Here is a 111,772-nt window from a genome sequence, read left to right as displayed (position 1 = left end):
TACATATATATACATATATATATATATATATAATATATATATATGTATATATATATCCGTCATTATATATATAATATATATATATATTATATAATATATATACATATTATACATATATATACATATATATATATATATATATATATATATATATATATATATATAATGACGGATACTTTATGTTTGCCATTATTTCTATTTCTATTTCAGTATGTGTGACATAAAATTTTTTTCTTTCAACTTCAAGTTCTCTATTTTGAGAAAAATTTTATATCATATTCCGTTACATCATATTATATAAGATTTACTACGTGAGTTCATTCTATTGTTAGTACATTTTATTATCATTGTATAATAGTAAATAGTAACATATAACCTGAATGAGATTACGTCATTCTTATTCTAAGCACAGTGAGAATTCCATTGCCACGTTGAACATTGCCTTCACTTTGTCCTTGCTCGCATTTTACATTTACCTAGACCCGTGTAAATCAAGGAACCTATCACGTGTGTAGTAATTATATACATATAATTGTATGTGTAGACACATGCCCACTTACTGTCTTCAGAATACATAACGTCTTCTAAATTGTTTCATTACATGCAAAATATAAATATTCTCTTGATAGGATGCCGATGTTTACGCAGGTATTATACACCGAGAAACGAGCAAAATGTACACATTGTATGTACATGCATAATACAAGATCATGCATCATAATACAATATCAGTCATCCATGACTGGAACCTGAAATATTTTCAAGAACACATTATGTATACGCGGAAATGTTCCAGAGAAGAATTGAATGATTTTAAGGAGAACACAATTTAATGTAATCAATTTTTTTTAAATCGATCAAATCAAATTTGATTTTTAGCAGCATTATATATTTACAAAAATCTACATACACCTCTGAGATGTAAAACGTTATAGTAAAAACGCCGGTTCTGCGAATTATTTTAACATATTCAGACACTTATCGTTAAAATGTAACACAATTTATTCGCTACAATTTTTGTTACGAAGAAGAAAGTGAAAGAATATAAAATACAGTGTTACAAAAATTACATACATCTGTTATATCTACATGAAATCACAAAAGTAGTAGGATTATAATATCCTGCCACTCCCTTGGTGTTAAAAAGGTTAAAAATTTGATAATCCAAACTATTTTAATTTTTTAAATTTTTGTTAGATACAAATTAATAGTAATTATATGGCTCGTCAGGATCCAACAACGATTTGAGGATGTAACTAGGCTCGAGAACGTCTAAAGAATATCGAAAGGAGAGCGAGGTGGTATTTTATCTGAACTGTGCTTAAAGGTGGCCACTTCGTTGATTTCGTATCGAAGATTTTTGATAGCGAATTACAGGGTTTTTATCGAATCGCATTAGTTTGATTGGAAGGTAGGAATGACCGTATTTGGTCATTCGGCGATGCACTTCGCGGTGACCTCGTGCGGCATGTGTCCCTGATTCGAACGTTCCTATGTCGCACATCCGGGCACAACATATCCCCCACCCGCCGCCCTGGAGAAAGTGCACTTGTAATTTAATCTATTATGAAATATTTATTCTTCTCTTTCTTCTCCTCCTTTTACTTCTGCTTATATACAGGGTGGTTGGTAACTGGTGGTACAAGCGGAAAGGGGGGGGGGGGATTCTACGCGAAAAAAGAAGTCGAAAATATAAAATAAAAATTTTTCGTTTGAGGCTTTGTTTTCGAGAAAATCGACTTTGAATTTCCGCTCGGTACGCGTGCACTTTATCACGTCTCGTTATAACGGATCTCACTGTAGATCGTTGTCTCGATGGAAAAATTAAAAAAAAAAATTTTTATTCGATATTTTCGACTTCTTTTTTAGCATAGAATCACCCCCTTTCCGCTTGTACCACCAGTTACCAACCAACCTGTATATATATAAGTATGGTAATACGCAATACACGGGAGTCAGTAAGAATGACCATGCGAAATTATTTACTGACTTTATCGAATAATATTTGAAATGAGATTTACCCTGTTTGAGGAACATGGGATATGGTTCGATTTTTAAATACTTTATATCTTTTGAGATATCAAGGTTGTCTAGTTTATCAAATGGTATTGTATATTTATTATAACACTAGACGATCTAGCTGGACATCCTTCTACAAAAGAATATTAACCTGTTTATACCGAAAAACCCTCATAGTTCAGCAGATATTTTAACTTCAATTTGTGAAATGTAACGTATAAAAGATAAACAAGATAAAGAAAAGACAACGTAAACACAAGAATATCGCTTCATGTCTTTCTTGGCCTTTCGTACATTAAATTTGACAAATTGAAGATAAAATATCTGCTGAACTAATGGGTTTTCGACGTAAACAGATTGATACTTTCTCATAGAGAATGTCCAGTTGAATCGGTTAATGTTATAAGAGATTCAACTCAAGATCAACTTATCTGCAGGAATGTGAGGTATTAAAAAGTCAAACTATATTCAACCGGTTGAGTCTCTGAAATAGAATAAATTTTATTTCAAACATTTTTTTATAAAATCAATAAGTAACGAGTTATTTCAGTTGATCGTTTTTACTGACTCACTCTGTATAACGTAATATATCACTTTACAAAGATAATAACCAGTTTACATAATACGTCGGTAATACATAATAGTAATAACTAGACTGCAAAAATCCGCATATAGTGCATAAAAATACATGAATTATTGAAATCACAGCAGTTTCTATAATTTTTAGTGGATGAAACAATTTCTATATAGATTCTATTTCTTTAATTTCGCTCAGAAAAGTATGAATCCGCAGTCTAGTCATATCATAGGCAAGTTTAAATAATAATTTTTACATAGTTTGTTTTCGGCTTAGTCCTGTACGATTACGATTAGTGTTTATTGTCTATGAAGATTGGCGGTTCGTTTTGTAATATGCCAGAGTTCTGTTTCATCCTCTCGATTTATGAATTATTTATTCGCTGACTCCTTGATCTCGCATTTTAATTGTGAAACGTATTTATAACTAATTATTATAATTGCAGTAAGTATAAATGTTCCCCTTATACGATCCGCTTATAGTAACGGGATAAGTTATAGTAACGAGCTATAGTTGCACTCTACAGGTATTATATTATTGTTTGTGCTTAGATTGCATGTTTCTTATAAGCACGTGCGATGCATCTGAGCCTTTAATGATTTTTTGAAACTTCCAGTGTTTTTGGTAAAAGTTCTTAAAAGTAGGAAATGTTGAGCCGCTCGTAAGATTGCTAGTAACTCTCTACTTACAAAAACTACCGGTAAATCGTTTCCCTTTTATTTGATGCGTCGTTATAAATAGAGCATAAATCGTTTTGCAACATCAGTTTATTGTAAGTCATGCTGTTGTCAATTTTTTTTTTTAATATGTCAAAGGCTTCTTGTTCCTCGTCAGGCCATCTGAATTCCGAAAGTTTGGGATTTAGAACCCGAATAGGTTCCACAATATGTGAAAAATGTTCTATAAGTTCCCGATAATGTCTGTTCCAGAAAGAAAATTATTAATTGTTCCTAATCTTGACGGGTCTGACTTTGTACCATGTTTGATAATTATATAGCCCAAATAAATTGTCTCTTCACGCAAGAATTGACACTTATTAGGCTGCAATTTTAATCCACTGTCTATTATTCTTCCAAAAATTTGCTATAATCTCTCTTGTTGTTCTTTAAGTAAACGTCCACGAATAATTATATTGTCTGTATACACAAATCATGTTATTCCGGGTAACAAAGATTCCATTGCTCGTTGAAAAGTTGGGGGAGCATCAAGCTTTTATCAAGGTAATATCGTTCTAATATTTGTAAAATATATTGTTTATCTTCTTGGTTTTTCGTTAATAAATTATTACATTCTGATATTGGCCTGATTTACGCCTCATTCTGCGGTGTCATTAACTGTTTTCAAATCTTCAGCTTTCTTCTGAAATGAAATTTTTGATAGAGACATAGTTTTTCATATTATCCAAAACAATTGTTTTTAAGTACTTGTACTTTCTATAATATCAGCTATACATTTTTTTTATACGCATAGATAATCTTCTATCAGGTATAGTTTCAAGTATTACAATCATTGACCTTAGTCTATTTAAGAGAACAAGTTATCTTCAATTTTGATTATAGTTGCCGTATCGTTATCAACGATATTAAAAAGATCGTCTAATGAGTTAACAAATTCCTTCTCTATTTTTTTTTTACTTTCACTTCAACGTTTCTGAAACCGTTGTAATCGTCATCAATTTTAATATAACGTTAATAGTAAGACATTAACACGCAAAACTTACTAGGAGAAAGTTTTAAGCCAATAACTCGACTTTCATCATACTACAACAAATATACATATTTTTTCATAACTTCCAGTTTCCATTTTTTAAATTCACTCTTTCTTTGCATATAACTCTGTGATACGCACACCGCCAAACCTTAACTAAGAATGAAGAACAGACGCTTGCTATTACTAACAAAGACCCAGGTAACGACTTTCTAAATAGCTAAGTTTAAGAAGTTGATGTTTAAGTTTAAGTTTAGGTTTAGCTTTTGTTTTTGGTTTTGGTTTAGATTTGTGCAGCAGGAGGCTAAAGAGAGCTTTCTCGACTCTCTAAGCTTGCATACAGATAGAGTGAAAAATCACGTTGGAACTGATATCTCCTCAAAAAGATAAGTTTGGTTTAGATCCTAAGTATTTACCTGTCTTGGATGTGCGACTTCGATAAAGTTGACAGTCCCTCTTTAGTCTAACGGTTCACTCACCACATCTTCGTGCGGATCCTCCTGAATCCAGCTCGCGTGACTTTGACTTTCTGAACAGGATGCAAAAGAGCAAGTGGCCAATCGAGTGTAGTAATGCGATGACGACAGGGCACGTTAAATGGCTTGCTTATCTTTTTATATAAAAATTATAGAAAGTGCAGACAGAGAGAAGAACGTTGCGGTGCAGGAAATTTCGGACCCCGTAGTATCCATTGGGGAGGGGGGGGGGATGCTTGAACAAGTCTCCCTGCAGCGGTCATTTGACGACTGTAAAATAACTGATACAGCAAGTGAACCCCAAATTCTTCCTCGTTGTATACTAGAAGGCTACGGCAAGACTATTTTTTGATCTTTTGTGGGAGTCCATGCTGAAAATATGTCCCTTCAATTCAAAAATATAGAAAATAATCGACAATTCAGTGAAAGGAAAATAAGCTGGCATAGCCTTTGCTGACGACGGAGGGCGCCAGATTGATACAGGTGGCGATAAAGTGGAGAGGAATTACAAAAGAGAACAGACATATGCGAAAAGTGGAAATTCGGAAAGAGATGTCAGGGTGGAGGCTGACAAACTTCCTCACTATAGTTATCTGAATATATTTAAATATATTAATATACAATATTGTAATATCGTGGAAATTAAGATATAAATTTTTCCCCGATTACTTATAATTTATTAATATTGAATTAAATATACAAATATAAATTGGACAGAAAACGATGTTTGTTTAACTGAAACTAAATGCCATACTCGTATTTACATCAAATAACTTTACAGTTATTTGGCAACTCTCGTCACAACCAATCTCTCTCTCTCTCTCTCTCTCTCTCTCTCTCTCTCTCTCTCTCTCTCTCTCTCTCTCTCTCTCTCTCTCTCTCTCTCTCTCTCTCTCTCTCTCTCTCGCAACTCTGACAACTCGATCAATTCTCTCAACTCTTCTCTTCGGTGTCTCGATCAACTCTGACTCTCACTTCTCAACTCGCATACTCTGACCTCTCGTTCGCCCCTCCTTGAAACACGAAACCGACCTTCTGGTCTAACGTTGTTTGATGTTTTTCTCACATCTCTGTAACAACTAGGTGACTTTAGTCACATAGGCGCTCTTAAATGTAAACGAACCACAGAAGGGTGACGTACACGGTTTTTTCTAATTTCAACCGACCTCTAATTTAAATTACTTTACGATATTACAATAAATTAGCATACGTTTTAAAACTGAAAAGGTCACGTTTCTTGATACGCAGAAATTTTATGACAGACTAATATTAAAAATTGTTATTCTACATCTTCGGTTTCCGTTGTATGGGAAATTACCTCCATCCGTACCACCGAATAGACTACCTAACTGCAAAGAAACCCGTTCAATCGACTGTCGTCACTTCTCAAGTGCACGCGTACTTGATGAAGCTTTATCGTCGATTTCTTCGAAAACGAAGCTTTGGATCAAAAATTGTCGCTACATTTCGATTGAGTTTTGCACGAGGAATCACCCCCGTTCGGCTCGTACCACGATTTTCGATACACCCTGTATACTTTTTTTGTCTACCGTAGATGTTACTAGCTTTTCACCTTTTCTGTTATCTAATTTATTTTTAAATCTGTAGTTTAATTCGCTCTATGTGTACCACATGATATAAAATACTGGATAATGTGAAATTTGTTGAAGTTTCCTAATAAATGTTAATGAATGAGAATAGGTGGATGAAGCCTCCTACTAACATGGCTGTGTGATATTGTTCACGAGAAAAAACCCGCTCTCTCCGTAATTTGTAAGAGCGCGTAATAAACCTAAAGACTGTTCTAAGTACTATTCATAAAACAAAACACTTACAGGAGTACCGATTCTTTTAACTGAAAAGGATGGATTACGTTAAAAAAATTAACTTCAAAGTGTGTACATTTTATGATCGGCCCTTAGGTTTATTGAAGGTCTGAGTAAGGGCGCATGGACCTTTGGCAGCCAGACAAGGAGGGATGGCGTGCGAATTGTGCCCTCGACGTATACCTGCTATAAAAGTATAAAATTTCGGGATAATATGGAAAAATAAGTGCGGGTTCAATTTATCTGCGTGTCAAACGAGCCTTCCACAAAAGAACCTAAGTAGGCCGGTAATGGGTTTTCTAGACAAAAATTACTAGAAACTATTAATTATTTGTAATTTTGATAAATCGCCTCGTTTTAGTGCTTTTATCTATTTTAATTCTGCAGAACTAGCGGTCGTTAAAGTTTGTCATTAATGTATGCAAAATGTTTGATTTTATTAAAGTAAATGCTGCCACTTACGTAGACGGAATCACGTGTAAGATAAAGTGAACAATTATATTCGATATGAACTATTTAGTATCTATATGCAAAATTATTTGAGAAGGCAAGTTATTTTAGATAGATAGAAAGTGGAATATTTCCTTATTGGTTCGCTCGTCTAAATATATCCAATTCCGTGCAATGAACACACAGAGTTTCGATAATTATTCTATATAAAAAATTTAAATAAAAATTTATCGGATTTATGTAATTTTTCGTTTTTCATGAAATCGAATTTGAAAATTTACTAAGTACATGCATGTGAATTTGGCTAATTCGCAACTCAAACCGAATGAATAATAAGTACATGCGAAAAAAGGTAAAAAACGAGAAACATAATTTTTCGTTTAATTTTAATTTTAAAAACGTAATTTTTAACAAAGCTTTAAGAAAATAATTGTGTTTGATTCCGGATGGTAAATTTGACAACACGCGTTGAAAGGTTAGAATTTTATTCTTAACGGGTAACTGCACGCTAGTGTCGACTATAAAATTCTCTTTAATCTATTTATGGGGAAGACTAGTGGTAGAGATGAGTAATATGGTCAGGACAACGGTTAGGGAGGAATAACGAGGAAACAGGGTCAAAATTCGGGATGATTCAGGAATTGCGGTATGAGTAAGGAGTTGTTCATCCAATGTTTGAACACGTGTAATCAGGAATTAAACCAACGTGCGTGTACTCAACAAATTTTCAAATTTCATTTTCTCATAAACAAGACTTAAAATGAAAAAATCTTATTCCACATTTCCAACATATTTTTCTCAAGTAAAATGAACCTTTGCAGATTGTACTATGATTACTGGGACAATCTGTATAGAAGGTTACTGTATCGTCTATTGTATCGTCTAGCCTTTTTCGGAAATTCTTGTGGAAGCTACATATGTAGAGCTATACGCAATACGTATTAAAAATTTGTATTAAAATTCTAATAAAAATTGAATTAAAAATTATATCAAGAATTTGTTTAAAAAACGAATTTGTTAAAAAAAAAAAGATTGACCTCTGTAACTATATTATTAACACCTCCCATATATAGTTTTTCCGTAATTAAACAAGGAAGTGGACCAGATAGATCTTATACAACATGAAGCAATACAGTAGAATAACATGTAAAAAACTTTTATTCTTTGAATATACAGTATCGGACGAATGTATTCGTACATCTTTGAAAACAGAATAACTTTCTTAAAATTGAACCACGACTTAAGTTCTTTTTAGAAGATAGAAGGATCAATTTACTAAATGGCATGTAATTTTGAATAAATTGCAATTGGTCGGAATTACAAAGAAAAAAGTAAAAGTGGCTTTTTTATCTAAACCTGTAATAAAAATTTAAACAACATATTTTGAAGATTTATGCTAATTATGTACATGCTAAAATTTTCATTGAAATCAATTAACATTGCTATGAGCTAGAAACAGTAAAAAATGATGAAAATTGCAGTATTTTCCAACTTTCGGCTTAAGATCTAAAGATTTTTTTTCAATGTTTTTCACTTATTCGTATATATTTATATATATATTATCGTATATAATTGCAATTTTTTCAAAAATTTGTTTACGTTTCATCTAATAAACCAGTTCTGCCCGAGCAGTCGAGCTAGGCGGACGTAAAGTATAGTGCTTCTGACATAGTGCAAGTGAACCAACCAAGGATGGAAAAAGTTCCAACGATAAGAATATTAAATAAAGGAGAAACATACACTACAAACAGGGCAGTAGACCAACAGTGCCCAATCAAAACAATAAGTGAAGTACAGGACTGCTCAAATACAAAAGAAATAGAAATGGAAATAATACAAGAAGACGACGTAAAGAGCAATACCAACAAAGAACTACGAGAACAAAATGAAAGCTGGAAGACTGTAACTCCCAGCAAAAAAAGAAAAATAAACCCAAACACAAACGATAGGAGTGCCAATCCATAAGTGTATTTCTGTTTTCATATACCATACCAATATATTTGGATTTTGTATCTACAATATATAAATCCCTTTTACGAATAGCAGTAATAACGACTTCATCCTTCTTTCCAAATATTGTAGCCATTCTATTTGTAAATACAATCCTTTTTCCATTTGCGGTAACTTTTAATACTGAGATCAAATTTGCCTTTAATTCTGGTATGTATAATGCGTTTTCCAATCTAAATTTCTCAAGTTTGTTTTTTATATAACTAAATAATATTGCAGTACCTTTACCTTTGACTTCAGCTAATTTGTCATTCGCTAATTTTACTTTTTGATTTCTGACTGGCTCTATGGATTCAGAACAGTTTATGTCACATCACATATGTGTAGGAATGTTATATTATAAATTAACAGAAAAACAGTATGATAAACACAATATCGTTGCACTCTCACAGAATTGAATATAATATCGCATTTCACGAATTTGCTTCTCACTAATTCTATGTCACAGCAACACGATGAACTTCTCTCGACCACGATTAATTCAACTCTGACAGCATTTACCACGCTCATTTTTCCCTTAACAAACCTTGATAACGCTCACAACACTCCTTGACAACATTAACATATCTTGACAACGTTTATAAACAATCAGCCACGTCCTTCCCTGACGTCACACCATCCCACATATGTAACGTAGCACCGCTGTCAATGTACCATTCCATCGGTGGTTCCATGTTTATATTCAATGAAACATCAGTAATAATACTATTATCCTGATTATCTTCATCCTGAATATTGGAAGCACGCAAGCATTATTCAGTTTTGGGTATTTCAGGAACTTGTACTAGTTGAGCTTTGCGATCATCGTTTTTCTTCTTCGAACACTGATTTGCCTTATGTCCACGTTTGTGACAATAAAAACATTCAATGTGTTTTACTTTATTAGCTTTTAATAAATTATTTTTATTAGAAAAATTTCTATTTTTATCATACCTTTTGTGTTTATTTGAATCTTCCACTTGTAGAGCTTCTTAGTGATCATTCACAATATTTGAATTATGACGAGAATTAGCTTGTTCTAATAATTTTATCTTAAGCGCATCTGGAGTAGGTAATTGGTTCCGCGATTCGATTGCACATCTAAAATTTTCGTATGTATTCGGGACGCTATATAATAATAGAATTGACAATAAATCATCAGCGATTGGAATATCCATTTCTTTTAATTTATCCACGTGGCTGAAAAAATTATTTAAGTGATCAGATATATTTTCACTATATTTTCGTGAACATTTTCGTGAATAATAATTGCTTCAAGAGCGTACCTTTTCTTGCAGGTCCTTTGGATTCGTAAACCTCCTTTAATTTATTCCACATTTCATGTGAAATTTTGCAATGCTTCACATGACATAGCTCACTCGAACTTATGGTAAGAATAATATCGGCTCTGGCTTTATCATCCCTTTTATTCCATAAAGAGGCTTCATCCGCTGCTTCAGGTTTAATTATTGAACCATTTGCATATCCCCACAAGTCATCTTTAATGAGTATTGCTTCCATTTGCAATTTCCATGTGTCGTAATTTTCTTTATTTAGTTTTTCAATACTTAAACTCGCCCCGCTCGACATTTTTTTTTTTCTTTTGATAACTGTATTATCACGTAAAAAATTATTGTATACTCGATAAAGCGTCCTTATGATATTCAACACTGAATCATCGATCACGCACCCCTTTTTTTTTTTTTAGGTTATCTTCTGCGCTTCTCAATATTATTGCTATTAATAATATTTTCAATAAAAATAATAACTAATTATTGCACCTGGGCCCATAACCTGTTGTTATTTCTATACTTAGAGATAGGATCAGAATAGTTATTTTATTGAATGGATAAATCTATCACACCGTTCTGAGCCGAGAAAAAACCTTTATTGCACGCGCTTACAAAAACTAGGGATAAGAACAAAAAAGCATCTTAAGCCTATCGATTAAATCTATCGATTGTAACTAGGATCATTCTCTGGTTACTATTTCTTATAACTAACGCATCTGCATATGGATGGCGAGCACGAACTCACGTTGTCATTTTCAACAAATATAAATAATACGCATTTAATATATAATATATAATATACAATATATGTGTTATAATATATAATATACAATTATATATGTCGGAGAAGAGTCAGGAACAGGGTTGTGGGCGTTTGATAGATCTCCCTTGGAGTTGGCCATCGTTATGTTATAACGAAGATACGGCCTGATACAACGAGTATGAACACTACCGATTCGACAATCAACAGCGGCGATTAGGCACTCACGACACTAGTGATAATGGTCTTAGGTTCGATAACGAATCCACGGTCAACGGGATGATAGATATACTTGCTCACAAAATCTAACTCAAACGTGTAATACTCACTGATCGTAAGGCGCTACTCCCTTCTTCGATGAGATCTCCAGAAAGAATGAATCTTTGTCCCAATGATGCCACAGAGGAAAACTATGATGATGTGTCCAAAGACACGCGATCATCGGATTCGTCGAGTATAGCCCTCGTTCCGAAAGTAAGGGAAATTGACGTCGCTGTCGATTGGTCGATTTGGGGCAAAAGCTGCCTGTCCGTTTGAAAATCCTAATTAACAAAAACCCCAGGTTTTATAGTGGGTCCTCAGGCTAACTGAACTTGTGCTGTGCAAGTGCCTCGACATCTGGTATTCATTGTCCGAAGGAACCGTTGGAATGTTTTATTGTCACGTACCTCCATTGGTATTTCTTTTAATGAGGGTCAACTATAACTCCGCACCTTTGTTAGACGAAGCGCCCGTCCCGTTGACCGCGGCTACGTTCGGCGACTGATGGTCGCCTTGAGCCCGAGTTTATTATCACAAATCGCAAACAAGTACAATTGGGCAGAATGACGGCAAATTGTTTAATTACGACTGTAAGCTTTAATTACGATTTTACGAATTTTCCCGAAGTTCCAGAGAGAAGGCTCCGGTGTCCTTTCATCTCCGACATATATAATACATATTATATATTATATATATAATTATATAAATATATATATTATTCAAATACATATTATTTGATTTTATATATATATATTATTTTTATATATATATATATATTTATATATATATATTATTTATATATATATATTATTTATATATATATATATATATATATATATATATATATATATATATAAAATCAAATAATATGTATTTGAATAATATCCATAACACATACTTGCATAATAAATAAAAATCTAAAATAAGTTTACAATAAGAAACTTTTTTAATGCTAAATCCCAGTTTTATGAACATACGATTAGCTTCCTCAATATTTGGATGGTAACTGTTCGAGACAATTGGAAAGGTAAGGGTTTACGACACTGCTGAATGGGATCTAAGATGGGTGTAGGGCTGAAAATTCTTGAAGGCTCAAAAGTGTCGTAAACCACTTGGTGAATGAAGCAAATCTTTGTCCTTCCCCCTCCCCCCATTTTAAGCGATCGGGCAAATGAGGGAAATTAGTCGTCAATAACTATTATTTTCCATCTTACGAGAACCAATGGTTATGGAGTGTGGGAGTGAAGAACGTCTTAAACGTCTAGAACGGCTCACAATAGAAGTTTGTTGATAACTCCGTTTGAGTGACAGTGCTAGTATGCTAAGAAGAAGCAGAGCCAGCTAGATACCACGTGCGACAAGTCGAGAGTCAGATTAGAAGGAAGCACATCCTGGACCCAGCGATCAGTTGCCAGAGTCTACTGACTTATCAGAGATATCTATCGGTAATCAGTGTACTGGAAACTCAAGACGAGGCTCATCGCAGTAGCTAGGTGGGGAACCTGCAGTCGTTAACAAACAAACATCTTCGTGAACTTGCATTGCAGTGAGTCGAGTTTTGTATATTGCTTGTTTTGCGTTGAACGATGGATTCAGAAAGGGAGGAAGCTTTCAATACGCTAACACATCAACTCTGTGTGTCTAGAGCATGCCTCATGAGATTTAAATGTTTCTGGAAAATGGATGGAAAGATAGCATCTCTCGAGACCATTAATGATTGGACAACTAGGTGCGCACGGCAGATTGACCGCTTTCTGTATATTCAGGAACAAATTCATTCCTTCCTCGTCGAGGGAAGTGAGGAGGAGAAAAATCACATTTTATTAACGGAAAATGTTGTAGCATTTTATTGTGAATTGATTCAAGAGGCTCGCAGTAATATAGATCATTATATGTTTCGAAAGGCCACTCGCGCTTAACAGCGCGAATCAGGCAATTAGAAATGAGTGCGTTTCCTGCAGTGTCCGCAGCCGCGGCTACTATAAATTTATGGTCCATTCTACTGTCTTTCACGCATCACTTGTTTGTACTTCCGCAATAACTTCGAATTGCTGATCAATCGAAACAAATGCTTGAGCATCATCGAACGATTTCACTATTTATATTTAAAGTCTGTAGTAAAGAGAGAATCTGCTGGCACGCTTGAAGCATTGGCAATGTCCGACGACAACTATAATGCCGCATGGAAACTTTAGTAGATTTGGAGGCGTTTCTTGAACGAACATACTAACAATAAGTGCGACCCTCAGAAAAACAATCGCGTCTTGTATTGTTAGCTAGCGCTGAGAGGCTCAAACGTCCATTGCGCACAGCCGACGATAAATTAGAGAATTCATACAGGGCACGGCGTTAAGACGTGTATAATTGTATAATCAAATTCTTATAACACCCGAGCAATGGTCATTGTAACATATTTTATGGAGGGATGATCCTTTGCAGTCGGTCGATATTCACGAGTCCACAGACGCATTCTTAAAATCTTTTTAGTGGTTCATTGCACGCAGAGAAATTTAGAAATTATTCTATATAAATTAGAGAAATTTATTCCAACAACGGTGGAAATTTCGTGGATGCTATTCGCATCCCTACTCCAGAGCATTTTTGCCTCGGCACTATAGTGGTGGTGAAGGAGGATTGCCTTCCTCCTTTACGTTGGAGGTTCGACCGTATCACCGAGATTGCATCAAGACAAGGATGGCGTTACCAAAATCATCTCAATAAGGACAGTTAATGAGGTTGTCAAACGGCCGATGGCGAATATCTGCATCTTACCAATGAAGAACGAAGATCTAATACCGCGGGCCGGATTCAGAGAAACTAAATAATATCCAATCCTATGTATTTAAACACATACACGGGTATACACGTAGAGTAATTTATTACATTGTAATTAATTACATTGCCAATTCATACAATTGAACATAATCTTTAACCATTGTATATTCGTGGCCACTGTGTTCGCGTAGTTCAATAGAATCTATAGTTATGGTATAGTCATGGTAAAATTGCATTGTTTAGCTGCGATGTGTTATGGTGCAAGGATCATGATCCGATTACGATAGGACGAAATTTTTGTCTCACTCGGAAGGTTGTGACACTCAGGAAACATCTTGACAATTTCTTTAAATAAATATTGTTAAGGAAATTCGAGGATTTGGGAATACAAATTATTGGCTATATTTCCATACAACAGTTATACACCTATATTCCTCTCTAAGAACGTCTTGCACGCACGCTGGTTGCCAACCGACTAACCTAGATTCTTCTAACATCTGGCAACAGTCTTTTGTCTCCACTGAGTCCTTGACGCCCTCTAACCCTTACACACACACTCTCATGTACAGTGTAAATGTATCACTTCCCTAACACGCCTCCTTACATTTATACTGTACACTTAATTTTATTTACATACTTGTCGAATTAACAAAATATTTAACATTTATCGCTTTCTTTACATTTCTCTTATTTTACATTCATCCATGACCTAAACCTTTCAAATTTCTCTCTACACAGTGCCTTCGTAAAAATATCCGCAGTGTTTTCTTCTGTACTTACTTTTATTATGTTTATCTTATTTTCCTTTACGTACTCGTGAACGTAGTGGTAATGAACTTCGAGGTGTTTAGAATTTTTTGTAAAAGTTCCGTATTTTGCTATACTCATTACTCCAGAGTTATCCTCATAGATTTTTACAGGGTTATCGTCTACATTTACATCGAAGATTTTCATTAGTTCTCTGATAGTCATTACTTCGCTCACCGCTTCCGATAGAGCTACATACTCTGCATACGTCGAGGCTTTTGTCACACACCTTTGTTTTTTAGACTTCCATCCAATTACATTTCCATACAATCTAATTACATACCCAGAAGTCGATTTCCTATCTATATGATCTCCTGCCCAATCAGCGTCCACATAACAATCTATCGTTTCGCATTTTTCATTTCTTTTATAATGTAGCCCTAAATCTCTAGTCCGGTACAAATATTTCAATATTCGCAAGGCATATTTAAAATGTGTCTCGTTACAACAATCTTGAAATCTATCAGTTAATAATTTTTTTTACACTTATCTTCCCTTTCTTTTTACCTTTGTTTTTACTACAAATCAACAAATCGTCTACGTATATTAACAAATAAACAACATTTTCTCCCTCTCCATAAGTATATAGGCACAGCTCTATATTGTTCTTTTTAAAACCTAATCTCGTCACATACTTATCAAAACACTCATACCAGTCCCTCGGACTTTCTTTTAACCCATAAAGCGCTTTCGATAATTTACAAACTCTATTCGTTCCGTCCGCATATCCCTTTGGTTGATTTACATATACCTCCGAGGTTACTTCACCATTTAAAAAGGCAGTTTCTACATCCATTTGCTCAATTATTAATCCATTTTGACAACAATATGATAGCAATATCTTAAAGGTCTGATTACTCGCCACTGGAGAATATATGTCATCGGCTACGTTTCTTTGTTGAAATCCCCTTACCACTAATCTAGCCTTATACCTGTCCTCTGATTTTTTCGTGTAAACCCATTTTACATCTAATACTTCTTTGCCTTTTACCCTTTCTACCAATTTCCAAGTTTTATTCTTATAGAGACATTCTATTTCCTTATCCATAGCCTGTTTCCAAACTTCATTATTTTCGCAACAAATCGCCTCCTCAAATGTACGAGGGATATCTACTTTACAATAATTTGCATGAATCTCGCAAATATTTTCCTTTTCTGGATACCTTACTGGAGTTTTCTTAATACGTGTAGATCTCCTAGGAGTGTTTGAGCTTTCAATACTACTATTATTTTCATCTTTCCTACCTTCTAACTCTTCCTTATCCATACCATCCAATGAATAGTTATCTTCGCTATCATTTCTATCTGCCTCTAATGAATTTTCCTCAAAACCGATACATTTAGTGTCTGTCTCAATGACCTCTACATGTCTAGCTATTGTTATTTTTCCACCTAATAAGACTCTGTATCCTACTTCACTATATCCTAATAGAATTCCCATATCTGCCTTCTTGTCCCATTTGGAAACTCTTTTTTGTTCTGGCCTTCTTACAAAAACTTTACTTCCATATAGATGTAGATTTTTAACATTTGGTTTTTTCCCGAAGAATATTTCAAAAGGTGTCTTTCTTTCTATAGTATTCGCTAATATTCGATTTTTCAAGTATGCCGCTGTACAAACTATTTCCGGCCAGTACCTTTTATGTACTTTCGCTTCCGCTAACAAGCAACGCGCCATGTCCATCACTGTTCTATTATACCTTTCCGCTGTCCCGTTTAATTCATGTACGTATGTTGGGCAATTATTTATTCTTATACCTTTATCCCTAGCAAATTTATAAATTCGATTATTTAAATATTCTTTACCATTATCGCATCTTAATATTTTTAACCTCTTGCCCGTTAAATTTTCGGCTTCATTTACGAACTGTACGAAAGAATCAAAGACCTCATCTTTTGATTTTATACAATAGATCTTAGCTATTTTACTATAATCATCGATAAATGAAATGAAATATTTTTCTCCATTGAATCCGGTGGTCTTAAAGGGACCACATACGTCCGTATGAATAATTTCCATTATTTCCCTAGCCTTAGTTCGATTATTTTTGAAAGGTAAGTTATGCATTTTGCTTTCTATACACACCCTACATTTCAAAAGTTCCTTTTCAAATTCATTCGGTATGCCAGTCACTAGCTGCTCTTTACCCAAAATCTCTAAATATTTAAAATTTACGTGTCCTAGCATCCTATGCCATCTTTCCTTTTTACTCATACCACTACGTTCGGCGCTGTTTACTAAGTGCTTCTTCCCTTTCAATATACTTTTTATTCTATATGTCCCATTTTCTTTGAACGCTACAGCTGTAAGTTGATTAGCCTCATCTATTATTTTCGCAATATTTCCTTTGGAAATAACCGTATTCTTATTGTCTGTTAGTTTACCTAAACTAATCAAATTTGCGGACATTTCTTTCGCGTAAAATACTTTCCTCATATTTATTTTATTTTGTTTTGCGAATGCTTCAAAATAACTTATAACATTCCCAACTTTTGTCGCTTTTATCGGTCTATTATCGCCTAAATATATATTTACCGGTTCTTTTAGGTCGATAGATTTATCGAAATAATTTATATTATTAATTATGTGATCAGTACAACCGCTATCTAATAGCCACACTATTTCGTTCTTACTTATCTCATTCGTCTCACTGCTGTTTGCTGCGTGCGCCGTTGCTATCCATATGCCTGCTCTTGAGTTTCCATGCTCGCCCATGCCGGTTGTTGATTGACGATGAAAGTTTCCACGTCCTCTGCTCGTATTGCCTTTGTTCCCTCTTCTTCTGTTTCGACCACGTGTTGGCCCATGCCAATAGCCGTTACTGCTTTCCGCTTGGACGCCATTTTGACACTCTCTCGCAAAGTGTCCTAATCTTCCACATCTGAAGCATCCTTCCTTTTTTGCAGAAAAGGCGTTGGTTTGCCTTTCTCCTCGATTGGATTTATTTTTCTTCTCTGCTACCTCTATTTTATTTTTTACATACGCTACCGTTTGATCCTCTTCTTTCAATGCGTCTATTATGTCCGCTATGTAGCTGTATTCTTCGGGTAACGTATTCAGCATGTAATTCAGCTTTTCCCTCTCACTTACTTGTGCGCCCGCACCTTTTAATTCATTGATTAATTTCTCGAAATCGTTAAAGAATGATGCTGAATCACTGTAGTTCTCCAGTCTTATGTTTTCCAATCTCCTTCTGCATACGATCTGCAGTGCCGTCGACTCTTTCAAGTACATTTCATCGAACCTTTTTATTATATCATACGCCGTTTTTCCTTCCCTAACATACTCCAATTGTCTGTTCGATATTGCACTATAAATTATATTAATCGCCTTCAAATCCTTTTTGTCCCAGTCTTCATCGTCTCTTTCGTTCTTCATTCTAGTTGTAACAACCTCGCATTCCTTATATTTGAGAAACATCGTGATTCTTTGCTTCCACATTCCATAATCCTCACCATCGAATATAGGTATCATGATTTCCGATCTCTCCATTTTAATTGATTCCTTTTTTTTTCTTTTCTTACTCAAGCGTTCCTACGTGCTCGAAGTATATTTTTTTCTGAAAGTTTTTTTTTTCTTTACTGAAAACTCACTCGCAAGATCGTAACCACGCACTAAATATCTTGCAAAACTAGTAACCACGCTCTGCTACCATGTTAAGGAAATTCGAGGATTTGGGAATACAAATTATTGGCTATATTTCCATACAACAGTTATACACCTATATTCCTCTCTAAGAACGTCTTGCACGCACGCTGGTTGCCAACCGACTAACCTAGATTCTTCTAACATCTGGCAACAGTCTTTTGTCTCCACTGAGTCCTTGACGCCCTCTAACCCTTACACACACACTCTCATGTACAGTGTAAATGTATCACTTCCCTAACAAATATTAAATTAATCAATTTTTACACGATAGACGTATATCTGCTTTTTACTTTTTACGCTACACATTGTTTTGATAAGAATAAATTGCGGATTCCTACTTGATGCGCGTCCATCAAATTTTGTGCTTTCCACAGGGTACATTAACCCCGAAACTGTCCATACGACCATCGTCGTGAAGAGGTTGTAGAGCTGCGGTGGATGGAGAAACCCTTAAAAGGTCAAAAGTTCGTTCTCTTTGCGTGCACGCTGCGTGACATCCTCGAGGGTCGCCAGTGCTCCTGTCGCCTGGCAACGCTGCTTATTCGACCAATGGGCGAAGCATAGAGAACGAGAAAGAAAAGGGATAGGAAGTGGGTGGAAAAGAGAGGGGAAAATAGGAAGGTGAGCCCCTTCCTTTTTCTTCCTCCGCCCTCTTTTCCCGCTGCTGGCTTTATTTCTACGCACTACTTGACTCATCGCCAAGCGCTAGGCGCCACTTTAATTGGACCGAGCAATCGTCGAGTTTCCCTTCTTCCTTTGAAGGGTGCCAGCCTTGTATCCAAAAAACCACCCTTCTGTCTTTGAAACTGCCGTACTTGCTCCGTGCAAGACCCCTCTTTCCTCCTTTGCATTTGCTGCATCTTTTAGAAGATTCAGGAGCGCTCGAAAGAGAGAACTTTAATATTTGCTTTCGTTTCGAGATCGTTTGTGCACGTCCTTGGCTTTTTGCGCTCGATTTTATCGGAGTACCGACGTCGTTGGAAATCTCAAAAGTTCAACGAAATATTGATTTTAAAACGTTGGCAAAACTTTTCTTTGAAGATACAAACCTAGGGAACCAAGCGAATAAGAATCGAAAAATACCTTCTAGTTTGCACGCGTTTCCTCGCCAGCTTCGATTATCGCCACGTAATTATCGCGTTCTGATTACACTCGCTCGTCCATTAATTGTACGCAAATTATGCAGCATGCTTGAACCTAAATTTATGACTCGAAATTGCACGTACGCGACAGCCGATAATGATGATGAAAGATAATTCGAAGGTACAGAGTATCCAATAATTTCGCTCGGAAACGTAATTGTGGCTGGTGATTTCTAAAATAGAAACGACAAGGGAGTGCTCTTAAAATTCTACGAGCAATTAGAATTCCAAGAACAATGTAGTAAATATAGAATTTGTGGCGGCACTCGACAACAAAATATCCGCCACTCGACACTAACTAATAGCAAAATACTGACATTCGCGGACGACACAGCTGTACTAGTCAGGCACACTAATCCTGTAACAGCAGTTACATTACTACAAGAACATATCACAAAAATAGAAAAGTTTTTTTTTTTTTTTTTAAATAAGAATCAAACGTACGATTTCACGACATTATTTTTTATTTAGTTGTTTACATTTACAATTTGTCCGATTTGGACATTTGGTAGAATTTTTTGGCTGAAAAATAGAAAAGTGGCTACAAGTTAAACAAATTAAAGCAAACTCCAATAAATGTAACCATATTACATTCACACATTCTGAACGGCACTCACATAATACAAACAAGGCAAGTCAACCTAGGACTCCACATAGATATACAACTCACATGGAAACAGCATATCAAATCAATAATAGACAAAATACAGATAGCAAGGAGACAAATGCATTGGCTAACGATCATAAAATCAGTCTGGACGGACGGAATATCACTATGGGGAACAGCAGCAATGAGTCATATAAGCAAAATAGAGACAATGCAAGCTAAAATTCTTAGCACAATAGTAAACGCCACATGGTACGTTAGAAACGAGGATATTCGGAAAGACCTGGGAATACCAACGGTCAAGGAGGAGATTAGCAGATGTGCAAGAAGGTACAGAGAAAAAATAGCAACGTACCCGAATCGGCTGGCAGTGGAAACGATCAACACATCAAGCATAGAAAGAAGACTAAAAAGGAAACACCCAACAGATCTCATAAAGGATATAACCTAACAAACACGAAGATAGTACCCTGCTGGGGGTAGCCACCCACATGATAATCAAACAGCCAAAAAATTCTACCAAATGTCCAAATCAGACAAATTGTGAATGTAAACAACTAAATGAAAAGAAAAAGATCTCGACACTAACTTCTACTGGGCGTTATGAACGTTCGGGACCCGGGTTCGAATCCCGGCGCCCGTAGTCCGATTTTTCTTCCATGACACATAAATGAGAAGAAAGCAACAGTATCTTATAGCGACGTCTACATCTTCAGCCAGCAGCTACAAGTATCACGGACAACAACTACATCTCAAATTGATTATAATTTATCTCGTATCATTTCTAGATCTTAGAGAAGACGTTGAGGATAAATAATGTAATTGAAGTTGAAGTTAATGGTAACGTAAGACAAGAATGACTACGGTATAACTGCGGTAGCGATTGTTTTTTAAATGGAACTCATATTCAAATGGAGCAAGGAAAAATAGGAAATAAAAGTTAAGCTTAAGGGGGGGGGGGGTAAAGCTTAAAAATTTTTTTGCATTTTTTTTATTTTTTAATTGAATGCATAACATCTTAAAAATATTGTGTCAAAATTTCAAGTCGATTGGAGCAAAATTGACGAAGTTACGAGTATTTTTATACATGTCGGATTTTATTACCTACCCGACCCGAGCGTGCTATTGTTACCTGGCAGACGTTTTTTTCTCTATATAATACCTAATCTTACCCCCAGATCTATTTATAGTACTTAACGACTCCTTATACCTGTACTGTATATTTTGTCAGTGTAGAGTATAAAATTTAGTGTAGGAGTAAATATTCTATCGAGCAGACGTACACGTGCGTTCCTATTTTCGCATCATTTTGGCTCCATTTTCATTAAGTTTTGTGTTAAATTATTACTAAAATGCCTAAACAAGTTACAAGATCTGATAGACAATCAACTGGTTCGAGATTATATCGACTTAGAAAAATCGTACCTCCGCATAAACGTAAATACGAAGGCACTTCAACAAGTAGCGCGTCAACTAAAAAAATAAAAGTGACCGTTGAAGATCAAGTTACAAAGGACTTTTCAACAATTGCTACGCTAGTGAAGTGTGTGAAATGTGATGGAAAAGTAAATTTTCATTCGACTAAGAAAGAAGGCCTTGGATTTAACATCAAAGTGTCGTGCGAATGCTGTAAACAGATTACAAATGTTCCGTCTAGTGTAAGAATAAACTCTGGTACTTTGATGTTAATTATCGGTTTGTTTTCGCGATGAGGATATTAGATCTTGGATTAGTTGGCTGTGAAAAGTTCTGCGGCTTGATGGATTTGTCTAGTAGGTTTTATCAAAACCGACGTACAATGATTACGCGAAAGAAATGTGCTCGACTGTAAGAGAAACAGCGAATCGATTTTTTTAATCTGCTATAAAAGAAGAAAAAGTAGCAACAGCCGAAGAGCTATCATGGATGATAGCAACATCCTTTATGGACCTGGCATTGATGATTCAGTGTGAGGTAAGCCGATAAAATTCCCTTATGAACGTTTTATACCAGATTTTTTAGTGTTCAAAACTTTAAAGCGTTTTCCCCACAATTCACGTTTTCAAAGTCGGTGTCCCCAATTACTTCAAAACCACTGCACCGATCCTTTTGAAATTTTGAACACTATTTCTGTACATAATTTATGAGGTAACGCTGCAGAGTTTTTTTAAATTTGTTAATTATTTTTATTTTACAATAACAAATTAGCCGCAAATTTTCGTAAAGTCGGCTAATTTATCCCTTCAAAGTGTTCCAAAAAAGTGAAAAATTGAAATTTCGAAAAACCCTCCCAGCGTTACCTGTGGAAAACTGTTACCTAACGAATGAACTTTGATTTTTTGATTTCAGATAATCCAGCACCAAGTTCTGAAGGGCACCGCAATTATACTTTTTTCCGAGACACATCCGAATAATTGCTGCCATTGCCGTATTTTTTAATATTTCTCCGTGAAAATTGTATACAATATTCTTCGAATGTCATACTTTAATGTACTATTGGTTTTAAAAAAGAGACAACCAAAAATACAAAATTATCAAAATACAAATAGTTAGGCAATAAAAATATCCACATTAGATAACGTAAAAGATTATGAGTTGCAGTAGGAAACATGAATTATCCCATTTTCAGTATTGCGTCATATGCGCAGCAAACAGAGATTAATGTTTCGACAATACCAGAAGTGAATATTTTTTACTCTATTTCAATAGTCTACAATGTTCATCTCGAAGAAGAATTAAGGTAATATGAAGCAATTACTGTTTTTGTTTTTCATCATTTTTCTGTCACTTAATTAGCATGTAAATTTCTTATTATGAACAATACTTTTTATGAACAATAATTTGTTTATCTTGAGTGAATTTGCTTACTGTGATCGTAATTCTTGATTTTAATTGAATTATTTCTTATAAGATACTTTTATGTTTCTTGTAATGTTGTAATCTTGTAATGATGTCCTTGTAATTGATAATGTTAATTTAAAATTACTTTACGTTTTCCTCATATTTTCACTTCTTTATCCTATATCAGTATTTTGAAGAGTAAGCTATTAATTTCTCTCTAGATTTCAAAATCGTATTATACTCTCCACCAATCAGAAGCGATCACGAAAAATCACAAATCAATACAAAAAATTACGGTAAATGGCAACGAACGTGATCAAATCACTCGTGATTCAAAAGTAGCAGTTCGTTTCTACGAATAAAGTCAATGAATAAATATCAATGAGTGTTACTTCTTGAAGCTGTAGTTTACAACAACGCTATATTAGTTCCATCTACTGTAAATATTGTTTTTGTTAAATCCAAGCTGCCAACATATCGCACGCAACTCTGCATTAGATAGGTTCGTGTTCTGTAGCGTCAAAGCCGCGATGCGCACGGTATTCCCTGAATTCAATAAAACGGAGGAAGGTAGAATGTAGCCTCGTAAACGGGTAATCTGCTATTCAGGTCATAACCTAGCACACGTCAAGCCAGAACGGTCGTTTTCCCGGCAACTATTCCGGATTCTCTCCTCCTACCTTGGGACTCTACGAGATACGATGCAGAGGACGAAAAGGACAAACTTGGGGAAAATGGTGTAGGGATGCGCACGACATTTATAACTCTCGGATCGAATGGTTATTTCCGAAGGTTATCTTGGATATGATATTTTCAATGACAACAACTGGAATCAACCATTCTTTGTTATAATACGAGCAACTTCTCAGTTTCTTACGAGTCGGAAATTATTAATAAGGCTAGAATTGGAAACGGTGAACATAATAACTAGACTCGGATATTTATCCAAATTGATATTTTGATGAACACGATTGAAGGAATAAAATCTAAGCATAGACTTTTTCTCTTGCTTAATATGTATATTATAATAGATACTATAGATTGAATATTTAAATATTTTGCAGCATTATGCACGTGTATTGTGTATATTTTTGAAACATCCGCAGTTTGATAATTTAAAGAATTTTGAAACTTAGTTTCACAGACTGTTTCGTTAATTAGTATACGTTTTTAGAAATACTAATCTTTTATGCATAAGCGATGACCGAAAACAAACCTGCCCCCAAGTCACCATCAACAATGCAACAGTTCCTAGCAGGGACTCAGTCAGATACCTGGGCATGACCCTGGACAAGAGACTAACGTGGAAAAAACACATCTCAGATAAAACGAAGCAACTAAAGGACAAACTAAAAAAATTCTATTGGCTCACGGGCCGACGCTCCAAACTAAACATACAGAATAAAATTACCCTCTACAAGACTGTAATAAAACCTGTCTGGATCTCTCTTTCCTCTTACTCACTATTCTCATAGTCCGAATGGTTTATATAGAATATAGTTCGATCCCGATTATGAATATATCGATCACTGACTTAATTATAATTCCTACCGTTCCAGTAACGCTGATATCTTATTCTATACTGAACCGATAATGTCGCAAGTGATACTAGGATAGTACGAGGGACTACATAATCAGTAGGACACTCAGTACTAATACAGCCGTAGGACACTCTTAAGCATTGCATGCATGCTCTATCTAATTTTTAGTCAATGGTAAAACATTTCTGACGGATAGCGGACTAACGTTCTTTCCTGTTTAAAAATGTTTTACCTTCGGAGCAGACCCGGCGAAATAATCGGTAACACAGTTTTAATCTTCATAATGTAGAATTTTGTAATTATGAACAAACTTATCGTTATATATATATAAGATATAAATTTTGTGATGAAAAGTGAATATTTACCGAAAAACTTATAGTTAGTTTTTCAACAGTTCCTACACAATGTTGAATTAATATTTTATATTCCACGAATATAGTTACAGTGTTTGCTCCAAATTAAATAATAAATGCAAGAGTTATGCTTCTTTTTTATGTTATTTTTTCTTTCCATGCTTAAAATACGTTACGGTTATAAAAACTGAAGACAATAAGGCTTGAAGAATTGAGATATTTCCGAAACCCATCTTATAAACAGAAAGTCCACTTTCCCAATGACCATCACTAATAAATCCCTAGTTATGTAAAGTTTGAAAATTGTGCAAAATAGGTTTGCGCTTATTTTTAAACATATTTGGTGCACAGCCTGTTCGCCTTCTCAGTACCATACCCTTATATCGTAAATTTTTTTCGAAATAAACCATTGCCAAGTTTTAGTCATTTTGAAGCAAGAGGGTAGGAACAATTTTTGAAGAACAGAATCATTCCAACGGTCGACGAAGAACCTTCAAAGATCTGAAAATATCAAGTTAGGGTGTTACTTGGGTGCATTGTGTGTGTAGTGCGTGTATTGTACGCGTAGTGAGTGTTGTGTGCAGTGTAGTTGTATTTATAGCGACATTTCTAGCCTTATTTATTACAATATATATACATTTAGAGAACTTTCGGACATACAGTTTTGTTACGGTGCGGCGGACAGTAATAGCATAAAAGTGCAAAATTTATACGCCGAAAAAACATCTCAATAGGACTATACCCAACGCAAAGATATTTCAAAGATAAGGCGAATTCAGCACGACAATCCGAATCTGGGAGATAGAACACTGCATCGTATTCGAGAAAATTCAAGAAGAAATAATCTTTGCAAATGACGACAAATCGGAAAATTTAACGCAATTCCAGTTTCCCCGTAAGGATATTATTTACTGATGAGACAACATTTAATAAATGTGGAACAACAAATATACGTAACAAACATTTCTGGGCACGTGAAACTCTACACACAATAAGAGATAGTTCGTGTAGAATGGTGTAGCATCACATTCTACCAATGCAGTGCAAGAGCACTTGACCAGCTGTTTTGGAAACAGGTGGAATTACTAGAATTAATGAAGATCTAATGAAAATTTTTCATATGAAATAAGAGAATTACGATAAAATGTATGCGGCTTTTTTCTTTTCTTTCCTATTTCTCTCTCTTTTTTTTTTAACTTTAACCTTCGTTCCCACTTACTTAAAACTGGTCTTTAATTTCACCTATCTTGGAGATGTGACAAATTGAAAAGTAAATTGCATAAGTGAAATAAACACACGGAAATCATATATCCTTTTTTCACATTTGATGTTATGTATACGCAACATTGTGTTTTAGTAAAATATCAATTAACAATTAAAGTAAGTTATCGACAATAAATGTATTCATCTTCAGTAAATTTTAGTGGATTATAGTCTTCTCTACAATACTATGCGACAAATCCCGTTTCTACAATTAATAATTTATAAAAAGTAATTTTTATTATTACATCCTAATATATATTACAGGCTAAAAAATTATTTAGTTCTGGAAAGGTTAGTATGTAACATTCGATTAGGAAAGGCAATGGAGTTAAAAGGTAGCGCAAAAAGCAACCGTATACGGAGTTCGTTAAAATCGAAAAAATTGATTGCACCAAAAGTGGAAGTGATTACGGAAAATGTTTTTGTACCGATAACAAGGACCATATTTACGAAGAAACGTGGTGATGCAATGCAGTGCAATTTTTCCGTACCAAAAGTGGACTTCGTTAAGTTATACCAATGTAATAACGGCGCAACGATGCCATTATTAAAGAAACCATATAGCCTTCTAGTAAAAAGCTGTACAGATCCAATACCCTATCCGAACCAGGTTATTCATCTAAGCTGAGTTATTGTTTTTCTCGTCTTTCCATTTTTGATTTCTCCTACGCGCGCATAGATACAAGATTTCTAAAATTAAAGAGAACATTTTTTAAAGCAAACCTCTATCATCAAAGAAAATTATATTTACGCTATCATAAGTGAAATTTATATATATATATATATATTTTTTTTTCTTATATATATATCAATAAAATCAAATAAACGCAATTAAATGTTTTACTATTATCCAATATTAAATAAAAGGTAAAATAGTTATTGTTTCTAACGGTTGCAAGAACTCCATTCTCTATATTACTATTCCAGACGATAATATTAAAACAAAGTTCGCATAGAGTGAAATTTCATAGCCTAATATGCAACGTTAATGTGTTTTCAGACTAATATAGTAAGTAAACACAAAGAAGTAGAAACATCAGGAAAACGGTTACGTTCGATTAATAGAAGTTACAGTTTTGTAAACATTAAGAAAGTAAATTTCTCTCAGCAACCAGAAATTAAAAAGCAACAAATATTGATATTTCCTTCATCGATTTCTAATCTGCCTTTGACTTCGTTCAAAAGTTACTCTTCTGCAATGGATGAAAACGCAATTAAAACAAGTAAACGGAAGAAAATGGATAAAATTAATGAGAAAACAAGAATTGGCGGTATTAATCGCATCTCATCGAATCTTCCAAAAACAAACGGTAATGATAAAAAATTGAAATTACACGAATCAGAAAATGTTATTCGTCGATCGCAGAATGATACTACTCGAACTAAATATTTGTCATCAAGTTCTAAGGAAAAGATACATCTGATGGAAAACAATATCAATAATTCAATTATGTCAAGGAACACCTCGAATGTTTCAATTACATTAAGTTCAACAAATCCAACAGCGACCACGAAGAGAGAAGACGTTAAAAAACAATGTATTTTTGATCCTTATTGTGAATCTGTCTTAGAAAATATCGACGTAGCCATAAGAGGAACAATTTCTAATAATATCATTGATTGTGGGAAAGAATTAAAGTATCCAATTACACATATCGAATCGGAAGCCTTTAATCAACTTCAGTGTAGCATGTTTGATGTTTCGACATCAGACAATTTTTTAAAAATGAACGGACCCGATACGATAGAGACTATGCATAGTAAAATGTTGGCTACGCGTAATTTTCGGCATCATTCTCGAGAGAACATTGGCCATTCGATTCTATCGTTTCTTCGGAACAATCGATCTCAATATCAGGATAGTACAAACTCGCACTACGGCCATATGTGCAAGATAAAATATTCTTGGCAGGTCATTGGTACAAGTTCACAAACATCACAGACACTTTTAGACAATTTAGTTAAGGAAAGCAATCTTCTCGATGACGAATCAGTCTACAAATGTAGCGTTAAATATTCTTGGCAAATTATTGGAATCGCTACACAAACTTCTCAAAGAGATTTCACCGTTTCAGAATGTCGATCGGCTATTTCATTTTTATCTGCAAGAACAAATACGATTTGTCATCCTATTAAAGAAATGATATGTGACTCACCACCAACTGCTACAGTTTGGCGAAAGGGTAAAAGATTTATTATATTAAATAACCAATACACACAAACGTTTACTCATAAAGAATGTCAGACGGTTTTTACAGAACTTTACAAAAAATACCAGAATTAAAAGTTATCGTTCACTTCATATTAAAAGTATTGAAATCAGTGGTAAAAATTATATTATACGAAAAATCTATATATTATCGATATGATACATATCTTGCATCAGCTTCTAGTTCAGTTTTACTTTTTCAAATCGAACAGAGATTTATTTATTTTATTAGAAAATAATTAAAAAATTTTCAATCTTTATACATACGTAGATTATCTTATGTTAACTTTTAACTGGAATTGTTAGAACACAAGTAATCAATTTAAATTAGATTTTTGGTACTTTACGATACAATACCATTAGCAAGAACATAAACACATCTTTATTATCATCGCTACATGTTATTCAGAGTGTGCTTTATATTTGAAGTTATATTATTTAATTCTAAAAGATAAATAAAGTGTACATATTAAGTTTACAAATGAATTTACAGAATACAAATTAAATTGGATTACCCAAAAATTCAAAGTTTGACTTCATTTCATTCATGCGAATTACTTATGATCTAATAATACCAACCAAAGTTTATTTTCTATTTCACTTCAGATGAAAAGTTTCTAATTCGTCCATACATTTCAATTATTTATATGATAAATTCAAATGTAAGAAGTCTGCAATTACATAAAAAGAACAATGTTGTTTTAGACTATTTAAAAATACTTGGAATTAGTCAGTAGAGATGGAGAATTGTACAATTAGAGAGAATTATAAGGTATAATAAAGGTACATATGCTTTTAATTTATAACTTGATACTTTCATAGGTCATCGATATTATGCAATACAGTTTTAGGTAATATACAATGCAATATCATTAACAGAAACATAAATACGTATCTTGTAGTCATTGCTAAATGTTATCCAGAACATCCTCTGCATCCACAGTGAATGCATTCCACTATTCTGCCTTCTTCGAGTTTGCCCTTAGGTACTCTACAAATACAATTTGTACCAAAGTTAGTATCCCTGTGTTGTATACAACGTAGACAGCACAAGTTTTCGTATCCCACTTTCTTCCATTTGGCTATCAAATTTCTATCTGCTATATTTTCGTTCAGGCAATAATCATACAATTCTGAAAACATAGAACATATAAAAGAGTAAATAACAGTGAGAAAAGTAAGGAAATGAAATAATCAATGATACTTTACCGCGACTTATCGCTTTCCGTCTATAATATAAGTCGTATATGTATCGTGATTTCTGATGGTGAATTTTAAATATGGGCCATAAAGATTCTTGTTTTCGCTTGCCCTCGTGAGGTTCCGTTTCAGCTATGATTCAAACATCAATAGATTAGAATTATTTAAAAGAATAATTTTAGACTCAAACACATTTAGATTTCCCATTATCTCTTCGATATTTCCAAGAAACCATCAATCATGGCTGGATGTGTTAAATGAAATTGTTATTGTAAAGGATAAATTGAACGTTATAGGATATCAGGAGATGCTGCATGGCAAATTATTGTCTTTTATAAACAGAATAGGAGACAAAAAGACAATTTTTTCAATAAGATGATGCTCCTATTTATACAATCAGTGTTACAAAAAATGGTTTCAAGATTTCAGAATAGAATTATTGCGATGGCTATCGTCGAGTCCTCATGACGCACTAAACATTAAATGAAAACTTAACAAAATCAGCATTAAGTTGATATTTTTCCCAGACTTCGAAAGAAAAAAATATTATTTGTTTTGTATCTTCAGTTTTCTTTTATACTATAATATGAAATTATATAAACGATTTTGTAAATTTTTATTTTAATATTATGAAAAATCTAGAAATATGGTTGAGTTGATAATTATTCGCGACATTGTATTTCGTATAGCAAATAGAAACATTTCGTTATCAACATAACCTTCTAGTCATAACCTGTATTTTCTTTTTCTTCTTACCTTCTCGCATTTTCTGTTCTAATTCTTCTAGCGTCGGTTCAATTAATTCCCAACCATCTGGCGGAGGTTTCTTACTTCTACGTACTTTGGGCATTTTTAATTCGCATCAGCGTTACCAGGAAAAGTATACAATATACAGTTTACAGTAATGTCAAGTCGTAGAGTTATAATGCCGTTACTTGTGCACTTGTGTACCTGTGTTGATTATGCATAGCTATAGATACGTTACTGCCGTGACGAATCAAAGCAAACGAATAATGGCGGCATGGCGGCAAACCACAAATGAAACACCGTTCTCATATTTTTTTAAAACAGTTTCTTCTTCAGAAATATCAAGATAATTCAATATTGTACAGAATAAATTCGTGCTGCATAATGCACCTTTTGTAAAATAGAAAAATTCATGCACAGATACTATGCGTATCGACATTTGTTTAAAACATTGATTTGATGAGAATTTACAACCATTCAGAATTACAAAATATAGTTATTGTTATATTATATTTACTATAGTTATATTAAGACTATACATATGTATACGTAAAATTGGTAGAAGAAGAGCGGAAGAAGAATTAAACAATAAGAATGGATGAAATTCTAAAGCATCATTTAAAAGATATTTGGATATATTAAACAATTATTTCTATAATCAATGCTCTGCTACACGAGCATTCTCAACCTGTAGAACATATTATCTTTAATTCTTATAATAAATAATACATATATTATGCACCAATGAGTAGATTAATCTCCTATAAACCATATGTCTAATGATATTGTACACTCACCTACAGAACAAGTAAAAAAAGAAAACCATAATTATCATTTCATTAAAACTTCGTTGCAAGATAGGAAATGCTAAATTATGTAATAAAATTCATTTATTTTATATATATTATATTAAATTATCATTTAAAAATCACAACATCACACAAAAATCATTTCGTAGAAAATATACTGTTTACCATTTTTCCCAATTTTGGGTAGTTTGAAGGCAAATTCGACTGGTCTAGAAGGTTTACTGAACAGAATTGTATTTAGTCTATAGTCAACACTAATTTTTCGAAAGCTCACCATTTTATTCCAAAAATGTATGGTACGAAAATATAAAGAACAAAATGTCGGACGTAAAGTGTTGCGTGATACGAAATGCGTAGTTTATAAAACGATAGGAAAACTCGAAGAAGATTTGACAAGACGCAAAAAATCGCAATCGATCGCAAACGCCATCGTGTTTGAAGAAGAAGAAAGCACGTGTGCTCGATAGTTTATTATCGACACTCAGAAAGACATTCACAAAGAATGCCACGAAACGAATGCTGTGTCAGCAACTTTTTTTTTCTACCATTGAGCTTTTTTTGCTATTTGGAAGAATGGAGGAGCCGAAGGAGAAAATGTCAATAGATGATGTGGAAATCGCTGTGTTACGTTCTCACGAAACGTTCTAGACTGACTGTCGGTTAAGAAGAGCATCGACGACCTGAGGGCTTGATTGATTCCTAGTAGCGCGACCAGTAAGAAATCGATCGATATATACTGCTCGTCCCATGGTTGATGTTTGACGAAAAAAAGAAAAAGTTTTCTTTCCTTTCAGACACGGTTCATCCGACCTCTAGTTTTCTGTATTATCGGTCGATGCCGTTAACCTCGTTCCCAGAGACTTGCTGATGGTTTTTCAGGTTTATACGTGTATTTTATTTTCTGTCACTTATAAAGACACGTACAGACTCTGGTTACTATAATCACTACAATCAAATTTAACATTTTCAGTATTTTAAATTTTTTTATTAAAATTAAGCGACGTGGAAGAAGGAGATAATAAATTAAATAGTTGCTATATGTATATATGTGCATAATCATCTATAAACAGTTTAAACAACCAATGATAATTTGTCCTTTATCCGACATAATATACATACGAATATGCGTCTCTGACATATTACAAGTAGAAAAATGAAATTTCTGCGTGTGGTTGAATTAATTCGGTAACCAGGGACTGAATATATTTTTTTAACAGTAGTTTTCGTTCACTCTTTTTACTAATGCTCGAATAACAGTGTATAAAGTAACGTGCAAAATACATTACTATTATACACAATTGTAATAAATTCTGTTAATGTTTCAACCGCTGGATTATAGGATAATGTATAGTTTACGTTGGTAAGTCTTGTACAGATACAAAGCTGTATATAGTGCGGTAGCCTCAAGGAGCGTTCTAGTTTGATCTCTAAGATTTACATGAAATAGATTATGATTTCATTTCATTTTACTCCACTCGATAGAATCCAAACTTGTAACATTTTTCTTCGCATCTCGAATCGCTTAAAATGTAAGAGTCGAACGACCTTGTTCTGTCCAAAACAAGACCTTTCTTGGTGTTGGTAGATATAAAAAGCGATGGAAGAGGAGGAGAAGTAGCAACAGTAGGTACACAGCCAGAGAGCATGTGGAATTACCCCGAAATCGCGGCAGCTCTGACATAACGAGGCTTCAATCTCCAAGACGAAAAACGAAGAAGAAGCGTACAGGAAAAGCGAGCTGATTGTTCTTACACGACGCTGCGACGATTCGTCCTCTCTGAGCAGAGCCACGAAGAGGAGAGTGTCAGAGAGGATGGCGATCGAAGTTCAGAAACAAAAGGAACGAAACAAGACTTCAGTTTGACCGCTGAAAATTCCTTAAGAGGGTAGCTCGGTGAGGTCACGAAGAAGAAATTATGCTAAAGGAGGTGGAGGTGGCAAGATTCCGCAAAATCCAATATTGCATAAAATTCGCATAAAGCCAGGGATAAAATTTCGAGCGAGCAAAACGAATCAAGGAAGACACGGGCACCCGTGACTCGGAGATAAAAGCGAAAAGCTTTCGGTGGAAATTCCGTGAAATTAGTTAAAAATTGAAAGCGGCAAACTGGGGACATTACATAAGTGCAACGAAAGAATCACAGAGAAAATTTGCGTGTATAAGATACGCTAATTTTTTAACGAAATAATGTGTAATATACAGAGTCTTGTGTGCTACTGGATGTTATATAGTTATAGCTTTCTTCATTACGATACGAGGCAAATTGGCGGACATTATTGAACTTGAGACTCGCTGTGGCTCTCGTGCATAGGATGCTCCATAGGTTCGTGTAGAGAAGTTTGCTGGGCCCGAGGAATATTTTTCTTAAGTTTTAATTTGATTTTTGTTAAGTTTTAATTTTGAATAAAGAAACGCTGAAAAATTGCACTATATTATTATTATTTATTATTATATATTACACTTTGAAATTTTGCATAAATGTGATTAATTCTGTGTAAACGATGTAATATTTTGCAGTAAAACTTAATAATACTTATTGCGCTTGAAAAGACTCACAAATTTAGATTTCATATAGATACAATTAGTGGTAAAGATTATTTATCTATCGCAAACGAACTTTTCTAATTCAAAAACATATTTGATGGAAAATGGAGGTTTTAGACGATCGAAGAATGTTAAAGTTCCAGGTTTTTCTACAATTGAAGAGATGAAACTTTATTACACCTAGACTGTCGGAAATTAAATGCTATAAATTATATAAATAGCTAATTATATATAGTGATATAAGGTTATCAAGGTTCTTTTTGCAGAAGTGGTCTCAAATTATACATAAATTACATAGAAAAAAGTAAATAATAACATAAATCAATGGATAACTTATCTTTTCGATAATTATACAAGTAGCACTTGCTTAACAGTAGTTTGCATTTAAAAATATATTGTCACTCTCGAATATGTAGATGTTGCTTTTTGTGAGATATAAAACACGGTTGACTTGGAAATATAAAACGGCTTTCCCGTACAACATTTAATAGCTAGTCTTTCAGTAGATGACAGTTATAAACGGATGCATTGTAACTAAATAATAAATTAAAATTTTTTTCTAATAAATTTATATGGAAGACGGCAGAATATTTAGTATATTCAATTTCTCTTTTCAACAATACCTTTACTATATGATTTTGAATATGATTAGTCGCTTTATTCGTGACTCGCTGTAGTTTTTGAAATCGAATATTCTTTGAATATTTTTCACTTTAATAGCTGAAGACTAAAATTATAGTAGATTTTAGTAAATATATTTCGTTTGAGAAAAGAAGTATAAATTGCAATGCTTAAAAGAATATCTTTCTTTATAAATCCGGTCAACTACTTATTTACAACGTTGCAACTGTTATCATTTAGTACTCGCACTTCAAATTATTACATTATTACATTATAGTAAGGGATAATAAGATATAGTAAAAAAGTTATTTGGATACTGAAAATTCGAATAAAAATGATAAATCAAATTTTATTCATCACTAATGGATAAATATACAATAGGATAAGAATGAATTCGAATAACATAATAAAAATTCGAAAGAATAAATAAAATACGAGATATTTGTATCTTTCCTCTATATTTGAAAGACAGATTATCACGTTGTTTATTATCATTATTTTTTAATTCCTTGAATTTTATTGTAATTTGTAGTTTTCATCTATTTCCATGACATTTTTTTATCCTGACAAAATATTTTTTAGCTGTTAGCTGTACAGATTATATAATTTTTTCATATAAATTTAGTACGATCGTTCAGTAACGAGTCGTTCCTCCTTATAAATTTAAAAATACGTGTAAGATATTTGTTTTTTAATAATTTGGTAAAATACTGACCTGGGTTATTCTGTACAATGCATATTTAATTTCACGTTTCTCTTAGAAATTTGTCCAACATTTCATTTACAGGAAACACTATAAGCGAACTGAAAGTGTTCATATCAAAAGCAATATACATACGTAATATTTAAATACAATGTTAATTCTGTTCAAAACGAGTAATTAATTCGTTATATATACATACATATGTATGATATATTCGCAAGAATGTCAATCTTGAGATCGTTTCCGAACAAAACCATTATCTTGGAAATTGTGTCACACAATTGCAGCTCTTCCTTGACGAATTCTACAAGTTCTCACGCTACACGCAAGTACCTTTATATCCAAATGCAGTATCAGAAGTTTGGCTGCAAGATGGTTGGTTCGATCGACAAAAGCTATTTTTCTTCTCTTTGGGTATTTGTTTAATAAATGTCTTTTGTTCCTCCGCCATAATCCTGCCTCTCTCTTCCTCGCCCGATGTATCTTTTTCCCCGATTTTCCCAACGTTGCCGTTGCTTAAATGCCGTTCCATTTGAATTCCTTCTGTCGTTTTCTCATTTTTTCCCAAAAGGTTGCACATACTAACGCGTTTTTCTCTCAACAAGAATTTATCAAGAGTTACATTAGGTCTGGCCAACACATCCATTCTGTCAAAATGGTAAGCACTACCCATGCGATCTCTCTGCAGTGATCTCGCTAATACGTCCATTCTGTCGAATTGACAGATACTTCCACCGCGATCTCTCTGCAATGGCCTGGCGAGAACCTCCATCCTATCGAACTGGCAGATGCTCATTCCACGATCTCGTTGCCATAATTTTGGCGAAGCATCGAATTGACAAACACTTATTCCTCTGTTTCGACAAAAAGATTTGGTTGTCCCGGTTTTGTCCAGCTGATAGACGCTTGTCTTTCGTTCGTCTAGCAATAATTTCGTGGAATCGCAGGCCGGCTTAAAATTCTTTAAAGTATCCTGTTCACTGGAGGAGTCGAGCGTGTTATTTTCCGTAAACACGGAAAATTGAAGGTCGAACGCGCTTTTCGTGCGACGCGCTGTACCTCCGCCACCTGGGAGAAAGGACACGCTGGAACCAATGAACGCACTGTTTTGCCTCGGTCTCATTTGTCCCAAAGCGTAGTTCGAGTCGTGCCTTATTGGACACTCTTCGCAAAGAATATTGCATTTCGAGAATGTGCGTCGGTTCTGTGAACAAACAAACAGATGATTTGTAAATTAATTTTGATCGCCACTTGTAAACAGTTCAATTAATCTTTGTAATCTACATTCGTGTTTGGAGTGGTTTGTTTAGAGAACGATGGTTTGTTTAGAGAAAGTCGCGATGAACAGGGTAAAATATGATACAGATTTGAAAAGTATTACCTACGTTTTATATAAAATTAAGATGAATAGATCATTATTCTAGGTATAATTAAGATTATGATGTATACATGTCTATATCATTTTGTTTACATATAAATCAAACTTTTATCAAAAACAGTATTCCATTTGGAAACTTTAATATCTCAAAAATCAGTTTAATTTCTATAGAAAATAAATTGTCCATTAATTTTTAATTTATTTAATGGTAATTCAGATTTTTGCAACATCCTTCCATTGAAATGAATTGAATGTGTAAAAGATTCAGCCTTTCAGTATGGAATATTTCTCAATATATTGAGAAATATAAAAAATCCAGTTCCCTAGTTGGATGAAAATTTCGATTTCTTCTCTTCTCTTAATTATTAATTATTTAATACATAATTAATAAGAGTGTGTCGTATATAATATATTATTCATATTTTAAACATTAATGCATAACATTTCTCTCGTGTTTGTTATATCTACGTTGTTGCGTTGCTCCTTTCCGTTATGAATTTATGCATATGTACGTATGTATGCCGGACAGTGGATGTAAAAAATATTTACTCAATCCATGTTTTTCAATGAAACATTTTTCCCTAAATTTTACATTTCATGTTCGAGAAGTTAAGTCTCTAATTGCATAGAAAATTGTCTAGGAAATTGTAGTAGGAAATTTGAATCTAGCAAATGATAAAGTCGAAATGTCAAAATAAATACATAGTGGTTATTTGGAATCACGACGAAGAAATCAGAAATGAATCGGTGGACGGTAAAAGTAAAATAGCATTCCAGAAGTGCAAAGTTTGAAAACAATCCATATTGTGATCTGCGCGCGCGCACGTGTTTGTGTGTGTCCAAGTCCATGTCAAGTAATAAAAGTTGATAGAAATGCAGCGATTTATTGTGATACCGATAACAAAGTATTTTTTGTTTTCTTTCTGATAAGGAACTAGAAGTTTGAAAGCAACTAATTTTAGCAATAAATAATATGCGGTCCTGCAACACAAGTTATAAATGTATAATATTTCGCATAGGATAATTACGGGAAGAATGCGGCACATTTTTTTAAGGATAAATGTTGTTGGTAGTGGATTATGTGTTGGGTATTAAGAAATTGTATGTTATTTTTATAGTCGCATTGTACAACCTCGATTTGGTGGAAAATGATGTAAGATAGCTGCGTTCGGGTCTCTGAAATAATAATAGATGATTTGAAAGATTGATAAAAATTGACTAAGATCTTTCGACATTTTTGTCTTTAGATTTGAATTTTATCTTTATATTTTTCTTTTTATGTTTTTATATGAAGTTTCCTGCAATTTGTCCTGGCGGACGTTCAGAAAGCTGTTATACCTTGATTAAGAGTAACGTATAGATGTTATTCTCGTTGGATTTGATCGTTAAATATCCGTTAAGTAAGTTTCAACCAGAAAGCTTAGAGCAATTAAATTCTGTTAGTTGAGCGGAACGCCAATCAGGACGCAGCCATTAATGTCTAATTGAGTTAAGAAATTTCAATTAGTTCGTCTCAATTAGAAGATGCCATCAATAATTCAGTCAGTCTCAAGTAAAAAATTTTTTACTACTATATAATTAATTAGGATTGTATAGGAGTCTTTCGATCATCTTACGTTAGGTCCACATTGTTGTTTACAAATTACGTTCGTCAACAGCTTTGGACACTTGTGAACTTATTTGTGAACAACGAGTAGCGAACAGAGAACACTCCTTATTCAAGAGACGTTACATCAAAGGTACCAATTATAATGCAGCATCCAGATGTATTCGTGCCTGCAGTAGAGCTGGCGTATTATTTGCAAATAACTTATGAGCAGATGTAAAGCAGCTTGTAAACTTCGATGTTACTGCCTTCTGAACAATCAGCGTGAGAATCGTTCGTTGATAGAAAATTTAACGTAATCAACATTCCTTCTTTGACTGAAATTGATATTCGAAAATTTATACTTGTTTCTAATATTTATTGGATTATGGTAAGTAATTTCTCATAGGTCCGAGTAATTTGTCATATGACATTTCGATAGAATTTTTCAATTCATCTTCGTTTTTTAATAAATTATTTGTCTCTTGTATCAAAATTTATTCTCTTCCAGCATCGATGCTCTAAATCATTTTTTCTTCTAACATTATTTGTTTTTACTATGAAACATGCAATTACATGCAATACGAGCAGCAAATCTTTACATATATTGAGATTTATAGACGAACAAAATCAACAAGTGGCTGCGCGTACCAACACTAAACGAGTAACAACGCTACAACTATGAATAGCTTGCAAACAATTTTAGCCAGTCTGAACTCAGCATTAGACAGCACGAAGATCAATACACAGTACACAGTACTAACGTATAGTCATAAAGTATCAATTATAAATAAAATATATATTTATGCATTACCTGTAGTTGATTTTGTTCAATCGTGGTACAATTTTGTTCGTCTTGTGGCAGGAATTTCGGTTGAGATGGTTCCAACATTCTTATCTTGCCCCATCGATTGAAGAATAATGCAATTGCCGCAGCCCATAGAAAGAGTACGAAAATAACTATCAAGGCCTCTTCAGCTCTGAGTATAACTGCACCTAGTTCTGGACTGCCTATTACAACATCGTTCGAGTTACTATTTAAAGTTTATTGTCTAACTAAATATAACACTCTTGTGAACAAAACTGTTTGAGGGTCTTGGGTAAGAGCCGTGTCCGAAAGGAATTTCCTCCGGACGTTTCCCTACTACTGCAGCTACCTTCTTCAGGTATCGAAGGATCCACTGAAATCGATGTACATCGTGAAGATCTCTTTGTTTTTATATAGGTGAGACTTCAAACAGTATAGTTCACAACAGAGTTATGTATGACAATCCGTGGCATGAAACTTTCAAATCTGTTGTAGAGTAATTAATTCCTTAAATATTTACGATTTAAACAGTAGGTATTTTATATGTCGTTCAGTTTCCGACTGAACGCACAAAGGCTAATGAGTCCTCTGGATGACCAAAATGATTTTCTTGGCTAACCGCTAAAGGCTCTAGGGCAAACACATCTGCGATATACCATATTCCTCGAGTATCCTCAATGATTCCTGAATGTGACGGTAATAATATTGCAAGGTTTCCAAGCAACAATTTACTCACTGCTGCGTTCTTCCCGTTACTAATATTACAAACCTTATTTCCTTAAAAGCCAAAGTGAAAGAGAAAGTAGAACATCTGTCTAGAAAGATTTTTTTTCTTTTTATTTACAAGTACTTTATAATCAATTGTCACATTGAGAATTTTGAGTAAGTTTCTCTGGCGTGGCGCAATAACATGACTAATTATTTATGTCTAGTTGAATCTAGTGCTTAGATCTAAAGGATAGTGTTTTCTTAGCCTGCGGATCTGGTCCGACGTATTAAGTAATTTAGTAACTAGGGGGTTTCGATGGTTATTAACTCTTATGATATATCTATTAGTACATTTTGTTATTCCTTCTTTGACTGTGGGTATCTTGAGGTCGCGATGTATTGTTTCGTTGGTAACATACCAGGGTGCATCTATTAGGGATCTTAGAGTTTTCGATTGGAAGCGTTCAAGTATTTCAATGTTGGAATTACTTGCTGTTCCCCATAGTTGGATTCCGTAGGTCCAGACAGGTTTTATTATAGTCTTGTAGAGCGTAATTTTGCTCTGCGTGCTTAAGTCGGAACGTCTGCCAATGAGCCAGTAGAATTTTTTAAGTTTGGCCTTGAGTTGCTTCGATTTGTCTATGATGTGTTGTTTCCGTATCATTCTCCTGTCCAGAGTCATGCCCAGATATCTGATTCAATCCTTGTTAGGAATTGTAATATTATTAATGATCACCTGAGGTCAGGTTTGTTTTCGCAGGGTGAAGGTTACATGTGTGGATTTATTTTCGTTAATTTTGATGCCCCATTTGTGGAACTGCCTAGAAAGATGAAACAGGATTTCGAATTGTTCGAGTTCATCCAGAACGCGCTTAAACTGGTCACTTGCAACAGCTAGTCGGAATTGTAACTCATTCAACGTTTGTAAGAAATGTACTACACCTACATTGGTCAAAAGCAACAACCGCTGGAGATGCACGAGCAAGCGCAGACAGATAGTTGAAAACATCCAACCATATTTATTCATGACGAATAACACGAAAACGTTGCATGATTTTTGGATTCCGTCGATGTTTTACTTACGGGTACGATCATTTTTTACAATTACATCCAAAATGAGTATCAAGGACCTAACTACGAACAGAATAGATATATGTGTACGACTTCGTGTCTCATATTCTAAAATACGATTTCGATAAAAGTCACAGTGTTTTTCACATCTTCGCAATTTACTACAACATACAACCTCGTATTGCTTATTTCATCAAATATACCTCATTTTCCAATCATTAAAAATTCGCCAAATTTCCTAAACTAAACTAAACTAAACGTTAGCCTCGTTTACCTGGAAACGTATAAACATCTCGAAAACTCTAGCCGATACGGGAAAATATTTGAAATAAATGTTGTACAGTGTCGAGAGGAACAAGTTACACCGATATTAATTATATCTTGCAACGAACTTGAAAAGGTCACCGCAAAAGTCAGATTTATACGTCTAAATGGGAATCATATTTTTTTTTTGTCATAACAAACAAAACATCAGTTACTCGTATCTTTCGTATAAGCCAATATCAAGATATTAAATTTCAAATGAATTTTAATTTCATGTAAATTTTGTTCCCTTGACAGATAATAACCGGCAGAGACGATGGATCGGCAGCCGGCATGCTTTTATTCGTTCGATCCATAGATACGTAGCAAAAGTAATCTTTATAGTTTCGTCTCTTAAATTCTTCTAATTTTCAATTTTCATATTTTATATCATTCACATTTCATTTTTCAAATGTAAATAAAAAGATAAAACATAAGATAGGCAAATATGTATATTGCGCAATATATAGGCATTTAAAAATGTGTGATTTCATTTAAAAAATGGAGGTAGCATTCAAAATTCATAAACACGTCCACCTGAAAACCAAGCAACTTTTGTTTCAAACATTTCTTTGTATCTGAAAAATTGAAAAAATTATTTAGGTGGCCTATTTTTGGCGGCTCCTTTATCCTATTTTTGGTTTTGTCATGTGTATCACCGATCACTGTTTGCTTTATTTTCTCGCTTGTGGCGGTCTCATTCTAAAAATCGAAAAATTCGTTCTACCATTTTGATCGAGATTGAAATTTCCGAGGACGATGCAAAGTCTGTGTACTTACGCGCATTCGAAAATCCATATAGATGAATAGGAGGCGGGAAATACTTCATTAACCGCCAGCTGTCCGTATACCATCTCTCATAAAATGGAGAAAATTGTGTGGATTTTGTACAATAAAGCCGATTCAACTCCGCTCGCTTATCTCTTACGCTACTCGCTCCCATTCGAGAGTTATACGCGTAAAAATAATTTATCTTCTTCTTCAAAATGTTTTCAAAATGTCGTAATTTTGGCAGAATGCAATATTTATCTTTATACAGCTATATATTTTGTAACTTTATCATACATTATCGAGCTTTATTATGTTGATTAATATTTATTAGCAGATTTATTTGACAACACTAATCGAATAGCAAACATCCTCGAGGTTCGCCGAAATTTTACTAGAACTGTTGCACGTCAAACCACTCTGATACTCCTTTGCTTTAGTTTTATCAAACTCCTACTCCAAACAATGCCCAATGCTGCCAACAATCATACGAACAAATTTTTTTAATAATCTCAACTCGAACGCTTGCATGTTCGTCGTTAGAAGAAAATTTCACGTTAGATATCACTTTCACGTTAATCGCACTTATGGGATTTGAGTTTTGCAAGAAGCAGGATAATCTTCTCGGAAGCATTGTGTCCCTAAGACGGTAAAATACAGATATCCTACTCTGTCGGCGGCAGCGTCTTTTGAATTTTTAAAACATTGGTAGAACTTATTGTCACAGGCGTAGCTTAACCTGTTCAAAAAATTGTGTATTTGTTCGTCTATTCTTTTGTCGCTTTTTCAGATCATATTTTACTCTTGCTGTTGTTCTCTTCGTTCGATTTGTTTAGCGGAACGTTTGCGCTGAAAACAACTGTTCGAAACAGGATTCGACGTTCGACGGATCGCGAGGCAGTTGGCTAGGCAGGCGTAACAATTCGTATACAGTGTTACATCCAATCGCGTGTATTTTTTACTCAGCGCTAAACGCAAAAATTTGGTTGCGAAGTCGAATCGTACAACGGCCTGAACATTGCTTGAGACTTCAAAAATTAGCAATGATTGATGCTCCGCGCGTCGAATTATGAATCGCCCCGCCGCTCTGCGTAAGAAGATCTATATCTCACAGGAAGAATGAAATTAAGAACGGCTACCTCGAGGCGCGACCGTACCAGACGAAATTCTGGCAAAAGCAAAAAGAAAGCGAAATTAAGAAGAATTCCACAGGTTGTGCTCGGAACCTGTGGGTTCAATTATCGTGTGTCTGGCAGCATGCGTCACAGCTTGTGTCCCAAATTGACCAATCGACAGCGACTTCGATCCGAGGATCTTGGGTACTTAGACATCCCACCAGAGTTTATCTCGGTGGCGTCGTTGGGACGAAGAGGCATTCCCGATTGAGACCTCATCGAGGAAGGGAATAGCGCCTTGCGATCAGTACACGTTTGAGTTAGAGCAAGTATATCTATCCTCCCGTTGACCGTGGATTCGTTATCGAGCCTAAGACCATTATCACTAGTGTCACGAGTGCCTAATCGCCGCTGTGGATTGTCGAATCGGTGGCGTTCATACTCGTAGTAGCTGGGCGTACCGTCGTTATAACACAGCGATGGCCATTCCAATGGAGATCTAGCAAATGCCCACAACTCCATTACTGACGCTTCTCTGACATATATTACGTAATATTTTGCTGATTTGTTTGTCATTTATATATGATGTGATGAGTACGTGTATACCCTTATTATAGTGGCCTTTGTAGTTTTTGTTTTCTTTCATTTATCGAGTAACGTTTTAAGAGCTTTGAGGCTTTTGTGGCTTGAAATTTTACGCTTAACACTGTTAAACGTAACATTGTTGTGGCAGTTTGGTAGTGTAGTTGTGAGTAGTGTTTTATTCTTTTACAAATTAGAATTGCTATTATCCTTCTTGCTTGCTGAAAAAAGAGAGCCAGATATATATGTATAATCTATGATTCTAGGTATCAAGATAATTAAAAAGATTCGTGCACATACAGGTTGTTCGAACTGAACTGGTTGTTCGCAACTGAACTGTTCTTTTTGGAAAAATAAATTAAAGTTTCATTGTAGAACGGTTAAGTTGCGATCCAGACTTTTTATTCTCGTGAAGTGGAATACAATGGAATAGAAAAAGGCATGATCTTGAATTTCATTTTACGGTGTAGAACCATTCTTTCGGACAGCCTGTACGAAAATGCCATGCGAGGCTTATTTTGCACGTTACAAACGATTTAATTTTATACTTGGAATATGGAACTAATCTGGCCGTCGATCAATGAATGATCTGCCGAACTTCTCTCTATTCGACTTACATTCCGTATCTCTTTTATTTTATTAACATGCGCACATATTATATTAAAAATTAATGAAAATGTATATATTTATTATTAGGTTCGTTTGTTGTTGTAAATTTCGCAATTAAATATGTCGGAGATGAAAGGACACCGGAGCCTCCCCTCTGGAACTTCGGGAAAATCCGTAAGATTGTAATTAAAGCTTACAGTTGTAACTAAACAATTTGCCGTCATTCTGCCCAATTGTACTTGTTGGCGATTGGTGATAATAAACTTGGGCTCAAGGCGACCATCAGCCGCCGAACGTAGCCGCGGTCAACGGGACGGGCGCTTCATCTAACAAAGGTATGGAGCGATAGTATGACCCTCATTAAAAGAATATCCATAGAGGTACCTGACAGTAAAACATGCCAACGGTTCCTTCGGACAATGAATACCTGATGTTGAGACACGTACACAGCACAAGTCCAGTTAGCCCGAGGACCCGCTATAAAACCTGGGTTTTTTCGGTAATTAAGATTCTTCAAACGGACAAGCAGTCTTTGTCCCAAATTGACCAATTGACAGCGACGTCAATTTCCCTTACTTTCGGAACGAGGACTATACTCGACGAATCCGATGATCTCGTGTTCGTAGACACACCCCATCATAGTTTTCCTCGGTGGCATCATCGGGACGAAGATTCATTCTTCTCATCGACGAAGAGAGTAGCGCCTTACGATCTGTGAGTATTGTGTGAGCAAGTATATCTATCCTCCCGTTGACCGTGGATTCGTTATCGAACCTAAGACCAACGTCACTGGTATCGTCAGTGCCCAACCACCGCGGTTGATTGTCGAGTCGGTAGCATCCATACTCGTATTAACAGACCGTACCTTCGTTATAACACGACGATGGCAGGTTCCAATGAAGATCTAGCAAATGCCCACAACTCTATTCCTGACGCTTCTCTGACAAATACATCGTGCCAGCTACGCACTGCTACCATGCTAACATGCCCTTGTCATTTTCTGTTCTTCCAACGAGCTTTTTTCACTTTCTCTACCATTCTCTCGCTACTATTTCTCAAGATTAAATTTCTATCCTTATGAATTGCTGCGCCAGATTTTTCATGGGAGGGCAAATTGAAATGTCCGTTTAATCAAACGTAATAGCACAAAAGGATCGATTTCTCTGTGTTAAACTTTAAATCTTTAGATGTATCTCGAATCTTTTGGGATCCTATGATCTAAAAAATGGCAAAGCGAATCGTGTCCATATAAAACTTTCGAATTCACGGACGATAAGAGCTACTATTGTCCTGAGTATTGTGGGATATTTAACTCACCATTCGGATAAGTTGAATTAATTTCACCGGTGATATTCAATTGAGATGGTATCGGTCCAACGAGGATCCTGTCATCCGGAGCTTCCATCAATTCCAATTCAATTTTTGTCACGTATCCTAGACGAACCAAAATAAAACATATAATCACAAATGGTGTAAGTAAATCTCAGAAACTTTGAAATAATAATAAATAATATTATATTAATATTTTTTTCGCTTACATAAATTTATTGCCACGTAGTATATTTTCTTCTGCCTTTTAATGTATTAGGCAAAATAGATTAGTCTACTTAATAATTGTAAGTTAGTTAGACGTACTCTTTTCAAAGAAAAAGTTCTTTAATAAATGTAACGTTCTTTTATTCAGAGGATCGTATCGCGTTGTAATCAAGCGCTGTGCTTATGGTCTGCTAATAGCAACGTTTTTAAGCTTGTTATGTCTAAAAATTAGTTTATGCTACGAACATTCTACAATCTGCTTTTATTCAACCATATTTTTATAGAATTCTATTCAATTTCTTTAAGTATTTTTCAAACTTACCAAATTTTGTAATTATTATCATAGAAAACCTTTGAATATAACTTGTACAAGATATTCACAAAAACAATAATCGGTTTGAAATTAATGAAAATATTAATGAGTAAAAATAGCGTTCTTATTATAAGCATATGTTATATTATTATATATGTAGTATCGGGGAGAAGGGCCTAGGAAACGTCGAGCTAACTACAGACAATGTCGGGAGAGCCGAGGCGCTGTCGGCTCCATCAATGCATTACCGGGTCCTTCAGGTAAATAGCTTTACCGAAAAGACCTACGTGACCCTGGCTACGAGCGTCTGTAGAACACGTGTGCGGTGGGCCCAGGAAAAGACAATAGAGTGCTAAAACGGGCAGAGAGTCAGTCGAGAAGCAGAGTGCGAGTTGAGCGGACACGGAGTGTGAGTCGGCGTGCGACGATATCGTAGTCTGTCCTTTTGTTATCGAATATCACTCATTAAAATACCTTCAACTTTAAACTCTACCAGCAATCACTTGTCCTTACTCTAAGAATCCACCAGTTACTACATATATGTAGTATCGTGGACGAAAGGCCTGGGAAATATCGGACGAACTATGAACAGTGTCGCGAGAGCCGAGGCGCCGTCGGGCCCATCAATGTGTCATCGGTCTTTTCAAGTGCATAGTTTCGTGGAAAAGACCTACGTGACCCTGGCCACGAGCGTCTGCAGAACACGTGTGCGGTGGGCCTAGGAAAAGGGCAATAGAATGCGACAACAGTTAGTCGAGAAACAGAGCGCGAGTCGAAAAGCAGAGAGTGCGAGTCGAGAAGCCGAGTGCGAGTCGAGCAGAGACGGAGGTTGCGAGTGGCGTTGCCGAGAGAGTGTGGATTGCGCTGTGTTCTGTACGTTTGGTATGAATAGTTCAAGTTAAGCCACAATCGTCTTATCTGTCCGATTAACATCTCTATTGTCCACTTTTGTAAACATATTACATCACGATATTACATATTTTTGGGGGCTCGTCCGGGATTGGACAAGACAGAAAACGAAACGGTTTAACAGAGCTATTCGAGCTAGTTGTGAATTTACCGGTACGCGGTGCGGTAAAAGACGATATCGTTGACTGTTTAAGTTTGTGCAGTGTGAAAAATGGCAAACGTCGAGGACGAACGATTGTCGGGTGAAGAGGGTTCGACGCTGGAGGAGCTGAGGAATAAGCTCGCGCGAATGAACCTCCCTATATCGGGTGCGAGGTCAGTGCTGATTGCAAGGCTGAATCGGGCGTGTAGGGCTGGACAATCGTATCGTAAGGGATCGACGGGCGGTGAAGAGCTAACCGGTCAACGAGATTTAGAAAATGTACAGAGAGCTGAGCGTGATTGCAACGAAGGTGAGGATGTTGAGAAAATGAATACGAAGGAGTTGAAGGAGCGCCTCGCTAGTTTGGGTTTAAAAACGACGGGAAAAAAAGTAGAATTACGCGCACGGCTACGAGCGGCCATGGATGGTAACGACATATCGTCGGAAGAGGAAAGCGACGACGAAAGTGAGGATGAAGATGACAAGAAAAACGCAAGAGAATACAAGAGAGATACGCGAAGGGTGCATCAGGACCGTGACGAATGTTGTCGAAGGGCATGTGTTGGTTCGACACTGAGTTTTAGAGACGTCGAAGATGCATTAGAGTCGTTTAGTGGCAACAGAGGTGAAAATGTCGAACGATGGTTCGAGTCGTTCGAGGAAGTCGCTGATACGTGCATGTGGTCGGATGGGCAGAAGGCAGTCTACGCGAGGAAGCTGCTGAAGGGATCAGCGAAAATATTTGCGAGCTTCGAGTGTCATGCCAGGACTTGGCATGAGTTGAAGAGGGGGCTAGTGAAAGAATTTTCGAGGAAAGTCAACAGTAGGCAAGTTCATCAGAAACTTGAAGAAACAAAAAAGGAGAGTGATGAAGCGTGTTTGGCTTACATGTACCGCATGCTCGAGATAGCCAGCCATGTGGACATGGAGGAGGAAGCAAAGGTGGAATACATAGTGGATGGAATAATAGACGACGAGAACAATAAGGCTGTATTGTACGGCGCTACGTCAATCAAAGAGTTGAGGAAGAGGTTAGTGATGTACGAAGAGCAGAAGAGTCGCAGAGCAAAGTCGATTGTGAAGCCGGCTAAAACCCAGAAGAACGGGAAGCCCAGTCAATCTGTAGACGCAATGAAGAAAAGAAGATGCTTCATTTGCGGTAGTGAGGATCATCTAAGTGTTAAGTGTCCGGAGAGGGGAGAAGGTGTTAGGTGTTTCAAGTGCAGCGGATTTGGACATATTGCAGCGAGGTGTACGGCACGACCGAAAGAGACTTGCGTAGTGTCAAGATCCGAAAAGGGAAAGTACTTGAAGGACGTGTCGATAGATGGCTGCAGGTTTGTCTCGTTAGTGGATACAGGTAGTGACCTTACGTTCATACGAGCGGATGAGTATGCGAGGTTAGGATCACCACCTCTGGGAAACTGCAAACTTAGGTTCGATGGTTTTGGTTCTGTTGGCAATAGTACCTGGGGCGAGTTTACAAGGGTAATGACGGTCGACGGGTACGACTTTACTGTCACCCTGCATGTTGTCTCGAATAAGGTAATGACAAGACACAGTCTACTCTTAGGTACCGATTTTTTAGACCAGGTAGAGTTGCGAGTCAAACGGGGCGAGGTGACATTTTTACGACTCGACGATCAGACCGACGGTCACGAGGACGCGCCGGATGTACTGAGAGTAAACGCGATAGAACAATCCGACGAGATCGACTTGTCGCATGTACGAGAACCTCATTACCGCGAAGCCATTCGGGATATTATTAAAGGGTATAGGCCGGAGAGGAAGCGAGACGTCGGAATAACCGAAAAAGTAGTTTTGGAAAGCGACAAGCCGGTAGCGCGAAGACCGCGAAGACTGGCGCCGTCGGAAAGAAAGGAAGAAGATGATTTGATGGAAGCGTGGACAAACGAGGGTGTCATCAAATCGTCAGACTTGGAGTATGCGAGTCCGATAGGTGTAGTTAGAAAGAAAGATTTGTGTGTGCGTGTGGCTAGATGGGCCTTGTTACTAGGCGAGATTAAGTATCAGGTGTGTCATCGGCCGGGGAAAAGTATGCAGCATGTAGATGCTCCGAGTAGGAACCCCCTGCCGAGCACTATGTATGTAACGGAGAGTGAAGACGGGCTGATTGCACGGTTGAGAAGGGCACGGAACAAGGACATCGAAGTCCGTAGGATTTTGGACGCCGCAACGTGCAGTCAGGCCGATGGGCAGGTAGTAAGAAACAATATTTTGTATAAGGAGTGTGAGGACGATGTGCTAATAGTAGTATCGAAGGCGATGCGGGCTCAGGTAGTCAGGCAAGCGCACGAGCGTGGGCATTTCGAGGTTACCAAAACAGAAGCTATGGTCAAGAAGGACTTCTGGTTCAAGGGGTTACGCGAAAGGGTCGAACACGTGGTATCCAACTGCCTTGACTGTAGCCTAACCGAACGAAACATAGGTAAGCTGGAAGGGAACCTGCGAAATTACAAGAAAAGAAGAAAGCGTGCGAAGCAGTACCTGAGGAAGGACCCGTGCACACCTCGATTTTATGAAACCTTGGGTCCTAAATGCCGAAAGTGACGCATCTGATGACAGCGAGATAGAAGGCAACATCTGAGGGCAGATGTTATTGCAGGATGGCCGAATGTAGTATCGTGGACGAAAGGCCTGGGAAATATCGGACGAACTATGAACAGTGTCGCGAGAGCCGAGGCGCCGTCGGGCCCATCAATGTGTCATCGGTCTTTTCAAGTGCATAGTTTCGTGGAAAAGACCTACGTGACCCTGGCCACGAGCGTCTGCAGAACACGTGTGCGGTGGGCCTAGGAAAAGGGCAATAGAATGCGACAACAGTTAGTCGAGAAACAGAGCGCGAGTCGAAAAGCAGAGAGTGCGAGTCGAGAAGCCGAGTGCGAGTCGAGCGGAGACGGAGGTTGCGAGTGGCGTTGCCGAGAGAGTGTGGATTGCGCTGTGTTCTGTACGTTTGGTATGAATAGTTCAAGTTAAGCCACAATCGTCTTATCTGTCCGATTAACATCTCTATTGTCCACTTTTGTAAACATATTACATCACGATATTACATATATGTCAGGTTAACATTAGAATTTAAGGCGCGTAACGATTCTTCGTTTGAGTTAGCCATCGTTTTACGAGACAGAGATTATATTTACGCGAATATACAAGATTTTACAAAATATTATGAATATTGAGTTTAATGAATGATAAGATTAACAGACGATAGGTCTAACTAATAATTAGATTAAAGAATAATAAGTTTAACGAATAATAAGAGTAACGAATAATATATCTTACAAATAATAAATTTAACGAATAATGAGATTAACGATTAATAGGTTTTACGAATAATGAATTTAATTAACACTATTAACAATGTTCCTAGGGTCACACGAATCCACGGTCAATGGGATAACTCTTTAATATGCGTAGAATAATTTTAAACACAAAAAAATACGATTGCTGAGACACTCGGTAAACTGCTCGATGATTTTCCAAGGCAATCACACGAATGAATATCTGATGAAAATCTTTTTTCGCTATACGACTGCATTTGTTTGTTATATGCTCGCTGGAGACATCGAGAAGGTTCCAATCGTCGTTGCTAGGCAATTTTCTGTCAAAAGTTTGTTGTATACTCTTTGGAAGCATCGAGAAAAATCCAAACGCCGTTGCTAGGCAGTTTCTGTCTGGAGTTTGATTCCTAATACAACGTGTGTCCCATTATATCGACATCTCCAAAGTACAATTCTATGTGATTTCTAGGGAGAACAATACAACCGATCCACACCTTCGTCAGGCAAAACGTTTATCCCGTGACCGTGGCTACGTTCGGCCACCAGTTGTCACCTCGAACCCACTTTTGCTATCACAAATATCGAACAATTACAAATGACAACAATTGCTTACAGCTATGATAAAATCTAGGCTGAAGCATTAGAAGACTTTCCCAAAATTGCAAAGGGAAGGCTCCGGTTTTCCTTTCATCTCCGACATATATATACAATATTAGCTACTTTTAATATATTTATTTAAAGATGTTTATTAAACCCAAGATACAATTTTAAATACATTTTGGTATTCGCAATAAACGGTGAATTTTTGTAGTGATGTTTTAGGCAAAAGTACCGATACGCAACGGTACGACGTAGCCATGCTATAATATGTATCGGCGCTTTACATTTTTCGTGTTTAATATAATTTTTAGGTTTAAGCCGCTGGGGGAGCGGAGCTTCTATGTGATTTTGTTTTTGTTTGTTTTTTCTGTCCTGAAACTTGGTCGCAAAACAGGACGCTTCGGTAGCTTGCTTTTTGGGTGCTGTGTAACTTTGGGGAGGTTTGGGATGAGAGGGATGGGGCGAGGGGGGATGTCCAATAGGATTATTTACAAGTGTTTACAATATTTACAAATATTTACAATATTTACATTTTACACCTGTGTTATGGGGTGTCAGAATTGTGTTCTGTTAGTTTAATGTTTTCTCTTATTTTGCTATGGGTTCTGTACCCACCAGTATTTTTTTGTGTTTTTTCTGTGTCTTTGGTGTCTTTCCGGGGGAGGGCCATGTTGTATCTCCATCTGGAGTCTGCGGTCTGTCCATTTATGTTTTCTTCGTAAAGTATGGTTTTGATCCCTGTTTTTCTTTTTATGTGATATATTATTGGGATGTTGTTTTGGTCCTGGAGGTAGTTTTTTTCGTCTAGGTATAGGAAAGCTTCTGGGGGGATGTGGCCTGTTGTCAGAGTGCTTTTGTAATATGCGTTGTTAGGAAATAGGCATCTGAAAATTAAGCTGTTTTCTTTTATTTTTGCCGCTTGCGCGAAGTGGTTTCTTATTAGCTTTAGGATGTGACAGTCGATGCGGTGAATGTTGGCTAGGTCGTATATTGTTTTGTTTTTTACATATTTTTTGAATCCGCTGTGTTCGGATCTGTATGTGCTCAGGCAAGCCCTGATGCAGTTTCTTTCGAATATGCGGATTTTTTCCATCTGGGAGGCTGATATATTGTACCAGATTGGACAGCCGTAGGTAATGATTGGTCTAATTAGTGCTTGGTAGCATAGTATTTTTACTTTGCTGTCGAGATGTTTGGAGTAGAATAGTCTTTTTATTCTCCAGAATGCTTTATTGGCCTTAGCAAGTTGGATTTCGGTGCGCTGCTTGTAGTTTAATTTGTCGTCTATGTTTATTCCTAGGTATTTTACGCAGTTTTTGTGTGGTATGAGTGCCCCTTTGTTTGCTTTTTCTCTTACTTGGCATTTTCTGCAGCGTTCTCTTTCTGTTGGGTCGATTTCACTTAACTTGGGTCTCAACATGGTTTCGCATTTGCTTGTGTTGATTTTTAGTTTCCATGCGTGGTAATAGTCGTTTATTTTTTCGAAAAGTTCTTGCAGTTCAGTTTTTATTGTCTTAGTGTTGCGGCCTGTTACGTAGGTCATCTGCGAAGGCTATGGAGCGTTTGTGGGTGGATGTATTGAGATTAAAGAAGTTCAGTAAGTCACTGTTGTAAATACTGAAAAGTGGCGGGGAATTTACTGTACCTTGTTGCAGACCGTTTGTTATGGAGAATTCTTTGCTTGATGTGTTTGCACCTTCGATCATTACGAATGTTCTGCTTGTGATCATGATGTCCCAGACTATTTTAATTAGGTGTTTAGGAAGGTTTATCTTGATCAATTTGTATATGAGACCTGGGATCCAGACTGTCAAATCAGACTGGGATCAAAAGCTTTTTCGAGGTCTATTAAGCAGGCGGCTACTCGTTGTTTTGCGTTTAGGGCCCAGCAGATGTCCGACGTAAGTTTGTTTATTGCGTGGATTGTAGAGTATTTGTGCCTGAAGCCAAATTGATTTTCTGGGATTATGTCATTTTTTGTGCAGAAGGAGGTTAGGGGGTTGTTTATGATTATTTCAAATACTTTGCTTATGTTGGGGAGGAGACTTATAGGTCGTAGGTTTGTGGGCGATGAGCCGTCTTTGCCTTTCTTTGTGATAGCTATCAGTTTGGCTTCTTTCCATTTTCTGGGGAAATATGTGTTGTTTAGTGCATTGTTGAAGAGTACTGTGTAGTACCATTTTATTTTGTTCGGTAGGCCCTTGAGTAAAATATTTGGGATGCCGTCGAAGCCGAAGGATTTTTTGTTGTTTAGTTTGGAGAATATTGTGTTTAGTTGATTGTAATTTGTGAAGTAGTTTATTTCTGGATTTGGTTGTTTGGGGTTGTCTGCGGTGTTTTCGTTTGAGAATGTGCGGACTGTTTTGTTTAGCGTTTTGTCTTGTTCCATTTCATTTTTGAGTTTGTTTGTTTCAGCGATGATAATCCGGTTTAGTTAATCTCGGCCCATGTGTTCGTTTTGTGTGTGTATTTTGGAAAAGTGGGTGCCAATGATGTCTAGTTTTTCTGTTGTTTTAGTTATTATGAAGTTACCCTCGGTGTCTTTGGTGGTGTTGAGTATTGTTATACCTGCTTCTTGGATGAGGGAGGTTTCTTCTGGGGGTAATTTGAGAGGTGGGATGGGGCTTTGTCCTTTTGGTCTGAAGATTTGATTTATTTGTGGGAACATGTTGGCTGAGTCGTTTTTGGAGATGTTTTTTATTTTATTTGTCCAGTAATGGTTTATAGAGTTTGCGAATTCTTGTTTCATTTGCGCTTTTATTTTGTATAGTAGGTACTTTAGGAATTCTAATTTTTCTCTTTTGTCGTAAGAATAGTTAAGTTTTATGTTGTTTATCTTGGAGATTATGTAGCTTTTGTCTCGATGTAGCTCTTTTATTTTGTTGTTGATATAGGGCTCGCATGAATTTTTTTGTTTTATGTTGCGACAGATTTTTGGAGAGCGATTTGTGTATGTTTTTCTATTTCGTCTATGAATGCGTCGATTTGTCTGTTTGTTAGGTTGACGTTGTTGCAGATCTTTAGGTCGCAGTTTTGTTCGAGTATGTTTTGGAACTTTTTCCAGTCTGTCTTTTTGTAGTTGTACCTGGGTATCTCGGTTTGTGCTTCGAGTGTTAGGAGGTCAGATGTGTTCTTGCTTACGTGAAATATTAGGACGTTATGGTCACTGTCATAGGCTAAGGTTTTGAGGGTGTTATTTGGACGTAGGTTTTGAAATTTTAGTCGTGTATTTGCTAGGCATATGTCCAGGCATGAGCGTCCTTTTGGGTAAGAGGGTAGCTCGGAGCTGCATAAGGTTGTTTTGTAGTGAGTGTTTTTATTGTCTATCCAGTTTCTAATGCAGTTGCCTCTCGTGTTGTTTGTTTCGTTTTTCCAGCTCGTATGTTTTGCGTTCAGCTCGCCTGCTATTATATAGTAGTTTTCCGTTTTATTGAGCTGTAAGAGTTCGAAAAGTTTATTGAATTCGTCGCTAAATTCTTTCTGGTTTCCGAGGGTTGCGTAGACTGCAGTGATAAACAAGTTTTCCTTATTGCTTATTTTTATTTTTATGATCGTTGTTTCTAGGATTTTGAAACTTGTTATTTTGTCATTTAGAATTGTTTTGTGTTGTATAGGGTTTTTTTTATGAGGATTGCTGTTCCTCCTCCTTGGCTGGCGTTCGGTCTGTCGTGTCTTATCATGGAGTAGTTTTTGAAGTGTACTTTGTGTTTTTTATCTAGTTTTGTTTCTGAGACGAGCACGATGTCGGGGGTTTCTTTATTTATTAGGATTAGCATACTGTATGTTTTTTGGTTTGAAATTAGAGGGTTGGCATTTATTGCTATTATTTTCAGGTGTTTCAAATTTAATTTATATGTTTTTTGCTGTAATTGTTGGTTTAGTGGATTTTGGCTATTCATCTTCTGCACTGTTAGAAGTGCTGAAGATGGCGTTGATCCTTTCTTCGTGTGTCGATAGTGTTCTTTTTATTTCATTTAATTGCGTTTGTTGATCTTTTAACGCTTGTAGTATGCTTTTTTTGAAGTCTTCGATAACGTTTATAATGCTTTGTTGGGGGGTGTTATCGGTTGTAGTTGCGCTTTGGCTTGATCGCGGATTTAAGTTTGTTATTTGTGTTGTGTTTTCGATTATTTGGTTTAGTTTTGTTTGTTGTTTCACTACGTCAGAGAACTTTAGTTCTGGGACGTACTTACGGCTTATTTGGGCAATTCGTTTTATCTTTGTTTCCTTGTCTTTTTTCTTTTTTTCAGCTAGCTTTTTGCGCAGCTCCACGAGTTTTGGACACCCCCTGTAAGACACGGGGTGTCCGTAGTTTTTGCAGTTAACGCAAAATATTTTCTCCTTGGTTACTGCTTCTTCTTTTTTGATTTTGCACTTGCCTGTGCCGTGGGGCTCGGTGCATTTTACACAGCGGTAGTTTAGGTTACAGTTTTGTGCTGTGTGTCCTAGTTGCTGGCATTTGTGGCATTGGGTTATATCGTTGTTTTTTTTTAATTATTTTTTCCCATTTTATTTTGTAGTAGTTAAAATTTCTAAAAATAGTTGAGATATTCTTAGTAGTTTGCTTATGTTGTTGTCGGGGGATACTTGTATTATGTAAATTGGGAGCAATATATCGTTCTCCCTTGATTTTTTTGTCGTGAATCGTATGACTTTTGTGAATTTTACGTCGTTTATTTGCAAGGCTTGTAGGTCCGTGAGTATTTCCATTTCAGTGTAGCTATTGTCTAAGCCTTTTAGCAAATATGTGTGGTGTTTCTCTGCTTTGGGTGTATACGTGTAGAAGGTTGTGTTGGCTACCCGAAGCGTTTCTTTCGCTGTGTGGAAATCGGATAGATTTCGGAGGTAGAGAGCATGCTTACCTGAGTGTATCCTTTTGATATAAAACTGATTGATCTTGGCTACTTTCTCTATGAGCGTTACTATGTCCTTAGGGTCGTGTAACGTTATGTTGATAGGCGGCGGTTTGTATTCTCTTGTGGTGGATGGGGCTTTCGTGCGCTCCTCTGCAGCGTGTCTTGTGGGGTGTCCGTCTGGGGTGGGACTGTGTTTTCCCATTTTGCCACGTAGTATTTGGTTTTTTGTTTAATTTGCTCTAGCGTTGTGTTTGGCGTTGGGTAGTTTGCTGGTCCCGGCTGTGACTGTAGGTGTGGTTCTGATTCTAGCAAGCTGAATCGGTTATGTGTTGTGATCGCTGGGAGCGAGGCAGCTTTTACGGGTTTCATGTTTCTGTCTTCTTTGGTACTTTCGTCCTGGGCGGAGGGGAACTCTTGTTTTGTGTTTTTTAGGATTTCTTCTAATCCTTTGGTTCTGGCATCTAGGTCTGGTTGGGGGTTGAGTTTCCGCGTCTTTTGCGCGGATAGTCTTAAGCTTTTGATTTCCTTGGCCGCTTTTTGCGGATTTATTTTTCTTTTGGTGGGTTTTCTTGTTAGTTTTAAGGTTGGTTTTGTTGCCTTGCTTTTTGCATCATTCTCGGTAGCTTCTATTTTTTTTTATATACTTTTATTTTGTCTTATTTTTTTTTTTTAATTTATATCACGATGATGTCACTGCAGTATTTTTCACTTTTTGCCACTTTTTCTTTTTCCTTTAGAGGGTGGTTGTTTACTTTTACGCGCACACTTTTAGGGCCTAAGTCTGCTGTCCCTTTTTAGTTTGAGAGGTCCGTCCCGTTCGGAGGTTTACGGTCAACTGCTACTTTTAATATACCTACCACTGCGATTGACATCCTGATGTTTGTGCAGTGACACTGTGACATGTCCTCTAGATCGATTTCTTCCCTCCACTCTTACAACTTTTACGCTTCTCTGAAACCATGAAAACGAAATACAAATTATTGAGAAAAGATATTCAGAAAAGATATTCGCTTTCATACTGATACAAAAAGCAGAATGTAGGGTATTTTACATAAAAATAGTGCAAATTAAATTTATTACATAATTTATGTTTGGCATTTTAGACAAATATTAGTAAGCCTTTCTTACGTTTGCTTTTTATACAGCACACAATTTACGTCGCGTAAATGTAATAGCGCGATAAACTTAACCAAATTGAACTGTCGTAATTCGAAAGATAGACTATACCTAACGTTTGGTCAGCAATTCAGAGTTGTAAATATGAAGTTTGAAGTGGTTTATAGGTAATATTGACAATATATTATTGTCATTGGTATGTTGCGCAATTATGGTTAACTAGATCAATTTGATAAGACACAAGGTATTAATGAATATGTGAGACACATTTGAAGTGTTGATTCTAAACAACGAAATGAATGCGAAAGTCAGTTAGTACATATATAAAAGTATCGGTTGTGATGCTTACTTTTCAAATTCTAGCTAATGTAATTTTCGTTAGATATTCCTATACAAATGCAATCTGCTTTACATCATCGTATAGATTCTGCCGAGCGAGGAGAATGTAAAAATTTTCAAATTTTTCGGCGTACTTGTATCGTTTTACATTATATATGTCGGGTTATCATTAGGATTTAAGGTGCGTAATGATTCTTCGTTTGAATTAGCCATTGTTTTACAAAACAGAGAATATATTTACGCGAATAAACAAGATTTTACAAAATATTATGAATAATGAGTTTAATAAATGATAAGATTAACAAACGATAAGTTTAATTAATAATTAGATTAAAGAATAATAAGTTTAACGAACAATAAGAGGAACGAATAATATGTCTTACGAATAATGAATTTAACGAATAATGAGATTAACGATTGATAGGTTTTACGAATAATGAATTTAATTAACGCTATTAACAATGTTTCCGGGGTTCAAACGAATCCACGGTCAACGGGATAACTCTTTACTATGCGTAGAATAATTTTTTAAACACAAAAAAAAATACGATTGCTGAGACACTCGGTAAATTGCTCGATGTATCACTTTCCAAGGCGATCACACGAATGAATATCTGATGAAAATCTTTTTCGCTATACGACTGCATTTGTTTGTTATATGCTCGCTGGAGACATCGAGAAGGTTCCAATCGTCGTTGTTAGGCAATTTTCTGTCAAAAGTTTGTTGTATACTCTTTGGAAACATCGAGAAAGATCCAAACGCCGTTACTAGGCAGTTTCTGTCTGGAGATTGATTCCTAATACAACGTGTGTCCCATTATATCGACATCTCTAAAGTACAATTCTATGTGATTTCTAGGGAGAACAATACAACCGATCCACACCTTCGTCAGGCAAAACGTTTATCCCGTGACCGTGGCTACGTTCGGCGACCAGTTGTCACCTCGAACCCACTTTCGCTTTCACAAATATCAAACAATTACAAATGACAATTGCTTAATTACAGTTATGATAAAATCTAGGCTAAAGCATTAGAAGGCTTCCTCAAAATTGCAAAGGGAGGCTCCGGTTTTCCTTTCATCTCCGACATATATAAATGTAAATGTAACGCTGTTTCGACCGTTCGCGGAGAGACGCGATCGCGAGGTAGCACGTCAACGACAGTTGTAAGTTCCCGTTACGATTAAATAGTCGACGCCACGAACTGATCGATCCCCTTATTTCGATTATGATAATAAGGGTAGTTCAATGAAATTCCACAGAATTAACACAAATAAATTAATGTTTATTTCAACAACTTATTAACTAGGAAGATATAAATGGAACAAAAATGTAACTTTGGTTGATAAGTAATGCGCGACATATGAGATGTGTTGACGGTTCGACTTCTCGAAAAGTTCTGAACGCCTTTCGATTTTTTTCGTTTTTCTAGAAGGTGACCCCCACTACGTTCGGATCATGCCACATTCTTTTACGCGAGGTAAAGTAACGGCCACGAGTCGACGTTTCTGGAAGTCGCCCTGCTTAATAAACCATGCGCTTGCCACTACAATGTTTGTTGCCGGGCTGACGCGACGATCCGTCTGTGACATTATAGTGCCGCGATCGACAGTTAAGAATATGACCTATGGTAAGCCGCATGGCGTAACAAACGCAATATATAAAAAACATGAATCATTGTAGAAGAGACTTTCTGTTTTACAAAGTAATATTCATATTCAACCTTTTATTTAACAAAAGCTTAGATCATACATGCCGCAGGAGTTCTACAATGTACAGCACTGTAAGATGATCGTTTAAAACAGTAAATGAATCGGTGCACTACAGTCGTTATTTCTATACACTGATATCTAGAAATTAGCTGAATACGGCAGTGATACTGCGCTACAATTGGCGAATATTTTTTTCTCGTTCGGACTTGATATTTCTCATTCTGATTTCCGCACACAGTAAGCCTAGTAGATTTTTATCCTATTTCACACCCACTTCTTGTTTCTCGTCTCAATTTCCAACGAACTGAATGGAAGTAATAGACGGAAATTCATTTTCATTTTGATCGCGCATTTACACTACATATGTCTAAAAAGAAGAATTTGTGCTGTAATTGTTCGATGGAAAAATGTTTCAAATGTCACAAAATGTCATAAAAGTTTATGCACATCTGTTAAATATAACATATTATAGTAAAACCGTTAGCTCTACTAGTGATTTGCTACATCTTCCCTCATATATTGAATACCTGCATTATAGTAATTGTCTAATTAATTCTTCCGTAGCGTCGATTATTTTGGAATATTCTGCCCTATAGATTTGGATAGAGAAATTGTTTTCTAAAGTACGCCGAGGAATATTAGCAGCGCCCATTGCTCATGTTAAATCTATGTAAAATCCCCTTCTGTATGAAATAGTCGTTTTTTCAATATATAGAGTACATATATATAGATATTCAGTATATAGAGTACATATATGTCGGATTTACATTACAATTAGGGTTAAGGGCGTGAAACGAATCTTCATTTAGATTACACATTGTCGTTATGCAATAGAGAAGACATTGACTAGTGCAAATACGATTATTATAGAATTGGACAAGTAACCATGGTAATTAGATACTCGAGAAACTAATGACAATGATCCTAGGTTCAATAACGAATCTGCGGTTAACGGGATGATAGATGTACGTGCTCACAAAATCTAAGTCGGACTCCTTGTTAATAAAACGCGTAATATTCACTGATCGTAAGGCGTTACTCTTTTCGTCGCTGAGATCGCAAGAATGAATGACTTTCCGTCGCGATGATGCTGCAGAGGAAAACTATGATGGGGTGTGTCTAAGGATACGAGATCATCGGATTCGTCGAGGATAGCCTTCGTTCGGAAAGTGAGGGAAATGAACGTTCCTGTTAATTGGTTAATTTCTATGTTGGTGGTTGAAGAAGGATGTTAACCGCCCTTGAGAGAAAGTTGCTAGCGGGAAGCGTCGTTTGTGAGAAAAGCAGATTTCTCGTATCTTCCAGTAGTAGGTGGTAGATTTAGGGACTGTTAGGATAAAGACTGTTTGTCCGTTTGAAGGACTTTAGTTAACTAAATCCTAAGATTTATAGCGGCTCCTCAGGCTAGCTGAACATGTGTGTGGCGAGCCACGGGACCGAAACCGTTGGAATGTTTACTGTCGCGTGCCGCTATAACTATTTCTTTTAAGGAGAGCAATAGAATTACTCCATCCCTATGTTAGGTAAAATCGTTCAACCCGTGACCGCGGCTACGTTCAGCGACATGTTGTCGCCTCGAGCCCAAGCTCACTATTACAAATCTCGGACAATTATAATCGAGTTAAATTATAGAGACTAAAATATTGGAGGTTTTCCGAAGAACTCCAAAGGGAAGGCCCCGGTGTCCTTTCATCTCCAACATATATATAGAGTATAGTAGTAGTAACAGACCTAAGTATTAGGTATTATCCATAGAGATAGCTCTCACAAGTTCTGCCTCAAACATTGGATCTTTATTCTCTGTGATGTTAGCGGCTTGTCAAATATCTGACACGCTATCTTTGTGGATGAAATATAGAGATAGTATTATATATCAGGATATCTTACACCGCATCCAGACTCAGCAGTCATGCTAGACTTGGAATTTAATGATGTGATTTTCTGTCCTTAATAAAATTGATCGTATCGTACGATCTCTTGCAACAGACAAAAATTACATGATAATACTATGGGAAATGAATTAAACCTAAATAACGATCAAACAATTGTATATGATGCAATACCCAGACTGGATGTCTCAGTGGAACCAAAAAAACTACGCTCCGAATCTTCAATTGCACTTGCAGTTGTCTTTTCTGGGATAGGTGCAACGGTGTTGTATTGTGGTAGAACATGCAATGTTTTAAACCCTAACTAGAAGTTTCGGGGATCTTCGTAATAACTTCATATAAGAACTTCATGAGGACAGTAATGTAAACGTGTTCTCCGAGTTATTACTGAAGCTGGGTAACGGAGACTTTACGAACACATGGAAATGTTTCACTTGATAACTTGTCCGTGATATGAACAAGGTCACCAATTAATCAGTTCATTACATTTATTCTGACGTTACTCTTTTCAATAACACCGCCATATGCTGGCTCCAACAAATAAATCGGTAAACAGTATTAACAATTTCATTTTAGATAAAGTCAATACTCCTTCTCAAACTTATTTCTCATTCACGAGCAGCCCTATAGGGTTGCTTGATTCATTAAATCCTTCGGAGTTATAATATCACTCTTTAAAGTTAAAGATAAAAATAATTTTATTTCGTAATCTAAATGCTCCAAGATTGTGCACAATTTGCATTAGTGTATAGTAGAGACAGCTGTTTTGATAGCTTGTGCTGTTGGAGAAGAAGTTATAATACTTTTGATTCGAGTAATTTCACTTATACGATATAACGTTATGTTATATAACGTAATACGTTATAACGTTATACCATATAGCGTAATACGTTATAACGTTATACCATGTAACCATTCCAATTTAAAAAAATTGGTATGCCCTATTGGACTTTGGTAGATTATCGCTTTTGAAACATTCAAACATTCAGCAAGCCCGATCTCATGTAAGTTCCAGCATCAATCTTTACTTCCTTGCTTCTAACGACAATCCTTGCTATTAATGTACTGTATAAAGCTCTGAAATAACTAAAGAGGTACACTTGACTAGACATCTATAATATGCATGACCATCACGCAATCTTGGGTAAGAACGGCAATACTTTTAAACCAAGTGGCTGCTGAAGCAAGCGAAACTTTCATAAAAAGAAGACTAAAAAGAAAACACCCCACTGACCTCGCTAAAGAAATAAAATAGTCAAACTCGAAGATGGTATCCCGCTGGGGGTAGCCATCCATATGTTATTTATCAATTAAGTTAGAAAAATTTACCAAATGTCCAGCTGGACAAATTGTAAAATACAAATTAAATAATAATAAAAAAAAATTCTTGGGTACAAAAAACAAAATAATGTCAATTGCTTGCTAGAATCATTATAAAGGTATAGAAGATATATTAAATCGCGTGGAATCAGATCGAATCACGTCATGTAGGTAAACTACAAGACGTAGTACTTATTATTTTAAAACCATCGGTGATCCATCGATTGGAATTCGATGCCGTTATAGAAGTACACGATGGAAGCACTTCCATAGCGTAACAGAAACACCGAAATATCAATTTTAATGATATTTCATTTTGAATGAAAACGGAAAAAATGAACCACTTATGTATACTTTTTGCTTTGGTAACACTGTCATATTTTATAAAATAGAAATTTATGTTAATTTGCTTATCGATTGATTTAAATTATTAAATTAGATACTATCGGTTCGTTGCTGCAATTAAATAAACATGGTTAGTATACTTTATGAATATCAGCGAAGAAAGGTTCGAATTAACTTGTAATCTTTCTTAAATCCACACAAAAAGTAGAATTCGATTAGTAAAATATTACGTTGACCAAATTTGCTGATTGCCTTCGCAAAGACAGCTGTAGATATAATATACGATTTGAAAATATTCGTAGAATCTATGCCGCGTAACATGGTATCGATGGTAATTGATGTAATGATAATATTTGCCACTAATGTGATTTATATAATTTTATTTAAAGCCACCTAGAAAATTAAAAAACAATACTGATGCCTGTTTTTGAATTTAGAAATTTTTTTATTACCAAAATAGCTATATAGAAATATTATATGTCAGGGGTTAGACATATAGAACGTTGAACACCAATGCACTGAGATCCAAAGAATAATTGGGTAAAGAGTCAACAATCGATTGTCAAGGTGTAGGAGCTACTTTCGGCAGCGGTCAGAAGAGTCATTCGAATGATTTGTTAAAATTACCTCATTTCCGCTGTTGCGCGGCAAATATTTATTCGAGATATTGTAACTGGAGTGTACTGTATTATTATTTTTAAATATACGATTGCCATACGAGATGAAAATACAAGGACTGGACTACTTAGAAATCTTAAACTCAAGCATAGTGAAATCACGTCCGCATCATAAACCCAGCTTACAACTGTGTAGTTATTGCTAACGGTTCAACAGCTACTTCAGAAAGAGTCCCGAGATCTCGAAAAGATATTGATCAATGCTGATCGATAGAACTGATTAGACGTGTTGATTAGAAAGCAGACCAATCGAAAATCTCGAGGACAATCGATCAGGACGCTAACTCCTTGAGTGGCGAAGAATTAAAGATCAACCTAAATCAAGAGACTAACAAACCTAATGCTACTTAAGTGTATAATTTTTCCAAATAGAATAGAACCATAGAAAAATAATTAATTGTAAGAAGTCTGCCTGATTATTTTAAGTTATTTTATTTGGAAGTAAGTTTGTGTAAGATATGCAGGCCTATGTGTGAGGCCTGATGGGAGGTACAAGCGGGTAGGAAGTGATTCTACATGAAAAGATAAGTCGAAAATGTAACATAACATATTTTCATATGACGTTTCGTTTTCGAGAAAGTGGAGTCTGAAAACTTGTCAAGTATATTTAAACAGAGATTATCAAACGAAGAATTTACGATACGTCGTAATCAAACATATATTTTTTGTCGAAGAGGAGTTTTAATATACGTTATCTCAGTTCAATCGTTGGAGTTTATGGTACGGACATCTACTATTTTTAATTACTATTTTTGAAAATATTTATATATTTAAAAATATTTTAGCGTGTAGAGTCGCAAACTCTGTGAAGCTTACTGACTATTTCTTTACGAGAATAGAGCAGGCTTCTAAGTCAATTATCAATAGCACTTTTCACAAATATTTTCTATCTTTAGTAGAATACTTTTATAAAATAAAAAATTGTGAGCGATGCTGTTATCAATCGAATAGCGTTTTTTTTTAAGCAACTCAAGATTGGATCTCACTGACCTTGAACAGCGCATCATGTACTATAGGCAAAGTTCGCCAATCGAAGTTTCGACCATGCCATAACATGCAATATTTCTAACGTACGAGAATTCGTGACATATTGCATCTATTGATCCCAAACTGACGTTCAATCTGCTATATATATGTGTGTGCTGATATATGTAGTATACTATACATATACTTTTCAAAGTTGTACACTGCTCCAATACGTAGTTACCGAAAACTTAATTCCAATTATTTTGTTTAACGTTTGCGCTGTGTCTGATCGAGCATTATCATGATGAAAAAAGAGAATAAAATTTCTTTCTTTATAATAATTAAAGCCGAAAATGAAACGATTGCACAAGCTACGTATTACATTTGGAACTAATCATTTTCTAATCTAATCTTCTATCTACAGAGTTTAGACAGATTTTAGAAAAAATGGTAGTTGAGTAAATGGAAAATTTAATGCGGGGTTTGAAATGGCGGTAAAATTGTACGTATTACATTTCATTTTTATCATTATTCTCTATGTGTTCGGATGCTGAAAACATATAAAATTCTAGTATATAATCTTCGCACAATGTTTGCCTATTTTTTATATTTCAGATAGCAAACGCAAACATAGTTTGCTTGTACAAGCTAGAGTATACGTAATTTTAACTAAAAGCTATGAACTCTAATTTGGAAACCCATTTGATGTACCCACGGCGCTCGGAAATCTGTTTAGAGAGATCCGGAGGGACACCACTGTATTTCTTGGTGCTTGAGAATTGTGCGTCAACTTGTTACATTGCATGTTTGAAAAGATCAACCGGGGGCTGTGACATATTCGCGAACAATTCGATGACTGTTCGTTATTGGAGACGCATCATTACTAACCGATGCGGTGTTTCGGCTAGCGCGAAAGTCACTTGTGGACGAATTTGGTGCAAAGTTAAGGAAACTGCGTGGACGAATAACATGCGAAGTTTGGGAGTCGTTGGAAAAAACAGCGCAGATTAACTCAAAATCAGAGAGCCACTGGATTGAAAAGATATTCTTTGGATCGAGACGTGCCAACGAACCTGATATAAAAGCGGGGAAGGCAACAAAATATACAGAAAATGTTAGTAGAAGCCCCGTAACTTGATTAATAAAAGTCAACACGTCTTATTAATTGTTAATAAAAGTCGTATCATATCGATAACTTCAACTATTTATATTGTACAGAATATACTATACTGTGTATATACATATAATATATATGTCGGAGATGAAAGAACACCGGAGCCTTTGGAATTTTGGATAATCCCGCAACATTGTAACCTAGAGTCTACTATAGCTGTAATTGAACAATTGTAGTTATTCAATCCGATTGTAATTGTTCGAGAGTTGTGATAATGAGCTTGGGCTCGAGGCGACAGTCAGTCGCCGAACGTAGCCACGGTCACGGGATGAACGTTTTCACCTAACAGAGGAGTGCCAATATTGTGGGACACACGTTGTATTAACAATCAAACCCCGGGCAGGAGCAATGTCAGCTCTACGTGGGTCTGTCTAGCAACGGCGGCTAGGATTTTGTTGGCCCCGGCCAATATGCAACGAACAAACGCGATCGTAAGGAGAGGAAAATTTCCATCTTTTATTCTTGCGAGTTTTATTCTTGGAGAGTTTTCACATCGTCTTTACGTGCAGTATTATACCGAGCGTCGCAGCAAACGTTACTTTGTGCTTCAAAATATATTCTACGTTTAACAAAGAGTTACCCCGTTGACCGTGGATTCGTTATTGAACCTAAGAACATTGTCTTTAATATCTCGAGTGTCTAATCACCATGGCATTTGTCAAACTTTATAAAAATCAATATTTATACCAGTAAATGCAATCTCCATTGCACAACAACGATGGCTAGTCCGAATGAAGATTCATTACACGCCCCGAAACCTAACGCTAACCCGACATATATGTAGGAGATCGAATAATGAGACTACAAGTAGGTGTAATTGTTAATGTATTTAAAAAAGTCCTAGTCGCGAAACGGTGTGTATAAAGTCGTTTGGTCACAGTTTATAATGAATCGTTTGCGATCGCGTCCGTTTATTTATAATAGTCAGGCGAAAGTCAGAAGATTCAAATTTGTCTTGTTTTACGGTTACATGTAACGGCGGCATTGTTTTGCTCGGAGTTCATTACTCCTTACAATACCTGTGACCTAACGGTCTTGATACTCCGAAGCAAAACAACAACATGATTTGAATCGAATTCTAACTCTTGTGCCGCTACATATATGTCGGATCGTCACTGGGAATGGGGTTGTGGGCGTCAAATGAATCTTCTCGAGGATTAGCCATTGATACAGTACACACAGGCGTAGTTTATTGCAATGATAGAATTATTACAGTCTTAACAGTTGATCACGGCGGTTCGGCACTCGCGACGCTAGTGACGATGTTCTCGGGCTCAATAACGAATCCGCGACCAACGGGATGACAACAGAACGTTCACACAAAGTCTAAGTCTGAAAATAATCACTGATCGCGAAGGCGTTACTCCTTGATCGATGAGATCGCGAGCGAGAATACCTTTCCTGTCCCGATGATGCCACAGAGGAAAACTATAATGGGGTGTGTCTAAGGACACGAGATCATCGGATTCGTCGAGAAAAGCCTTCGTTCAGAAAGTAAGGGAAATTGACGTTGCTGCTAATTGGTCAATCTCCATATCGGTGGTTAGAAAAGGATGTTAGCCGCCCTCGAGGGAAAGTTGCTAGTGGGAGACGCCACTCGTTGAAAAATATGTCTCCCCTATCTTCCCGTAGTTGGGACAAAGACTGTTTGTCTGTTTGAAGGACTTTAGTTAACTAAACCTTAAGATTTATAACGGGCTCTCGGGCTAGCCGAACATGTACTGCGGAGACGCATCGACATCTGGCAATCATCTTACTCGAAGAATAGGGTCTGCACGTGGCGAGCCACGGGACAGAAACCGTTGGAATGTTTACTGTCGCGTGTCGCCCCGAATATTTCTTTTAAGGAGAGCTATAGAATTACTCCATACCTTGTTAGGCAAAACGTTCATCCCGTGACCGCGGCTACGTTCGCAACGTGTGTGTTGCGTATAAGTAAGAGTAGTTATGTTACTGTAGTGTTTTTGGTGGGTGCTTATGACGCACTGTCAGTGCAAAAACTAAGAGTAGCTTCAAAATATTGCCAAACAAAATTTCAATCGCCTTACAGATTCCAAAGGATTGACCACTGATCGGAAGGATACATTAGCACAATTTTACTATACTACTTCCGAACGAACGCGACCCGAAGTTATACAATCTGTTTTGTCCAAGGAGCGTAATTTTTCAACTCCTTGTACGTGTATTATGAATAATTTCGAAATTCTATGATTGGGATAGGTCAGGCGTTTATCGTACGCATATAGAAGATGTAATCCTTCAAGATTTCCGAGGATAGTGCACTCTGGATGTTATCGCAACTCATATTCCAGCACAACCACGTGCCTCATTGTTTAGATAAATGTTTTAAAATAAAGATGTTTCTATTTCAAAGAACTGAAAAAGTGCGGGACAAGCTGGATGTTCTCTATCACTAACATGTAAATAAAATGTTTTAAACAAATGCAATTACATAATTTTAATAATACGATATACACATACAGGTATTTAAGATTCTAAAAGGTTTGAATTCATAATGAATCATCTAAATTTACGTGTAACGTTGATTTCTATTCTTTATTGATTAATGATATTCTGTGTAGAACTTTGTTGATTTAACGCAAATTTTTACGTAAATGCATACACATTACGTTAAAATTGTATGATTTTTACAAGTTTTTGTCACAGTAATTGTCACAGTAATTGTCACAGTAATTGTCACAGTAATTTAAATTCATTTACGTTCAACCAAAGACAATTGCAGGAACTGTAGAAATATATTTTATGATTTTCCTAGTTAATATTTGCATTTAGAATCGTTTGGAGAAAAATAACTGATGTTCTGGTTCTTTTACTTGAGCGCATCATTTATTATATATCGCTTCAATCGATAACAAGATATTATAGAGAGCATCGATTATTCTTGATACGCCTACTTTTTGCAGAAATATAAATAGAATACCATACTGGAAAAGAAGAATTTTTACTCTTGAAAAGCCAACAAAATGACTTAAACATGATGTTCTTTTCAGCTAAAACATCCTTGATTTTATGTTCGGACGAGAGAAAGCTAGCGACTATTAAATTATGACTATGAGAGAGAGAGAGAGAGAGAGAGAGTGAGGGAGGGAGGGAGGGAGGGAGAGAGGGGGAGAGAGAGAGAGAGAGAGAGAGAGAGATACGTAAGTAAACAAATGTGGGAAATGCGTGTGTGAACTGTGATTTGTCCAACATGTTACGTATCCTTGTAACTATCTGTCTTTTTTGTTGTGGTTAAACTATTGAAGTAATTTATCCGAGATGTAGGCACTTCGACAGGGTTATAGAACGAATTCATTTCATTTGATACAGGTTTGTGAACAAAATGTAAGAAAGATTATTTCCGTGTTCGTCCGAATTGAAGGTTTGCAAATGATACTTTTAGAAACGTCACTTGCATTGTCGGTTTCGCTGGGCATCGGTGAGGTCCTCAGAGGTCTTCGCCTTGACATGAAAAAAGTTGACGTTAACCAACGAGGTATCTTCAAGTTCTATCCAAAACATATAAATTAACCTCGTGGTTCTGAATTCTTTCTTCAATGCCAAAAGTCTCAGCGTGGCGTATGATATACGTTTCTTGGTATTTTACAATTAGTGCGATTAAATGTATAATATATTCTCTATTCTGCGCGACGCATACTTCCCTATTTCTTCAACTATTCTTTTATCGACAGTCTCAACGCGACATACAGTATATCTTAATAACTTTCGCCAACTTGCAGTCCATGTGCGACGTTCAATTAGCGATTTAATCTCATCCAATCTGTTCTTGTAGATAATTCAACTACGATTTAGTGCGATACTTCTCCGATGCTGAGCAAGTACCTGTCGGTCAGAGCAAGTATCTGCTGACAGTAACTCAACAAGCTTATCCAATTTAAAAAACTAATTACCCTTCGTCAACTCCAAGTCCGACCCAATTTTGGAGTATCGACAATTGCTGTTTATATTCCAAGATTTTCAAATCACTGTCTATAAATTATAAATAACTACGATGAAAACCATTTGTGAATGAATATAAGAGATTCGAATTCTATGAAAAAAATGTTGAAGCTAACTTTTGTAATAATGCATTGACTGAATATATATATTATAAATATCGAATTATAAACTCACGAAATACAGAATCGATTATAAAGCACAGAGAAAGAAGCCTAACGAATTTAGCGTGTATTGCTGCAAAAGCAATATGAAAATTAGCAATTAGAAACACATTTGTTCCGTTCTTACATACAGCAGGATGTGTACGTGTAGAAATACCCAAATTGCCTTTGAAAGTCTTTCTGGCAAGTGGACACTATGCGAGAGAGACTGGCAGCTAGCGAAGATAGTGTTGCAGGTTCCTCCCAAGCAGATACGAACTAATCTTATTATCGGTGAGCTGCTTCTAGAATATGAATCAGTTTCATATTATGACCGTATTCTCATAGGAGCATCCATTCGAGAATGCTGAATAGATGCTGCAATTTTATGACACGGTTACATTCCCGGCGCGCACGCACGCACACACGCACGCACACACGCACGCACACACGCACACGCACACACACACACACACACACACACCTCTATCTTCTTATAAGTTCATCAGGCAAATATCCGGATATCAATACATAATTATAATAGTTTTAATGATCTATTTATAAAAGTAATGGGAGGCGTTTCAAGATCAGGTTAATTTTTCAGGATGGGATATCGTATTATTTTATCCAAAATAAATTAACATTCAGTAAAACAATTTCAACGAGATCCATTCCTATTATTTCCACGTTGTGAAAAGTTGTAGAAACTGTGGAAAATCGGTACATGTTCTTATACATCTTCGGCCACTTTAATTCAGTCCTTAACTACATCTGTGCACATATGTATTTTTAATACACGTTCAAAACCAATTTTTTGGTTGAATGATCAGAAAGATCAACGATTAAGTTAGCTAATTAAAATCGAAGAATCGAAATTGAAGGTTTTGGCCCTTGCGACTTTGCGAATCCAGCAACGACATGTTATATAACACATGACTAGAAGCGACAGTTTCAAACGTAAAGCACAGAAATTGGGCATACACGAATCTCAAATTGATACAGTTCTGAGAATTCGGGAGGATAACAAACTCTTGGTAAACGTTTTCCGTCTATCTAAAAGTAAAGCTCTGAAAACTATTCTCAAATACGCAATTTGAGAATATTTTTGAGAGATCAAATGTCGTATCTTACAAAGCCTTCAAACGGACATCTATCTTAAAGGTGAAAGTCAGCCACAATCTCAAGGAAAATTTCAAGAAAAACTAGCTACAATCAAATGTCGCTCGTTATCTATGAGCTGTTGTTAGTAATACGACATTAAACTTGATTTCCTTTATCTGTTTGTCTATTTTGTTACTTATAATTTGCAAAAATAAACATGAAGTTCTAGTATTGCCCCCGTTATAAAGATCAACAAAAGAATTGGATGCATTCTATTGCAAAAAAGCAAAAAATAGGTAACAATTGGGATTCTATTATATTGAGGTCCCGGAGCACTCCTATTAACACGTTGACTGCCACGACACCCGTATTCGGATGTCAGCAAAGTTTCTGGTCAGGCCGCGTAACCCATATTCGGGTGTCGCTTATTCGACTACTTGCGAAGGATCGTCATAGGTATTTGAAAAGATATTCCATAATAATAAAACTGTTGAATTGTTATAAAATAAAAATACGAAAATGGTTTATTAAAAAAGTTATTTAGAATGTAAAACTTTAAAGCATTCTATACATAACTGAGGTTGGTCGGGACAATTTGGACAATAAGTTGTTGTTTTCTTCAAATTCTTTTGTGCTTTTGTTCGGTCCATTCGACGTCTTTTATTTGCATAACATAGTTTGCACGCGCGTCCAATGCTTCTTCCGGAATCATTTTTCCGAACGGCGATATTATACTGACTCCGTCGAAGACAAGGATTTTTTGTATTTTCAGACAACCTTCATAATTTTGCAACGAATAATTGTCTAAATATTCTAATATTTATGTTTTTCCTTGTTGCAATTGTTGTAAACCGTCAAAGCGTTTACAACAGAAATTCCCAGAAGGAATTGAATGCCAAGTTTTCTGTACCATTTGATTCCTTTCCTAATTGTGGTGGCATAAGAAACCATTTGGTCGGAATAATCTATACCACACTTTCCTTCGTTATATTCAACAACAGCTAGTGATTTTAATGTTGCGAACAAATGAAACGAAAGATCTTTCTTGAGACCACCGCTTGAGCGACTCGCATTACTAAAATATCGATGGGAGCACCTAGCAGAGAACGCTTGATACTACTGTACGCGTGGAGATTGGAGATTACTGACGGAGATTTCTTTGAAAACACGCGTGGCAGTCAACGTATTAAGCGTTAGGTAGGCCACCGCGTGGTTTTAGTCGGTAAGTTCTGCTTCCCAGAAGAGCGATGGAGTATCCATGAGGATTTCCCCAGGTATAAAAAAAAAGATTCTCATGTCTAAAGAACACAACATACAACACAATAAAAAAACAGTTAAACAAATTAAAACCAAACAAAACTACATAAAACTGTCACACACGTCCTTACTACTCCAATTCAGAAGACGGTTGCAATGTTTGATAATTTGAGAAGCACAACTTAGATACAGCACGAGGCTTTTACCCAAAGGATCGGCGAAATACCTAAATGCGCCAAACCCTCGTTTTTTATATACCATATAAAAAAGATAGGAGTTAGATTTGGGTTAGACCATTATTTGGTCGCAGCGCCGTAAGGCTGATTATATGCCGCTACGGACGCACAATTATAGGCAGAATCCACTGGGACCGATAGCTTTTTGCAAATATCTCGGAAACTATAGTCGACCGTCATTCTATCTGTAGAAAAACGTTGTACAAAACATTGAACTAGACAACATATTTCAAATTCATCGAAATTGGAAAGGGGGTAGCTTTGGTACAATTTTCGCTCAAACCTTTATAATTCACAACATAATTACTTGTAAGCGTTGAGTTGAACACATCGATTTTACGATGCGAGAAGCGAGAAGCAAACGTATACAGACTAATTAGAAGTAAATTACGATTGATTAGAAATTATTTGTTGATAAAAATTATCTATATTGAAGGTCGTGCGTTATAATCGTTCATTAGAACGAACGAATTTTCCAATTGTTGCTTAGAATCGGAATGCGCAGGTTTTAAAAGGAATAGGCAATTACTTCACAAGAAAAAAGAAATTGTTTATAGTTGGGGTGAATGGATTACATTTGAACCGTTGGATATCTTTGAACGATTAAGACATCGGGTTGAATATGGTTTTCATCGATTGAAGTCAATACGTGATCTTGAGAAGAAACTTGGCCGTAATGTAGAATGCGAGCACTGGTCTGTTTACAATAAATAGGTAGGAAGGAAGAAAGAAAGAAAGAAAGAAGGAAAGAAAGAGAAAAGGATATAGGATATCTAATGATGGATGTGAAATTTTTACGATACTAGATGCTATTTTCCCTGCATCTGACTGCGGAATATAAGCACATTACAAATAGAGTGAGTTGGAAAACTAATGGAACTTTAATATCTTTTTCCAGGAGAACGGTTGACTCGCGATCCATGTATCTTGTAAGACTTTTGTTCCTTGTGACGAGTAGTATATGATGCAATAAAAAAGATTGATCTTACAAATCATACTCAAGGTCAAAATTACGATCCACTTTTTTAATTGATTTCCACCGATCCAAAAAGTAAACACCTTTCACCGAAACATGACAAATAATTTTTGACACTGTGTACGTACAGACTAAACGTCATAAAGACTATGGCTTCGAAGAATTGATCAGCCGATCAAAAGATTCCAAGTCTTACTAACAAAGCCTTAATACGTCCGAAAATAGGTTACTGCACCATATGCGGTAAGCTGCATCGTATATAATTCGGCATCATCAACTTCATATTTTAAACCGTGTTCATAACGTAGGAGCCAGAATAGCAACAGGGGCATATCGAACTAGCACAGTCTACTCGAAGTCAATCCCGAAGAAAACTAATCACCCTCTCTTACGCGATCACAATGTACACAACAAGGTGTACAAAATATTATAGAGAATCGCCAATTACATCAGAAAACTCTCGAGCAACCAAAGCATTTCTCATACGAGTTCAAGAATAACTAAACGAAAGTAATATTACACTACCATGGAAATGACCAATCCAATGCATACAATAAAGACATAAAAGAGAAACGATTTGTAGCGAAAAAAATTAAAATACGAGTGAAACAACTTATGCCTAAATTAACACACGTTTTTACATAAAATCGGAAGAGATATACACGAAGTAAGTTCGATTGTAACTATCACAAGAAACAAAACAAGTACAAATGACCTCTATGTATAACATATTTACACTTTATCGAAAAAACGAAACCCCGAATTTTGTTATTACTCTAACGCTAACATCACCCTCGAATATCTAATTTGTTATTGTCTCAAATTTGAAAGCACGATATATAACTTAAAGATACCCAATGATATGCAACATATGCGCATAAACATAAGTAGTAAAGCACAATGTAAAGGATTCCAAGTTTCTTAACAAAAATTCCTCTCTTGCGTCAACTATAAAGTTATACAAAACCGTACTGATCTACTCATTTTAGTACATATAAACAGTATTACAAACATAAGTGTATCTCCATATAAATAATATTATTGTCGCTTAATTATTTGCGAGGTACATGTGAATGTAGTTACTAATATATTAACAGGAGATGTGACGCTAAACAATAAATAAAAAAAGGATTTGATCACACTAAAATTACAAAAACGAAAAGAAAAAGAATCGTACGAAACTGTGACTTTACTTAATGTCGTTTATTATGACTTAATTATTATTTATTTATAGAATAAATATTCTTAAGATTCATAATGTATACGTTTAGAACGCGTACATTGTATCACAGTTGATCGTTAAATTTCTTAATAAAGCAAATGTTTATGTGCAAAATTTTTGGATTTCTTTTATGAAAATTATGTAGTTAAAGATCGCATAATTTTAAACTTCGTGCACTCTTTTGCATAAAATTATTTTCTTTCAATGAAGATGATCTCGAAAGAGCCGTATCGAGGAGGAAAAGGTTTCCGACATATACGCAATATAAAAAATTCATACAATTGCAGGGAAACTCTGCTAATAGAATGTTGACATGATTATGTGAAAAAAAGGGCGCTATATCGAGGTCTATATCAAGGCTTATATGGAAAAGCATTGCAATTGAACGAGACACTAAGAGAAGATTACAGCTTTAAAGCATCGTTACTTATCAAAATTTAAGTCAGGTTACGGCATTGGTGGACTGAATATGTCAGGTAAAAGTACTATCGTTAAATCGATCTGCTATTAAAATCAGTAAAACAGGATTTATAGAACTAATAACGAGATAAAATTATCTGTTCAGATAATGTATACAAGTAATATAGACGAAATCAGCTTATTACGCGAATAATTTTTCTAGAGACAGATAAGAAAACCCTTAAGAAAATGATCGAAACGTATATAATAATGCGCAATAAATTATTATTTTTCGTATGAAACGAAGTTACAATTTCATTTGTTCGGAAAACTCGATATTTTCCAAGTTTTCTATAGCTCCATTCCAATTAGTTCGAATAGTGCACGTGTTTTTATTATACTTATCGAGAAAAACGAATAATGTACTTATTTGTATCTATTATGATTTATCAATACTTCATAATTGAATATGTAATTTTTAATATTTATGTTCACACGTCAATCTTTGCAATGCCGTCGTTTCATTAAGTTTCCTTGCTGTTCTCGTTCCTTCGAGATAAAAGGTTCAATCGAATGGAACTGTTTTGAGAAAGAATTCGAAGGAATCACAACGTTTTTCTTATTTCGTATTAAGATGAAACCATTTATTTCAAAAGTTTCCTATTTCGCACAATCATCGGTTACAAACCACGATATAACTTATAGAACTATATAACTACATGAGTTTAGAAAACACATAGAAAGTATTCGACTTTGACCAAGTACTACTAATTACTATTGACAAATTACTTTTAATTAACTTTCGCTTCTGCATCATTCAATTGTATATTTTTCCAAAATATACAATTTTTAAGGTAATAAATGATAAGTTTGTCAGAGTCATAGTATTTCTTAGAATAATTTACTGCAAAATACCTTTATGCTGTAAAATTTTACGCTAATGAACGCAAATACTTTCTTCAACGATACGAGAAATAAAATTAGAGCTACATAATATCAAGAAAATTGAGAAGCCATGAAATTCGCGCAAAGGCAAACTTAAGGAATATTGAAAAATTGAAATCGTTTCTTACTTTCAGCAGAAGTAGCACAGTTTTTAACTTTTCTTGAATCGACCACTGTCGCTATTAGTGCCACTAAACGTATGTAACTCGAAGAAAAGCAGAGCGAAGAAGTTGAAAGAAAAGAAAGAACAAGAGGAACAAACCGAAACCACGCAAGTTCTCCACGTGACTGACGAAACTACGTACGTATACTTGGTCGACAGGCAAAGCCAAACAGAACGCCAGCCAACGCGCAAGTCTTACAGACTTGTAGGTCATAGAAGAACTTATTCTCGTCTATTTTTGCAACAGACTTCGAATCGAATCGAAGAGATAAAAAATAAACGAAGAAAATGTTTCTGTGAATTAGGGCTGAATATAGATACTTATTAATTATTATAAGATACTTATCTTGGAGGATACAATCAGAGATCTATTGACGTTAACCCAAGCAGTGATCAAACCAATTCAAACGCTTCTTGACACAGACCCTTCGCATTTGTTTCAAAAGGCAATGTTTAACAAATGGCATTTCAAGCGCGAACAAGACCACCGTTCCGTGTTTCCTACTCCAATCAAGTTTCTTCCCTAAAAGTTAATAAATTCGTAGGCTCGATATTTGCAAGATTAATTGAAATCGATCGTACACGTGAAAGATTAACGAATTCGTCTACGGAAACGCTAACAACTGATCTCAAGAAAAATGTATAGTTCCGTCAAAAAAAAAAAAAAAAAAAAAAGAAAAGAAAATAAAAATAATTCGGCTTTCGTATCTCGGAAAGTAATATAAAGAAAATCTATTAAGAAATGAAAGGCTGCTCGGAGAGCAGAGTTATACTAATATAAATAATTGATATTATAATAACGGAAAATTTTCTATCGTAATACTACACATATTTCCAGTTGTTAATATTTGACAGACGCCCCAAATTTAATGATTTCGTTTATCGTTAATAAAAAGAAACCCATAAAATGCGTATAAAATATTTGCAATGTGCAGCTGATCAGGAGCAGTGTGCTTTCGTTTGCGGACAGGCGAAGATTACCACATTGCCGAAAAAAAACCATAAAGATGGAAAACTCCTTGAATGCTGTGGCTCTCCGAAATCGTCAGATTCGTCATACATGTCCCGTTATAGTAGGAACAACTTGGATTCGGTGGAAACAGTTGCATATATCTGTACAGAATCGACTTTTCAACTGGCCCGACCACTTTACCTTGCCCGCGGAAACGGTTCCGTATACATGAATAGAAGCACATGTACTCGGATTGATTTAGTTTGCCAATCTCTTATGCTCTCCAATGGGACAAGTATCTATATACACCTTCGGCTCACCAAAACACTTTCTTTATCCATTCTTTATATCTTAGATTCGAATCGGACTCTGTTGCAAGAATAGACGAAAATAAGTTCTTGTATGACCAACAGTTAGTCATAAAAGGCTACGTACGTCCCTTAAATTTGAAATACATATTAGGCTTAGATATGACAACACCAAATTATATACTGATAGAAATTATATACTGAATGCAAAATAATGGAAATAAAAGAAAAAGTATTAAAAAGAGCAGCAAGGTACGAAGAGAAAGCCCTAGAATCAAAAAAGGAATTAGTAGAGGAGTGTGTTTATTTCGACCAATCGCGGGGAGACGTAATCGCAAGGAGAGACGTCAACGGGGGTCGTAAATCCCCGTTACGATTATAACAATCGACACCACGAGTTGATCGATCCCCTGATTTCCGTTGAGATAATAGGGGTGATTGAGGTTGTATAACCCTGTGATTCACAGAATTATAAATTATATGTTTCCAGCACTTAGATTACACTGACGGAGAGAAATAAGTAATTAACAACTTGTCGCACGAAGCTAAGATAGATATGTGCGTTAGAGCAGGGCTCTTATAATTAGATTTAGTGTATTAGTGGACGGAGCACTATAAGATATTTAAGAGACGAAGTGTATGCTCGACAATACCGAGACCGACTCTCGCGTTATGCTTAGACTGCCCCGTTGGGCATTAGCGTATACTTAGTAGTTGACTTTTCCAACGATGTAGAAGAAGTGAAGTTGAGTGACGATGCTGTGTCCGAGGAAAGCTAAGGATGGGTGTGTCTAGCGCACGGGACCATCGGATTTGTTGGTGCCGATGTTATTTAGGAGAGTGAGGGAATAGGCTTCGTTTTTAATTGGTTAAACGAAGGGTCTTAACTGCCCTCGAGAGAAAGTGGTTAGTGGGAGGAAAGTTGCAGCGTGCGTGAGAAAAACCAACTTTCCCTTGTTCAGCCGTGGTAGACAATAGTGTTTAGAAATTCCTCAGAACCAGATGTTTGTTTTGTTTAAAGGACCTTTGCAGGCAAGTGACTCGGGTTTATGACGGGTGCTTAAGGATATTGAGGGTACGCCGTACGGAAAAGCGGACATCTGGTGTCCGTCTGGCCCGCGGTGTGTGACCTGGGCCAGGCAGAGAGGCCCGGCGTAACAGAGTGTATAAAGGAATGAGAGAGAGAGAATGGGGGAGTGGTCAGGAAGGGAAAAGAGCAAGAATGAGAAAGAAGAGACTAGAAGAAGTGAAAACAGGAGAGGACGAAGAAAGGATCACAGCAGACCAAATCATAGAAGAAAGGTGAAAGAGATAAACAGAAGAGAGGGAGAAAAGGATAAGGGAATCCATAGAAAAATTACCAAAGTACTTAGAAGGGAGGATGAAGTGGAAGGACAGAAGAATACTGGCAAGATTCAGATGCGGAAACGAGACCAAAGCAAGGGAATACTGGAAAGAAGAGGGGGAAAAAGATGCAGACTATGCAGAAGGAAAGAAGAAGACCTAAGACATGTAATAGAAGAATGTGAAATGACGGGAGGACCAAAGGACATAAGAAAAACGCTAAACGAGACTTGAGAAGGTTTAACAGAATTGAAAGCAATAATAGAGAAGAGAAGGGCAAACGACAAGAAGGAGGCACAGCAAGGAGGCTAAAGACCAAAGTTGCGATAATTTTTAGTCGTTAGTTGCTAATTTATAGTTCCTAATTTTTAGTTTTTAGAGGTAGAATAAGTAAGGTAGTGCAATAGAATAGAGTGGAAAAGAGGGGAGGTAGGCATATAAGAAGAGAAATAGACATAAGAGATGTAAAACCGAAAGTTCGTCCAAAGCCGAAAGGCACGGACTATGCAATAATAATACAAATTTAAAATATTATAACAAACACGTTAACTGCAACAATGTCTTTGATATCAAATTTTCTACTAATTAAACTTAAATATATATTTAAAGAATGATATGTATGACAAAAAAACAGTAAAAATACAGGATACAATTTCCATGAAGAGACGTTTATCATAAAAAACGTAGGTTTAACAAATAGCATTAACAATTTAACAGATATCTTGCAGGCTTAAAATACTTTTTTCCTTGGATAAAATCATTGGATGGTTTTTGTTTTATGCGTTTTACATTTTTCGAATTGTTTTTTGAGTTTATTTAGAGATACGTCAACATACTGAGCAAGCTCAGAGTTATTTTACCCTGATATACAGAGTGTTTGCCTACAAGCGTAAAAGAATTTAAAATATAAAGAGAAATGTTGAAAAGACATTTGCAGCGAATTATTTGGCAAAGAATATGAAGCGAAAATAAATTGCGTATCCATGTCAAACTACGGTATAAGTCAACTAATAATCGATTTGTCTGACGATATTAAATTATTTAATTGGCGGAGAAAATATAAAAATCCCGGTATTATGCAATTCAATTAGACGAATCGATAGACGTATCGGACGATGAAATAATACTGGTATATATCAAATATATTGATCTTTTATGTAAAGATATACAGGGAGAATCGCTATGCTGTTTAAAATTAAATACTTAGAGTCTTCAGCAACGCCAGAAGAAACTTTTAATATTATAAATTCGTATTTTCGAATGGTTGTATAGAGATTTATACCGATATAGTATCACGTATAAACAAAGTGATTCATCCAGATTTAATAACAAGCCACTGTTTTCTTAATCGGATCTTCATCGGATACAAATTACTCTGCGTTAAACACGTGCTCGTGCTCGACCAGAATTCATAGTCACGCTCGGCAGCGTGAGCTTTTCTCTGTTGAGCTTTTGTTTAAATAAAGTTTGACATGGTTACAATACGTGCCGTGATTATTCTTTGTTTAGTTTAAGCTCTTCTCTTGGCGTATCGTTGGTGCCGCATCGAACATATGAGTATCACGACCTGTTTATAGCATTGTATCTACATCTACTTGCATGATATCCGTTCTTTCCACAAGTGAAGTAAGATTTCACTAGCTCGACGTGCGGCGTGATGCTTTCGATTAGACGATATAGTTTTACATTTTAGGCACCACTGAGCCCTCGAAGCTGAGGGCACGGTCTCTGATGGTTCCCATACGATTTGTTTCTAATCTAGTGCTGTCTTCCTTCTGTCGAAGCGTTTTGCAAATATAATTTTACATTTGACGAAAAAGCCGTTACGTTTGTCATCTGGAATCCTGGTGCATCGAAATATCGATCTCCATATTGTTGCAAAAAATGATTTCTGGAACCTCTAGGTTCCATGTTATCGTCGCCAATTCTCAGGTGGCTGATAGATTTAACAATGGCTATCATATTGACAGACATGCTCCGTTTGCTTCGTCTTGTAGCGTAACAATAATGAAACTGGTCTTTCGTGTTCTCCGGTATACTTCAATAGTATTTATTAGATTTTCTGGTAATTACTTCAAATGCGCATAACATAATACATAGCACCTACTGAGAATTTCAAGTATTCATATATTTCGAAAGATTTGGAGCTCCCTCCGTTAAAACAAAGCAGACAGTTTGAATCATTAAGTAAATAGTATTAATATTTACGTAAGATTTCCCATCCTTTACTACTACAAGTATAAGATTATACGTAAGAAATCTAATATTAAGAGCAAACATTCTTTTATGCATAATTGTATAATTTTATATATAATACTTGGAAATATTTGCTTATTCTTATGTCACAGAACTAGTTCCTTCTTTCTATCTAAAAAAATTCTGAAAATTCCAATTTCGTGACTCATCGTTGAACTACTAACGATGATAGAAATTGATCTGAAATGTTGACCATGCGCGTATGGAATACGTACAATCTTTCCTATCCCATTCAAATCTCACGTATGTTTGAATATTTATCAACCGTATGTTAATTTTTACTAATACGTTAACTGTTATCAAGCAGGAAACGATAGAAACTTAATACGATATAGGTTTACTGAAAGGTTTCAAGCAGAATATTAACTTGCAACTAATATTCTCGCTGTAAGATTTAAATTGCTCCGAAAAAACGCGTACGGTTCTGCATGTGACCGTATTAATGGGTAGGCATTTTCATGTATTACACGCATCTAGGAAGCAATTTTTATGAATGGTTGACCTAGGTCAACACACCCTAAAAATCTATTTCTATTACTTCAAGCTTAGATAAAATGTTAGAAATAATCTTGCTACGTATAAAATAGAAATATGTTATGAAATATGAAAATGGAAAAATGGCAAAAATATTATTACGAAGTAAACATTTTTTTTTAATTTACTCTGCAAAGGAGGATATAGTGGTACCCATAGTTTCTCGCAAATATCTCGAAAACTAAGCGAGACCACCGATTATATATGTACTTTATATATGAACTCTCTAAGAGATCAAATGCGGATAAACAAGGGGACTTTCTCTGTTTTACGGATAGCACGACTTCTTTTGTTTCACGGACAGAGCGGTTTTCTTTGTTTTACGGAGAGCCATTTTGAGAGACACGCATTTCCCAAACGGACGGACAGAGATCAAGATCACAGAAGAAAGAGTAATTATTTAAAACATTGAAGATTGACGAAGAAAGATCGGTAGCTCAGGACGTTGAAAATCGGTTCTCGATTTTCATGTAGACATTGCACAGAACTTGCTATTTATTGTTTACTGTTATTAATTGGTTGTTGTTTATTTAATTATTACTGTTATTAATTGTTGTTTACTCCTGTATTTCATTTAAGTATTTTCACGATAAACTCGATTTTCAGAATCGATCCCTGAATTATATCTTAGAATTGAACCTTATATATATATATGTCGGAGATGAAAGGAAAACCGGAGCCTTCCCTTTGCAATTTTGAGGAAGCCTTCTAATGCTTTAGCCTAAATTTTATCATAACTGTAATTAAGCAATTGTCATTTGTAATTGTTTGACATTTGTGAAAGCGAAAGTGGATTCGAGGTGACAACTGGTCGCCGAACGTAGCCACGGTCACGGGATAAACGTTTTGTCTGACGAAGGTGTGGATCGGTTGTATTGTTCTCCCTAGAAATCACATAGAATTGTACTTTAGAGATGTCGATATAATGGGACACACGTTGTAATAGGAATCAATCTCCAGACAGAAACTGCCTAGTAACGGCGTTTGGATCTTTCTCGATGTTTCCAAAGAGTATACAACAAACTTTTGACAGAAAATTGCCTAGCAACGACGATTGGAACCTTCTCGATGTCTCCAGCGAGCATATAACAAACAAATGCAGTCGTATAGCGAAAAAAGATTTTCATCAGATATTCATTCGTGTGATTGCCTTGGAAAGTGATACATCGAGCAATTTACCGAGTGTCTCAGCAATCGTATTTTTTTGTGTTTAAAATTATTCTACGCATAGTAAAGAGTTATCCCGTTGACCGTGGATTCGTTTGAACCCCGGAAACATTGTTAATAGCGTTAATTAAATTCATTATTCGTAAAACCTATCAATCGTTAATCTCATTATTCGTTAAATTCATTATTCGTAAGACATATTATTCGTTCCTCTTATTGTTCGTTAAACTTATTATTCTTTAATCTAATTATTAATTAAACTCAGTTTAGTTAATTTTATCATTTATTAAACTCATTATTCTTAATATTTTGTAAAATCTTGTTTATTCGCGTAAATATATTCTCTGTTTTGTAAAACAATGGCTAATTTAAGAACGAAGAACGAAGAATCATTACGCGCCTTAAATCCTAATGAAAACCCATCATATATATATATAGAAACAAGTTGCTGTGGATAAGAAACAATTCGAAACTCGTTCACAGAGCACAGAATCACCTAATTGCAGGCGTAACTGTTAATGTCGAGGACAATGGTGTTACAGTGTACTTACATATCTTCGCAACAAGTACCGATTTAATTTTCCAACGATGTAGTGTTTTATTGTAAATTGTTCGAAATTGTATAGAATCGTTAATGCATGTATGTAATATTTTCAAAAAATGTGAAATTTCCATTAAATACCTAATATATCTTTCTTTTTATTTCTCTTGATATCGTTTAAAATTCTTGTAACATATTATTTTCATTGGTAATTAAACTGACTGAATAACACATATCGCATATCTTTAGTGCAAATTGTCCTCAGGGATTGTATATATTTTTAAGCAAATGTAATTATATATTGCAACACCTTTCAAAAACCGTTCAGTACAAGGTCATTGAATATATTACAAGTTATTTCGTAAGAGAGCAGAAGTTATGCAAACATGCGGCAAATACTGATGCGGCCTTACATTATTCCAATTCCTTTAACCTTCAAATATTTCTAAATGTCATCAACGGAGTATTGAAATACAATTATACATAACACAATTATATTGATTCAATAGGAATCTGAATTTCTAAAATAAACGTGCAACTTTCTCTACGATCGATTCTTGTCAATATTTGAAAAATTAGTGACAATATTGAAATATCCTTTAGGAAAAATATAATTGGTTCCTATGTAACAAGCGTAATTCGCGACTCTGTACACCGTTAAATTTGTTTAATTCTAGTTATATAATTTTTTAGTACATTTAATATAAGTTGGTTTTTAAGACTTGGGTAGCCGTTTTCTTTTCTTTTTACGATGATTGGATATTTAATTGGTTTTTTATTGTCGCAATAAACAGATTGTAAATAATGTAGGGAAATAGAAGGAAAATGTTCACACATAGTAGCAGTTTGTTATGTAAATTTAATAAAAAACGTTTTTAGATATTTCTGTCCGTTGAACAGATACATATGTATACATGTATTTACATACGAATACGTTCTTACACGCACGCAGGATATTAATCTTGGTGTTAGAAGAATTGTATTAAAAAAAAAACAATTTTGCTTAGATTATAGAACTTTGAAACTATAACTCTGACTACAAATATCATTATATTCGTTATAAACAATTAATATGATTTTTAAGCGTCATATATCAATTCCAATTAAAACAATTTATAAAGTAATGACCAAATTAACTACCTTTTTATACCGAATGAAGGTTTACATATAAAATTCACTAGTTCGTTAAGCTTATTCCTTCTTTACATTTCTATTAAATGAACAAATTCTATATTTACACAATAAGATTTGCGTATATAGTTTGAAAAATGAACGTTAATGACACGACAATGTGTGGGTTTTGTTCTACGGAAATGAGTTCTCTTTTGCTATTATTTGGTATCTTACAAAGATTCCTTTCTTCGTCTACCTTTTTCGGTAATATTTATTCTTAACAAGCCATACAGCAAAGTTGCAAATACTCCAGATGTCCTAAGAACGGTGATGGATGTACCATGGTATTTCAGAAATAAGAATACACGAAGAGACTTAAAAATGTCAACTGTGTCCGAACAAATAGTACTAAAAGATACAAAGAAAAGATAGAAAGGGCAACAATCAGCCAACAGCCGAAGGTTTTAATAAAATTAATAGAAGACGACTAAGCACGAAGCATTCCATGGATTTAATTGTATCGGTATAGTGAAGATAAGCATAGTGAAGCAACAATCTTTGAATGTCACCCTATTGGGATTAGCTGAATTAGCGTGGTACCAAATTTTCAACCGATAAAAAAGGATTTACCGAACGTCAAATAAGACAAATTTGTTCTTGTTAGTACGGTAGCTGATTTTTTTCGTTCTTTCTACCTAATTCGTAAGCCTCTTTCTTTCTATAGCAATAGCGTATAAAACTAAAATGTGGCGCCAGAGGAAAAAGTAAACGGCCTTGACTCAATACAAATGACTTCATATAAATACATTTGACTCCATACAAAACTCTCCTATCCGAGCCTTATTATCATATCCTTTCTGGTCCTGTTCGAGAAGGAAAGAGGAAGAGAGAGATTTTCACTATTACTTACATATGCGTGTCTGTTTTGATTTTTTCCAAACGCTCTCCGTCTTACAGCGACGAAACATAGGAGAAGAAAAGTCTCAACAAATGCATAAACATTATTACAAACTTATGATGTTAATTAAAGAGATATGACTTGGCGTTCGTACTTTCTTTATGTATTCGCGTACAAAACGATTATCGACGTCAGATTCCATTCTCCTTGAAACCATTCAGCTTTTAACCGAAACATCATTTTTGGTATTGTTAGTAGCTTTAAAGATATTTACGTAATATCGATTTAGATGAAATAATTATTAATGGCTACTATATTAAAATAGAGGCTTAATATTTCGTACAATTTATTACATAAATCGACGAGAATAATAAAGAATAGAGAAAGAATAGGAACGATAAATATAATCGATTTTGATAAGCTTTATTTATCCGTGAAGACGCGACGAGATCGTAGGCGAAGAAACATATCCGCAAGCACAGTAGTGTGTAGATCGTGAAATCAATATATTTTATATCACAAATGCATTATAAAATATTTTATATCAAAAACATTTTGAATTTCTTATTTAATCAGTATCAACTCTTTAGATCTTATACTGAAAAAAAATCTGCTTTTTAAAGAAGAACGTTTATTATTTTTATAAAAATAATTTATTATACAAAAATACTAAATAGTACTATATAATATCACTAATAAAAATGTTAAGAAATACATTTATTTAAGAAAGTATACAGCTAGCAGCAATAAATATGTAAATATAACGGGAGATGAGCAATAGAGCAATATCTTCAGTAAGAGTACACATCGACATGTCCGCATATATCGGTTTCTACTTTTGGCTGAAATTGTTAATTGCAGCGTATGAAACGGCATACTTTCATTCATCACACCAATTCTTGCAGAAAATGTTTCACTTTTACTTTTAAGCATATAGTCGTAAACAGAGTCAGCAAAGTTGTGTTTGTATTTGTAAATTTACATGATTGCATCCTTCGGGAAACTCTGCATCAGGAGGAATTGATCCATAATTATTTAAGATTAAATATATGAACGAAAAAATCATAACTCAGAGCTTTAGGGTTTCTTCTCTCTTCTATCCTCTCTTCTATCCTAAGAAAAATTCGGATAATTTAATAACTTATGTACTGTATATAAGTATTATATGCAACGAAAAGGAAAGATCGGCAATATTTTGAGCTAATATTTAGTTCCGATTGCCATCGATGGTTGAACGAGACAAAATTTGGTGAATGTCATAGGATGAGATAATAAAATTGAAATATAAAATTTTAGCTTCGGGAAATCATCACACAGGTCTCTGTATACAATAGTACATCTGCGTGCAATTTTCGCCAATTAACATAATAATATGAGTATGCACGATGTATGTATACGGCTGAGAGATAAATGTATGTACGTACAATAGAACTCCGTTTATATGAACCTGTCGGGGGGCAAGCATGTTTATATAACGAAATCGTTCGTGTAATGGGAGTCCAGCTTTTTATATAGCTATTTATAGGAGTCGGCTATTTCTCCTCACCATCTATGATTGTTCGTTTACACAATAGGATCACGTTCATATAAAAGGAGTCCATGAAATATTTACTTTTAAATACATAATGATATTGCAAACCTGTATGAAATGTGAATCAGGGGAATGTGTACATAACGCGTGCTCCTATTGTTTACAACTTATTGTTAGACGTTCGACGATAGTTCATATAATAAGAAAATATATGCGCGGAAAAGACAACCAGCTTCTTTTAAAGAAAAGTATCGGTATTGGTTTCGGTTTGATAGACCGCGGCCGACCGAAAATAATGCAACGTCAACGTAACTAGCAACATAGCACATAGCGAAGATTAGCAGCGTTGTATAAGGATCGCATATCTTCGGAAAGCGTGAAACAATACTCACCGTGTTTTATGGTTAAGTAAACGTTAGGGTGCAGTTAGATACAAAGAGTTTTGATTTAAGTAAGGGACTACAAGTAATTTAGTTGCGAATCTATGCTAGTCATTGGAAAAGGTCATTGGAAATGACCTTAAATTAAATTAAATTAAATTAACATTGGATCTTAAAATATGACAAAATAGGAATAATCGTACCACAACCTAATAATTTACTCCCTGATATGTTTTTACTTGTCTCAAACATGAAATATATCCAACGGACCTACTTTAAAAAATGTTAATGGGCAGTATTGGATTTTTAGATTACGTTGCATTAAGCAAATTAGTATAAATCCATATATTAATCGTAGACGATCGCTTATAGAATATTAAAAATTAATAAAATAGGATATTAATCATAGATGCACAAAGAAACCAATAACAATATATTGTGTGCAAAACTTGCAATAACAAATCCAAGATTAACTTTCAAACGTCGGATTACTAAGGAGAAGAAGTAGAGTATTACACGTGAGAGAGATTAGCCGCAGTAACCAAGGAAGTATGGAAGTTCACCAGCAAGAGGAAATAAAAAAGAAAACAATAAAAAAAGCGGATTGTGAATTAATTAATTACATGGAACACCTATTACACACGAGAATCTTAATATAAAAGAAGCCAGGTCTTGCAAATCAAGAAAATCTGACAGAGTGTCAATAACAAGGTGTAGTTTGCATTTTTCATGCGAATTTTGCTAATCGCACCAACACGTTTCTACAAATTGTAACAGATGCTATAAACGCCTGAAATACCTATAAAACTTACATCTTCAGGAAGATAGTGTATGCTAGAGATGGAACTCGTAGAGTTCCAAAATTTTCTCTTATGCGTGTACCTCTAACCAGTAATTTTCCTTCAGTTCACAATTACCAGAGAGTGGCGAGCAGGACAAATTCTGATTAATCATCAGTTCTATCAACTTTGACGCCGAAAACACAGTCTCTTGATCTTGGGTTTGCTGTTGATACGTACATGGACTGTCCGATCGACCGATAGAATCCCATCCCTTTTGCATAGTATATACCACTCATTCTTTCGCATTGCAGAATTATTCTCACGGATCCCGGCTAACACTGTATGAAAGTTAGTCAATTAGGCTGAAACAAACCCTCTGTTTCACTAAGTTTCCTGCGCTAGTTAGTACCAAACGAAACAGGAACACCTATTCGAAATACTCTATCTGAGCCAACCATCATTTACGGTATCTTACTGTAGAAAGTGGCAACTGTTTGAATGTTTGTTTAAACCAAACAGGAAGAAATCCAATTCAAGGAACTAATTACTTTTCTGGACAAGGTGTGTGAAGACTTATTCCACAAATTTTTTACATGACATTAGGAAAATCGCTTGACAATTCATCGATTGTTTCGAGCCACAATGTATATGTATGTACATCACGATAGAAGCTAATCGGTCGACTAATGGTCAGCGGAGAATGTTTGGTACCGTATCAAAGCGTCACATGTCTAGCCTTGAAAAAAAACTTTCCAGTATCGTTTCAGATGTGCGATTGAATACATCCGAACGTAAATATAATGTAATTTAATGTCTATCATTATATAAAATAAATTGTTTGCTCTACAAAGCAATATCCAATCAATTTGTTATTCAATGAAAGCTTATTTGGCACAATGCCGAGTAAAACGTTATTTCAATTTTATTTTATATCATACGTGCAATTTTGCAAGTGAAATGTTTTATTTATTGGAAAACATTTCTAAAATAGTATTCAAAAATAACATTTTATTTGACCAATACTAAATACAGTAGGGTTCTAATTTACTGGGAAATATTTCATTTCTTTAATTTATTTTATTAGTTTATTTTACTATTTCCGAAAACATTAATGCAATGTGTGCATATCGTTCGAATTTTTTATTTAACACTGAAATTTGTAGCACAATTACTCCGATTCGACAATTCTTCTGTGGCCAACTTATGTAATCCGATAAATAGTTTTATAAATGTTTATTTATATAAAAGCTAATGAAGTAAATACAACAACAAAGTAACTTTTAGAAATAAGGTAATAGTATATACAATGAGAGCCAATCCATAACAACTGATTACCATATGTTGCGTTTCAAGGAACTCATCGGATAGATGCTATTTTATTTTTTTACATCTTATACTTTTTGCCGTATCAAGGTGATCTTCGGTTTCTTATATAGCATGGTATATTTTTTATTACATTAGCCCATCGAACTGGACATTCTCTGCGAAAAAGTATTAACCTATTTATACCGAAAAACCATTAGTTTCACATATGACATAACTACAATCTGTCAAATTTAATGTGCGAATGACAGAAAAAGACGTAAAGCGCTATTCTTCGACTTTATCTTACATATTTTAAATTTAATAAATTAAGGTTAAAATATCTGTCAAAGTAATAATTATTCGGCATAAATATGTTAACACCTTTTTCTAGAGACTAATGGACCAACTGGACCGATTGATGTTACAAAATATATACGGTGCCATTCAGAAAACTTCAGGTCACCTTGATATCACAGAAAGTAAAATAGCATCCATCCGATGAGTCCCTTGCAATCAACGTAATTCATTTTAATTCATAAAATTCATTAAAGTCATTTAAAACGATGAGAACAATAAATAACGAGTTACTTAGGCAGTAATTCTTATTGACACGCACTCTGTATGTACACCCAACCGAATTATAATAATTACAACTAAAAATATTAACTTTGGTAGAAGCAACTTCTTAGTTTTAATACGTGAAAGTAAACATCCTCGTAATAAACTATGCTCGTTGAGTTGTTATGTTCACGATGCACAATGGCGAGCATATAAATAGGGATATTGGTCCGCCAATGCATACTACATTGTACCGAAGTTGCAGTTATTATGTCTGTTTTTCTCCTTGCACATATTTAAGAAACCTTAAACTCACCGTGGCATAAAGTTTTGATAATTGACTCAGTTTAATTGTTAAATTGTTGTAAAAAATACGAAACTTAAAATAAGGAAATATTTGGGCAGCATATAAATAAATGAGTGTTCTAGTGTGCATTACTTGATTTTACTATAGTTCTCGTATAATAATATGGAAAACAGCGCATGATTTCATTTAGAAAACTCGGTAGATTTCTTTTCCTTTTTATGAAAACCTCGATTTACGTTGCCTTACGTTGCCCAACGTTTAGTGCAGATTAGTTTTATTGACATATTACCCAGAAATTATTTACTAAACTGAAATCTTCGATTGCATTGAACACTTTAGATAACGTGTAATAAATGAATAACTACTATTAACCAGTTAACTGCGGAATTCAGCGTTAGAAATCTCTCGTGGGGTGAATAAATGAAAACACGCGATGACGAGTACACACGTAAAACGCAGGGTAAATGCTCCTGTTATAAATTTTACAACAAAATTAAAGCAAGATGATGATGGCTTGTTGCGTGAAAACTATTTGAATTTTTTACACTTTTTTAAGCCACGAGGTTATTTTTACTCAAACTAAAAAAAGGTATACGGTCATCTCTACTAGAGATGAAAGAGGTATTCAAGAATGGGAAGGCTGTTACGTAACATTTCCAAGCATGACATCTGATATTTTTACGATCACCAATCAAAATTAAACATAGATATGTATGTAGTAGTGTTTTCGGTATATACATAGCAATAAAAATCAAATAGCATTCCAATACATGTTTTATAATCATATCTTATTATAATTGTATTCTTTTCATCTTGTTCACTCACTCATACACACAAATATATATATATATATATTTGTGTGTATGAGTAATGAAACATTAAATGCTACTATATATATATATATATATATATATATATATATATGTACATTATTGTATAATGTTAATAAAAATAATTAAATTAGAAACTTAAATTATAGAGAATATGCTTTACTTGACACTTTTGTCGTAATAATATTTACCCGTCGAAAATATTTACCCGTACCTATTGTATTTTTCGAAATATGTATTTAATTAAAACGAGGCGCTCTATATAAATATAAATTTGTGTGCGCGAGTCAGTGAACGAAGCGACAAGATTCAAAAAGACGTAATGTATGCATTTGGGAAGTAAATGTAGTTTTAAATTACATAATTATGAAATGCTTAAATTATATCCTATTCTACTTCGCTGATCAATCATTTTGTCTTATATCAATAATTATGGAGAATGTATGTTTACATTGCTCTAACATACATAACAATGCAAACCCATGCGATTTTAAAACGTACTATGCTATATATACGGTAGAGCTAATAATAGTCAAAAGTTACATTAATATATGTATGTATATGGTTATACAAGCAATCGATTTAGGCAACATGGAAATGTCAAACCAACGAATAAATTTTGCAGAGTTCTCTGCTTGTCTGATGGGTCATTTTTTTATATTCCTGTCTCTCTCTTTCTCTTCAGCTCTTTCTCTCTCTCTCACTCTCTCACTCTCTCTCTCTCTCTCACTCACTCTCTCTCTCTCTCCCTCTCTCTTTCTCTCTCCCTCTCTCCCTCTCTCTTTCTCTCTCCCTTTCGTTCATCCTCATCAACTGTAGCTTCTTCTTCTTCGAATAATATAATATTCGGCGAAAGCGATGTCCAAAGTTTCGTATAAAAGGGCATTCGTGTCACACAGAAACCACATTCGAAATCTCAATCTCTTCCATTGGATTCGCATCTGGTGACAACCAGCTATCTTTCAAAATGAAATTTCTCGTGAGTCTTCTTTTTCACATTTTTCTGACTGTATTAACCTTATCGCCTTTATTTTTATTCTATCAATTATTTAAACTTCTTACATTTGTATAACTTTAGAAACACGCTATATTCTTCGTTGCATTTTCTATGAAAATGGTTTCACAAACAAAATAATATATATTATAGAATATGTAATATGTATATATGCAATAGAATATATATTTTATATAAATAAATTTGTATTAAACACCACCGAAAAATACAAAAGTATATACGATAGTAACTTTTGCGAAAATGATATCTTCTCTCTACGCATATTTTGGGAATTAAAACATTTCCGATATTAAACATCGAAGCTAACGATTCCGATATAATAATTAAATATTGAACCCATTTTGTAAAAAACTATACTATTATTTCAAACTTTACAATACATAAATCTTATAATATACATATATAACTATACTTTATATATTACCTGCTTTTTATTTGAAATATTCATATTTTACTTCCTCCCGTATACATATTCGATCCATTTTGTTTGGAACGGTTTTTAACGAATTTTCCATCTTACAAAGTCAGTATGTCGTTTGTTATGTAATTATTATAGTGAACTATATAACTTTTGGTGATATATTTATTTGCAAACAGAAACATTTACTGTACGTATTTGTGAGTTTTCATAATTTACTTAAACATATAAGTGCATTTTAAAGGATGACTTTAACATTTTCAAGTTCAAACAAAATTTATATACATTAGGTACAAAGACCTGTCTCATAGTATGTTTAAATTTGTATTATTGGGTCAATATTATTGCTGGAAATGCAACCTTATATTTTCATCTCCACATCTTGCAGTCAATTTAATATTAAATCATTGACGTCCATCCTCGTGTTGCATATAGTAACATTATTTCTATCGTCATTATAAAACACAGTAAACTCGCTTTCATCAGTTCGTAGAACCTTTGTCCATTGATCAAATGTTTACTTACTATGCTTCTGGCTTTTAACAAACGTCAAGCGTCGTTGTTCAAGCCTTTACGGTGTTCTTGTTGCTTCATCATCCAGAGTTATTCATCTTTTCTTTACCCCATTTTAAATATTACATAATTTATACATAATTTCATTTAAAAATACAGTAAATAGTTAACGTAAATATATAGATGATTTTTTCTATCAAATTTGATGTAAATATCCATCTAAATATGTATTAATGTTTAAGTACATAATATAATATTGTATCTACAAATTGATGAGAATAATATTATGTTTATAATTGACATATTGATAAAAGATATGAAACTTTTGTTTTAGGTAGTGATCTCTGTTGCTATGTTGGCTATGGCTTCGGCTGATGTGGCTGAGCATCAACCAGTTATCGTTAAACAATCTCAAGATATTTCGCCTGACGGATCCTACTCTTATTCCTACGAAACAGATAATGGAATTTATCATTCTGAAAGTGGAACTCCAGTGGTGACAGATGCAAGGAGCGCACCCGTTGTTGTTACCCAAGGAGAGTATCAATATACATCCCCCGATGGTACACCAATTAAGGTGACATATGTTGCCGATCATAACGGATTCCAACCACAGGGCGAACACATTCCAGCTATTTCTCCATTGATTCAAAGGGCTCTTGAATACATCAGAACGCATCCACCACAAGCCGACCAGCCTAACCTATAAATTCACGTTCCACTTCCTTTACCAACTTCCTCCACGTCGCCAAATGAGATTACATTTTGTACATAACAAGTGCACGATAATAAACATTTATTGAAAATTCTTATGATAAAGACATTACTCCTTATCGTTCTTTGCTTTAAATACATATACATATAACAAGAATTACGTGTATAACGTACATATAACTAGAACACGTATACAATTTTAAATTAAAGTAGAGAAACACTTGATAACACAAGTGCGAGTTGTTACACGTTACACACTTCTGCATAATTAGGCTCCAAATGAAATTAGCCGTCATTGTACTAGAACAACACTTGTTAATGTAGAATGAATAATAAAAAAAGTATCTTAAATTTGAAATTGCTGTAGATAAAATACTTCTCCAATAATTACGTTTCACGTTCATACGTTACCTACGTATTCTATATTTATAAAAGTTCATTTTTATTTATTCATACGTCATCGTTCTAAAACGAAAAATAGATTTTAGAAAACTCAACAAATCTAGTATAATTTCCTTGCTTTTCTATATCACTCTTAATCGTTTCATTGTAAAGTAGATATTACTATAGTAGCACAACGTCGAACGCTCGCTATATTCCAAAGCTTAAAATTCCGACAATTGTTGGCAAACTCTCGCCAATGACGATGCGCAAGAGAGAACGCAGCATTTCTGCTGCGCGGTGTCCTTGCTCTCGCCGCAGTGATGGCAGAGTCCCGTCACCTGCGTCATCCGAAAGGTAAGCGGGTCCCCATCAGTTCTCCCAGCTCAGAAGTATCGTCTCCATTACTCGGTAGCCCGTACCACCCACTTCGCCAACTAGCTGGGATCGCTACGGCTCCCTGGTTTCCCGGACGTCCAGGACCGCCCGTCTGGCAGGATCAACTCCCGATCCTGGACCCCTTAGGTGCTCGTAGACCTGAGTACCAGAGTCCGAAGCTCGAACAGAAGCAACGCCGCCAGATCAGTTGCCGCTGCATAGGACACCGTCCGGTATCCGCTCTTATCCCCGTCTTATGCACGCTTCTCAGCAAGAGGAGACTGCGACGGCTCGCCACCAGATCACCAGCAGTTCACATCGGGTCATCGTACGATGGGACCGGACGACACTCTCGTTCCAAGCTCAAAACGCGGCGCGAACGTTCGTTGACTGTTGTTCATCGCCTCCACTCGGTCCAGACCCAGGGTCACGTTACAGGAAGCCACCCTGGTCGCGTCGTAGAGTTCCCTCTCCGAGAGTTCCCTCTACAACTAGCAAGGGAACGTCCTCAACCCGAAAATTCAGAAAATTATGAAACTTCAGAGATATGTATAACGCGATTTCGTTTGCCGCCCAAATCCTTTTCAAGGGATTAAAATTGACAGCTGCAAACTCAACTATTTGTAGTAGATAGAACTAACTAGTAGTAGATAGAAAAAAAGTTTCAGGGCAAAAGTTATTTCCTTTAACGGGGACTGTTGGTTGGCAAAGGATTTATTAAGCGTTTATATAATTAGAACAAAAATTTATGAACGAAAATATAAATAATCTGTTTTAATTCATTTTTTCACGGAAATCTTAACCGATGGTTTAAATAATTATGAAACGACATACTTCTTTTTAACACAAATACAGGCTTTATCGTATTGGTGAATTATGTTCCTCGTAAATCGAAGAACTTTTGAATCTTGTGTATTATATAAATATTTCTTTTTATAACATTTCCTAATTATGTGAACAATTCATAAATCTTTTATCAAATTACAGTCCTAATTAAGAGATGTAACTTTTGCCTCAAAACCTTTTCTGTCTGTCTGTCTGTCTGTCTCTCTCTCTCTCTCTCTCTCTCTCTCATATTTTGCTCTTTATAACAAAATCGAAAAATAGCTAAATTTTCAGAGACCAATTTTACTCTCTAAGAGGGAGTTTGAGCAACAAACGAAATCGCGTTATAGTATATTCGTATCTATATATGTTTTACACGTCCCCAAGATTTCATAATTTTGTAAATTTATGAGTTGGGGATGTTCTCTTGTAAGTTTCTATCGACGTGTGTACGAAAAATAGCATGTTCTTTTTGTTTTGCGAATACGAGCACATTTCAATTTGTCTCAAAATTGAAGTCCATTTCATCGTTTCCACCGGTAACCAGCATTTGAGACTTTTTTTTTTTTTATTTATTTGTTGAAATTACAATCAATTCTCGCGTTGAGAATTTTCAGTAACTTTTCTGGCGTGGCGCAGTGACATGGCTGTTTATTTACAATAAGTTAATACTTATTATAGATAGGTATAATTTATAAGTATTATAAGTAAGTGCATATGCTTAATTTGGATAATTAAATGAATCTACCGTTTAGGTCTAGCGGGTAGTGCCTCTTCAGCCTGCGAATCTGGTCCGTCGTATCGAGTAGTCCAGTGATTAGGGGGTTTCGGTGTTTGTTGAATCTTTTGCTATATCTGTCGCTATATTTTGCTATTTCCTCTCTGACTGTAGGTATCTTGAGGTCGCGATGGATGGTTTCGTTGGTAACATACCAAGGTGCGTCTATTAAGGCTCTTAGCGTTTTCGATTGGAATCGTTGTAGTATTTCGATGTTGGAGTTACTTGCTGTTCCCCATAGTTGGATTCCGTAGGTCCAGACAGGTTTTATTACGGTCTTGTAGAGGGTAATTTTATTCTGTATGTTTAGTTTGGAGCGTCGGCCCGTGAGCCAATAGAGTTTTTTTAGTTTGTCCTTTAGTTGCTTCGTTTTATCTGAGATGTGTGTCTTCCACGTTAGTCTCTTGTTCAGGGTCATGCCCAGGTATCGGACTGTGTCCCTGCTAGGAACTGTTGCATTGTTGATGGTGACCTGGGGGCAGGTTTGTTTTCGGAGCGTCAAGGTTACATGTGAGGATTTTTTTTCGTTAATTTTGAAGCCCCATTTATGAAACCACTTTTCCATGGAGTCGAGACATCTCTGGAGAGTGAATGAGGCTATTACCGGGTCTGCGTGGGTAACTAATAGCGCTGTGTCGTCTGCAAATGTTGCTATTGTTATCTCGTTTGATATAGGTAAGTCGGCAGTGTAGATGGAGTACAGTACGGGTCCGAGGACACTACCTTGGTGTATGCCGGATTCTATCGGGAATGTTGCGGATGTGGCGTCTAGGCATTTAACCATGAATTGTCTATTGGTTAGGTAGGATTTTAGGATGGAGTAGTAGGGGTGAGGTAGGATCTTTTTAAGCTTGTATAGTAGCCCTTCATGCCATACTTTGTCGAATGCCTGTTGGATGTCTAGGAAAACCGCTGAGCAATATTTTTTCTTTTCGAGTGTTTGGCTGATCGTATGAGTTATGCGGTGGATTTGCTCTACTGTTGAATGATGTTTCCGGAAGCCGAATTGGTGGTCTGGGAGTGTTTTCAAGTTCTCTAGGATTGAAAGGAGTCGGTTCGTGAGCATCTTCTCGACTAGTTTGGACAGGATAGGTAAAAGACTGATTGGGCGATAGGAGCTGGTTTCGTATATCGGTTTACCGGGTTTAGGGATGAGGGTAATCAGTGAGATTTTCCAGGCGTTAGGATAGTGTCCAAGGCGAAGGATAGCATTAAAAATCGATGTGATGAGTGCGATCCCTTTTATGGGAAGTTCCTTGATTGCTTTATTGCCTATTAGGTCGTGCCCTGCTGCTTTCTTGGGATTTAGGCGACTGATTGTTTCTATAGTCTCTGCAGAAGTGAAGGGTTCGATAGGAGGGGACATTTGGAAGGGGGTGTGCAGGTATTTAGTAACGTCCGCGGCAGCTTTGGAGGGATGGGGTTTGAATACTTTTGACAAGTGTTTAGCAAACAGGTCGGCTTTTTCTATAGGGCTTCGCGCCCATCCACCTTGCGGACGGCGGATAGGTGGGATTATTTGTGGGGGGCGTGTGAGTTTCCTGGAGGCCATCTATAGTGAGTAGTTGGAGTCGGCTGTGGGGGATAAGCTGGCGAGGTATTTATGGAAACAGTCGTTTTTGTAATTTTTTATGGTTTTGGATAGCTTTCTAGTTGCGTTGTTTAGTTTGCGTTTGTCATCCGGTGTTCTTTGGGTCTGCCATACTCTTCTTAGTCTACGTTTTTCTGCTATTGTTTTTAGTATGTATTGGGGATATTCTTGTTTGCTGTTAGATGGCTTTGTCGGTGTGGAGAGGCGGATGGCGTTTATTATGCTCGTGTTTAAGTATTCCGTGGCTGCTTCGATTTCTGCCTTAATTTTTAGTGAAGTTAAGGCTGAAGTTGAGTGTGTAAAGACTTCTCTAAAGAGTTGATCTGGACGTGTCTTGATGAGATATTTTTAGTTATGAAGAAGTCGAGAAGGTCGGGTATTTTGTTGGTGTCAGTGGGCCAGTATGTGGCTTCGTATGTGGTGAGGTAGTTGAGGTTGTTGCTTATTATGCTGTTTAAGAGGTTTTTGCCTCTTGCTGTAACCAGTCTGCTGCCCCATTGGATGTGCTTGGCGTTATAGTCTCCTCCAGCTATGAATCTATTGCCCAGGGTGTCCAGGAAGTTATCAAAGTCTTCTTTGGCGATGGAGTGTCTGGGAGGGCAGTATACTGCTGAGGTGGTGATTGTGCCATGACAGTCTTCTATTGCTACGTTTGTTGCTTGGAGGTAGTCTTTCTGGAATGATGGAAGTTCGTAGTGCTTAATACTTGCTTTGATTATTATTCCGGTGCCACCGTGGGCCTTTCCGCTGGGGTGTTGGGTATGGTAGAATATGTAACCATTTATTTTCAGGTAGTTCTTGTCGGTGAAGTGGGTTTCCGATACGAGCATTACGTCGATTTGCTGGTGTTTTAGGAAGAGTTCTAGTTCAAGTTTGTGTTGCGCTAGACCGTTGGCGTTCCAGAGTTCTATGCGCCTTGGTTTTATTTTGAGTCGGGGCGTGCTAATTTTTCCACGATGAGTGTTAGTAGCGATAGCAAGTGATTTATTTGCTCTGATTGTTTCTCTATTAACTTTTCAAGCCTTGAGAAGTTGTCTGTGTTAGGTGGGTTGGGGACACTGTTTTGGGGAAAATTCCTTTGGCTGTTCGGGTTATTTTGGATGCCTTGTACTGCTTGGGCATAGGAGGTTGAGGTGGAGATGAATTTGGTAGGACTGGGTGTTTGGTTGGTTGAGGGGGTTGGGGTAGTCGTGAATTTCGGCGGGCTGGGTGTTTGGTTGGATACCTCTTTTGCTCTGAGCTTAGGGTACCTGTTCGTGTATAGTGTTTTATATGCTGGGCAGCCTTTGTAGTTGGCAGGGTGGTCCCCTTGGCAGTGGATGCATTTCGCTGGGGTTTCCGGTGATTTGGCGCACTGGTCAGTGGAGTGAGTGCCTGCGCATTTAACGCAGCGGAAAGTATGGTTGCAGTATTTCTGCGTATGACCGTACCTTTGGCACCTTTTGCATTGCACTATTTCTTTTTTCACGAGCGGTGGTTCGATCTTTACTATCGCGTTCATTAGGCGACTGATGTTGTAGATTTCTTTATTGTTCGGCTTTTGTTTAATGTCTAGGAAGAATAAGGATAACGGGTCTTTCGAGACTCTATGCCTTATATTACTTACGTTGATGACTTCGTGGCCGAGTTTTGAAAGTTCGTATTTGAGTTCGTCTATGTCTGCTGAGTGGTGTATGTTTCGTAGAACCACCCGGAAAGGCCTTTCCATTTTGAGTTGGTAGGTGTGGAAGTTGACGTTCGGGGTCCTGAGTGTCTTGGTGAGTTTTCTGTAAGCTTCTGGGTTCGTCGGCAGTATTTTTACTTTATTGTTACTTATCTTAAGGTTATATTCCTCCTTGCAGATATCTCTCTCTAGGGACTTGATCATTGTCTGTATGTCGATGACATCGTCCACAAATATTGGTGGGGGAGGGGGGATTCTCTGTGAGTGTTGGTTTGGTGGCGGTTCTACGATTTCCGTGGCGTCGTTTGAGGATTCCAATACGGCGAACCTGTTGTGAGTGTTTATTTGTGTTGTTGTTTCTATTTTCCTTTTCTTTGTAGTATTAGCGTCGTTGGTGCGGAGAGTTCTGCTACACTTCTGCCACGGGGGAGGTAGCGCGTGGTAGCTGCGAGTCTGCTCCGGAGAGCCTGGTCGCGATTGCTGGGCCATCATCGAGCTAGTTAATTCGGAATGAATAACTAGTCGTGAGGCTATGAAGCTAGTATTCGGGTTGGGGTTAGGTGCGTGGGATTTTCTTCTCCCTAAAGGGTAAAGGTCACTTGGCTGTGTTCTCTTTCGACGGTTGGGCGACACGTGTTGTTTTCGGACTACGCTGGGCACTAGAGACACGTCTGCATGCTTCGGCACTCCACAGCGAACTGAGATTTGAACTAGCATTTGAGATTAACCACGATATCGAGCATGTTCACTACAAACAGCGGTATATTTCGGATATTGCCTCGAAAAGTTGCACGTTTTATCCATCTTGCAAAGATTCGAATGAGAACAATATGGAGACGAAAATTTTTAAAAATTTCAACATGAAGTTCAACTATTATTAAAAAGAAAATAGGAGATTTAGCAGCACTGGCGTTTAAAGATCTTATCTCGAAAGTATTTATTCAATTTTATAGTAATATCGCTAATTAAGTAAATTAGTTTATGTTTATTTATATTTGATTGAATCCATTTCTTTCGCTATAGATTTATGTACTTTAATTAAAAGAAACTTTTAGCTTCTTATTCCTGCAGTAGAATGTTAGCCAACCTATTTAATGTAATATTTTTACAGCCAAAAGCAAAACGTGTTACTTTTCGAAAACGTATTAGTCGTTCGGAGCTACAGGTGTTCGGCATCATCAAACTTTGAGAAAACATTGCCATCTCATCTATCGACGTTCGCAGCAAAATACTTGAAATGCGGTAAGGAAGGTGAGTTTCGTCAAGATCGCCGCGAAATTATTTAAAATTCCTCGGACGAATATATGCCCGGACAGCCGATACAACAATCGGAGAAGATGAAATACGCCGCAGAATGGGGACAGAAGAACGAAAACGATTCCTCACTGACACCGGAGTCTCGAGCAACGTCATCAAGGGCTCAGTCGGTAGTAACGTATTAGTACACAGTGCACTTTTCCTCTCTTAGTTCATGCCCCAATCGGCTGATCGCTATTGTTTCTGCTTACCAGTTTATGATCTTGTTGCGATTAGCAAGCAAAATTTATTCGAATGACGAATAATAAAGAAGGAATAAACAATAAATATACAATTAACGTTAAACACTTTGTATGATAATGATGAAAAAGTACACGTATTTGCTTGTTAATATTTGACGAAACCTAAAATCTAACAATTTAATGATTTTCTCATTTGTGATTTTTAACACTTTCAAAACATTCTAATTTACAAAAAAAACAAATTTAACAAACGAACAATAAATAACAGGTAGTAAATTTTGATAGTAAATGGTAAATTCTTCATATATAATAATTACAACTGACTCGTTGAAAAGCACCAGATCTATTTATTGTTTCTAGTGGAATGAATCATGTGCGACAGATCTGATGACTCGCTGAAGGTCGTTTTTTCAACGGCATGACAATTTTCGCCTACTCGCTAACTGTATATTATAAAACTGTCGAGTGCCAAGGATTAATGTTATACCTAAATGTTGTACGGAAAATATATTAAAATGATTGCATCATTTCACTGATCCGTTATCGCTTGAAAAGCAACATTCGCTTTCCTTCTCTAAAAACATAGTGTACAATCAATTTTTCTTTCTTAGGCAACTTGCGATCAGCTGAATTATTGCGCGATTTTATTATACTCATAAGTGTCTATCTTGAACATAAGTAGATACCAACTTTTCCGTATAGCCATATAATTAAATAGATTCTTGTAGCGTGGAACAAAAAAGTTTTTGTCTATATCAGCGTGCAACCAAACAGGGCAGATCCCTAATTCGATAGGTTCTTGTATATGCTAACGTGGATTACCTTCCAGTATTATCCGTATTGTGCAGCACTAGTCATTTCCTCTCTAACGGTATACTGTATATCATATGCGGCAATTGCAAATGCACCTGATTGCAAATTCAATCGTTTTTATTTCCTTTATCACAGACTCTTCTTCCCATTAACATAGCGAGAACCAGAAAAGAGGAAGATTTTTATCGTGATTCTTTTTATATCTATCCTGTACCTTGGCCTTGTACCTGTGGCCAAATTCACGTATTCCAAAGATCTCGCGCGCATCGGTTCCTAGTTAAGCGAATAATCCTCTTTGTTTGTTAATTTTTCTTTGAGTCTAATACATGTTAGTTGCACCAAAATATGACGTTTCCAAAAATCTTCTGCTTTCATATTCTCAGTTATCACTCGTCACTCCACATTCTTCATACCTTCACGAAGTAGCTCTTTAGCTCATTCTGCTAAATAGAAATTATACTTTCTATTACAAGCGTTATTCACATTAACTTACCGCTCATATACGCAACTTGCTCTTGGAATTGCACTTTTTTGTCACGCGTTATTTTTCTCTCTCATTTTACCATCTATGTTTTGTTATAACGCATTGCTCCTATCGTTGCTTGCTTGTATACTGCTTTAATAAAGATTATGTGTTGTGTACTATTGTAAACTTAAGGAAATAAAAAATAAAATAAAGAATAAAAAATGAAATATAAAAAATAGAAAATAAAATAAAATAAAATAAAAATAAGAGCTGAAAGATATACTCTTTGGACTTTTAGAATAGAGACAACCTGCTTAAACTTTAAATATATAATTATACTGAGTGTTTAGCTACAGGTGTAAAAACATTTAAGGGGTGGTTTTTTAAGCCAGGATAAGATGAAAACTAAGAATTAAAAAATTGCGTTTTCGACTTTGTGCCTCAGTTACTGGCAATTAAAGATTAGCCGAAATACGCCTGTGCACAAGCGAACCTCTTTACACGATCGAAAGTACGTCAACCTGAACAGCGGGGTGCACATCGATCCTCATATCGAACGATACGTAGGCAGTAGCTTACCTCGTACAGGTCGTAGAGAAGATTATGATTATTATGCCGTAAAACGTATACCATCTTGCGCGACGTTTCGTAAGAAAAATCGTAGATTAAACATTATACTTGCTGAAAATCGCCTAATGGAATTTTCGAGTGGAGAAGATTAATGTTTCTTCCGATTCTTTGCCTCTATAAATAATTAATAAATAATACCACATATAAATAATGTTCACGCACACACACCACGATCGTCCTGTACGCGGCTGTCCACTGAAAAATCACATACGCGTTAAGTATTCTTGAGATGCTACCAAATGTGGTCGAACGCTGTCTTGCACGAACCACACACATTTCCACATTTCCCACACAAATTATTGATCACTGCATATTACGATATTCACATACATACACATGAAAATAAAAAACGAAGAAACCAAAAGAAATTACAAAAAAATTGTCTAAACTTATATTCGAAGGATTAATTAAGGTATCCTTTTATAGATTAAAGTGTAATAATACAAATTAACGTACAACCAAATGAAAAATTATATTTTGTCGCGTGGAATAGCTTTTTCAAGTTTTCGATTTCGTTGCCGAAATGACGCTATCCTTGTGAAACAGTCCTAACCATTCTTACACACATCTGGAGAGCAACCTGTTCGTTTTCTCAACAGGTATAGCCAACCATGCTTTTAAAACGAACACCTCAGATATAAATTTTTATGTACCGCTTCAAGCTCCTAAATGTACTATGTTAGTACTTTATACGATGATTAGCCAGGCTAAGTTAGATAACACATCGAAAAGATTCATATATTCGTTAGCGTGCCAAGTAATCTCTGTGATAAGATGGTTGGCCACTAATTAACTTTAGTCAGTGTACATATAAAGTACGAAGAAAGTATATAACGTGCATGATACGATGAAGAATGAGCGGTAAAAAAGTAGAAGAGTAAATTCCGTATTCGAACCAAAGAATCAGTTCCTTCGTTAAATTCATACACTTTCAGTTCAAATTAACATTCTGCACATTTACTGCTCTTTACCATTATTTTTCACGCTTTATTTTACTTGAAACTCAGTAAAACACTTTTGAATGTATCAAGATAATATTAAATTTTTATTTTCACTGTCTAAACGCGCACAGAATACTAAATTCGGGAAACTGCCAGTTTATACTGTTTCCTATCGTACACAAAACGGACGAGCGTTTCCCAAACATTCACGTTTCAAATTCACAAGTAATTTTGACAATTAAAACAGGTGTTGTGTAATTTTTCTGTCATTTGCGGCCTTGCAACGAAAAATGTTTCGAACGGTACTTCAATGGCGTCGAGTTTACTACGAATAACGATAAAAAGATTCCGAAAATACTTTGTTTTATATACGCCTTTTTCTCGTGATATCGTAGAGGACTTTACGACAAATTCAGGCAGCATATTGCGTAATATCTTCGTTAATCGAATACTAGGTTTACAGTTTTTGAAGTAACGTTTCACTCGTTGATTCATTTCAGAATTACTTACATTTCAGAAAGGGAGAATTACCACAGCGTGTCGAGTATAGTGTTTACTTTCAGTCACTCTAATAACAACAATTCATTCAAGCTAGTGCAGGAGAACAGAATATCGTATCGCGGGAGGCGATATGCAATTTGAACAAGCATTAGAACAAAGCGTGCCGTAAACCTGGTATAGAGTTAATAAAAGTATTATGTAATATGCTTTTTGAATTTGTTGCAAAGTCCCCTGCAGTCTCATCCTATTTACCCGAAGTGACGTTGGTTTCTCTATGAGAGCAAAGTACTTTCGGTATTTGTTTCACCGTCATTCATAGTACACTCAGCACTATTAAAGTACGATTCAAAACATGTTTCGTTACATGGCCGTAAATGGCAGAAGAATACTGAGTCAGCTATATATTTTTCATTTACAGATATTTTTCATTTTACAACCATACTCAGTGTTCCCAACAAGTGTTTAAATGTCGCTGTTTCAAATAACGTTAATGGTTCTTGGGTGAGATTAGAAGAAACTACTGTATACTGAAACATTTATATCGAAGAGACGTGTGTTTGCCGTACGAATAACTAGAGAAGCGACGTTTTATAATAATAATAGATGTTCTAAGACGTTAATGCGGTAAAGGATGGTGAGCGTTGATTCGACGGCGAATTATGTACGGCGATGTGCTCTTCTTAGCTAATGCATAGCATAACTGAGAGGTCATATCACGCCTCAGCATGAGATTTGTGGTTTCTCGGCCCACCCATCTTCACCCGATGAACAATACAGATAATCGATAAGTCTGAGGTTGGTAACGGCTTTGCATTCCTCTGCTATGTTTCTTGCATGTATAATATTTCTCGGAACGAAAGAATTTAGGAGGCAGACATAGACCAATCCGAGTGCTTCGATAACTGTGGGTATACATATCTTTAGAGAACTTCAAAGCAATGTTCATTATGCTCGGATTACCATTAGTTTCAGCAAGAGATTGTATGACATTTTCAAAGTTTATTAGTAAATAAATTTATTCTTCAAAATGGCATTTAACTGGCTGTAGTTGAACGTTTAGCGTTAGTTGCCGGTGAGGTATTAAATAGATAAAGAAACGTAGAAGTGGTAAAAGAAATGTAGGAAAATGCCTTTCTTGTATATTAGTACGATGTTGCAATACCGATCGACTATTTACATTTTCAGATGACTGTAGATGCTAACAGATGCAGTCGAATGAGTGTTGGGTTCCATATATTTAGTATTTTCCCAGGTGATCTTCTTCTTGCATAAAAATCAAGTCAGCTTTTTCCTTCATAAACATTATATTATATGCAATATTTTACGTTTACACATACAACTAATGTTGATTCCTCTAACTTACTGACATTACCTTGCTCGATGTAAACTTGTCTTCTAAAGCTGTGAATGTAACAAAAACTTACATCATCCTATCCACTTCTTATAGTCAAGATTTTAGATTATATATTTATATCAAATTCCGCTAATTTTCTTTAGATTACGCTACCTGCCTTCGCTCTTCGATAGTGATACATTTAATTTTCGTTATTAAAGGCTTTACTTCCAGAGTATTCTAATTTACGCTTAGGAATTTATGCGCTTCTTCGAGGTTACTATATTACGTATTCTTTAAATGGATAACATATTCTCAAGGCCTTCTGCTTCATCGCGATAACGACAGCTTGCCCTGTTTTCGGGCACACGTCCTGTTGTGCGATTCTTCAGTATGAAGCTTGTTGCTTGTTTATTAGGTTTGCTGCTTTTTCAGACATTATGGATGAATGCTTCTGCTACCGGAAATATCCATGTTGGAACCTTTTTTTGTAAATGGAGAAAGGACGCTTAAGCCAGATATCCACCGTGGCCTTAAGATCAACACGTGTTATCGTCACGGAAGCTCAAACTCGACTCTCGCTACTATATCTGTTTATGACAAATAATTTTATCTTAATTATCTTTAACAACGTTATTACGCGTTAAACAACGTTGAAATGATATTGGATACGAAGCAAACTTAAAAAAAAAAATTCCGAACCGAATATAATCATAAATCAAATTTATGTAGTACATTTCCCAATTTATCTGCACAAGCGAAACAGATGCTTGGAAAAGAGTAACGTTAATGTTACCAGGACTTTGAGTAGCGCGAGAAGCTGACGAGAGTATTTTAGGGAATACGGTTAGGAAATCAGGCAGTGCTAAGATTATTGTTTGCGAGGAAGAATCTGATGCAAATCGGGCAGCCTTTGGGATGAAGTCACTTGCGGATAAACCTGGCGCGAAGTCGAGGGGTCGCAAGAGGTATGAACGAAACCGACGCGGGGAGTCGCTAGGTTCGTCGCTAAGTAGAGAAAGACGGCGGTGAAATCGAGGAGCTACTAGAAGGTTGGAAAATAGCACGGACGAACTTGATGGAAATGTCGTGCGGCAATTGTTCAAAAGTTGAAACCTTGAACCGTTCGGTGAAGTTCTATTTTTAAGGGAGACCGGGAGGTTTAAGAAATAACGATTCTTCCAAATTTGACAAAAATGAAATTAACGAAGATAATATGAAAAACATATTACTCTCAAAACTAAACTGCGAACTCTGAGTGTATACATAACGTTTTGTCCTCGTTAGTTTTTCTTTTATCGTTAATGAAACAAAGTAACTACACAAAAATCACAACGTAACTTTCTCTTCTACGTTTATCCTGCTTTCAATTAAATCATACTAATTAAGTAGTACTAATTAAAAGAATATTCCAACTTTTACATCTTACCCTTAAATATCTGTTCGAGCGTACCTGATCATCCAAAACATTTGTTAATCGGGGGTAAAGTAACTGTCAAAACGGGATTCTTACAAAAGAGTTCAAGTTTCAGTGTACACAGATAGTTTAAAACAGAAAAGAAATTGTTCGAAAAAGTTTGGTAAATAATTTTAATTTATAGAAATTAACAGTTTCATTGGACCCCTGGAATTAGGGGAGGAAAATAGAGCAGAGTATCTGAAGAAGGAATATATGATACGATAACGAGAATCAGATACGGTAACGTAATGAGGACAGAGTTAACAGATTTTGTATACAAGCAGAGGAGAAGATCGGTAGATCGTATGGACAAGAGGTAAGAACGAAAGAAGAACATAGAGAAGTTGAAAGAGAAAAACAATTAACCAGAAGGACGATGATGCGCTGGCAAGAGAATCAAGACGGGAATAATAAGGAATAGGGAAAATGGTAGAAAGGAGAAGGGAATTGGCTGAATAAGATTCGCGAGTATTTTAAATCTCTTAAATATCGTAATTGTCTTCAATCTATCGTATGGATGTACATGTATATTGATTTCATAGGCATAACCACGTAGCCAAATTCCTTTCCAAAGTCAAAAAGTAAGAAAATAAAGCTATCTGGCTCGTTTTATGAATGTGCACGAGTAAACACTGAACCATATAATTATTTTCCATGTTAACTTTTTAGAAATTCCGTAACGGAAGAATTTTATTCAGCATGTTTTATGTAGCTTCTTATGAAAAATTTGTTTTCCAATTTTAACAAAATTAACGTCAGAAATTGTAAAGTTTCCGACAAAAGTATTCGAACGAAAAAGTTTCATTTAAAACTTAATTTAATTTAATCGACGTAAAATGTAACTTACGTAAAATGAATTTCACTTTCAGTAACACATTGTATATTAGATACTATGATTTAGAAATATTCGTGTTCTATGAACAGATACTTTGCAGCCCAATAAGATTATCTTGTTGAATGAAGAACCGTAAATTGCGTAAAACCCACTTGAAGGATTACGTAGAAACTTACTGTTACATCTATTGAAATATAAATGTTAGTGTAATAAAGTCACGATAAAACGTATAATTGCAGCTATTGCATCTCATTGCTTATAAGTCAGTGACAAAGTGTCTGTTCACCATAGAATTCGATACATCTTGAAAGCGGATTAACTGTTAAGCAACCGCTAAGATTTCAGAGTTCTGTAATTTAAAATATGTGTCAAATCATTCTCACTTGTATACTCCTTCGTTGTTTAACAATTGTGTTTTTCTGTACTCGTATAACGTTTAAGACGAGTCGTAACGCTCTTATAAATACGAAAGTGAATAACACGTGACTTGAATGATTTGCTTTTAAATTCGATGTTTTTCGTTATCTGCATGTATTTACGTAAAGTTCCGAAAATTTGATATACCAATATTATCGTTAATTTTTATATATCCAACCTTTTATTGATAAAAGAAGTATATTTATAAATCATACAGTATACGTAATAAAAGCAATCATACGTAACGATTTAATTGAACACAATTTCATATTTAATCTTTACATTTAATATTTACATTTTATTAATGTATATATTAATATCTAATATTTTTCACATTTAATTCCTGTTAATCCTGTATCTACATATATTTGCGTATATATTATATTTCATCTTAAAAAGTAGCATAATTAATCTATATATTGTATTATGTTTCACTTGTTTACGTTTAAATTTCGTTAAAAATAATATCAAAACTACTTTTTTCGCTCAACCGATTCTGTACGCTACTAATTAAGCTAATCAAACTAAAAGATAACATTGTAAAAATGACAAAAGTATTAAAAAATGTACGAATAGCCGAAAATAGTTGAGAAGTTTTCGATAGAACGAAACTAGGACGAGAGCATCGCTTTACAATGAGAACAATTTGATCTTTAGAATCCTTTGTAAATGCTATGTGCAAAGCTATCTATTAGCATCCAATGAATTAACATGTCAATTACTGCGCTTCTTCGTTATGTATGTATATAAATGGACGAATTGGAAATAAACAAGTGTCACTGTGGCAGACGGGACGGGGAAGGAAAATCGTAAGTTGGATCAATTCTGGAAATCTCGATCTATCGAGATGCGAGGAACGATAAACGAGAATGCGTTGGTGTTCCACCTAGGGAGTGTCGCAAGGATCGCCGATGCTGTGCAGCGAATCGTTGCATCGTGCATCCTGCTCGTAACAGGCAACCAGTGAAAGGAATACGCCCTGTGATGATCCGTGGCAAATCCGGCGATCTGAATCCTGTACCGAGGTCGCTTCGGTCCGTGTCTTACGAGACATTGCAAACTGGCCGATTTAATAACGCCTATTTGACGGCCGTCTACCATCCTGTTAGAAGCTCTACTCCAACTCTTATGCTATGCATCATGAATAATCGTTATTAGATGAACACGCGAGAATTAAGATTACACGAGTTAGACAGTTTGCATACCGCTGTAATTGACGGTCTTACAAGCAAAAAGCTTTTTAAATGTTAATAAGGGAACAACTGTCGAATGCCAAGTAGAAAAGAATCCTATTAAACTGTAGGGATTATATCTCTTATATACATATGCATACGAGATGCGCGTAAAGTTTACGAAATATATTCGTTCGTGTATTTCCTTACATTGCATTGTGTGTAATTATACATGCAAGTATAACAGATTCGTGCATCGATACCGATACTATAAGATAAGATGTCAAGTTTTAAAGCCAATGATTGACCTATCCTTTAATGTTTAACAGAGTCATCTTTAATATATCATTGTTACACACGTGTGTGTGTGTGTGTTCTTTCTTTTTTTTTTTTTTTTTTTTTGAAAACTCCAGTTCCTTTTAGAATTCTCTTTCAGAACGATATTTAAATGCTTGGTAAATATTATTGGAACAAGAGAGTAGAGTAGTAATTATTTGACTGAAACTTTTATTAAAAACTATATTAGAGACAACGACAATTAAATAGAACTAAGTAAAAGACTGTCTATAGGTTCTTAATTACGAACAATATCTGTTTATATTTTCAATTGATGTTATAACAAGGTTCTCTTATACCGTATTTTGTTGTAAAATATGTGTCCTAATATAGACCTAGTTATCTTTATCTTTTCACCACAATCATCGTAACTCCGAGTTTATTCTTTTTTAATGAATAGACTTATACATTACGCATTGCATATTTATACTATTACATTCTTACCAAGTATTCTATATTGAAGCAATTCCTCAGTTAAGATTAAGAAAAAGGTATTCAGTATCCAAATTGTACTTTGTATCGAATTACACGATAACTGATCCTAACCCCAATCGAATGATAGACAAATTAATGAGTATATGTTAAATGAATAAATATAGCAGATTCTTGTATTTCTTCAACATTCTGTGTGGATATACGCAGTTATAAATGTTTTTACGAAACATAGGAAATTTGTTATTTTTGATGTTTCGAAACTCCATTGCATATTACCAAAAATGTAACCCCGTGTTGTTATCTTTCTTTATACTTTGTTTAGAACCTTATTTTGTTATAAATTAGCAAAGTTAAAGTATATAAGCATATGTAAATGCGCAAATACCTTACCAATCGGCAATATTCGTTAGGAACGCAATCGCTACCCTACTTATAGATTATACGAATAGATGAAACATATTCTTTCCCCTTCAACTTGTTTGAATGAGTGGCGGGGCGGGAAGGAAGTAGAAGCATAGGACTGTGGCGACTATAAAACCTCATCGTAATCCGTCTGATGTCGTACTTCTAAGCACTACAGGATAGAACGAACTCTTATCACGTGTCTTTTCGAAGATCAAAGTGGACCGTGATTGAATATTACTTTTCAAAAATCGTGTCGTGCCTGGTGGCTTCGTGACTAATTAAAGGATTTTCAACCTTTGCTATTGCGTAGTCATCATGAAGATTTTTGTGAGTGCAATTCACAACTCTAATCCCATTATCTTCAATTTGTTAGTCAATACTAAAATACATAATCCTCAAGATACTTCAAAAATATCTCTATAACTGTAACAAGGGGAAATTTGGAAAATGTTACGCAAGTTTTGTTCGTTATTAAAGTTATTAAATACGTTACATCCTATTTTAAATACACATTAATGCGATTCCTGTGACGAGGTACAGTTCTTAAAGAACTTGTTCTTACTGAGTAACTTTTACAATGAAACCAAATAACCAACATCTTTAATACACGCGTTCTGTCTTAACATTTTCTAAACAACTGACAATTACATACATTTAACGATTCTGAACCTATCGATTAACAAAAACTGCCATTCCCATTACTAACGCCTACTAAAAAACAAATAATCTAGTAATATGTTTATCGGTCAAACATAAAATTCATCTACATCCGTTTTTAACAACATTTTCCTATCTCTTCGCATATTCCCTAGCAATTACAACCACAGCATCGATCAAGTTATGAAAAATTGTTAGAATCGTTACAGATCCCGAATGCTATACGCATCATTTTCTAAATATACTATAAACTATGTGCAATGTATGTTAAATATTATAAAATACTGTTTTAATATTATAAAATTATAAAATTACAAGGTATGTTTTAGTATATCTTGACTTATTTGAAACGCCTTTCTTTCAAATGTCTCGTAGTTTTGTTTCGGCGATCTCAATAATAATTTCAAACCAATACATGATGAATAAAACGTTGCACTACCAAAGATAACATTTAATCTAAGATTACATTTAATCAGAGATTGATCTATTGTACGACAATAATTATATTTAATGTAACATACATACGTTCAAATATAAAATTAACTATTTAACTTCACGTATATTGCACAAACTCAAGGACACAACATTATTTTACAAACTTAAAATCTTGATTATACAATTAAATTTAATCGCGTCACTGACTTAATTTCGTAAGTACGTTAAAATTGTGTAGATGTATATGAGGGGCAGACATTTATGCATATCGCATACATCGCATTCATTGAATTCGATTGAAACCGAGTTTTCTTCTACTTGAAAGACATATATTTTAAATAACTGTAATAAGTTAATAAATAGAGAAATAAATCGGCAGTTTATGTGCACGTATTTTCTATTAAACAATAAAATTTCCTTAATAATGCAATATAATTAGCGTTAGACGAACAGATCGATAAAGAAGATAAAATACGCAGCGCATCAGATGCATATAATTATTCATAACTTACATAGCTGTCTGCCCACGTGCGATTCATTCTATTAGTTCTTCTTTGTTATTAATATACGATCTATGCAGTTGGGCAAGTACGCTATTCTGTGTGAAAAGCAAAGTCAATTAAAAACGTAGATATATCTACAAATTAATTATTACGCTATTGCAAAATGAGAAATACTCTTCCCAT

General features: G+C 35.6%; 6 protein-coding genes and 1 long non-coding RNA gene across 8 annotated transcripts in view; 4 read left to right on the top strand and 3 right to left on the bottom strand.

Annotated features, from left to right (window-relative positions):
• Positions 1-9,272: 9,272 nt before the first annotated feature.
• On the bottom strand, positions 9,273-10,894 carry LOC117215967. The gene is made up of 3 exons (XM_033462524.1): positions 10,331-10,894; positions 9,999-10,244; positions 9,273-9,793 (listed from the first exon to the last, which is right to left on the bottom strand). The coding sequence occupies exons 1-2, from the start codon at positions 10,632-10,634 to the stop codon at positions 10,228-10,230; spliced, it is 321 nt and encodes a 106-aa protein (XP_033318415.1). The 5' UTR covers positions 10,635-10,894; the 3' UTR covers positions 9,273-9,793; positions 9,999-10,227.
• A 14,724-nt stretch (positions 10,895-25,618) lies between these two features.
• Positions 25,619-43,271, top strand: LOC117215962. Its single transcript, XR_004489256.1, has 3 exons — positions 25,619-25,629; positions 35,521-35,523; positions 43,209-43,271. It is a non-coding gene; the product is annotated as an uncharacterized LOC117215962 (long non-coding RNA).
• On the top strand, positions 25,795-28,598 carry LOC117215961. Its single transcript, XM_033462518.1, has 2 exons — positions 25,795-26,924; positions 27,315-28,598. The coding sequence occupies exons 1-2, from the start codon at positions 26,637-26,639 to the stop codon at positions 28,596-28,598; spliced, it is 1,572 nt and encodes a 523-aa protein (XP_033318409.1). The 5' UTR covers positions 25,795-26,636.
• LOC117215960 (protein BUD31 homolog) lies at positions 29,108-30,681 on the bottom strand. Its single transcript, XM_033462516.1, has 3 exons — positions 30,480-30,681; positions 29,733-29,855; positions 29,108-29,656 (listed from the first exon to the last, which is right to left on the bottom strand). Exons 1-3 carry the CDS (start codon positions 30,571-30,573, stop codon positions 29,439-29,441), a joined length of 435 nt encoding a protein of 144 aa, XP_033318407.1. The 5' UTR covers positions 30,574-30,681; the 3' UTR covers positions 29,108-29,438.
• Positions 34,597-75,803, bottom strand: LOC117215959. 2 transcript variants are annotated; one of them, XM_033462514.1, is made up of 5 exons: positions 75,636-75,803; positions 56,591-56,684; positions 45,393-45,509; positions 38,926-39,122; positions 34,597-36,352 (listed from the first exon to the last, which is right to left on the bottom strand). In XM_033462514.1, the coding sequence occupies exons 3-5, from the start codon at positions 45,478-45,480 to the stop codon at positions 35,468-35,470; spliced, it is 1,170 nt and encodes a 389-aa protein (XP_033318405.1). In that variant the 5' UTR covers positions 45,481-45,509; positions 56,591-56,684; positions 75,636-75,803; the 3' UTR covers positions 34,597-35,467. The 2 variants fall into 2 exon arrangements, with proteins under 2 accessions (XP_033318405.1, XP_033318406.1); XM_033462515.1 differs by lacking the exons at positions 45,393-45,509; positions 56,591-56,684; positions 75,636-75,803 and adding an exon at positions 39,440-39,620.
• A 15,547-nt stretch (positions 75,804-91,350) lies between these two features.
• On the top strand, positions 91,351-93,241 carry LOC117215969 (larval cuticle protein LCP-17-like). Its single transcript, XM_033462526.1, has 2 exons — positions 91,351-91,455; positions 92,757-93,241. The coding sequence occupies exons 1-2, from the start codon at positions 91,444-91,446 to the stop codon at positions 93,129-93,131; spliced, it is 387 nt and encodes a 128-aa protein (XP_033318417.1). The 5' UTR covers positions 91,351-91,443; the 3' UTR covers positions 93,132-93,241.
• A 16,894-nt stretch (positions 93,242-110,135) lies between these two features.
• The window catches only part of LOC117215963 (endocuticle structural glycoprotein SgAbd-1-like), a 5,739-nt gene continuing 4,102 nt past the window's right edge, over positions 110,136-111,772 (top strand). Inside the window, exon 1 of the mRNA XM_033462519.1 lies at positions 110,136-110,321. Within this exon, the coding sequence (XP_033318410.1) occupies positions 110,310-110,321 (12 nt within the window). The 5' untranslated portion in view covers positions 110,136-110,309. The remainder of the gene's footprint in view (positions 110,322-111,772) is intronic.

This window comes from Bombus bifarius, unplaced genomic scaffold, assembly GCF_011952205.1.
Source record: "Bombus bifarius isolate JDL3187 unplaced genomic scaffold, Bbif_JDL3187 scf7180000009949, whole genome shotgun sequence".
NCBI lineage: Eukaryota > Metazoa > Arthropoda > Insecta > Hymenoptera > Apidae > Bombus > Bombus bifarius.
This window is presented reverse-complemented; position numbering and strand designations above follow the sequence as displayed.

What these genes read in the sequence shown, in the direction of transcription:
- LOC117215967 (XM_033462524.1), bottom strand. Translation starts at nt 10,634, where the DNA reads ATGTCGAGCGGGGCGAGTTTAAGTATTGAAAAACTAAATAAAGAAAAT.
- LOC117215961 (XM_033462518.1), top strand. Translation starts at nt 26,637, where the DNA reads ATGGAGTTAAAAGGTAGCGCAAAAAGCAACCGTATACGGAGTTCGTTA. An exon ending in CAATACCCTATCCGAACCAG is followed by an intron (nt 26,925 to 27,314) that starts GTTATTCATCTA and finishes ATGTGTTTTCAG; the next exon opens with ACTAATATAGTAAGTAAACA.
- LOC117215960 (XM_033462516.1), bottom strand. Translation starts at nt 30,573, where the DNA reads ATGCCCAAAGTACGTAGAAGTAAGAAACCTCCGCCAGATGGTTGGGAA. An exon ending in AGAACAGAAAATGCGAGAAG is followed by an intron (nt 29,856 to 30,479) that starts GTAAGAAGAAAA and finishes TTTGAATCATAG; the next exon opens with CTGAAACGGAACCTCACGAG. An exon ending in ACGGAAAGCGATAAGTCGCG is followed by an intron (nt 29,657 to 29,732) that starts GTAAAGTATCAT and finishes CTATGTTTTCAG; the next exon opens with AATTGTATGATTATTGCCTG.
- LOC117215959 (XM_033462514.1), bottom strand. Translation starts at nt 45,480, where the DNA reads ATGGAAGCTCCGGATGACAGGATCCTCGTTGGACCGATACCATCTCAA. An exon ending in TAATTCAACTTATCCGAATG is followed by an intron (nt 39,123 to 45,392) that starts GTGAGTTAAATA and finishes ATGTTGTAATAG; the next exon opens with GCAGTCCAGAACTAGGTGCA. An exon ending in TTGAACAAAATCAACTACAG is followed by an intron (nt 36,353 to 38,925) that starts GTAATGCATAAA and finishes GTTTGTTCACAG; the next exon opens with AACCGACGCACATTCTCGAA.